Raw genomic sequence first — 107006 nt, forward strand, 5'->3', positions numbered from 1 at the left:
TTGGCCAATAAAGATGATTCTGATTCTGATTCTCCATGTACAGCACCTTTGTATGCAGCGATGGCTGTTTGAAAGTGCTCTCGAAATACTGTTGACTTGACTTGACTTGACTTATCAGGCGAAGCAAAAAGCGACCGTTTTGGCATGCTCGCCTCACGGAATTTCCCATCTTGCTTCTTTACCAGCACATTAACATAGGGGAAGTACAGTGGTACTTTAATGGCCTAAGAAGTCTTCAATAAAGTATTTAGAAGCCCCCCCCCCCCCTCACCTCAGCGCTAACTGGACAGGTTCACTGAAGCATGAAAGAAGCGCGGCGCAAGGCGGGGGCAGCGCGCTCTTCAGCCCGTACAGAGCGCCATTATCCACTGTCGTTAATTTAATAGGCATTTCTTAGTCGAGGCCTGACTCTGAAAATGGCAGACTTTCACATTTGTTTGTCCTCTCCCCCGAAAAGCTTTTTAATAAACAGTTAAAATCTTAAATGGCTTCTTGTACTGTTAATGTTCCGCTGCATGTCAGCGGTTGCGCTCGTTTTGCTCTCGCTAACGCTGTAGTACGATTTAATGATTTCTGGAAACCATTTGCTCACCCATCTTTGGACTCTTGTAATAAGGTCTTCCGAACGTGCTTATAATGACGATCATACACAGTCGATTCTTTTCTTGGCCCAGATATGGAGGACGTTTGATTGAACATGCTCTGCAAATGCACACGCTTTTCACATTTTGTGTTGATTGCATAAAATGGGAACAACTTGACCGTAAGGTTACACTTCTCGAAGATGTACTCGAAGTGCTTTCCGTATACAACTTTTGAATTGGCTAAAGATTTACTTTTGGAAGATCATTTCAATAATGTATGAGCAGCTACAAATTACATTCCGAATGATCCTGGAGATTAAAGTACGTTATTTTAAACTAAAAAGGAAAACCTCCCCGTGGGTTGATACGCTGCATCTGTGCACTGAATGAAGGCCACCCTCCCATACTTTAAAGTGAGAAAAGTAAATATGACTCTGTAAACATATGATGAGGACATTAGCACTGATGTAGTGCTTCATAAGCATACTCCATTTAACATTTTGATAACATTGGATTTTTCATTTGTTGGATTTAGTGTGTTTTTTTCTTGTGTGTGTGTATATAATATATATATATATATATATATATATGTATGTATGGGTTTATTACACGTTTATAAAGTAGTAATTTCAGAGACATTCATGAGGTTAATGTAAGGTCAAATTTCACATGTGCTTACAGCCTGGATAAGCGGACTTGTGTGGCCCAGAATCTGGGCGGACTGGCCGACATGCAGACCAAACTGCAGCACAGTCTTGTCAATCAACAGGTGAGTGTGCACCCACACCCACACCCACACCCACACCCACACCCACACCCACAAATAATGCAGCAAAACATTGCAGCCCTCATGCTGGCGAGCTCGCAAAGAGAAGAAAGACTTCCGAGGTCCAACTTTAAAAGAAAGACAGCCGTTTCCTTTTCCAATGATAAAAGCTGATGTTCAGGGGTATGGAGTTAGCTGTTGGAGGAGGTGGAGGAAAATAACGTGGGGGCGGGGGTGGGGGGGCGTCTCTTTCTACCGGTAAATGATTTCCCTCTGATGAAAGTGAGATAGGGCTGTATATCAATACTGCTGTGCTGATCTCCCCATGACAGCGCAGGGAGATGGCCCGCTGTGATAAAACAACGTAGAAGGGTGGGGGTGGAGACACATAGGAAAATTCTGAGGAAAGAGAAAGAGATTTTTTTTTGTGCCACTGTGTTGAACTTGACAAGAATCAACAAATCACCAAAGGAGGACAAATCAAAAAGTACTCGTCAGCCCACTCGGTTCCCTGAAAAGAAACTTTGGGGCTTTGGAGGGAAGCGCTCCTCTGACTTTGGTGTAGTTTTGTGGGCCGGCCCGCTGACTGACGGCAAGAGCTGTTGAAGCACTTGATGAAGTTTTGATGTGCGTTTTCACTTTCTGCCAGCCAAACCATCAGATCTTCAAGGATTCACCCCCACGACACCTCACGTGACGCAGAGGGATCTGCCAAAATGGCGAATGGCCGTGGCGATCCTTGCACACTCACAAAAATCAAGCTATACCAGCTTTCCCGCATGCGCAGTCTACTGAAATACAATCCATACATTTAAAATGGGTGTTTGACATAGGCATCTAAAAAAAAAAGGGGGGGGGGGGTTTGTGTCATTTCACGCCTGACGAGAATGCACGACAGACACCCAACACTTTGTATCCATGCAATTTCAAAGTCACTTTTACATCATGTGCCCCATTGAACTCGTTCACTCCCAAAGACGTTTATAGACGTCTTTTCAAACTCGGTCTAGAATCGGCTGGAACTGAATGATTTAATCATCTGCCAAAGAAAAGTAGATATTTGTATTTTTTTGAGTTTCATACGAGGATGGAAAAGGCACGGATGTTCCAATGCACACGCGACAAATGAGTGCCGTGCAAAACCATTTCACAGCCAGCCACTTCGTTTCCATGTTTTGTCAATGTTTTCTAATCTGCGTTTAAATATTTGAATGAAATTGCAAACACTCCTTTCACACGTACGCGCGCACACATGCAGAACCCCTTTCATCCCGACACGAGCATGCCAGTTCACACACACTTTTGTGAGGGAGTAGACAAGATGTGATTTGTTTTTTTTTTTTTTCTTCACCATCTCAGCAACCCTTGTAATTAGGAATATTCAAAGATGAAGAAAATTAAAATACACAGTGGCACCCTCCTTTTTTTTTTCCATCCCCAAATTTGATTGGATGTTTTCCTGTCAGGGTGACTAAATACTCCTTAAGCGCCTTTGGCTGCTTTTGACAAGGTGTCACTGGCTCCTCAAGGGTTAAGCCTAAAACCCGAGTTATTTGGAGTCATCAGATTAGCGTGTGTGTGTGTGTGTGTGCGCACTAAGGGTAATATTAGTGGAACCTCACAGAAATGTCTTTCCCGTCTCTTTACACACACGCGCTCATGCACACTCACGCCCAATGATGTATGCAGCTGTCATTATCAGTCACGTCTCATTGTCTCTCCTCTCCTTGGATTTCTTCTTTTACTTTCCCTCGCTGCTAAAAATACTTGCTTTTCCAATTGCTTGCTCCCTTTCATCCGCCGTATTATAACTTTGGCAATGTAATTACCCTGTCCTTACAACAAATGCAAATGTTTGCACTTTTTAAACTCACACTCATCCTGCTAAATGGTCAAACGTGTCCCAAAGCCTCAATTTAGCTGTTCTCGTCTTCTTTTCTTTTCTTTTTTTTTACCAGGGCTGATAATCTATTGTGACGCAGACGCATTTCTTACTGTTCCGGGTGTTTTGTGTTCGATTGTTTCAGTTTCTCTTCTCTCCCCGTCTTCAGATAAACGCTCTGCGCGAGGAGAACACGCACTTGCGTAGGCAGCTGGAGGAAGAGAGGGCCACGTGCACACAAGTCCCGCCTCCATCCCCCTCCTTGCCAGTGCCCACCCAAACCTGCATCTCCAGTCCTTCATTCCTTCCACCTTGCTCTTTCTCCTCCCCCTCCCAACCTGAAACAAGCGACAAGGGGCATCAAGGGGATCGAAAACCCCAAGGTGAGCCCTGTGGAGCAAAGCTAGCTAGACCAGGTGAATCCCAAGCTTTGAATGAAGCCCCCCCCCCACCCAGCCCCTACCCCAATTCCCTCTGCTCCCCCAGGAGAACTCAGTCCTGTGAGGGAGCCAACCAAATAAAGCCTGCAGACCACTTTGACCTGCCACAACTTTTCGACCTCCAGCTCCTCACCGGGGAGCATGCTCAGTACGGGGTTAATGTCCTGCAGGTCAAAGTCAAGTCCCGGGGTGCTTATTGCCTGAAGGGAGGGAAGCAGGCAGGCTTCTCCAGAACCAGAGAATAATTTCCTTGAATTGTTTATCTTCATCTCCGATATATATACCTGTATATATTTAAAAAAAATATAGAAACAATAATAATAATAATGCAAAATTGTTGCCCAAAGAAAACGTTTAAAAATCTCCCATTGGTGTGAATAAAATCTAATGGTGTCGTTCAAATGGTCCACTTTTAAGGGTTCCATGATTAAAAACAGGACCTCTTGGAGATTTTTGTTTTGTTGTGATCCAATTACAATAAAATCAAATATTTTGTTAAAAGTAACGCACTAAGCGGGCGGCCCGGTAGTCCAGTGGTTAGCATGTCGGCTTCACAGTGCAGAGGTACCGGGTTCGATTCCAGCTCCGGCCTCCCTGTGTGGAGTTTGCATGTTCTCCCCGAGTCTGCGTGGGTTTTCTCCGGGTGCTCCGGTTTCCTCCCACATTCCAAAAATATGCATGGCAGGCTGATTGAACACTCTAAATTGTCCCTAGGTACCCCCCGCGACCCTAGTGAGGATCAAGCGGCACGGAAGATGAATGAATGAATGAATAACGCACTAAGCGAGTTACCTAATTACTTTCTGCAGTTCTCTGGTCCACATGGCAAGAAAAAAAACAATAGTTCACCGATGAGAATCAAAGCCTCATGCGGCGAAAACGGATTGCATTCTTGTTATTGTCAGAATAAAATTCTATTTTTCTCAAAGAGACGTAATTCGCACTCCGGAGGTCAGATGATATTAAATATTTGGTTTGAGATCATTCTGGCCAGTGACGGGACACACCCAATGAAGGAGGTCATTTTGTGGCGAGTTCATTCTCTGGAGCAGCTGCAAATCACGGCTGACCCCTCAAACTGAGGTCAAATTGCGCAAGCCCAATCTGAAAATGACCGTTCGCGTCATCGGACTTTCCTTGCGCCGGTAGTTAGTTTGTCTTGTGTCGATTGGGTGGCTTTAATGAGCCCAATGGTCCAAGGGAAGAGTTCACTCACGTACCGACGAAATGTCTACCGCGCTTGAAATGAGTCTGGAGCCCATTTGGAGTAGCGGCAACACTCTCGCCGACGGTTCTGCAGCCGAGCGCCATGTGTCCCGCATCGACTGCGGTCTCACTGCGGCTGTGTGCCCTGTCATCACGACATGGTTTGAGCGCCTTCCACCGCCTCCGGGGAAGCGCTTTGTGGCCCGTGCTGGTGCGATTGAGTGCTTGTTTTTAGATTCACTTTCAGACTGTGAATAGAAATGTCTTGTTTGCTTTTTCCATGCCTGGACGTGGGTTGCAATAGATGGAAAAAAACGAACACAAAAAAATATATATATATTCAAGCAGATGTAATTGAAAGTCATCCTGCACTTAAACGGCAACTGACATTGAAAGTGTTTCGAACGGCTTTTTGAAATACAAAGTCGGATTAATGGCGCATTTGGCTCAACTTCTCCATTTTGTCCATCTATTCCTGCGCAATGTGTGTACGCTGTCCGCCATTCTAGGCAAGGAAACATGCACAAACCAGAATTTTTGCTTGGGGAAAAAAAAAACACCATTATACTGTGATAATGAGATGGTGTAGGAGAAAACGAGCCCCGGACCACAAACGGCGTCCTCATCTCACTAGCCCCCCCCCCCCCTCCCCCCCCCCACACACACCTGTCTTCCAAATGCTTTTTTTTTCACTTTGGTTCTCTACAAATTGTATAGCCAGTCATCATTTCCAGCATTTTAATGATTGCAAGCAGAACTTTGTCCTTGTTAGCTTGGTTTTTCCTCATTTGCCATGTCATACTTAAAAAAAAAAAAAAAAACAACATAGTCTTCTTTCAAGTGCAAAGCACAATACGCTTTTGCGTGCACGCGCACACACACACTACCAAACAAGCAGAGAAATGGCAATGTCATTAAAAATAAAACCACTCGCTTGAAAAAAAAACTGCCAGGACCAAGGGGCGTGTCAACGGCGCGGCGGTGAAAAGAGTCCCCCTGGAAACAATGAGGGAATGATCATTTGTTGTTCTTGAAAACCCCGTGAGGTTTCACAGAGGTTAAGCTTCCCTTTGATGTGTTTTTAACTCGTTTCAGCTCTGCAGAGGGATTAGTCAGCCTCTCTCTCTCTCTCTCTCTTTCTCTCACTACACACATGCAATGTACGCTTTTTGCACACAGACTCTTAATTTCCACACCGTGTGCTCTTATCGCACAAAGAAGCAAGCAAAGAACAGGATCCTTCTTAACCTAATTTCATCAAATGAGCGTGTGTGTGCGCTCCTCGTAGCGCTGTATGTGTGGTCCTCAGTCGTTAAATAGGCAAAACACTACAGTCGGTATTTTTTTTTTTCTACACCGAGTGAGAGTCGGGCTGAATTATCACAGCACATCATGCACGTTTGTGTTTTTAGGATTCAGAATCCATATGATTAGGGGCTTTTTAGTAAGCAAAGTCTCTCTGGGGCAGGCGTGCTAACATTTCAGTAATTTCCTCACAATCTTTAACTCAAAAAAAAAAAAGATCTCCATCCTTAAATTGTCTCCATGTTTGTCCTCATTAGAATTGCGGGTGAGTTGTAGCCTATCCCAAGTGACTTAAAGGTCGGATACAACCTGGGCTGATCGCCAGACAAACACAAAGCACCTACAGTGTGTCGAGCAAACGTTAGAATTTTCCTAAATCTTTTTTGAAATGTGGGTCAATGTGCCATCTAAAAGCATCCCAGTGAGTCTATAGGGCATACCCGGACCTTCGCTCACCTCTAAGCCGACGAGTTTTCAGGTAAAATATGTTTCACTAATACTGCTTGGTAGGAGGCTGTGGCCAGGCTTATACAGGGTCAATTGGGCAAACATGCACTCTATCTCTCAATAGTGAAGCACCAGTGTTGGCTGCCTTAATTGTTTACTTTCTCGAGCCAGAAAATTAGGAGTCATGCACATAAAAAGGACATTGCAATGACTGTCGTCGGATTTGTCATTGTTATAATGGATTTCCGTTGTCCCCAGAGAATGAGTGTTTGCAGTCCGTGGTGAATGCAGCAAATTGTGAAGAGTGGAGGGACTGATTGCACCCACAGAGGCTCAGTATGTAAAATTAACATCTTGAGAACGTTTCCAGTCAGTTTGAGACAAAAAGACGAGCATACCCATGCAAAGTCAGCCACTGGTAGAACTGAGGAATTGGATTTGGAATGAGAGTAAAACAAGAGTGACAGACGGATGCGGAAGGACGCAAAGCTAAGTGAACAAAGGGAGGGAAGTTGGCTGGAATTTGACTTTAGGAGGAAGATGATGAGAAATAAAAGTGAAAGGTGAGACGAGTGTGGATTCTTAGCGAGGGGAAAGCTGAGGAATGCGCTGAACGAGCAAAGTCAAGGCTCTTGGACGTTTGGGGTGTCAGTGGAAGGGGAGCGTATTGTCCTTATCGGCCAGCTCCAGAAAGCCGGCTCCCTAATGGGGGCCCGTGTGAAGGGGAAATGAGGGCCAGGCCTGATGCTAGGTGATTAGCCATCGACTCCCAACACCCATGAAAGACTGGAAGGGAGGGGGGGGGGACGACGACAGAGCACATTGTGTCATTGTGAAGGTGAGTCACCGTCATATCCTGGATTGACTCTCGCTTTCTGAACACCGGCATTGGCCGTTTACTTTAACCTTGATAGGGTGAAAGGAAGGCCGTCGAGAACCAGGATGCAGATGCAGGAAGAAGAAGAATTGGGGGCAGGGGTGGGGGGGATAATGAGGATTGCATAGACCCCTCCCCTCCAAAAAAAAACCCTCAAAAGGCTGCAGGAGGTGTTGAAAGGAGGAGACATCAAAAAAGGTATTCACGCTCCTTATTAGAGCGATCATGATTTTTGCTTTTTAGCTAATGATATTTTGGGACGGCTCAGTTACTTTGTGCTGAAGACGTGACAATGACGTCTCCCGCCTGCTTCTCACGTTCAAAGTCACACATCGCACGCATGCAGCCACTTGGGCACTTGGACCCAAGGACAACACATCCAACGTGAAAAGAGGCAAGTGTGTCCCCGTTTGAAATTCAACTAGTCTCAATGTCCTCTTTTTTTCCCGCCCTGAATTCATTACTGTCTCTCTCACACACACACGCATACACACACACACATATTCATCATGTTGCAGTTACCTTTCACCCGAACATTCTATTCTCAGGAACCCCAATATGGCAGCAAGTGACCTTCATTAGTCTGCTTCTCAGTTCCATCCTCACTGTGTTTGTTTTTATTCTCTCCACGTGTGACACATTTGACCTCCCAATTTTTTCTTCCCCTTTTTAAGTCCTTCAACAACTCCCATCACACACACAGCATCCATTTATGCTCCTTTTTTCTCAATTTCCCGCCTTCTCCCTTCTTTTGCCCTTATTCCCCCCCCCCACCCCCCGCCCCCATCATTTCTTTTATCTGCCACTCATTTCTCATTACGTTTCTCTTTTTTCATTAGCATACAGAGTAAGAAGATGGCGCCCGGGGTAATCTGCTGGAAACCGTCGCTTGACAAAATGGAGGGCGTCATCGGAGGTCGCGGCGCTGTCACTAGACGTCCAACCTCCGCTGATGACTCGCCTGTCTCGATGCACGCCTGCGCGGCGCAGGTGAGCGAAAGATGCTAACGCGGACCCATAATCAGGTGTGACACATCGCAGCTTAAATGCGCCGATCTCACCTGACAGCTCGTACACGCGAACACGCCCGTTACGCTCATGCTGTGGACTAATGCCAAGAAAACACGCATTGACAAATAGCTATATATATATATATATATATATATATATATATAATTTTTTCCTTATATATATTTCTATATATTATATATATTTTTTTTCCTTATATATATTTATATTATATATATATTTTTTTTCCCTTATATATTTTTATATATATATATAATATATATATTATAAATATTTTATATATATATATATTTATTTTTCCTTATATATATATATATATATATATTATTTTATATAATTATATATATTATATATATATATTTTATATTATATATGTATTATTAGCACAACCCCTTGGCAACAATTCTACTAACCGCCGGTGGTGTTAATGATTCCCCCAAACAGGATGTGCCTGTCCTACAGAAAAGGTTGAGAAAAAAAATGGATGGTGGAAAAAAAAAAGAGGATAAACAGCGTGTGGGACGATTCCCATGCGGCAATGTTCAGTTGGAGTAAGTTGTTGTGTGTGAGCTTGTCACTATTAGCGTCCCCGCTATGCTTACGAGAGCTGCAAATACTTTGGTGCTAATAGACAGATTACGGCAAGAAACCAAGCATGTCCCCAAATCCTCTTAGCATGACTTCACCCTTTTTACTTATTTATTTCCTGCCATACAACCCCCCCACCCCCTTCCGAACTACCTCGGTGGCCTTGGCATGGTCTCGTGTTTCATGTTTTGTCTGACGCTCGGCGGGTACTGTTGTCTCTCTTGCTCCCCCCCTCCTCGCCTTGTCTCACACATTTTCAAAAGGCACTTTATTTATTGTCCCCGGGGAACTCTCCATTATGCATTAACCTGTTCAATTATGCATTCATTTATGCAGCCGTTGCCTTATGTAAATGCACTTTATGATTAAACAAATTGTTTCCCTGTTTGCCGGTGTGTTCACCACATTGAGTTTTTGCCATTGACATCATGCTGTAGAGACTCCATGCCTCTAGAGTCGATGTATCATGTACCCCCCCCCCCCGCCACCGCCCCCCACCGCTCACAGAACAGGCTGTAAGGCATAGATGGAACATTACCACGTGGGATTTACTAAACAGGGGAAAGCATCACTTACCAAGTGATTAATTTGTGGGTTGAAGTCAAGAGACAAAACAACGGACCACCTCTGTCCGCTGCTGGTCAATTTACTTGGTTTGGCTCTGTCGTTGAGGCGAAGCGGTTCAGATAATGGATGGATGGATGTTTAAAAAAAATGTTCAATATAAATATACGTAATATATTCATTCATTCATCTTCCGTACCGCTTGATCCTCACTAGAGGAGTGGGGGGTGCTGGAGCCCATCCCAGCCGTCTCCGGGCAGTAGGCGGGGGACACCCTGAATCGGTTGCCAGCCAATCGCAGGGCACACAAAGACGAACAACCATCCACGCTCACACTCACACCTAGGGACAATTTAGAGTGTTCAATCAGCCTGCCACACATGTTTTTGGAATGTGGGAGGAAACCGGAGCACCCGGAGAAAACCCACGCAGGCCCGGGGAGAACATGCAAACTCCACACAGGGAGGCCGGAGCTGGAATCGAACCCGGTACCTCTGCACTGTGAAGCCCACGTGCTAACCACTGGACTACCGGGCCGCCCCTCAATATAAATATACTTAATATATTTCGTTCATAAACATATTTAAGTCCTAAACGCTTTTCTTGCATTTCCAAGTTCTAATTAAAGACAGATGAGGATCATGCTAGAACATGTTGAGCATGAGCATAAATATTAATGTATCACTAACGACATCATTTTGGCATTCCTTAGGATGGCAGATATCCCCCTCCAGTGTAAAAACTTTGCTGCATCACAGATGTGATGGTTGTTGTTGTTGTTGTTTGGTCCCAAAATATATTTTGGTCCTTAACAACCTTTATCTTAAATGACTTTGCAAGAGGGGCGCTGTCACTAATCACCGTTATACGTACAGTATTATACATGTAGCCTCAGGCTGTGTGTGTGTGTGTGTGTGTGTGTGTGTGTGTGTCCGCATATGTACAGTATATGCATATATCAATGCAAAAACATGCCCAAAGCTAGAATTTTAATTATGCTGCTTTATTAGTAATCACTGAAATGTTACATGGGCACAATGTAGAATGAAGATTTACTATCGCAAATCCTTGCGTCAGTTTGTCCCAGGCGCGGACTCTGTGGCTGGTACTCGAAATTGAATGATGGCTTCTTAGGAAGTAACGTGAAACTTGAAACTTGAAACTTGAAACTCCTCTCTCAGGAAAAAAATACAAGGAGAGGTCAGCCGCAACCAATTTACCAAGTAAGGAGTTAGCTGGGCTACTTCACTTTCTTGTGCTAGCACGCTTTGTTCTTCTTTGTATTTTCGAGCATCCTGGGCGCGCTCTCTGTGGCGCGGCATTTTACAGATCGTCAGTATGCTGGCGAAAGCTCAGTCTCGGCGCGCCTTGGTTATCTATCTTTGATAATGGCGACTATGCTGATGATCTGGAGCTATTTACTCTAAATGGGCCATTATGAATGGAAGACTCTACCTTGGGATGGCGATGAGGGTTCTGATGTCGACAGATATATTGCCCAGCCGGAATAGGTGGCGGTGATGAGCCACAGGAGTGTGCTCCAATTCGCCGCTTTCATTCTCTCCTCGTGTCTCTCCACCTCATTGTCGCGTCACCTCTTTTGTCTCCCGGTTCAATTTTCCAATCACAAGTCAGGAGCAGTCAAGTGCTGCTTTTGCCACACGCGCACGCGCAACACACACACGAGACGCGTGCACACGTGTCTCAGAGAATGAGTTAGCCCCCCCCCCCCCACCAACCCCCTCCCGTTGAGTTATGACGAATATGTGGCAGCGGTTTGATCCAGTGTTAGGTCCCGGTTGTGCATGTTTTAAGATATTGTGCAGCACTTGAGCGCGTTCCTCTTTGGGGAATAGGCGGCGAGCAAAGCACGCTGTGTGATGCGCCACATACTTCATCCCAATCGCGCAGCCTTCAGTCTTCAAAGAAAAAAAAATAAAACATGACTCAATTTCACATTTGACATGCTGATAAAAAAAAAAAAAAAAATCCTTAAAACTATAAAGTCCCAACCAATTTCATCCCGTTTTCATAAGCTCAATTATCATGTCTTCCTATTAATTAGCAAGCCGTTTGAATTCCGCCTTTTGCTTTTTTATCAGCGAACATTTACAAGCTCTGGGATGATCGTGTTAATATTACCGAATTATGGGATACATTCCCGAGGTTAATTAGGTTGTTCTTTTTAATTAGAATTTGATTGGGAGAATACTTGGATTTTTATGCAGGCAGGACGGGCAGTTGAGACCGATTGGGACTAAAGACTGTAGACAACAGGGACATCTAGACGTTGAAAAGAAAACTGCATGGCTTTGTCCTGAAACTGGATTGAAGATGTGGTCCATTTTAAGAACGGATGCGTTTATAAAGGTCCCTGCGTGGAAATAAAAATCAACAAACATGATATTTGCTTTATACACTCCAGGAAAAAAAAAAAGGCTTTCTCAAAACCGTAGGAATCGTAACGTCTCGGTAAAATGAAAAGTCAACAGTTAATCCACGATTAATTGATTACAGATTAATTAATCGCTTTTCCCCGTTTGTTTGTTTCCCGGAAAATATCGGCCTACGGCCTGCCGGCGCCTGGACCGCAAACAGAAGCAGGCCTCGGGTAAACGTCGCTCTCTTTGGGCCTCTCCCTCACAACAGGGCAAAGTGCAATTCCAAACCCTGCGTGTCACCCCAGCTTGCGGCCGGCGCACGTTTGACGAGACACTCGGCGCCATCTCCGACACACGGGAACGCGCGGCCGCCTTTCTCATCTCGCTCTCCCTCTCGTGCATGTCGTTCTCCGTCAATCGCCCGGTGCAAAATTGCATTGAGGCGAGCTGCCACAGTATTGAGGAATAGTGTCATATACAGGCAATTTCCTCCCGGGGTGTCAGGCATACTTTACCTTAATATGTCTGCAGCAGCTCGTAATAAAACAGCCTTGTCTATATACATATCTCCACCGCGGGCTGGCTGGCCGCTGCCGTACTGCACACGGCACTCAACAGCCAACTGCTAAATATTTACCTCTGCTGAATGTCAATAAAGGCGGAGTTGCTGGCGGTATCTGAGAGAACGTTTTCCCCGCCCGGGTTCGGCTGTCTGCATCTGTTGCAAGGCGGTCTGGGAGCCGTTCCCTATCAGCCGCCTGAATGTTTTCAGATATCGCCATACTGGTGTTGGAGTTTAAAAAAAAAAACTGTGGCTGGAATTGGAAAGTAGTTGTGAGTCAGTCCATACAGAGGAAGGATTTAGATTTGCTGGAATTCCCTCAGCCAGTCTGTCATGTATGTCCTGATCTCTAAACCTTGAGTATCATGTCGGGCTTCTGTCTGTTGACACAAGAATGAACAGAACCGATTTAGCCATTGGACAAACAAAAACATTTGTGGATTCATTTCAAGCCATGTGACACAAGCTGCAACGGCCAATTCTGCCACCTATTGGCCTGGCATGCGCATGACAGCATCATCCTGAAACACAACAAATGCTTGTTTGCTTGTCCGGAAACATCAGTTGGAGGGCTTTTGCCCGTATCCTGCGTGAAGAATACATTCATTCATTCATCTTCCGAACCGCTTGATCCTCACTAGGGTCGCGGGGGGTGCTGGAGCCGATCCCAGCTGTCTCCGGGCAGTAGGCGGGGGACACCCTGAATCGGTTGGCAGCCAATCGCAGGGCACACAGAGACGAACAACCATTCGCACTCACACTCACACCTAGGGACAATTTAGAGTGTTCAATCAGCCTGCCATGCATATTTTTGGAATGTGGGAGGAAACCGGAGCACCCGGAGAAAACCCACGCAGGCCCGGGGAGAATATGCAAACTCCACACAGGGAGGCCGGAGCTGGAATCGAACCCGGTACCTCTGCACTGTGAAGCCAACGTGCTAACCAGTGGACTACCGGGCCTCCTGAAGAATACAAAGTCTTGATTTTCCATCCCCCTCATTTCATTCGATTGTATGAATGTGAATCGGCGCAGAAGCTTTGATGGTTTTCATTTGAGTACAAGTCAGGTAACGAGCATCTGCATTTAACTCGGGCACGTCAAGTTGTCCTGATCATGAGCTTGAAATGGGATGCCGACGTTTCCTTGAAGTTCAGATCCAGCTATATCCCGCACTCTGGAGGCAGAAATACTCAGCGAGGGAAATGAAGAGAGGAAAAAAGGGGAAGAAAAACGGCTGCTGGCTTTTTAATGACTTTCTGCACATTAGAATAATCTGTCATTTCAATTAGCCGGATTGTCATCTGTGAGATGTCTCCCGCCGCAGCCGGCGACGCGCACATTCCCATCGCTATACCTCCAGGTTGTCATCTGCGCACCCCTCATGGGAGAGAAGTTGGGGTGTCAAAGCAACATATCACCGCGCACAGGCGCACACACACACCAACATACCAGCACCCCCCCCACACATGCGCACAATCCCTAAAAAACAAAGCCAAGGTTTCAAGGGAAATTGCTTGACAGCAACTTAAAAGTCAGTCAGGAATAACTTATCAGGCGAGGGCTGCCATCATGCCTCGCGGGGTCATTTCATTACGATTACCTTCCCCTCCTTAACTCAAAGAGAGTGACGAGAGAGAATGAGTAAGAGTAAAGGGGGCGAGGGGGTGGGGGGGTGTCGCCGGTGCTGATGACGATGGGAGTCTGAGGAGGGGGGTAAACTCTTCAAGATAGATAGAAAAGAAGCCAAAGTTTCAGGAAGTGCTTAACTTTTACTTTTCTTCTCTCTCATGCTCCGCTTTTTCAACTTGTCTCAGTAATGAGCTTACATCTTTTCTCTCGCTCTCTTCTCCCCCCCCCCTCCTCCTCCCTCCCGCTTGCCACCATATACATGTGTGTCATCTGCTCTTTCCTCTCTCTCCCCGTGGCTATTATGAGATGTTTCAGAAGCGGTGTGGAGAACGCAAAGCGAAATTAATAAATAAACGGTCACGCCGAGAGACGCTCTTCCACGAGTTGTCACGTTCGCAGGACATTTGTGCACTTTGACCCATGACCTTTTTGTACTTCCTTGGCGAGGAAACAACAAAGCCATCTCACCTGGATAGCAACATCATAACGTTTTTGTTGTTGCTTGACCGACTTATGTTGGTCAGAGGATATGTATATGATATACTGTATTTTTTTTTTCTATATGTTTTTGATTGTACCTCAAGGCACTTAAAGAGTCTTGAGGTAGAAAAAGAGGCCATGTGGCATGTCGAGGATGATGTTATGATTGCCAATTACGCTTGGATGCGGCCCTGAAAAGTGCTCTGGCTTTTGTCCGGGCTTCTCTGCCCAGGCCCAGATAATATTTATGAAATGTAGACATTCTTGGGACTACGGAAGAGTCCTTCTAATGGGAGACAGATGGGAGTCTGCTTTGGATTACCATCATCTATTCAGCTATCTGTGGGAACACCTTCCTTCCCAACGTGTGTGGATCTGGAATTTAGTTCCAGTAACTTTCGCGATTACCTGTTCGGATTCGGTGGAGCGACCGCGCAAGTAAAAAAGATTTCAATATGAGAGAGAGGACTCGAAACAAATTTGCGAAATGGGAATGCTGGCAATGGTGGTTTGCTTTTGCCCGCTGCTTTCTCAAAAGAAAGGCGCATTGAACAGGATAAGCCCTTGTGAAAAATGGATGAACGATCCACAATACTTCACTTGCAGACTTGCGCAGGTTCGATCTCTCGTTGCCCCCCCTTCCACACCCACACCTCCCCACCCCTCAGGTGAAGATGACAATGACACCTCTTCATTTTTGTGCACCACTCGCCGCACCCTCCCTTCCCCGCAGAGCGATGGCTGACGGGATAAGAACCAGCCTTCAATAAGATGGAGCAGAAAAGGAAGAATGGGGGGGGGGGGAGTGTCAAAGTACAGTGTGCGCATGCAACTAAATGCACGTGTGAGAGCCGACTTGCATCTCACACACGGCCTTGTGTGTGTGTGAGATGTAAACGCGGCTCTTTCGGCCAGAAGAGACACAAAATGGAGTTAAACTTGGCTGATTGCATTACTATTGAACAAGGCTCAGATTGGACCACTAAAACACTGCCTACGGTAAATTCATAAAGACACTAACACCCCAGACTGGAGCAAAGGAGATCAATATTTGGGGGAAAATGGAGTGATGGAGACCCCACCCCCGGAAATGCCTCGGAAAATTGCAACAAAACACGCCGGAGTCTTGAAAGCGGGACGCGAGGCTTAGAAGCGATGCCGGCCAAAGAAAAAGCAAAGCCGGCGTGGAATGACTCTTAGCTCCTCCCACTTTGGGGAAGCCGGACTGTCGGGGTTCCCCGCACTCCTGCACTCCTGCACTCTGACATTCCACTGCTTCAAGAAGGCCCTACTCTGCTCTTTTGTAGTGTGCGCTCGCTCCCGGGCTCTTTGAGTCAAACGGCACATCTCATCATCGTCGTCCAGATTAAACTGGAAAATGATCCCATTTTGGTTGACGAAGTCGAGCGACACTTTCGGCTCAATGAATCCGACACAGTTTGAGGATTAGTAGTCAATGGAGGTCAATTGAATAACGGCGTTAAATGTTGACGTTGAAAAGAAAAGAGAAGGGCGGTCACCGCTGACATTCATTCATTCATCTTCCGTACCGCTTGATCCTCACTAGGGTCGCGGGGGGTGCTGGAGCCCATCCCAGCCGTCTCCGGGCAGTAGGCGGGGGACACCCTGAATCGGTTGCCAGCCAATCGCAGGGCACACATAGACGAACAACCATCCGCGCTCACACTCACACCTAGGGACAATTTAGAGCGTTCAATCAGCCTGTCATGCATGTTTTTGGAATGTGGGAGGAAACCGGAGCACCCGGAGAAAACCCACGCAGGCCCGGGGAGAACATGCAAACTCCACACAGGGAGGCCGGAGCTGGAATCGAACCCGGTACCTCTGCACTGTGAAGCCGACGTGCTAACCACTGGACTACCGGGCCGCCCGTACCGCTGACATCATCATTATAATTTTTTTTTTAGTCATTTATTTATTGATTGCCTTCAAAGGGTGACGTTTGAGTCATCTCATTTTGTCAACTGTTTTCCTTCCGAGAATATCAAAGGCGCGGCTCGTCCCATGTTTCCCCCCCCGATCCCTCTCCCCTTTTCCCACCGCCTTTATTCTCCCCCCCCCACCCCCCACCCTATTCTCCCCCGTCATATCCCATCTTTTGTCATCTCCCCTCCCAACAACAGGGGTGAAAATTACATTTTAGCGGGAACATTTCATGTCGTGAAGCAGCAGCCGGCAGAACGCTTTCGTGCAGAGGTGCAAACATCACAATGCCACCCTGTGTATGTAAATCAGACCTGTGAGGCTCACCCACGAAAGCGGGCTCGGCGATGTGTTTCGACTGCTTCAAGAGAATGGGACAATGTCGCCGTGTGGGTGCGCGCCTGTGCCTGTGCCTGTTGGTGAATGCGCGCGCGCGCCTTGAGTGACAGCCTCAACATAATCTGTGCTCACACCGCAGACGTGGTGCGATGATGCTTACCCGCTAACAGACATTAGTCCATGTAAACGGGGCATCGCCCACCTGAGATGCCCGCGCTTTTGCACGTTTGTTTCCGCGCAACGGCGAGGAAAACGGCGTAAAATGATGTCATCCAGCAGCCGAGCATTCGGAATTATGTTGGCACTGCACGAATGGTGTGTTTGCATGCCAGGTATACTTGGACTGTGGCAGGTTGTAATGAGGCTGTATCCCCCCCCCCCGATGGATTAAAAATGACGATGGAAAAAGATATAGCGAGTGTGAACGTGTGCACTTTCCGCTGGGGGAATACTGAGCTTGTTTGAGCCGCGTGATGATTTGTAGCGCTTTATGGCCAAGGACAAGCATGTGATTAAAAAAAAAAAAAAAATGGGAAAAAAAAGAGATGCGTTTTTACATCTTTTCAGGGATTCATTTTACGGGCATGAAACAGCCTGACGTGGAGTGCATGAGGCAAAACACACCATAAAGCAACAACTAATGCCAGATATGCTATAAAAAGAGCAAATAATTCAGTGTGGTCTACAAAGCCCAGAAGCTCCTATAGCCCTGCTCGTCTACTATAAAGCTTTTACATGAGGAAATGCGCGGGCCTTTCTCATCTTCTCTTCACGTCAGTCTTGCGGATATCATGCAGGGAAAACAAATCATACCGGACGGCAGGTGCTGTATATTGATTGTAAACATATTGTGTTTCATGATGAAAAGTGATAGAAATATTTTCTTACGATGGCGTTTGCAGATGGATTGTCCCTAATAACTGTATTCAAGTCGGGAAAAAAAAATTAAATCGAAACAAGACAATCATTTACAATCGGAAATTTACAAACTGTGTGTGTGTGTGTGTGTGTGTGTGTATACAGTGTGTGTATATGTATGTGTGTATATATATATATATATGGGCGGCCCGGTAGTCCAGTGGTTAGCACGTCTGCTTCACAGTGCAGGGGTACCGGGTTTGATTCCAGCTCCGGCCTCCCTGTGTGGAGTTTGCATGTTCTCCCCGGGCCTGCGTGGGTTTTCTCCGGGTGCTCCGGTTTCCTCCCACATTCCAAAAACATGCATGGCAGGCTGATTGGACGCTCTAAATTGTCCCTAGGTGTGATTGTGAGCGTGGATGGTTGTTCGTCTCGGTGTGCCCTGCGATTGGCTGGCAACTGATCCAGGGTGTCCCCCGCCTACTGCCCGAAGACGGCTGGGACGGGCTCCAGCACCCCCCGCGACCCTAGTGAGGATTACGCAGTTCAGAAAATGGATGGATGGATATATATATATATATATATATATATATATATATATATATATATATATATATATATATATATATACACACACCGGTATATATATATACACACGCCCAAACCAGCCCTTTCCTCCCTCATAGCAACACCCCAGATGATTGAAATGAAACAGATTGGAAGATGTCGAACCCCCCCCCCCAAAAACCTGCAGCTTCTTATTCCCACCCCCCTGCAGTTTCTTATTCCCACCCTCAGACCTTTTTAATGACCTTTGTTTGTGTGACTTCTATTCCGTGCACTTTTCCCACTTCCATCGTTTTTTTTTCTTCTCCTTTTTGTGTCCCTCTTTGCTCCCCGTGTCTTATCAGCGCATGTTCAACACAGTCTGAGGGACTCTCGTCTCTTTCTGTGTCCTTCCCCCCCCCCCCGCACCCCCTCACCCTCTCTCTCTCTGGTTTCCCCACCAAGACAATAGGCAGACACGGATAACCCTTTCCTCGAAAATTAATTATCTGGCTCTTTAATTCTGGGCCACGCTGATTAGCTCCATGTAAAAACGGGAGTCTCTATTAACATAATATTTGGCCGTCCGCACTAAGTTGAGGTCCCTTGACCTTTTGCAGCCTCCTCTGGCTCCCCCCCCCGCCCCCTCTCGGTCACTGTCCCTTTCAGTCTCTCGCTCGGGCTCCCTCTCTCCGCCATCCTTGACTCTCAGGAGGTACATGACAGTCCCAGCCTATGAATGTGATTTGAAGGGCTAAATTAGATTTGGCTTCTCTCGTTCTTTCTCTCACGTTTTTTTTTTCCAACCCCCGAGTCCCCTCCACCGCGACCCCCCCCACCCCCTTTCTTATGAATGTGTATGAAACGAACGCCGGTTCATTTGGAGGCCTGGATATAATTATGTGTGCTTTGACTGCTCTGACGGCGCGGCTGATATCCTGTGTTAATATAAACGTTTAGCCTGGTTATTATGAGCCATGAGAGTCGTAAAAGGACAGCCAACCTGCGCGCTAATTGTCTCCCATGCAGAGAGTCCACTTTCATTGTCTGGGGCCGTTCTTCCTTTTATCGCGTCCTCCCATCTCGCTCCCCCTGCTGCACTATTTGTCATGACTCGAGCCTTTTGTCTGGCTTTGTCTCTCTAATTTGTCCCTGGCACAACAGAGAGTCAAGCGCGAACTTCAGACGGCCAAAAGTAGCTGGAGTGCATCCTCGTGAGAATTTTTTGGGGGGGATTCCTTTCAAAGATTTAGGAGCCGCGTCAGCACAAAACGGAGATTTTATCCAAGTTACTCGAAAAATAATAAACAATGGATAAAAAAAAAAACATCCTGATTATATTTGCCAGCCAATTGATTCACACATTGGAATAATTCTAAGCGAAAGTCAATTTATGTCAGGCAAATCTGTTCATTTTTTTTCTCCAAAAAGAGCGTCTCAAATAACATATCCCTCACAGGTCCTAAAATGTAACCTTTCGACAGCGATAATAAGCATCTATAGTTCCCCCAGTCGAACCTCGTTACGATGCACCTCCAGGGACATCCGTCCGTTATAACGGTAGTTTGTCGTTTTCCAATAAAAATGGCCGCCGACTACGATGTGGGATACAGTATCAACATTTATAGATGCAAAAACATCAATTTAATTTAATCAGGTCCTTAACGAATGTGTGCATGTGAAGAAAAAAAATATTTCATAAGACATGAAACAAACAACCGCGGTGTTCCTACTTCATCTCTGCAACCATTCCCAGTGTGGGACAAATAAAGGATATCTTATCTTATCTTATCTTATTTTATCTTATTCAGTCAGCAAATGAAAAGTGCCTTCTCCGGTTCAAGATGCCAGTTTTGCTTGCGTTTACCAGACAATGTCAAACGTTCAATGCGTATTTTAACTAACCGAAGCGAAATACGAATCTGTTTCGAGATACTTTATTTTTGAATCAAATCTTCCAGCTTTTCCGCAGTCCAGGGCCCCCGTGCTTCAGAGCGAGGAAGCGTTCGACTACGGAATGGCCGTTGGCCCAAATAGTATTAAGGATGGGGTTCCCGCATCCGAGCCAAGCGCTTGCTCACACAAACACCCGCAATCTTGTTCTTCACTCAAACGGAATTAACAAGCTGTTTCATCAGCCGCGATATCAGCATAAGAAATTGAACTTTAATTTGCCCAATGTGTGTCAGAGATTGCCGGCGTGCGCGGCGTTGGCACCACCTCGGCTTGGAGGGGGGTAAACAGAAGAGGGACATTAGCTGGCAAATCAGCCTCCGCCGTCTGCCGCGGAGGTTTTAATTCCTATCGATCCTCGCGGCATGCTGAGCACGGAGAGTCGGCATTTATATGCAAGCGCGCGTGTTTACGTGCGTCGCTTCCCATTTGCGCTGCCTTATAAAACCCCATCACCGTCGGGGTGTCTAAAACCGCTGCAAAGGTCAGCTCATAATCACTCTCTTTAGCCCGTCTCACATTTTAATTGTTGGGCGGGTGGGCGCACACGCATGAACACGAACAGCAGCCCCCCCCCCGCCCCCCTGTTATTATGGTGGGCACGGATCCCACGGTGAATTGATGATGTCCCGTCTAACACCCCCTCACTCCGCAGGACCTCGGGCCGTCTGAACGATCCATTTCCCAGTAGCACTCAACGGGAAAGGCGCACGCTGTGAGCTGCTTGATGAGCGGAAAATGAGCGTTCCTACCTGCGCTCATACTCCTAAAAAATCATGGGAAATATGGAAAGAGGGGCACGGGATGGCGGCGGGAGACGGGCGTCGAGATTGGAACGACGGATGCAAAGTGAAGCATCCATTGTGGCACTCGGTGGCAAGTTTCTATCCAAAAGGGATTGGGGCTTTGCTACGTGTTGGCAAGTAACGATATCAGAGATGTGCGAGATAATGTGACGGGAGAGAAAAAGTGAATTGTTTTCGATCACCGTTAGAGGGATTACGTCCACGCAGAGAGGGGAGATGCATACGTCCTGATAAACACGATTCAAAGAGCTTGGCGCTGTGCTTCGTGCTTTATCCAGGCGATGAAAGCTTACAGGCGACGGCGGTTTCTGGCCGTCTTTTGAGGGTTGATCGCAGTAACGACGGGTGTGCGTCTCGAAGGCGGCGTCATCGTGCAGGCTTCAGTTTTGGGGCCTAAAAACGGTGAGCAATTATGAGCGTTTTTTTTTTTTTGTGAGATGCGACTATTAAAGCAACAAATAAAACAAATATAGCAGTTTGGTGGGTTGGAACAAAAAAACTGGAATAAATAACACATCATTGTGATTGGGCAGTTCTCAAGACCCGGATAAACCATCTCCAAGCATATACGTTCATTCATTCATTCATTCATTCATTCATTCATCTTCCAAGCCGCTTGATCCTCACTAGGGTCGCGGGGGGTGCTGGAGCCCATCCCAGCCGTCTCCGGGCAGTAGGCGGGGGACACCCTGGATCAGTTGCCAGCCAATCGCAGGGTACACAGAGACGAACAACCAACCACGCTCACACTCACACCTAAGGACAATTTAGAGTGTTCAATCAGCCTGCCACGCATGTTTTTGAAATGTGGGAGGAAACTGGAGCACCCGGAATAAAACCCACGCAGGCCCGGGGAGAACATGCAAACTCCACACAGGGAGGCCGGAGCTGGAATCGAACCCGGTACCTCTGCACTGTGAAGCCGACATGCTAACCACTGGACTACTGGGCCGCCCAGGTATATACGTAAATGTCGTATTTTTTTTGTCGTCAAAAAAGAAAACAACAGGTGTGAAAATGCGTGAGCAGTAGAAAAGAAGCTCAGTGTGTTATTCAGCCTCGCCACAGGGAGGCTCGGACAACTGGGAGACCGGGAGTCTACCCATTGTCCACACATGCCACACACACACACGCACACACACACATTCATGCATGATTGAGAACTAGCAGGCCCGAGTTGTAGCAAGGTTCAATCTGTTACAGCATTCACCCAAGGAAAGTGAAAATGAGTGCAAATTTAGGTTATTTTCCGTCGCTCCCGCTCGCCGCCTCGCACGTATCCAGTCACCTTCGGCCGTGATGGGTATTCATTCCACACCTCGCGCTATATATGCCAGACCGTAGAAAATACTCATTTGGAATTCCTTTTTTTTTTTTTTTGCACAACTTGTTTAAATTTCTCATTCAAAGTTTGGGGGTCATTCTTCAACTATGCGCCGTGATGGTCCTGGAAACTTTTGGACAATGCGGTACATATTATTCGGATCTCTTTCTTCATCGTGTGAAGGAACAATTTGGCTCTCTCGCCGAGAGGAAATGAGCATTTCTTAATGCTCCGGTGAGGTTTACACAGTGCGGAGTTCATTCATTCATTCATTCATTCATCTTCCGTACCGCTTGATCCTCACTAGGGTCGCGGGGGGTGCTGGAGCCCATCCCAGCCGTCTCCGGGCAGTAGGCGGGGGACACCCTGAATCGGTTGCCAGCCAATCGCAGGGCACACATAGACGAACAACCATCCACGCTCACACTCACACCTAGGGACAATTTAGAGTGTTCAATCAGCCTGCCACGCATGTTTTTGGAATGTGGGAGGAAACCGGAGCACCCGGAGAAAACCCACGCAGGCCCGGGGAGAACATGCAAACTCCACACAGGGAGGCCGGAGCTGGAATCGAACCCGGTACCTCTGCACTGTGAAGCCCACGTGCTAACCACTGGGCTACCGGGCCGCCACACAGTGCGGAGTTGCGGGGTTCAATTCCCTCCTGTGTGGCGTTTGCATGTACGTACTCTTGTTAGAAGTCAGCTATTACCCTTGTAATGACAAGCAGTGAGGAACTTTTGTTTGTTTTTCCGACGATATGTCGTGTAGACTCGGCGACGCTCTGTGCTGGAAGAGGCTAATTCTTACTGTTGTCAAAAGAGTTTTAACACTCAATGAGCAAGGGATTCCTCATGAAACTTTAAAACCAATATGGATTTGCGCATTTCTCCACGAGCTAAAATCGACATGAGGGAAAAAGCGCATTGGTTTAAATAATAAATTGCAAATGGCCACGTGGATTGCGTTAACGCGGAATGGAAATCATTATTAAAGTGCCACGTGTAATATTTTGCACGCAGGCTGCGTTTATTAGTGAAGCGGGGGCCCCCTCATTTTAGCAGTCTGCACTCATGCATCATATCCATATCTCCTGTCGCCGCTATGTACCGAGTACAAAGTTGGGGGACATGTAACGCGTCTGTTTGCTTTGAAAGGGAAAAGTTGATAAAGGTTTGATAACGATACAAAGAGGGACTGTAGAAAGTGCCGTCATTTGTTCTTCATGTAGCACCTTCCAGTGTCACAAATCAAAACTCCAAAACCAGAGGCGCTCACCGTTTGTCTCCAGGCATTTTGATCATTTTGCTTCATGTTTCAAAGGCGATACAGTATTGTTAAAATGTGTCACCGGCGCTTGGCAAATGTGACACTTGGGGGGGGGGAGAAAAAAAGTGTCGCGCGCTGATGAAGGCGTTCATTGTTGTTGGAGTAAACCAGATCTGTTTGTTCTCATTGCAGGCTTTGCTTTCACTCCCTGCCAGGTGGTCGGACGCTTTACGGAGGCAAATACAATTTGGAAATGTTAACTTTTATCAGCTCCCGAATAGTTTTTTTGTTTGTGAACTCCAAAGGAAACATGATGAAGCCAATGCAAATAGGAGCCAACGGGTACAGGAGCCGTCCACCATGCTTTCAAATTCATTCATTCATTCATCTTCCGTACCGCTTGATCCTCACTAGGGTCGCGGGGGTTCTGGAGCCTATCCCAGTTGTCTTCGGGCAGTAGGCGGGGGACACCCTGAATCGGTTGCCAGCCAATCGCAGGGCACACATAGACGAACAACCATCCACGCTCACACTCACACCTAAGGACAATTTAGAGTGTTCAATCAGCCTGCCGTGCATATTTTTGGAATATGGGAGGAAACCGGAGCACCCGGAGAAAACCCACGCAGGCCCGGGGAGAACATGCAAACTCCACACAGGGAGGCCGGAGCTGGAATCGAACCCGGTACCTCTGCACTGTGAAGCCGACGTGCTAACCACTGGACTACCGGGCCGCCCGCTTTCAAATTGCTTGAAATAATTTTGCCATGTTCAAAATAATATTCTGCCATTTGATAACGGTAACGTGTTCGCAGGAAGGATGGAAATCCATTCGGAACAATATAGATCGGTCCATCAAATGATTGGAAAAAGAAAATGTCAGTCCAACAAGCCGACTTCTTCGTATTTCCCATCACAAGAAGGCACTAAAAATGGTGCGCCAACGCCTCCCGTCAGACCCAGCCGTATCTGACCTTTAACCTTGAAATCTCCAGTCGGGTTTAATGATCCACTCCTTTCACACCCCAGAATATGTTAGCGTGGAAGCGTAGCCTTCCCCCACCTTAGCCGCAACAACTCTCGCGGCGCAGGAGAGTTGTCCGCCCGTATCGAATACGGTCTCGAAGTAAGCCGGTGACCTCCAAGGAGATGTTTGCAATCTATCGCTTTGCTTGCGCGCGTGCACCGTTTTTCTCCTTGGAGCTCATTTGGGGACTTTGGGTTAAACCGATGCAAAACACCGCATGAGCCAAAACACGCTTCTTATTTTTATTTTTTTAATGGAAATGCAGTCGCTTGGCCCATTCTTCACAATCTTTTAAATTAAAAGGAAGGCTTACTAATGTGATCGATTCATTGTGCTAAAATGCCGCCCGTCGTTACGAATCGCATTTAAGAACACGTCGCTGATCATAATCGTAATGCCAATTTCCACCGCTGCGCAACTTTTTATTAGCATATCGCAGCGATTCATATTACAGCTCACATTAAGATGGAGGCCATTAAAGTCACGGCAAACAAAATGTTAGCGAAACAGAGTGAACGGTGTATGGATTGTCTGTCCGTGGCCCAGCTATCGGAGGGGAGGAAGCCATCGTCTCTTTTAATCAATGTGAGTAATATTTGTGTCCGTGAGCCGGGGACCCGCCGCATTATCATGTCAAGTTACAAATTAAAATGCCTGGCCGCTAACAGGCTGGGGATTTAAATGGGCCATCGCGGCCATCTAAGTGTTCTAATGACATTTTTTTTTTCTCCCCCACCCTGCCCGGCAATTAATTCTATCCATCTGCATAACCTTTCCCAAAGCTCACAAACCAATGGCATTTTGACGGTCGCAAACAAATGCAGTCCGGCGACAAACTATGCACGGGCAATCGTGACGTTATTTAACAAATGCATAATTGGATTTTGATGCCCGGGCGTCTGCCTCTAGAGCACCGGCCCCGGCTAATTCAATAGGCTAAATGTAATCACTAGAAACACTCTGCAATCACGGCGGCATTAGAACGCCGGCGGCCGCCAAGTCGACACGACTTTGCCGCTCCGTTGCCGTTTATCCGCGGGCCTCTCGGTGTCCATCTCGCCTTTTATTTCCATTGCCGCTCGAGATATTATTCTTTCATGCGTCGTTGAATGAATGTTGGGGTTGAGTTCCGGGTTTTGGCCCTCGAGTGAATTCGCCAAAAGCAATTTGGCAGAAAGCGAGCACTTCGAGACACATGAACTGCTCGCCTCCTCGCTTTTCATAAATTAGGGGTGGAAGGCTTCCATCGGACGGATTCTCCGAGGGATTGGGAAGGTGCTAAGCGCGTCTGCCTTTAAGGGAGGTGCATGGGAAACAAAACAAACAACAAAACCCCCCCCCCAAAAAACTAGCAGACTAATTCATTAAGCATTGATCACCCCAAACGACAGCAAAGTGCTTCAACGTTTAGCGGGGCAAATAACGGACAAATTGGCACGCGCATCTCGTACATTTCCAACTCTTTAATGGCTAAAGTACGGCACAAAAAGGCAATAAAACTCTTTGCAGACAAGCAGATGAACCCGCAGCCGGCCCATTACGCTGACCACTCCTTGCGGCTAAATACCCCTTAATGTCTTCAACTGCGGGCGAGGGCTGCTCTCACGCCGCATTTTGGTGAGTGTTTCGTACTTTTTTCAGAGAAATTACATGTCTTATTTGATTCCCTTCGATGCAGTTTGTAATAGGAGCCCCATTATGCAGCGCGCCAATGAAGCCATTACGAAGGGTCACGCTTAAAGTACCTGAGTATGTGTTTGAGTAAATGTGCTTCATCTTGGAAGGCCCTAATATCATTTCGATCAACACCGCACCCTCTTTCCGCCTGCCAGATGAATACTGATATGACCTCATTATTGTGTTATCGTGGACTGCGGGGCTGAGCGTGTATCAAATGTTCGACTTACGGAGACACGTAAGCATTGCGGACGTCGGACTGCCGCCGGTTTATTTTGAACAGGTTGAATGCGTTCTGCGCTGTCAGTCATATGTGTATGTTGATAAACTGACGGTGAAATCATCTGGTTGTGTGAAACGTAATATTCAAGGCCCGTGAAAATGAGAAAAGATTGTCTACGATCGACAAAGGACAAAAGGGTGCGACTCGTGTTGGTGAGCGAAAAGTCATTGTACGTTGCTGACAGTTTTCGTTTTTTTCTTGAATACAACAGGCACCGTTGGAGCTCAAAACTGCAATCGAATCCACCGCCTTTCCCGATCCAAATCCAAAAGGCAGTCGAGTACTTGACTTTTTGAAGTTTTGAATCCAGAAGGAAGAGTCCATGTTGCTGTCAAGGTAAGGAAAGCTGTCTCTGATTTTGACGCGTGTACAATACCGGCCGAGTGGATGCCTGGATTTTGGTCCAGAAGTGTCCTTGACACTCTCAAAAGTCAAGACTGGTTCTCCAGTGCAACAACGAGGACACAGATGACAAATATCACGATATCATCGCGAGAGAAAAAAACTTCCTGCGCCGTCATCGCACTCTATTAATAATCGAGGGATCAAAACATACTAGCGAATGATCGCAATTTTTTTCTTGTGCCACTTTGGGTCTCTGCGTCTTGTCCGTCATTCCTCTGCGATTTTGGCGACAGCCGTCTCCCCGTTTCTCAAAGTCAAGCCCAGCTGATTGATTTTGTCTGCGAGGAAAGGGATTCGAAAACAATCGCTCGTCAAGCATCAGCTCAGTAAAGGTGGGTTGTGATTTACAACCTGCGGGGACTCGACGACTCATGCGTCGGCCTCCTGTTTCATCTTCTCATGTCAGAGCCACAGATGGCCCCGATGCCCTTGGCCTCTTTGTGCGAGTCCAAAGTCATTTTTAACTCATTATACGGCAACTTGGAGTTGTTTTCATTTGTCGCAGAAAGGCGAGTCTCAATCAGTCAAGTCACATTTGAATCCGGGCTCCTTTCAGATCCGCACTTAGTTGGTCCTGTGGCCCCTAAATGAGCTTCCTTATGCATCCATCGCATGTGCAAAATATTAGTTCTTGCATTTCATCCTTCATGTCGGCACCTGAGGACCCCGTAGCGCCGTTCCTCACTCTTTGTAATTGATATGGTTCTAATTTATTCATTCATTCATTCATCTTCCGAGCCGCTTGATCCTCACTAGGGTCGCGGGGGGTGCTGGAGCCTATCCCAGCTGTCTTCGGGCAGTAGGCGGGGGACACCCTGAATCGGTTGCCAGCCAATCGCAAGGCACACAGAAACGAACAACCATTCGCACTCGCACTGACACCTAGGGACAATTTAGAGTGTTCAATCAGCCTGCCACGCATGTTTTTGGAATGTGGGAGGAAACCGGAGCACCCGGAGAAAACCCACGCAGGCCCGGGGAGAACATGCAAACTCCACACAGGGAGGCCGGAGCTGGAATCGAACCCGGTACCTCTGCACTGTGAAGCCCACGTGCTAACCACTGGACTACCGGGCCGCCCGGTTCTAATTTAGTAAGACTGAAATATCAGACCTCCAAAAAAAAAAAAACAGTTCAACACTCCCTCCCACTTTGACTTGCTTTCATTTGAAAGCAGAAGCCCGCTGTTATCTTGGGTGCAGTAGAGGGGGGGGGGGGGGGGGGAAACAGCTTTGAAAAGTGACTTTGAGAAATCTAATGGCACCGAGAGGGTGCTCTTACAGCACATTGTTGACACCACGTGAAAAGGGAGGCTGTGGAAAAACCCCAAATCCACCCGCGTTCTTGCTCTAAATGACGCAAATGAGACAGAGAGCAACGATTAATATGATTGCATGAGAAATGATTGCAGGATTGATTGATTGATGTGCAGCCTCTTTTTTGGGGCCGCGGAGGGAAAAAAAAGTTTTTTGACACATATATGTATTTTGCGTCATAAGCAAAGGAGCAAAAAAGTTCAAGTTTCACACAAAAGTACCTCAAGAAGTTGGTGCAATATTGACTGCGCCATGTGTGATGTGTGTGACTTCAAGGCTACAATTACTCGCAGCCTTTTTTTTTTTTTTTTTTAAAGACTGATACCGGCTCATGTTAAGAGTCGCGTCTCACCTCCGGAGAGGCAGGATTCATATTTTGTGAAACTAAAGAATTGGCAAACAGCGCACACCTTCAAAGACTTTCCTCTATGAAACAATGGAATATTTGCCTTCCTATTCATGTCAGGGGGATTTAAGTCCTCTATTGTTCGTGACGGGCCCTACCGGGAAGGTCTAAGAGGCTTTTTGGACCCCACTGGACCTTCTTAAACAGGGACCAATCAGAATGCATAATAACACGCTGAGCGCTCATTCCAGAACAGCAGGGATTTTGCTATCGGGATGATCTCCATCTTCAGAGAGTCCTGGAGACATCCTGGATTATTTTTTATTTTATTTCGGGCTTCTTTTTTTTTTTTTTTTTTTCGCCATGAGAGGCCATTTTGTTCACTGCAGCCGTTTCCTTGCATCTCCTAAATGACAGCTTTGCCATCACCATTAACATGCATGCCACTGAAGCGAGCATTATAGTTTAATTCCGACCATGAAAAGCTTCCAGAAGGCATAAAAACGGCGGCACGCTTCACACGACTGGGCGCAAAGACAAGACCGGCTCTGGAGGCCTCATTGACGGTGCGTTGCGTCGACTTAATGGCAAATGGATGTAATTCGAATTTCAGGCGAGGCAGCAAGATCTTATCTCGCAGATAAATGAATTAATATTTTACACTTCAGCTGGATTTTTTCCACCCCCCGGCCCCCGGCCCCTCCCTCGTCTACAAGAAGGCTAAAGTTGAGGGGAGAGTCAAGTAAATTAAGCAAAAGAGAAGAAGAGAGAAATAAGAACTCCCCTCATGTTATTCAGAGAGGCAGCCGGTCATGTAAGAGAAAAGGATCTTTTCTTGTACCAGTCAAGGACATTAGGTGCTCCTGCTAGCAGTTATTAGCATTAGCATTTATATATTCAGTGCAATTTTGAGGTCTGGTGAGATTCGGGAGGGTCAGGAGCGCAGCGCGAAATGAGGATATTAAAAAAAAAAAAAGGCCCTTTGTCTGTTCTGCGCAATTGGCACGAAGCAGGACAGAATAAGCAATGAGGCAGAACACAAGGACATTTCATAAACTCCGATTCTTGCCATCAAGAGGCCAAAACCTTAAAACAAAGACAAAATTGATCCGGTGTGATCAAGAATTGAAAATGACACGCTGGATTCTGAGACGCCTCCGTGAGTACGGTAATGCACCTCACATTACGGTGTCGGCCACCGTAAAATGTCGTATACGTGCCTATGTGGATTCACGGGGTTGAATAATTGAAGAGCGGTTGTTAAATTGTGTTGTCCCTGAAAGAAAATGATTGCGCGCTTGTGTGTGTGTGTGTGTGCGCGTTAATGGGTTACCCCTCGGCATCAGCGGATCAAAAGGTCATCCGCTGATGCCGTGCATTTGAAGCCATCTAATCGAAAAGGGAATATAAAAGACAATGGCAATGATTGCTTCCTTACTCGCAACCTGCATCTTTCGGTCTACATTATTCACACATATTGCGACTGCCAAAGCAGCACCGAGTCCGAAAACAACAGCCGGTCTTTGCCGAGATCTCGTTGCGGGCAGTAGGGTAAGGAACACACCAAGGGGGAGAGACAAAAGGGCAAGAAGGAGGGGACGGGGGGGGGGGGGGGGGGGCAAGTTCTCTCTTTCTCTCGCTCTACCAAAGGCTGACTTTGAGATTGTTATGATCATTTTCAAAGCATCAAAAGCTTTCTCCGGCGCTTTCTCTCACTCTCTCTCCATCCAAGCTTAAAGAGATGAAAGTTTGCCTTTGTTCCATCCCCTGCTACATTACCTCTATGCATTAGGCCTCCTCTTTATCCGTGAAATTACCTTTTAGCTTTCTCATTGAGCGCAGGCAAGCCTGCATGCGACGAGATGGCTCGCACTTTTTCCACCGCATCACATCATCACCCCGCCTCCTCCGTCGCCCATCCTTGCACAGCTCTCTCCCCCCGACAAAGATTGTTGCATTTGCAGTTTGATTTTGTCTGACGCCGCCCCGCCCCCCCCCCCCCCCCCTCCTCCCCTCACTGTAATACTGTATTTATCTCCTTGGATGTAAGGTCCATCTGTGGCTTCATTATATGTGGTTAGTGCCGTTCTTTTCTTCGCCGCTTCGATCCGTCGCCAAAGCAAACACGAGATTCTCTGTTTTTGGCACAATCATGCAGATGACTATGATGGCTGCCGGGCTGCTTCGTCGGCGCCTGCTGCCGCTCAAAGAGCCATTTGCCCCCTCTTAAGGTTTCTTTGAAGCTGACAGGAAGCACTCAAATTGAGAGCTGCGCTGCTGTCGTAATCCCGAGATACCTGGCCGTCCGTCTGTCAGACCATCTTGCCGTACCACCGTAATAACCGCAGTAGGTCTACCCTGTACATTCGTCCAAATGCTCATCGAATGTACAGTATAGATTGTATATTTTCCCACGTTGTTCTTACTATGTGCAACGTGTGTCCAATGGCGCTGAAAGGTTGGACCTCACTCCATGAAATATTCCAAACGCTCCGGAACGATATCATGCCATCACACGAAACTCGTACCTCTTCAAGGCCCCCGAACGAACTGGTCTCGTCATACCTCAGCTCTTGTATTGTATTGCTCCCATAGACAATATTGTGATATTAACCGGCATCAAAGCCTTCATTTTGTTTCTTGACCATTTCTTGGTTTCTTGACCAGCATTTGCTTGCAATTTTTAAAGGGTTTGCTATTTTTACTTCATTCAGAATGTATCTCTGTGCATACATTTTTCTTCTGTGTGTGTGTGTGTGTGTGTGGGTGGGTGGGTGGGTGTGTGTGCGTGCGTGTAGAGGGTGCTTTTCCAAAGCCATACACATGAATAAAGTTTCTTTCCACGTTCATAAACTCAGCTCCAGAGGAAGCACTTACCGCGGCCATTGTTTGGCCCCGGGACAGAATTAATATATAAACGAGAAAGAGTGTATATTTGTAAGGACATTGGAGATCCACGCAGACAGAGAGACACGCACATATTCTACACAGCCGGAATGACTCTTGCAGACTAATGTAATTAATAGCTTTTTATCCATGTAGAATTTGAAATGAAGATGTAAATTGTTCGTTTAACATAGCCATAGGACATGGAGGCTTCTGCTGTCAAAGTCAATTACAGACTCAGCATAGTTCCAGACTTTATGAAAACCTAATCAAGATGTGCTGCGTGTGTGTCTGAACACTGGCCTGCCAGCTTTTCCACATGCGCGTGTGTGTGTGCGTGTGTGTGTGTGTGCGTGTGTGTGTGCGTGTGCGTGTCATACATTGTTTCTGAGCTGTTTTTGCAGACGTAAAAATATCTACTCGGCACATCTCATCAGAGATAAGAGTTGGTTCCGATTCAACTTCTTGCGTTGGAGGAGGGTGATAATCTTTAAAATAAAAAAAAATAATAAAAAAGCTTAATTCCACTGGGGCTGTTCCAGTGAAGTCAGTATTTGTGTTGCAAGTTGAACTTTTTCTCCTCTGTGTTCACCGTTGACACCTGTTATCTTCAGAATTTGTGCGTCTGGAGGATAAAAGGACGCCTAATTTTACAGACGTCAATATGATGATGATGAAAGCGTTAAGGCAAAAGAAAAAAAATGGACACGGACAAGTCAAAATGACATTTTTAGACGCCCTCAACCTCAAGTAGGTCATATTGGGAAATTGTGAAGAATGTATGAATTTTATATTTATATTTATTTTTAAACATTTTCCTGATACGGAAAACTACAATGTGGCACTTTAGGCAAAGAGGGAGATATGCTCAGTGGACTTAATTGTTGATTATGGACTGTACATGATCAATGCTCAATGCTCCTTCTAATTTAGTGATGACAAGAAAGAGGTGAAATTGTTATAAGCAGACACCGAGAATGCAGTGTACAATGACACCTTGTACCATGTGGACACTTGAACTGCATTAGTTATAATCGTGTAACGGATAGTTATAATCTATCCATGTTACTAATAAATAGTGAGATTAAGACAAAGTATATTCTTGAGAAGGCATAATAACGATTTTTCCCAATGCATTGCATGCTGAATTAAAAAAAGATATATATCTGACACTTTTTTAAAACTCCTGTCTAAAAACTTGGTCCTCTCTCTCGACTATTTAGTAATACAGATAGCGAAATATCAAACGTTCTAACACAACATGTCACGTTAGCGGACAAGTGAGAAAAAATTCTGTAGACAGAACTCAGACGAGCTCGTCCCAGTAACGCATGCAGGCCGAGGTTCGCTTGTGCGGAAAGTCATTTATAAACGCCCAGAGTAGCCATTCGTGCTCAATGATTTAGGACTTTCAAAACACATTTCGAGCTCATTTGAATAATAATGGTCATAAAAAGCATTGCCCGAGGCGCAGCAAGCATACATCAAGCGGCAACCAAATGCCTTCTGAAGTTGTCGAAAGGCCTGCAAACACGGAAACAATTAGGACGCCCAACTTAATTTGCAAAGGGGTGGGGGGTATGGGGGGGGGGGTATGTTTATGTGCTCCTGCATGCTCATTTGAATGAGTTTGAAGGAAGCTGTTGTTCGCGCTGCTACGATTGATTGATTGGTTGATTGACGAAAGCCAGACACACCGTTCAAGGTTAGACAGTTTTGTTTGTTTTGTTTTTTTTTCTCTTCAAGAAACATTCAAAGCACACCTTGCTTTTCCCCCCCGCTTCTTCAAGCCCGCCTTAATCACACCAGGTAGCTGATGATAAGCCTCCGCGCAGGGACGGATCAAACGACGCCACCCACTGAAAAAAGATGACCTCATAGATTGCCTTACATCAAAACGAGCATGCAATTAGAGATGAGTCGCGTTCATCGGGCTGGCTTCGCTTTTCATTGTCCGCGCACTTGGCGGCAAACATCTTTGAAAGGAATCGTAAGAGACGTGCGCAATTTCATTGCTTTAATTTCAGGGATTGGCGGTGGGGGGCATCTACCTTGAATTTGTCGCATGTGCAAGATGCTCTAAAAAAAAATCCAACTTGACAATTATTAATGCATTCACATAACCAAAATGATGCCTTTTGTGAGTCATTCGACCGCCATTCAAATGCACTTTGTATGGTCATGTGAGTCAAAGCGATGTTTTCGCTGCTCCGCGACCTGTCGTGCGCAGTGGCCGCCATGTGGCCGCCGTGATTGACTTTCATTTTAGCGCGTGGAAAATTGACAGTATTTGGCGACCAGAATTTGCTGTACGGTGACGTCAGAAGCCATGCTGGGAGGGGGGGGGGGGGGGGACAAAATACCCAGCGCCGCTTAGGCAGAGCTGACACAAACAAACACGTTAGCTCACCGACGGACGGAAAAGCGCTCGCAGCAAAACAATGCAAAATGAAACGGGATTAATATTTAAATAGATCATTTGCAAGATTGGTATAATTAGCGGCTCATATTCATGTATTCACTTCAGGGGGATATCACGTCGAAACATGTCTACTTATTCAAATAGGATGCAACATGTCACCGGGTGCACATATGCAAATGCACATATGCCACTAATTACGCGGCGCCTGTCACGGAGCGACAGAGGCTCTCTGCAAAAAAAAATCTTCAAAGTTGCCTATGAACTGTTCAACCGGGCTGCGCAGGTCTAATTAAAACACGCGTGTCCCCGAGGCCTTATCAAAGCGCGCAAGAAATATGTACATCTCAAATGGAGGAGAATTGGTTCAATCAAGGACCTCCGACGCGCTCGGGTCCCGCTTCCTGCTCACAAACTTGATTTCTGACGGGCTCTCGTCGCCAGAATTGGAGAGACTACTCTGACCCTAGTCGAGGGACTATTATTTTGACATCTCCTCCCCCGGCACGGCTGCTAAACGTGACACCGTCGGAAAATGGAAATCTGTTTTGATGGTGACTTTATTTATTTCATTTTTATTTTTAATGAGAGGTAAAGCTTTGATTCGGATTCGCCCAGCGGGTTTGTCTCTCGGCATACTCTGATCTATACGTGATGTCGTCGTTTTAATGAGAAATGATTGGATTCTTCACCCGGGTAGCTCAAGTTTGATTCTCACTGAGAAGACCGTTTTATTCATCCTTGATGTGGTGGAAAAAAAGAAAGACCCAATCAACTTGACATGATCAGAAATGTTTCCGTCGGGATTGTTGTGCTCCAAATATAAATATATCCCAACTGTGCCTGAAAGTTTCACATATTTATAGTATACAGTTCAACCTCTAAAGTCTTGCCAATGTTCTTTATGGTTTGTTTCGAATTCAAAACTTTTTTTTCTCGCATACATTGAAAAATCCGCAGAAATCTACTCCGGCGGCACCAGACGGCAAGTAGCGTGAGAGTAACGGCTCGGATAGGCTCCGGCTCAAGACGAAATTTTCTGCACCAGAAATGCAATAGAACCTCTTGACCGGTAGTTTTTTTTTTTTTTTTTTACAAACAGGATCCACTGGCCTCCAATCCATTGCGCCATTTGGTTGACTTTTCGTCCTTTCCATTCATCAGTACGGATTACATTCGAAGTCATATTTTACATGTTCCGCAAATGCTGTGAACGTTTTTCAATTGAGACTCTCAGCCCAAAACGTAAATAGGGGAAAAAAAAAAATCAAAATCAATCCAACACAATATCAGCCATTTCTCAAAAAGCCGACAGGAGTAATACAACAATAAAAGTTGCAGTCAAAAAGAATTGCCGCAAAGGACATTTTGTGTCTCAGTCGCTTGCATTCAAAAACGTATCAATTTGTGTTAACATAAATTTGCATTTGCTCCGGCAAACACAAAGGGGGCAGCAAGCATCGAGAGGCGCTTCGTGTGCCGAGCTGTCCGCGACGTCTGCGCCGGCAAAATAAATGCATGCAGCTCAAATCAAAGTCATGTTGCAACCCTGTAATCCTTCTCCATTAAGGATGTCACTTTTTGCAATCGTTTTGCAATTGGCGCCTAATATCTTTTTACCACTCCACTGCAGGGCTTGCTGAGCTTTTGTGAGCCCGTGCACACTCATGCGCACACTGTTTCATCAAACAGTGTGAAGGTATCCCTGCTGAAAGAATTGCTCATGTGTGTCGTTCAAATAGGAGATGAGAACGCTCCTGATTAGGACGGGAAGTCATGTGTGGTCATTTCACCATTTTTTTTCCTTCAAATCACTTTCTGTCTATATACTGTACATACATATTTATTGTATGTTTGTGTGTATTATATAGCAACCATTCACGCTCACAATCACAACCGTGGTAACACTCGGTTGAGGGTGTACCATGCCCACTGCCCAAAGACAGCTGGGATAAGCTCCAGCACGCCCATGACCCTCGTGAGGAAAGGCGATTTGGAAAATGGATGGATATTATTGTTTTCATCTTCTTTTTTTATCACGCAAAGATGACACGCCAAAATGCTTCCACGCAAGGAGGATTTTTCGGGCCTGTTTGATGAGAAGTTGCCGCATTATTGGGATTGCCTTGCCAAATTACGACCGATGGCTCCATCTTCCCCCAAATGCTCTTGGTTGAACCCGTTGAACAACAAAACCAGTTACTTTATGCAATTTTGACTTGTGCGTGTTGCAGATTGTTTTTTTTTTTTGCAGTTTGCAGATTCAGACTTGGCGGAAAGGGGGTGGGGGGGCATCCCGCCCAAGTAAACCTAATGAAGAATCCAATGAAAAACTACCTGACCCTGACCTCATTGCATAATATATCATTTGGTTTGTAACAACCTCCATGAAGGTAAATAGGGAAATAAGAAGACGGTCTATCACTTTTTTGGGTGATTTTTGTTCTTGCCGTTTGTCGCATCCAAATTGTCATATTCAAGCTCCGTTATTACTGGTATGGGTTCTTATTTGCGCAAAACAAAGCCCACCCGCAGGAACCCATTCGACATACATTTGGTGTTATTGACCGAGGTTCATAAGCTGTAATTTGAAGTTGTAGCGACACTGCAGGGGTGCCTAATATCCTTTGGATTGAAAACGCTTTCGATAACGCGCCGTGAAAACATCGGACGAGTCAAAAGAGGTAAACGCTTCCTCGATGCAGATGGAGCGATCCGAAATCAAGCCTCCCCTATTCTGCCCTCCTTCCTGTTTGGCGCGCTCCCGCTTCCTCTCACCACCTCAACCCCTCCCCATCTCAATTGTGTCCCTCGCCTCTGGCAAATGGGAATCATTTGTTTGTGTGAACTTCCCATAACCTGCAGTGCGTGCGACACTTATCATTCGGAGTGCCGGGGCTCCTTCGTCCTCCTTCGTTATAATACCTCATCTATTCTCGCCCCCTTTTCTTTACCGCATTTCAATATCTATTGTTTTCTTCTTTTTCTTTTTTAAATTTGACTCATCTCTTCTTTCAACCCATAAAACGCTTAAATTAAATTAATTAGAATGTCTCTGATCTTGCCAATGAGGAGAATGTTGACAAACAGGTTTTGAACTCAAAATGTGCTTTTGTGTGTTTGCTCCGTTTTAGGCGCCACGTTGGCCGAGCGGTAAGTAGTCCGAGTTCTCACCTTGACGTTCCTTGATTATTATTTTTTTTTCTTTTGTGCCGAAAAGGTTTGAGAAGCACTGCTGTATGCTACACTTTGATATAGTGTAGTGTATTTCTTTGTAGTTCAGCGCTCCTTTATTTATTATTCATTCAGCAGGAGTACCGGGAAGAACTAGCCAAAGGTTTGGGTTGCGGTTGACCTTGGGGTAAGAAAAAAAATATTCATACAGTATATATATAGTATAGGGCGGCCCGGTAGTCCAGTGGTTAGCACGTCGGCTTCACAGTGCAGAGGTACCGGGTTCGATTCCAGCTCCGGCCTCCCTGTGTGGAGTTTGCATGTTCTCCCCGGGCCTGCGTGGGTTTTCTCCGGGTGCTCCGGTTTCCTCCCACATTCCAAAAACATGCGTGGCAGGCTGATTGGACGCTCTAAATTGTCCCTAGGTGTGAGTGTGAGTGCGAATGGTTGTTCGTTTCTGTGTGCCCTGCGATTGGCTGGCAACCGATTCACGGTGTCCCCCGCCTACTGCCCGAAGACAGCTGGGATAGGCTCCAGCACCCCCCGCGACCCTAATGAGGATCAAGCGGCTCGGAAGATGAATGAATGAATGAATATATAGTATACTGTGTATTAAGAAATATTTTAGCACCGATCAGGAACCTTGATTGGTATTAAACGTGAGTTTGCAACCTTTTTGACATTTTTTAGGATCTTCAATGCCAACATACAAGGCTGTGTATGTGGCTTTCTATGACCATGTCCAATTTGCTTATCCAAATGTTTCTTGACCGATGCCATTGTAGTTTTTAATACATAAGTAATGGGAATATTTATTCAGTTGTCCTTTTCTTTATCACTTTCTGATCATCCAAAACAGCCAATGAAACTGCTTGCTAATGGTCAAAGGCCATCCGCGCTTCTTCAACCTAAATGAAGTCCTATCGAGATGATTCTTATTCTGGTTTCTTATAAATAAATGAGTGCCCTTCTTTCTCAATGTGCTCACTTCCTCCCTTAATCCCACTATTTTCCCCATATACTGCACCTCCCATTTCGAGCCCCACCATCGTCCCCTCTCCAATCTCCCTCCCCATGTAATCTCAAGGTGCACAGGACTGTTTTCATTATGGCACCACTCATCTTATCGTCCACCCTGTCATCTCCTCTGTCTCCTGTCTTTTTTTTTTATGCCTTTATTCAAACAAGTCTGCATCTCGGAAGCCGGCAGCGGTCCACCCCTTTTTCATTTCCCTAATGTTCCCCCACCAGACGCACCCTTGCCTCCCCCTAACCCCTAATTTCATTCCCCTAACCTGGTCGCCATCATCATCGTGATGTACAGCACACACCCCAGAAACCCCCTCCCTCCCCTCCCCTCGCTCAGTGTGTGTGTGTGTGTGTGCATGTACGTGGTGTCTTATGTGTTTCAGTGGCCTTTTTGGTCTGCTCTGTATCGGCAGGAAAAACTGAAATAAAAGAGAGGGAAGTAAAGACGGACAGAATGAGAGGAAGCAGACGTTGGGGCCGAGGTGAGTCCCGAATCTTCTTTTTTGCTTTAATCCCTCATTTATGTGAACTCGGCTTTGGAAATGAAGCTGTCACTGTATTTTACTTCCTTTCGGCCCACCGCTGGTATAATCACAAACCACACGCACACACACACACACACATACATGAAGCACGCAAAATCACTCAGGAAAGGTGGAAATTCATTCCAAAGGTAGAGGCAGGAGGCTCACCTTGTCTCCTGCACAGGGAATCTTCGGATATGTTGGAGACAGATAGGAATTATGGGGAAATGCACGGGTGAGGAATGATAGGCTACAATCTATGACTTTAATCTGAATTCGATGACACACGTCATTCATTTTTGGCCAATTTTCTGCAGTGCACAAAGCCCGTGTAGTCTTTTTATTCATTTTTTTAATTGAAAAACTGCATACTGTACTATGGATGTACGTCAAACTAGCTTCCTATGTGTTATGAGAATGAGAGCAATGGTGCATACATTACACATGGATCGACATATATTATTCAGTAAAATAATAATAATTGTTCATTTTAATTCATCATTTGTCGAAGGCATCATGCTAATTGATGAACCAAGTGCACCATAACAAGCAGTCATGAAAAGCGTCAGCTTGTATTTTATGGCGCAAAGACTTACACTGCCATCTAGTGGTACTTCCGAACTATTCCAATGGCTGCTGACAAAAGACATTTTAATCTGGTTTTCAAAAAGGATCTATTCATTTAAGTGTATTAATTGTATTTACGTAATTTATTAATTGAAGGACAACATTCATAATCATTGAACTGCAGAATTCATCTTTTTTTAAAGTAAATACTGTATTCAAGAAAATATTTTCGCTTTTTAAAAAAAAAATTAAAAAGCATACAACCACAATAATCTACACATCGATAAATTTGTACCACAGACAAGCCAGCATTGTTATCTTTTTCAAGGCAAACGTTGTAGAAAATATTTTCATATTCAAATACAGGTTTAATGAATGAAGAGAATATTTCCCAGAGAAAAAGTACAGCATGCTAATACTGTCTTTTAATATCTTTTACATCAGACAACACTTAACCGTTCATTTGAATGGAGATGTAGATATTCCTCCATGCGAGTTTAAAGCTAAAAAAAAATCTTTCCAACAGCCTGTACAAAGTCACAGCTTCATTAAGATAATCATGAGGAAACAAACGCGGCGCAATCAAGATTTTAAGATTCTGTCCATCATGCTTTCCGCCATTCCTATCTTGACATTCCCCCTTCGTCATCCTCTTCAGGTGGAGCCGCCATCACGGTGATGTGTGATGTGGCGTGCCGTCGGAGCGGTGAGAAAGGGGGGCTCTCAGATGAGATATGTGACTGGCATGCTAACACACACTTTTATCTGAGGAGGAAGAGAGCGACGAGGCCCCCGCGTCTCCACACTGTGCCTTTGATTAAAGTTCCCTGGGTATACACTCTTGCAAAAACACACAGTGTTCGCTCATGCACCAGCACACGTAAATAAATTGCAGGCAGGAGCATACACACATAGTGTGTGTGTGTGTGTGCACGTGCGCGCACTGTGTCCCCATTGTGGTTTGCTGTTATTTTGACCTGAGCTAGGCAGCGTGTCCATTATGGAGCTGATATGGAGGATTTGGCCGATGTTGATTTTAGATGGCCGTAAATAAGCGGAGTGTATTTTCAGAGTCACAATGCAATTCAGTGAAGAAGAGCTCTCGGGTTTTATCCCCTGGACTCATCCACAGTGCGTGAAAGCGCACACACACACACACAAGGCATACTCCTCCAATCGGATTTGTGTGTGTCTGGACAAAGATATATTTAAAAGTACATCTTGCCCAGCCCGACTCAGTTTCAGCTTGGAATGAATGTTTTACATTGCAGCTTGGCTTTAGGCCTTGCTTCAGTGTGTGTCTTCTCAAAGAAATGATGGAGGGAAAGTAGTTAGAATTTTGATGAACAGCATCATCCGGCAGTGAGGTTTCAATAGCCTGGGAACAAACTGTATATCCTTGACCGATGGAAGCGTGCACGGGGGAATGATGACTTTCTTGGAGAAGAAATGGGCAAACATGCCTTGTCGTGTTATTGCAAATAATATACCCTAAATTTATTTGTATCCATAGGTCAGTATATTTGTGCAAATATTCTTCCTGGGAGAATAATTATACAGACACAAATAACGTAAAAGTAATTTTGGAAAAGTTCATATTTCTTGTGATGGCAATTGATGGTATACTGTACGTTCTATGGAAATCATTTTTTTTCTGTCAAATCCATTGTTAATTTTATATAAAAAAATATTGATGATAATCATACTGGGTACATATGACGCGTTAATTAATATATTCAACCACAGAGATGAAGCAGACACTTCATTTGGTACCTAATCCGATAGCGGAATTGACTCAAAAATTCTGCCTATATAAAAAAAAAATGCATTTAATTTTGAGTTTTGATTGACACTGGGACACTGAGGCATTCATTGAGGTTTATTGGCATTGCAGTGTGCAATATCATATTAAGTAAACAAAATATTCCAAAGGCATACCTCTCATTATGATCGTATATTGTAGTCGAAAGAGTATGAACATTTTCTAATTTAACAACACTCAAAACAATTTTTGCTTGGTTCTGTTTCTTGTGGAAGGGGTGATATCTACATGGCATAAATTATGATGGACATTGGTTCCAAGGGAAAATAAGCTAGCAATGTAATAAACAGTTGATTTGAGTGATTTCAGTCAATATTTTTTAGTACACTGTATTTACATCACCCGAAAAATCTCTTTGTTGCTATGTACAATAAACGTAAAAAATATGAAAATATTCCAATACATATTGCGAACATGCATTATTTCACTCTGACTTCTCTCCACCCTTTTACCGCATTAGTGTTTTGATAGCAGAGGAGTTTGTCAGTGTAGCTTTCATGATGTCAGTAGCCAATGTGAGCGCTGATATTTTTAGCGACTCGTGTATTCAAATGCTACATTGATGGTGCATTCACCAGTAAAGTTAACGATGCAGCACATTGAATCTTGGACAGTGTACTTACTCTTTGAACCTCAGATACTGGGCGAGGTTCCATTTTCTTTTTTTTTTGTCCGCTATGATTGAGAGCAAAGGCATGATGTAATAGAAGACAGTGATCCCATGTCAGGGGTCTGTCTGTATGGAAGGTGAAGGACTGCTTGGAGGACAAACGGGCTGGGGAAAGTGTTTGTACATCTCGGGGGCTTGACCTTGAGGAGGTGATGGGATGGGGGTGTCTGGAGAGGCTGCAGGGAGAGAGAAAAGGTTGGATTACAAATGACTTTTTAAAAAAATATGATAAGATAAGAAAACCTTTATTAGTCTCACAATGGAGAAATTCCCAATTCACAGCAGCAAAGTTATGAAAGTAAGAAGTAGAACAACAAAATATAGGAGCTGCTGGAAAGGCAGCCACTCTCGCGGCGCCATTTTGAAGTCAAAATAACAAAAATAACACAAGACAACACATAGGACACAGACAGTCGTTCAATCTTCACCAATTTTCTGCATACACTTTGTTGTCTGAAGCAGTTCTAGATGAAAGAGGAGAGGATCAAAGTGTCCTTTCTCCAGTGGATCAGAGACGTCATGCTGAAAATGTGCACACGTCTGCTACAAGCTAAGTTTTGAAAGCAAACACAAAGCTGTAGCATCCATTGACGAAAAGAGATTAGTTCACTTCTCCTGTCCCACGTAATCCGCTTCAAACTCCAAGCCGCGACTCCCAGCTCCAAATCCGCATCGGCACTCCGCGCCTATATTCGTTCTATTTTACTTATATGACTTGTGTGTGCATTTTCTCTACCTATCTGTTGGGTGTGTGCAACAGGCATGGTACTGATGAGCAAAGCGTGTCCTGTTACAGGGTCCTGGGTTAACTGGGCGTGTGCCGGATGGTGAAAGTGGGTGTTGTCCGACGTCAGGCCTGGGCAGATAACAGAGACCCCCCCATTGGTCCAACATCAGCATGAAAATACTTTTACTTTTTTTTTGTGGAGAAAGTTTTGGTTGAACCTTAGCTTCACAACCGTTGCTGCATATACAGTTTCATTTTCACTTTTGTGTTTACGTCGTGACCAATTCTCACCTCCCAGCAACATCTCTTGCAGCAGGTTGTCAATCTTGGCAAGACCGCAGAGCTTAATGAACTGCAGTTGTTCGATCATTTGCCAGGTGATGCTCTGCAGAGTGGGCAGAAGGAGTAGCAGCTCCCCAAAACGACCCCGCGAGTCATACTGCCGGTCATTAATGTAGTCTTCCAGACTCATCTGAACCTGCAAGCCACAATGCCAACACTTTTACCATTAAATCTCTATCGTGACTCTACAATACTAGTTAGATTTGTGTTTTTAAGGAAAATCACCCATGGGATGTTTGTCCCTGATTTTAATCTGAAACAGAATCAAATCAATTACCTGCAAACGTGTGGCTTTGATTTTGGAAGGGTCCCGCAAAGACTTTGCATCTGCATATTGGGCGACAAGACAGGATGAATACCATGAATAAGAGTACAGGTGGAAATGTGACCCCTAAAAAAAAAAAGTACAGTTTAAGTTTATTGGTAATATGTGTTGTACATTTTGGAATGCCTTGAGTTGAGTTTTTAGTGAAATGGGTTTTGTTTTGAGGTGAATGTTGTGGCTTTAAAGTAGCCACGAGATGCTACTTTTCTGTCTTTGTTATGTAACAAATTTGCCGATATGAGCGTTGCATGCTGGGGATGTTAGTCAACAGAAAGAACCGATGCCATAACGTTAGGTACACCCAGCAAATTGACGATAGTCATAGTTAAGATAAGGTAAGGTAAGTTACCTGGGTCAAAAAAGACAATGGCCTTGAGTGCAGCGTATTCATTGTCATCGATTTGAATATCCTGGAAAGGTTGGACCAGCTCATCCAGAACTCTGTTTGCCACCCGGCAGAGCTCAGGTTCCGGACTGTTCCTGTGTATCACACAGCCATTACCTGCACACACACACAATAGTGGCTTTCAGACTGCCGCAACCAATTCCAGACGTTCACCATATACCATGGTACTTTGTGTAATCACACACAAATAAGGTTCCTGGTCTTGAAGGTTTCACCAAGGTCAATCTAGGTACCTCCTGGCACTAAGGTCTTCCCGTACTTACCTGGAACGCTTTGAGGGAGTGGGATTGTACCGAAGTACGGTGATTGATTGGTTGAACTTGGGGATGTGCTGACATCAGATACCAATATATTCTGTTAGTGAACCCTGACCTATTTTTGATATGCACGTTTTTCCGGATGCACGCTTTTGAGACGGTTACAAAGACGTGTGAGCCCGTCATCATCTTCTATGCCCTCTTCCCCAGACCTGCTAAGTTTCATTTCACTTAACTTTGTAGGACACCTCAATAATTTTCTGTTAATTATTGCTCTTACTCATTCAGTGTTTCTCTCTCAATAGGTAAGTGGAACAGGGACGGAAAACAACTCTGCCTGGATCATGGACGTGCCAGACCGCTATTTCTGAGGAACAAAGGTGCCGCGTATTCAAACAGTGAGTATACCTACTAAACTTTCAGCAATTTTTGGTTTGTTGGTGTTGCTACTATATTTAGTCAGTGTTTGTGTTGAGTTCCTCACCTGCTGTAATAATTTTCAGCAGCGCAGTTAAGTTACCTACAGTGTGTGAAGGAGTATACGGGGTCAGATCTGGGTACGGTGACCCAGAGGCCCTTGTTGAGCCGCTTTCAAAATTCTAGGTAAGGGCATGGTAAAGTTGACAAGGAGAAGGTGCGAGAACTCTTTTGTGCGTGTCAAAGTAGGTTGGTGACGCTGCCACACACCCCAGCAATGAATTCTCCCACTTATACTTTTGAAGTCACAAAGAGAGAAAGAGAGACTTTCTAGTCAATCATTCCTCAGCTCAACAAAACATCGAATCAGTCATCACATTTCAGTGCCGAATTATATGAATGCCCATCATCTCCAGCGAGATGACATTCTTGCCGCCACTTACCTAAAAGCAGGAAGTCCTTGAATGGTATCGACCTTTTGGCCACTCCCAGCAAGAGGTGCTCGCCTGCATGTGCCCTGAGCAAGCTCACCTGGAGGCAAACACAGCACACTTGAAACACAAACAATGAAAGAATGCTGCATGCCTCTGGTTCTTACATTAATAACACTTAGAAAATATCCAGGAAGTAGAGTATATAGTCTCTGTATGCTGATAACTCTCTGGCCAATCATTACTTTTCAATATTGTTTCGTTCAAGTACTTGGCTGGTGAGCTTCGTACAAGCATGATGTTTGGTTGTGGTCTCGCAGCCTGTTCTGTCAAGACTTTGAGTGGAAATTTGTAGGGGAAAAAAAACAATCCATATTTGTTATAAGAATATTCAGTCCGCCTATATCAGGCATGTCCAAAGTCCGGCCCGTGGGCCAAATCCGGCCCGCGGTCGAATTTCATCCGGCCCTCGGCCCCCGTCATAAAATCAGTGCCGTCTGGCCCGCAGGTTGGGCGCCATGGAACACGTGTTGCATTGACTGAGGTCTCGTAGACTTGTGAGTGATGTTTCATAGAGCACTGCTTCCCTCTAGTGGCTAAATGAGTAATAGCATTCACTAAATGAGTAATAGCATTTAGACACTAGAGGGCATCACTCACGAGTTAACAAGACATCACTCCGTGTTTATATTGACTGATATGTCATATTTCAAATTCCTGTTTCAAATGAACCAAAAGAAATTCTTAAGATTGTTGAAATTAAAATAAAAATGGAAATGTGAAACAGACTGGCTTACTAAAATTTGTTGAACAATATTGTTGTTCAATGTAAAGAATGTCAGCCAAGGTCGGCCCCCTGACATTTTACCACATAAAATCTGGACCCCTTGGCAAAAAGTTTGGACACCCCTGGCCTATAGGCTTTACTCAACATGTTTTGAAATGAGTTGTTTGGTTTTTCCGCACAACTTGTATTTACTACATCTCAGTTTGCCATATCACTGACATCTATTTAAAATACTGTTCCTAAATTTCTCACATTTTAACAGAGCTATCTTCCGGGCATATGTTTTGATGTGTGAAAAGTGTGTGGGGAAAATAGTAGATGGCAATTAGTTTTGGACCATGTATGCTTGAATGAAGCATCATGATTGCCATCTAAATTGTGTTGGAAGCTCAACTAAACAACTGAAAAAGGGCCTCCCATTAACATGGACGTGTCAACGCTTTTATACAAAGGTGATGGACAACCGGACTGTCTTCCTACCTGGTCATCCAGCGGTAGTTCTCCAAAGGATGGAATGTATTTGGCCCATTCCACCAAAACCAGTAGTTGCTGTCTCATAGAATCACACACGTCGGCGACAGTGGCGGATTTCTGCTCTCTTTGAGCTGCTATTCCAACTGGAGCGCTTATCTGAATAGAATCAAGGAGTGATGACAGTTTGAGTCGTCACTGTGGTCCATGTACACAACATTATTATTGCTGATCTTCAGGTTGATCTGGAGTTTGAAGTTGGATGACCACCTGTTGAGATATTGATTCAGCTTGGGCCAAAACTGTGATGGGCGGGAGGTCTTGATTGTCGGGAATGCTTCTTCTTGAGCTGATCCGATCTCTCTCATTTTGCACGGCTAAAACAGAATGCACAGTTTAAGAAACAAAACTGGCTGTTGAGTGAACCCCTTTCTCCATATCGACGAGACGTAAGAGGAGAGCAGACAGCTGGTTGGGCTAATACAGGTTAGCGTTTGTGCTTGAAGTGTGCCGGAGTGTTGACTCTTTTTCATTTTAGCTTGTAGCGTACCGAGACTTTTTATCGGGACATCACATGAGCCCACAGTACTCTGTCATTCTATTTCTCTCTTGCACTTTGTGACTCCTTCAAGTAATTTGTGTACCTCCAAAAATGATAGGCCTACCTTCAAAATAAAAGCTCACCAAATGAGACATTGACGGTGATGCAGTAGCCTTATGAGGCTTTTATTTTGAAGTTGGCCCGCGTGGTGGCTTGACGACATAGCCCCGAAACCATATTCAGTTGCTGATTTAGGACGATATGAAAACACAAATTAATTGTTCTGTCATTGTATGTTATGGCGCAAGCCTCTGCCATGATTTATTAATTATGGATTCATTATCCATTGTCTATTATACACTGATTTGTGCGGTGATTACCTTAATGATCTACTGGTGGCCATCTCCTAATTTACCTGGCACTAGACGAATAAGTGGACTATCGGCACTCCCCCCCTGCCCCCCCCCACTGCCCCCCCCCCCACTGCCCCCCCCCCCCCCCCCCCCCCCACTTGAAGCGCTGGGTTGAAGTTAATATTTAGGAGAATCGTCATAGAGGCTGGCGTCAGCAAGAGGAGTCAAACGTTAACCAGTTGCAATCCTGAACAACAGCTTTGAATAACGCATGATTAGGGGCTCATAAAAAAACGTGCCAAGGTTATTCTCCTCATAAAACACATATACTCAGAGGCGCGCACGCACACCCCCACGCGTTTGTAATCAGCTATTTTACAGCTGCCACGATTTCCAACCATTTTGAAGCAGCTCTTTGGAAGTAAGCCATTTTAGATGATTGCCTTGATGAAATATTTCCACAAAATCGTGAGAGCATAATCTACGCCTCTATATGTGAAGTAGTTTTATGATGGTTGTCATGTCATGTAAATATCTTGCCAATTACACGTCGGTTACCTTCTTTTTTCATGCCAGCTCGGAAGCATTTGTTGAGTCTGCAGAAACGACACTGGTTCCTCTTATCTTTGTCGACGACGCACTGCCTGCTGAACCTACGCATATGACGGAACAACAGTTCAAGTAACGGCATTCCCCTGCACAAGATGAGCCACGTAGTTTATCAAGTCAACAATGTACGCCACCTTAACGTGAGAACTGGCTTGTTAAGATTTGGGTCCAGTGTGCAGGCAGGCGTACACGGGTGCAAAAGGAAAATATGCCCGCACGTGCACAACGCAATGAAATTCATTAAAAAACCTGCACTTGCAAAAATAATTCTGCTCGCTTTTGAGGTGTCCTTTCCAGACTATATATACATATATATATATATATTCATTCATTCATATTCCGTACCGCTTGATCCTCACTAGGGTCGCGGGGGATGCTGGAGCCCATCCCAGCCGTCTCCGGGCAGTAGGCGGGGGACACCCTGAATCGGTTGCCAGCCAATCGCAGGGCACACAGAAACGAACAACCATCCACGCTCACACTCACACCTCGGGACAATTTAGAGTGTTCAATCAGCCTGCCACTGATGTTTTTGGAATGTGGGAAGAAACCGGAGCACCCGGAGAAAACCCACGCAGGCCCAGGGAGAACATGCAAACTCCACACAGGGAGGCCGGAGCTGGAATCGAACCCGGTACCTCTGCACTGTGAAGCCCACGTGCTAACCACTGGACTACCGGGCCGCCCCATATATATATATATATATATATATATATATATATATATATATATATATATATATATATATATATATATATATATATATATATATATATATATATATATATATATGTCTATCTATATTTCTAGAGATATGCAGATATGAGTTTGATGTCAAATAGCACGGCTCTTAATTTAGCTCCTGTCTTGGATATTAATATTGGCTTAGCGCAATATTGAAGTAGATGCAAGTATTATTTTCAGATTCCTCCTCAGTTCTGCATGAAGAGGCTTGTAGATGTTTAATTTGTGCACAACGCCGGTCATAATCGGTGTACCTGCAAGTGTAGATGTGGCTCTTGCGTATGGAGCGGCGAAAGAAACCCTTGCAGCCGTCACAGCTGGCGGCGCCGTAGTGTTTCCCTGTGGCTTTGTCTCCGCAGATGGCACAGTTACTGTTGGCCCCATCTGGACATGGCAGGCTTGATTCAGTTGGCATGCTCTCTGAGACAGACAAATGCACAAAAATGTAGTCCAGATTGGTTGACATTATTGGTACTCTAGCTCCCCGGGTGAACATCGTTTTTTCCAAACTTGCATTTCTGTTTTTCTTAACTGAACGTTAATCATTAAGTTGATGGCTCATATGAATTGCCTCGTTCATATCGTTGAAAAGTTGAGTTTGGGCCGCAGTACGTTTGCCAGCGAGAATTTTTTTGTGTTTTGCCGACACCGAATATCGCTCAGATAAACTCAACCGGGAAATGGCAAACGTCTGATTCACTCAGTGGCTCCCCAATAAACATTCTTGTTGCTATCCTTATTTCCACAGTCACCTCCACATCGTTATTCCCCTTTGTCACGTTGATTATTATGATAAGCACTGCCGCTTTTGTCACCATAAACAAAACCATCATCATGCTCATCGTTTGCCACCTTGAAAAAGTTTGCCAGATCGAAATGAACATCATGTGAGAATGGAAAGAGGTCATTTTTGCTTCTATGTTATGCGTGCCGGGATGACATCAGGAAAATAGTCGCTCGTCAATAAAGCATTTTTATGACTCATACCTTCAATGCCTAGCCAAGCGTTCTCAGCTTTATTAAAATTCTGATTGCAAGCTTTTATTAGTCTTGCCTCTGCTCTGATTTTCTCATCTTGCTTGCAATCAAAGAAATGAACATCATTCACGACAACAATCAATGGAAAACAGGGTAAACATGCACAACATAAAATGTAATCACTTTTCCAATCATCAACATTTTAAAAGCTATTCATTGGCCTTCTGTACACTTTTACCGACAGTTTCCACACAAAAGGCAAAAAAAAACAAACCCTGATATCATCGTGGTCAATCTGTGTGGTCTATTTATATTTTGAAGGCACTTGTGATATTGTCAGAGTATCCAATGCATTTTTTTACAATTGTGGTTTTTACTAGTAATGCTCCATGAAACTTATTTTGGGTCGTTTTAATGACCAGTTTTACTTGTACATTATGTATTTATTCATTTGGGGTTTTTTCACATTTGCTGCTTTTTTTCATGTCCAGCATTTGTATCATGTATATTCATTTTGGATTTATGAATGAATGATTTGTAGACCATGTGCTTTTATAGCCGTAAGATATTAAGGAATGTGCTTCCTGTCCATTTGTACTCAGATGTACCCCAAATGAGCGTTATGAGGTGTGTCTGAACGTTTCCAGGAAGTGTCGCAAAAGCTACTTTATATTTCACGCCCTAAACAATAACTCGTCAATATGGGCCAGACTTTAATTAAACAAACACGTTTACTGAAACAAAAGATAAAACCTGAGGTGTTTGCATTGCAAAAAGAGGCGAGAGTTCTGACACAATGACAAGGCACCACGCACACAAAATACCCGGAGCATCTGACAGTTCCTGCCTGAGGAGACCATTGCTGTGTTTTGACCCCCCAACCCCCTCCCCGCACACACACACACTTTCTCTAGCTAAGGACAACTATTTAAGGCACCTACCTCCTCCTCCATAAAATACATCGTCATTGTCAAAGCCCAGTGTGCTGTATGAAGGATCCAGACAGTCACCGTAGTTGGCAACTTCCATATCTAATAGAGATTTACTCGGAGCAACAGTTGGGTACTTCATTCCTGTGATCCTCGCACTTCTTTTCTTCTGTCAGTCCTTCCCTTTGTTCCTTGTGCTCACTCGTTATCGTTTCAGAGATGTGGCATTAATAAAACATCTATCATCTGAGGTGACTGGTCCGCAAACAAGGTGAGGAGGAGGAGCTGTTGTGAAGACTTCTCACCTCGTTGTACAATACTTATCTCTCCTCTCCCCTGCACTGATCACGGGGATGGCTCGATGACAGTGGAAGATATCAGACCCTTTTTGTCAATGTTTTTAAGAGTGTGAAAAGTGTTTTGTTTGATTAAGGTGGATATACGGCAACCTTTTTCCTTGTACAGGAATATGTGTGCAAATGCATGAGCATGTGCACAGACTTATGAACGTGGGATGTTGGGTGTACGTGTCCTCCCCAGGCTTAATCTAATCTAATCAATAGTGGAGTAATAGCAACACCGCCTCAGCAGATACTATCTATAAATGCGCTCTTTGAAAGAGCCAACCACTGATAAGTCCATTAAAGGCCTCCGCAAACAATCTGGCTTTGTAAAACTCACCTCGCTGAGCAGACCCCATTTAAAACTTGACGCAGTTTCAACTTTTTCGTTCAGTCATGCCATGGAAGATTATGAATTACACACTGAGCATGCAGCAGACCAAAGGCAACAGACCTCAATGGAAGTCACCCAAAATTCAAAGTTATCCCTTAATTTTTTTCACGTTTGCACGTCGCCGGGCTCTGAGCCTTGTGGGGCTTCATCTGTTGAGCCGGAAGCACTTCAAGTTGTCACCATAAAGCAGTTTAAATGTGCAGCCAATTGACATCGGGCTTTGTGCTAAACCTCATTGTGTTTCACAAAGTCAGCAGTTTTGGGGTATTATCTTGAAGACAAGTCGTAAAAGTTAAGAGGGCCAATCTGAAAGGAAGTGAGAGCCGAGATACACCTACTGTCAATACTGAGGAGATCCCGAGCTGCGCCACAATGGTTGCCTTTACGAAAATATATGCATGGCAATGAGTTCCATTGACGTTGTGAGCATGTTACTACTGTTATGTTTGTTATTCAGATTTAAAATAAGATTGAGCATTACCTACAAAGGTCAATTTTTGAACATATACCTAATATTTCATACAAAGTACCGTATATGATATGTTGAGCATGGTTGCTTTGTCAGAATGAGAGGGAAAGCGAAAGGGGTGATTACATTTTAACCAGGCGGTGGGCTCAGTCCTCCTGACTCATCACATTTGTGGAGTGAAAATGTGCTCTTAACCAGAATGTTCGCACCTAATAACACTGACAAAAAGCATTTCTAGGAGTGAGTTTGTGGCCATAATAGATACACACCAGCTACTGCAGTAGAAGCAATTTAACAAAACAAAAATTCAAGAAGAACTCTGTCTGTTTTTTAATAACTTATACAGTAGCACTCTCGATGAATGCTTGCCCTCGGCAACAATCCCCGAGTAATAAGATTAATAAGTGCATAGTCATTGGTTTTACGGTCAACGTGACATAATTTGTGTGTGTGTGTGTGTGGGTGGGGGGTGGAAAGAGTGAAACTACAATAGCACGTTTCAGTTGTAAACCATTCGATTTTATTCTATTTTGAGTGACCGTCACTGTGTTACAGTACCCGTAATAGAAAATTGGTAAGATTCATCTCGGAAAAGACAAAATACCTTCTGTTGACGTTTTTCATTTCAGTGACATACATACAGCCGATGCGCCTTACCTGTGGTTCTGCTCCTGTCTGGGATATGCATCTATCCAGGTGTCGAAGCTGTCACTGAGCAAGTGCAACTAGGAGAAGCTGATCGTGTTTGAAGGTAAACGCATTCAACTTGAAAAAGTGAAGTTTGGAGAGGCCAGCAGCCTATAATTCATGGAGCGACACATTGAATGGCGCCGCCATAGCCCTGCCATTCGATCGATTTACTAAACAAACTGAAAGATGGGTGGGGATGTTAAACAGTAACCCAAGCGCCATAAAATCCAAAAGGAGAGGGCTCACAAGGTGTGAGTGTTGCTGTGAATGCCTGGAAGTCAAAGTGAGGCCTTCAAGGTAAGAGCCAAAATGAATTGGGGTAATGTTTCACAAACTAACTGCAATAACGGATGTTTCTCCAATGGCTCCTCTCTGTGCATTACTAGTTCGCCCAGCCTGTACTGAGGTTGAGACTTACAAATGGAATGGATCCCGAAGTAATACAGTTCATGGTGGTGTTAAGATTTTTCACAGTCATCGGGCAAGATGATTAAATAGCCTTTCCACGGAAGCACAGTGAGCATGTCCGCGCAGTTAAAGGTGGTCAAGCTCAGAAACCTCATTGACATACTGCAGTTCAAGGTGTTCCAAGTGATATGATCGGAATAGGTGGTATGGGATGAAGCACACCGCCATGATGACGATGAAAGATAGACTCTTCAGCTGAGCCCCAAAGTCTTGCTGTAATGTGCATCCTGTATCAAAGCCACAGGACATTGGCTTGGAGGCCGGTCAGCACAATGGCGACCATGACGAATAACGTACTGATAATGTAGTTGATCACCTTGGAAGAAGATCCAATGTTGTTGCCAAATCTGAAACATAATAATTAAATCTTTAAAAAAATTCAAATCTTCAGCGATGCGCTGTGCAGAGTTCTCACGCAATACTTGTGTCCTGTGACTGCTAATGTGCATGTGTACCATTGAAAATGATTTTCAGTTTTTTTTCTTTTTTTTTTGTCAATGTTCAAGTCCATGGTTACTAGTTGTTGTAGTTTTATTTCAAATGACTACGTGACTATTTTTGAGAACTTATTTCACAATAATTAACAAAAAATCAAAATGTTTTGCCTATTTGCGGAATCACTTCGATAAATGTTATTATTTGTGTGTGTGTGTATATATATACATGTACTGTATATGTACAGTATACCTGTTTATATATAAAATTGGGTACATTTCAATGAGTGCCTTCTGAGTGGGGTTTGTTTGCAAGGCACAGTGCTCACCATAGCAGCAAGGGGGCGATGTTGTGTTGAAGAGGAGCTGACAAGCGCCTCCTTGAAAGAAGAGGACTGCACGACCCGTCGCTAGGCAACAATGCTGCAAATGAAGACTTGTTTGGCCCAGACGAAACTAGTTCAACGATTGAAAGATTTACAAAGGTTTTATTATTTTCTTGTCGAGGTTTCTTGCTCACTTATAGCCCAGGTAAAAGATCTTCTCTCTGTAGCACATTGAAACGATTAGTTAAAATGTAAGTCGTTGTGTGCGTTAGTTCACAGTACAGCTTGAGTATTAGTAGCTACCACTGAACTTTCAAGTGCGTTGTCTTTTTTTTTCGTTCAGAGTTAAACTCGTGGCCTTTAAAATGCAAATAGTAGGCACGATACCTTAGCCAACGCATTCCTTTTAAAATTCGTTGAAGGCTCAAGTGTGTTATGCCGCCTGCTTCTTACCAATCATCAGGATTAATCAAGATGATCAGACGTGTACATGACATCACCGACGAAGCGTTGCTTATCAAGGTGCTCGTAATATCGATCAAAAGTATTTCGTTACGTAACGAGACGGCCACCCGGATGCCCGCTTGTGTACTTCCGTTTCCATTGTACCCCAAGTAACAGCGCGACGCTTGAAGTAAGTTTTGCCTGAATTGTCTCGCTTACGGTGGTCCTCGCTCATTGGAATGCGTTTGTGTTTGCAGCCATGCCTCCTCCGGAGACCATGTTCTGCTCCCAGCAAATCAACATCCCGACGGGACTGCCGGAAGTCCTCAAGAACTTCACGAAAGCAGCCATTCGAACTCAGCCCAAAGACCTGCTGGTGTGGTCTGCAGCGTGAGTTCATCTGCGATGCTCCGTCAGGTTTATGCTTGATAAGAGTCACGCCATGCGTCCAACATCACTGCGCAAAAAAAAACAACCTTTGACCTCTGCATCTCACATTTGCCTTGATTTGGCCGTCATTGTTAAACAGTCCACTATTTACGCTTTACCCGAGCTTGTGATATTTTCAAATGGAATTCTTGTACTCATCACACGGCCATTTTTGACAGCTACTTCGATGCCTTGGCGAAAGGAGAGATTCTTCCAGTCAAGGAGAGGCTGGAGATTAATTTTGGCAGCCAGACAAAAGATGCCATGCTGACTCCAGGTCTGCTAAAGACTCTGCATAAACAGGTAGTGTAGTTTCATATTACTGTATATCTTTTTCTGTTGTATTTGCTCATTAGTTCCTGTCTTAAAAATAAAATGTCCCCCCTCGCCCCCCTAAAGCTTAATAAAATGAACCTCTAATTGACGCCAGACACTTGCCCGTTTAGGTCCGACACAGAAAGTCAAGACGTTTGAAAATATGATGGAATAATAGCCATAAAACTTCAATGGTATAACACAATATGGTTTTTTGTTTGTTGTGAATGAGAACATCATGCTTGTTGTCTCTCAACATAAACCAAAACCACATCAGCTCATCCTCAACACGCAATTTCCATCGCCCCAAGTTGTATTTCTGTTGCTTATTATAAATCAGCATCTTTTTTTTTAAAGCAGTTATCATATGTTTCTGTTCCATAGCTGTCCACTGCGGAAACATGCGGCAGGGAAATGTTGCAGGACAAATGGAAGGCTTTGTGTCTGCCCATGGAGCAGCTGGAGAACATGCTGATCCTGGGCAACTTCAGCATGGACGTCAACTGGATGGAGTTTTTTGCGCTGGGATGCAGTGCTCTGGGAGATGTGAGATTTTTACACTTTACTTTTAGTTTGAGATGATTTATCCTTTTATCGGGGTCTCTAGACGTTTAAAATGATGACCCCGTGCATACTGCTTCCTTAAGTCTGTATTTCCTCTGTAACAAGTGGCTGGGCATTTAATCCCATTTAAATAAATACACACACACACACACACACACACAAAAACGATTTATAAAGTTCAGCAGAAAAAGGCGACACTACAGGGGAGCCCAACGGCGGGGGCACTGTAGCTCATTTGGAGTCATGGAAGGCATTCACGTGCAACGGCCCTCCATGACAGCGACGCTGAGTGACAGTAAAATTTCAAGCATGGCGAACATTTGAGAATGATATGCTCAATGCTCGTTGAGCTGGAAAAAAAAAAGATGATGAAGTAAATGCTGTTTACGAGTTTGACCGCACGAGGGCAGTAAAGCTCCATATTCCCGATGCTTTGTTTCGCGTGTTCCACCTAACCGTCTATTCTCTTTTCTAAAGTCTCTCAAGACCTCGCTCAAGGTGGCCTGTGAGATCCTGACCGAGGATGAGGAGGGGGGTGCCGCGAGGATCCCTTTTGAGATATTTTCATTGCTGTGCACCTACCTGGCAAACCTGGACCCAGAAATGCCGCAGGGCCACATCGTCGGCTTCCTCGCGAGCTTGGAGCCACAAGTGTAAGTTCTTTTTTTATTTATCTATTCGTTCTTTTAATGGAGCGTATAACTTCCCGTTGGACTTATCTTGGAGTCCGCAGGGTAACGCGACGACAGTGATAACTCGAAAGTCAAACGTCCCACACGTCGAATAAATGTTCTGGTTATTGATGTATGAAAAGTTAACCAAGAAAAAGAAAAATCATGACATCAGCAAATTCATGAGAGTTAAGTGTTTTGTAACGTTACCGCTGAAGGACACCCGTGATGGCAAAGAGGAAATGTGACAACCATAGAACAGCTAATAGAACTTCATATTGGAAAGGGACTCCTCAAATCGAAAATGAACCCTATGAAACTAATTTACTATCAATTATCAACGCAAATTATTTTTACCAATCAAAAGTTGGTGGTAAATTCATCGACAGTCCTTGGCCACAATATTCCCTTTGTACGGTCGATAGACTTGCACAAATAAATAGGATTCAATCAAAGAGGCGTCTTACAAGCTCCCCGTGTGCAAAGAAATGGCAGCGTTGCAGAAGTGAGGCGTTGGAATCCAGGCTCCGGCATTTCTGTGTGCCGTTTGTACGGTCTTCCAGTGCTTGCGAGGCTTCCAGGGCCTACTAACATTCCAAAAACATGTTCCATGGCTTGCGATTGGTTAGCGCTCGGCTCCAGCTCACCCGGAAACCCTCATGAATGAGAAAGGTTGTTGGCCCGACTACACTGATCCACCCAAGTATGCAAAGCTGTTTTACAACATGACAACTGAGAACATTCGGACCTCTGTTTGGCCTCAGCTTGAGGGTGGACCTCGTTGCGCAACCGCCATTTTTTTTTTTAACTATATCTCCAGAGACATGACAAATGTGGCAATGTTGTGTAAAATAGAAGACGAGCAAGTGGACACAAAAGGCCTCCTTCTGTAGCCCTGGATGTTGTGTAACACGTTACCAAACCGCCTAATTGAAGCTGGATGTACTGCAGAGAAGTTTGAGCCGTCACGTTATTGGCCGCGACAGCATTCAAAGACGTTTGCACGAACCATTTGTCCACTGGTTCATGGGTTCCAGGCTCAAAGAGTCGCCGTCATAAACTGTCGTGCAAGCGTAAAAAGAAATTAACCACTGCATAATAATGAAATACAACCTACTACTGGGGCGGCCCGGTAGTCCAGTGGTTAGCACGTCGGCTTCACAGTGCAGAGGTACCGGGTTCGATTCCAGCTCCGGCCTCTCTGTGTGGAGTTTGCATGTTCTCCCCGGGCCTGCGTGGGTTTTCTCCGGGTGCTCCGGTTTCCTCCCACATTCCAAAAACATGCGTGGCAGGCTGATTGATCACTCTAAATCGTCCCTAGGTGTGAGTGTGAGTGCGAATGGTCGTTCGTTTCTGTGTGCCCTGCGATTGGCTGGCAACCGATTCAGGGTGTCCCCCGCCTACTGCCCGGAGACGGCTGGGTTCGGATGGGCTCCAACACCCCCCACGTCCCTAGTGAGGATCAAGCGGTACGGAAGATGAATGAATGAATGAACCTACTACTGTACTTTTTGTATGGCCAACAGACATGTATCTGCAATGAGTTAACGTGTGGGGCTATGCTGATCACATTTCCTCTTTACTTATTTTGGGGCTTCACACACACACACACACAAATAGGAAAAAAGTTGTGTGTTAGGGGTGGCATTTAATATGTCAGATTCTCACTGAGAACTTTATTTTTGATGTATTGTGAATTCTTTGAATGAAGTCAGTCAACCTTTTAATTGTGTTGATTGAGCTCGATTTGCTATTACGTTACCTCGAGTTGCCTGGAATGGGATCGGCTCCAAGTTGTCTTTTAACATGAGTTTGGATGTACATGGGTGTCATATAGGTGTTGGTTTATTGGAAGAAAATCAAAAACCCAAGTCTTATGTTGCAGGAAAATGCAGCACGGCATGATCAAACCTCTTGACTTCATCCACCGGGAGGATATGAAGCCGCCCAATGAGTCATCGGACTAAAGTTGAGCAAAGAGGTCATGACCTCTGAGTGTGTGATATGGGGAGGAAAAAAAAACCAAACCAAAAAATGGACTACATTTGGAATCTGGATGATCTGCAAGGATACAAGAGGGAACCATCGCTGTGATTAGCACTTGTCGGCCTAACTTCTCCCACCCAAACCCGTCATCTTTTACTGATGATGTCATTATCCTGGCATATTGGAAGATGCGTAATTCATCACCGAGGCAATGCTGAACAACACATCCATTCAACAGTTGATTGCTAAATCCCATGAATTCTATAACTATTGAGCTGTTGACCACGGGTGTTATCATTCGCTCACAGAGGTTTGTGTTTGGACATGTGCAATCATGTCTCTATTCACCCCGCTTTAGGAAGATTTGAACAATAAATGAAGCTCTTTCTATTTGGCTGTATTTGGGAATGACCTTTGACACACACGATCACTGAAATTATCATTCAAAATGTTGTTAGGGGTCATTGTGAGCTGATTAAAACCAGTTCATTATTCTCAATGGACTATTCGATTCGTCCTTTTTTTTTTCAGCGACCAGCTAATGTTCCAATTTTAAAAACGCAATATCCCACACAGGGCGGCCCGGTAGACCAGTGGTTAGCACGTCGGCTTCACAGTGCAGAGGTACCGGGTTCGATTCCAGCTCCGGCCTCCCTGTGTGGAGTTTGCATGTTCTCCCCGGGCCTGCGTGGGTTTTCTCCGGGTGCTCCGGTTTCCTCCCACATTCCAAAAATATGCATGACAGGCTGATTGAACGCTCTAAATTGTCCCTAGGTGTGAGTGTGAGCGTGGATGGTTGTTCGTCTCTGTGTGCCCTGCGATTGGCTGGCAACCGATTCAGGGTGTCCCCCGCCTACTGCCCGGAGACAGCTGGGATAGGCTCCAGCACCCCCCGCGACCCTAGTGAGGATCAAGCGGTACGGAAGATGAATGAATGAATGAATATCCCACACAAATTAATGTAAAGGGAATTCAATTGTGTTGGGTCCAAACTGTCACTCATAAAAATTCATAATATATGTGGGTGCTTCTCAAGACATTTTTCCTCTTAGCCGTTTCTTTGGTGCTGTCATAAAGAGACAAATACCGAAAGAGATTACCGACTTCTATATCAGTACTTGTGTTCATATATGACAACACAAATAAAACCGCTTGTGCAATGATGAGGCTTCTTTTTGGCCCCCATAATTAAACGACCAACTTCTTCCCATAAATGGTTTGTTCATAAATGGTCCGGAGCGTACAGTCGTGTTTGTCCACACACAAAAAAGCCACGCGAGACAGCCATCACATTTTATTTACAGTCCTCGGTGGCCCTCTGAATCATCCACCAAACGACTTTGGTTTGCTTTGATTGTCCATGAGAAAAAGATTTGAATGCGAAATTGATGCTGTGGCTCAAGTTGTGCTAATTGCTACTTATGCGAGTCCTACATCACAACGCGTGGGTATAAAAACAGGCACCTTTTTGTGCTTTCAATGAACCAAGCGATGTTCTACGTCACTCTGCAATTAGGGAAATGACACACATTTTTTTTTCGGCCTATTCATCCAAATCATATTTAAGGCACAATCACACAAAATCTCTTCACGATTCTAAACGCTGCTTTTTACGTAGGTTTTTGCTCCTGCTTGTATTATGAATGTGTTGAGCCCCCAAGACACCGGCCCGCCATGTCCAAAGGTGACAGGTCAGTCCGGCCCTAGCTGCACCTGATGAAAAGGTGTTCCAAATAACATTTTTGAGAAGGGGGTAGGGGGGGCGCAATACAGTGCTTTTTCCGTCTACTGATAATGTTCCGTCCCCAATGTAGTAGCGGAATACCATTGCAAACCGAGGATAGCCTGTCCTTTAATCGAGAGAGAGAGAGATGGGGGGGGGGGGGGGGGGGTGTGAAATAGAGGGCTGTCCCGGAGCCATGTAATCGGATTAAGAGACTGCATGTTCGGTTTGTGTCTCTCTCCCCGCCCTACATGTCACGTTTGGGCGCAGCGTTTTCAAACGTGTTCTTCTCCCTCTCACACGCAGACTTGGGACCTCTTTGGACGTGCAACTTTGCGCTCATTCAAAAAATTGCGCGCCCGTGCAGTGACTCCGAATCCCGTCGGGCACGTAACCGGCTGAGAAAAGTTTGCCCGGAATCCAGGCCGGAGGAGACGGCAAGTCCTATGCCCGCGCCCGGCTCGCCAGTCAGCGCTCGCCCCGAGTTAGATGGTGCTGATCACGGACGACAGGGACGGAGGGGTCGCAGCGTCGCTCCGGGTCAAGCAGCTCCAGCAGCTAAAAGACGGCGCTGGCGTCGCTCAAACCCATCCGGCCATAGTCGAGGAGGAAGACTACCGCGGCTCGTGGGAGTTGGGCCAAGAGAACGAGGAGGAGGATTTCGAAGAAGTTGACTTCGAGGACTTGGACGACACCAGGAGCATCGTGTCCGACGACTCCTTCTACCCTCCCGATGATGCGTTCGAGGACTGCCCGTCCCCGCAGAGTCTGGAACCCGTCTCCTTCTTCCGGGCGTGCTGCACCAACAACGTCGCCGTCGTACGGATCATGATACGGCACGGGCTGGCGGAGGAGGAGGTCACGCAGACGGACCGGAACAACAGGGTACGGAGGTCGTTCGTAGAAACACGCGACGTGGGGGCCACCTCCACTATTGACACTTGGACACAGCCACGCTTTACCCAATTTCAAGGGCTTTTAACCTTCACCTTAGAGGGCAATACAGATCCACGTTTCTATTTAAAATGTACGTTACATTAACATTGGAAATTTAAATAGGGCAGCTCGATGGTAAATGAGGTAAAGACAAACACATGAATCAATTCAACGCGCATGTAAAACGTGTACAATGTTAATCATAAAATGGGGATCTTAAATTAGCAAGGATCATATTAATGAGGCTAGAAAAATAATCACAAAAGGTGATTATTATATGGCTGTAAAATTTACATTGTTTATATATATTATATATCTGTATATCTATCTATATATATATATATATATATATATATATATATATATATATATATATATATATATTCCATAAGATTATATATATATATATATATATATAATTTGTATGTGTGTGTGTGTGCGTGCACAGTGTGTATCCATCTGTCCGTCCCTCTATCCATTTTCTAATCGTCTGATCGTCACAAGGGTCGTGGTGGGCCTTGCTGGAGATTATCCCAGCTGTCTTTGGGACAGTCGGCGGGTAACACTCTAAACTGGTTGCTAGCCAGTTGTAGGGTGCACGCAGACGAGCAACCATCCGTGCTCACACTCACACCTCGGGGCAATATTGAGTGTTCCGTTAACCTGCCGTGCATGTTTTTGCAATGTGGGGAGGAAACTGGAGTACCCAGAGAAAACCCACGCAGGCACTCCATGCAGGAGCACACGTTTAAACGCCCTATCTTGCTTACACACTAAGATCAGTTAGGGCGTATCCGATTCTGGAGAGAAATAATTAAGCCTGGGCTTTGTGCAGAGGCTTACAGGACTATTTTAAGGCCTTGTGGGAAGGATACAGTCTGGCCTCTATGTAATACCATTTTACTGGGCCAGTTTTGCCTAATCAAAATACAGAATTGAACACAATCATATTTTTTTTTTCATGTGAAGTGAATAACTTTGTCGCTTCCGTAGACTCTAACCATTCGAAACAACATTTAAAATAAAGAAGTCTTGCTTGACTGAAGATATGTGTAAGATAATATATGAGGGGACCGTCTTATAGCATATGTGTGACGGCATTGCTCATATTGTAGCAAGAAGAAATGTGGCAATAAGTACTATTTCCTGTTCTATGGTTGCTAGTACACTTTTCATTTCCTTGCTGAAACCTCTGTGTAGTCAGATGACAAAAAAAAGACAAAGAAATATAAAACACTGAGAAATTAATACTCCTGTAGTCCGAAGATGTCTCATAAGATTGTTTTTCATAAGATTAATTTACTGGTTTCATCTGGTCTCTAATTGGCTACAGTCTGCAAAGTACAAGCTGTGGAACTTGGTCTATATTTTTATAGTTGTACCCCCTGGCAAAAATATAGTGTCCTTTTAACCCCTTCTGGGAAAGACTATGATCCTGACTCAACATCCTTGCACACGCAAACACCCCTGTGCCCCCCCCCCCCCACACACACACAGAATCCATTAAGTTTAAATGAGGCCACTGTTCTCGTTAGCCCCCCCGCTTAGCGCCTGTCGACCACATTTTCCAAACAGGGTGAGTGCAGGAGAGGAGACAAGGAAGGACCAACACAGAATGTTGTTAGATTGTATGATAAATATGAGCGCAGGACAACAGCGCCATCAGCCCAAGCGATGCTATAGCAGTAGCCCAGATAACGTGAACGATTGAAAAAAATCAAAATCATGCACATGTGATTTGATATCGCTCCAGACAGGAGTGTTCACACGTTCATCATTGAGTGGATTGCATGATTTATTATTATTATTGTTATTTTGCAAAAAAAAAAAAAAAAGACCGGCTATATGAGAGACATGCTTGGATCATTTTAATGAATCAAGAGGTTGATGTCGTGTTATCAAGTCAGGCACACGTGAGTCGTGTTAACGTGGGTAACTTTATTGAGCTTTTCCGAAACGTGTATCCTCTCTCTAATCACTCTCTCGTCTCCCGCTCTCGGCGCACACTCATGACGTAGTCGCCCCGCGACTCTATCGTCATGCTGTACACAATTACACCACAGTTGACTGTCCTAATGAGTGCAGTAGATCATGACATCTCTCTTCCTGTGAGTGATAAAGATAAGATGTTCTATTTCTGGCGTGGATCGTCCCAAGAGGATGCGAATAATAACTTGACCACATTTCTCTTGCGTGATCGAACATGCAACACAACCGGCATTTTTTGTTGCGGTAGTTTGGGTCGGAAATTGGTTTGGGGAACAAGTCCAACACTGAATGTGCATATGTGTCTATGAGACAGGCTGGCATGTGTACAAGCAAACAGATCTGCGTGGACCAAAGTCACATGTGGTTCAAGTGAAGTTTTTTCCATACAATCCACCAAGGATTGCCGACAAACATTCCCCCTTTGTCTCCTCGTGGCTCCGGGGCCTGATGACGTTAATGTGATTACATGCACTCGGCTGACAGCCTGGCTTGTTTTAATAGTTGTGTTTGTTTTGCATCATGTCCATTACGCATGGGCTATAAATTCTGCCGCAAGCAGCCGGCACTCAGGGAAATTCCAAATACTCTGTCGGTGGGGATTTTATGTTGTGTCATTTCAAATGTACAAAGTATAACATTGGATGTTGGTGTTGTTGTTTTTTAATTATCATTCCGGTTGTTTCTCCGGGACTAACCTGAGAGTTGCAGAGCATTCCCTCCTTTATGAGCTGCTGTTCATATAGACCAATTTTAATATTGAAGAATATCATGAAACTAACGACAAGAGCCCAATGCGACTCTTTTTCATCCTTATGTTTCGGTTCTGCGTGGCTTGGGAAGGTACATTGCAAGTGTCCGTCAAAAACTGTTATCACTTCTCTTCTGTTCTCTGACTGTACACTAGGTGTCAGTGTTGCTAGAAACAAGTATTATCTTTCGTCGCTCAAAATATGTCACACTTTTCCTACAGCCTGGTAAAACGCTGTGTACACACACACACACGCATATATGTGTGTGTGTGCATATATATATATATATATATATATATATATGAGAGAGACAGAGAGTGAGTTATGATGTGAATAGCATATACAGTATACAAAACAGAGCTAAAGGCGCGGTTCTATGAAGAGTAAATTTGTACTCGGCCATCATTAACTTTGTTTGTGTTGACTTCTGGCTGCCAAGAAAGTACCCAACTTTTACTTTTACTTTCAGCTGAATTTTCCAGGGTCATCGCTGTGGCAAACATGAGCATCACTCCCACACAGAGCGACATTCACACGTACGCACACAAACAGCAACTCCTTTTCTGGGCACCCAAAAATCTGACGGCGACTCTTGCTTATTTTTCCGCTGAGTTCAACATGTCTCGGTTTGCAGTGAAAACATGTCACATGAATTCACAAACGTCCGTGCCTACCGGCGCTGCTCTGCTCGGATTTTGCATCTCTCGGGGTTCAACGTGACAGCACAAATCTTGCGTGTGTTTCCCTCATTTCATGCTCTGACTTTTTGTCGTCTCAGACAGGGCTGCTGGTTGCTTGTTACCAGGGTTACGTTGACGTTGTCATAGCGCTGTCCCAGTGCCCGTATCTGGACGTTAACTGGCAGGACAGCGAGGGGAACACGGCCCTCATCACTGCGGCGCAGGCAGGTCAGTAGCACTAACGCCCGACTCACACATCACCAATTCACCTTTGCAAACGTTTTTTGCGGGGGCCAATTTATCCTCCATTATTTGCTGAAAAACTTAACCGATTTGCTGTTGATGTCTTATTATACTATGTCGTTTTTTTCGGGCCAAAAACGCCTTACTATACTATGTCGTTTTTTTCGGGCCAAAAACGCCTTACTATACTATGTCGTTTTTTTCGCGCACTGTCGTTTTATTCGGGCCAAAAACACCTTACTATACTATGTCGTTTTTTTCGAGGCAAAAACACCTTACTATACTGTCGTTTTTTTCGCGCACTGTCGTTTTTTTCGGGCCAAAAACGCCTTACTATACTATGTCGTTTTTTTCGCGCAAAAAACGCCTTACTATACTATGTCATTTTTTTCGGGCCAAAAACGCCTTACTATACTATGTCGTTTTTTCGCGCAAAAAACGCCTTATATACTATGTCGTTTTTTTTTACGCAAAAACGCCTTACTATACTATGTCGTTTTTTTCGGGCCAAAAACGCCTTACTATACTATGTCGTTTTTTTCTGGCCAAAAACGCCTTACTATACTATGTCGTTTTTTTCGCGCAAAAAACGCCTTACTATACTATGTCGTTTTTTTTACGCAAAAACGCCTTACTATACTGTCGTTTTTTTCGGGCCAAAAACGCCTTACTATACTATGTCGTTTTTTTCTGGCCAAAAACGCCTTACTATACTATGTCGTTTTTTTCGCGCAAAAAACGCCTTACTATACTATGTCGGGTTTTTTTGGGCCAAAAACGCCTTACTATACTATGTCATTTTTTTTTGCGCGCGAAAAACGCCTTACTATACTATGTCATTTTTTTCAGGCCAAAAATGCCTTACTATACAATGTCGTTTTTTTCGCGCAAAAAACACCTTACTATACTATGTCGTTTTTTTCGGGCCAAAAACGCCTTACTATACTATGTCGTTTTTTGCGCGCGAAAAACGCCTTACTATACTATGTCATTTTTTTCGGGCCAAAAACGCCTTACTATACTATGTCGTTTTTTTCGCGCAAGAAACACCTTACTATACTATGTCGTTTTTTTTGGGGCCAAAAACGCCTTACTATACTATGTCGGTTTTTTTTGCGCACGAAAAATGCCTTACTATACTATGTCGTTTTTTTCGCGCACTGTCGTTTTTTTCGGGCCAAAAACGCCTTACTATACTATGTCGGTTTTTTCGAGGCAAAAACGCCTTACTATACTGTCGTTTTTTTCGCGCACTGTCGTTTTTTTTGGGCCAAAAACGCCTTACTATACTTTGTCGTTTTTTTCGCGCAAAAAACACCTTACTATACTATGTCGTTTTTTTTGCACAAAAAACGCCTTACTATACTATGTCGTTTTTTTCGCGCAAAAAACGCCCGACTCCATTCACAAAATGATGCCAAAAAATGCCTTCGATAACTCGGCAACGAAGGACTCTGATCTGTTCTGTTCGTGTCTGTCTTTTCTTTAGGTCACATTACCATCACCAACTACCTGCTCAACTACTACTCGGGCTTGGACATCGAGAGGAGAAATTGTCACGGCTTCACTGCTCTCATGAAAGCCGCCGTGCAGGGTCGCGTTGAATGTGTGCGCTCGCTCATGATGGCGGGTGAGGAGAATTTCTGTACGTCAAGTCCAAATTGTTCGCAGCACCACTAAATTTGTTACATTTGTACAGTCGTTTGACCGTTTTGTTGAAGTCGTTGGTGTTCCCACCCTGAAGCGTTGGAGTTCTGAGAGTGTAACATCATCGAAGATCTGACTCATTTCCTCTTGTTCCTATCAGGAGCCACCCTAAACGCTCGAGACTGTGGCCGCCAAATGACCGCCAGAGAGTGGGCCTTGTTCACTGGGCGCTATGAAACTGCCTGGGTGATGGCCCGACTGATGGAACGATCCACACCGGATCAAATAAGTGACGCGTACAGGTAAAAAACAAAATTGCTCCTCTTGGTCTTGCGCCTCGCTCCAGTTGAAGGCTCACAGCAACATGACTTTCTCAGTCTAGAATGGCCTCCCTTGGCATCAATGGTGGCCAAAGCCCGGGAGCCCCGAGGCTGTCTGAAGCGCTTGAGCGACACCGTGCGCGACATCTTCAACGTTGCCAACGTCACCAATCCCGAGGACGCCGGAGTCATCGACCACCTGGTGACTGTGACGACTGCCATCAGGAGCCCATTTATCGCCGTGACTTGTCATACGGTGAGTGGCCGGAAAGTCACTCCCTCTTCCGAGTTCGAATGAGGAAATGGTCTAAAATGGACTGAATAGGATTTGTGAACACATTTCCTCTTTGTTTATAATAACCACTTTGACGTTCACCGATTACGAGACGGAAATTGTACTCTTGTGGTGTTGCAGTTGGCCGGCGATTAAACATTTGTAGCAACACGGCACACAACCCTAAACACAGCAGAACCCCATAGCCTCCTAATGTCAATCCCGTCCTAAACCGAGCGCACCGGGTATTGCCTTTTGAGCTTCTGGAAAGTTGTGACAATGCCACTTGTATTTTAGGTGTGTCCCGACAGCCCCCCGAGTGTGGGCAAACGCCGCTACGCAGTTCCCGAGATCCTCCATCATCAGCGGGCCAAAGAGCTCACCGCCATCAATCCGGACAGGGCGGACACCCACCTGAAGCTGTTCCAGAACTCACGGATCACTTTGGTGCCCAAGCCCTCACCCGACCGTCGGGCCAGCCTGCAGACACAAAGCACAACACCTCGAGTCGGGAGCTCCAGCCTGGCAATGTTGGCCTACAACGGAATGGAGCTACGAAGGACCAGCCTGCTGCCTCTGCACATGTTGCTCAGGAGGAGCAGCGTGAGGCCGGGATTCAGCATCCCCAAGGTGCGGGTGTCCAAGGCCCCTCCACCCACTTATGAACCTGAAAAGGTCCGCAGGAAGAGCAGCGCCAAAGATGGAGCCAGACACCTGCTGCAGGTCCCCAAGTGGCGATATAAGGAGCTCAAAGAGGAGAGGAGGAAAGCCGAGGAGGCCGAAAGGAGGAGATTGGAGGCATTAACCAAAGGACGTCTCACTGTTGGGATGAGGAAGTAGTCCTTCTTTTTAACGCGCACTAAACCAAAAACAGGTCATGAGTTGGCTGTTATTTGACTCAGGGTGACTCGACTTACCAGCAGTGTTTCAGAAAATGTTGATTTGTATCATGAAATGAATGGATGCAAAGAGGAAAAAAGATGGCAGTCGGCTTTATTGGTGCTTATGTCATTTGCAATGTCACGTATGGATTACCCAGGGAATATTGTACTTGAAAGTGTTTGAAGCTTTAACTTATTTTTCCTATTTATTGCTCTTAAAAGCAGCCCTAATGGCCAAGCCTTTATTTTTGTAATAAAAAAAAGATATATATATATCACACCAACGTTTTGGTGGGGGGTGAACCCAATCCAAAGTCTCTTGAAGCACAACAACAAAAGCTTCATTACCTTTGTCTAAAATGACACAAAAACAGAATTATATTTGTACTATGCTATTTTCCAGCAATACACATATTCTACAGACAGGCTGTGCTGAAAATACTGTACTGCATTTGGTAATAAATAAATGAATTATGCAATCATGTCAAAGAAGTTGTTCATTATATAACATCACATCACCAATTCACCTTTGCAAACGTTTTTTGCGGGGGCCAATTTATCCTCCATTATTTGCTGAAAAACGTAACCGATTTGCTGTTGATGTCTTATTAATATACTATGTCGTTTTTTTTGGGCCAAAAACGCCTTACTATACTATGTCGTTTTTTTCGCGCAAAAAAACACCTTACTATACTATGTCTTTTTTTTCACGCAAAAAACGCCTTACTATACTATGTCGTTTTTTTCGCGCAAAAAAACACCTTACTATACTATGTCATTTTTTTCACGCAAAAAACGCCTTACTATACTATGTCGTTTTTTTCGCGCAAAAAAACACCTTACTATACTATGTCTTTTTTTTCACGCAAAAAACGCCTTACTATACTATGTCGTTTTTTTCGCGCAAAAAAACACCTTACTATACTATGTCTTTTTTTTCACGCAAAAAACGCCTTACTATACTATGTCGTTTTTTTCGCGCAAAAAAACACCTTACTATACTATGTCATTTTTTTCACGCAAAAAACGCCTTACTATACTATGTCGTTTTTTTCGGGCCAAAAACGCCTTACTATACTGTCGTTTTTTTCACGCAAAAAACGCCTTACTATACTATGCCGTTTTTTTTCGGGCCAAAAACGCCTTACTATACTATGTCTTTTTTTCGCGCGAAAAACAACTTACTATACTGTCGTTTTTTTCACGCAAAAAACGCCTTACTATACTGTCGTTTTTTTCGCGAAAAAAAACACCTTACTATACTGTCTTTTTTTTTCACGCAAAAAACGCCTTACTATACTATGTCGTTTTTTTCGGGCCCAAAACGCCTTACTGTACTATGTCGTTTTTTTTTTGGGCCAAAAACGCCTTACTATACTATGTCGTCTTTTTCGGGCCAAAAACGCCTTACTATATACTATGTCTTTTTTTTCGCGCGAAAAACAACTTACTATACTGTCGTTTTTTTCACGCAAAAAACGCCTTACTGTACTATGTCGTTTTTTCACGCAAAAAACGCCTTACTATACTATGTCGGATTTTTACGCAAAAAACGCCTTACTATACTATGTCGTTTTTTTCGCGAAAAAAAACACCTTACTATACTATGTCTTTTTTTTTCACGCAAAAAGCGCCTTACTATACTATGTCGTTTTTTTCGGGCCAAAAACGCCTTACTATACTATGTCTTTTTTCCGCTCAAAAAACACCTTACTATACTGTCCTTTTTTTCACGCAAAAAACGCCTTACTATACTATGTCGTTTTTTCACGCAAAAAACGCCTTACTGTACTATGTCTTTTTTTCGGGCCAAAAACGCCTTACTATACTATGTCGTTTTTTTCGGTCCCAAAACGCCTTACTATATACTATGTCGTTTTTTTCGGGCCAAAAACGCCTTACTATACTGTGTCGTTTTTTTTCACGCAAAAAAACACCTTACTATACTATGTCGTTTTTTTCGGGCCAAAAACGCCTTACAATACTATGTCGTTTTTTTCACGCAAAAAAACGCCTTACTATACTATGCCGTTTTTTTCGGGCCAAAAAGGCCTTACTATACTCTGTCTTTTTTTTTGCGCAAAAAACACCTTACTATACTGTCGTTTTTTTTCACGCAAAAAACGCCTTACTATACTATGTCGGATTTTTACGCAAAAAACGCCCTACTATACTATGTAGGTTTTTTGGGCCAAAAAAGCCTTACTATACATGGTCGTTTTTTTCGGCTAAAAACGCCTTACTATACATGGTCGCTTTTTTCGGCTAAAAACGCCTTACTATACATGGTCGCTTTTTTCGGCTAAAAACACCTTACTATACATGGTCGTCTTTTTCGGCTAAAAACGCCTTACTATACATGGTCGTTTTTTTCGGCTAAAAACGCCTTACTATACATGGTTGTTTTTTTCGGCTAAAAACACCTTACTATACATGGTCGTTTTTTTCGGCTAAAAACGCCTTACTATACATGGTCGCTTTTTTCGGCTAAAAACGCCTTACTATACATGGTCGCTTTTTTCGGGTAAAAACACCTTACTATACATGGTCGGTTTTTTCGGCTAAAAACGCCTTACTATACATGGTCGTTTTGTAGGGGGCTAAAAACGCCTTACTATACATGGTCGTTTTTTCCGCTAAAAACGCCTTACTATACATGGTTGTTTTTTTCGGCTAAAAACGCCTTACTATACATGGTTGTTTTTTTTCGGCTAAAAACGCCTTACTATACATGGTCGTTTTTTCGGCTAAAAACGCCTTACTATACATGGTCATTTTTTTCGGCTAAAAACGCCTTACTATACATGGTCGTTTTTTCGGCGAAAAACACCTTACTATACATGGTCGGTTTTTTCGGCTAAAAACGCCTTACTATACATGGTCGTTTTTTTCGGCTAAAAACGCCTTACTATACATGGTCGTTTTGTAGGGGGCTAAAAACGCCTTACTATACATGGTCGTTTTTTTCGGCTAAAAACGCCTTACTATACATGGTCGTTTTTTTCGGCTAAAAACGCCTTACTATACATGGTCGTTTTTTCACGCAAAAAACGCCTTACTATACTATGTCATTTTTTTCGGGCCAAAAACGCCTTACTATACATGGTCGTTTTTTTCGGCTAAAAACGCCTTACTATACATGGTCGCTTTTTTCGGCTAAAAACGCCTTACTATACATGGTCGTTTTGTAGGGGGCTAAAAACGCCTTACTATACATGGTCGTTTTGTAGGGGGCTAAAAACGCCTTACTATACATGGTCGTTTTTTTTGGCTAAAAACGCCTTACTATACATGGTCGTTTTTTTCGGCTAAAAACGCCTTACTATACTGTGTCGTTTTTTTTCACGCAAAAAAACGCCTTACTGTACTATGTCTTTTTTTTGGGCCAAAAACGCCTTACTATACTATGTCGTTTTTTTCGGGCCAAAAACGCCTTACTATACTATGTCGTTTTTTTCGGGCCCAAAACGCCTTACTATATACTATGTCGTTTTTTTCGGGCCAAAAACGCCTTACTATACTGTGTCGTTTTTTTTCACGCAAAAAAACACCTTACTATACTATGTCGTTTTTTTCGGGCCAAAAACGCCTTACAATACTATGTCGTTTTTTTCACTCAAAAAAACGCCTTACTATACTATGCCGTTTTTTTCGGGCCAAAAAGGCCTTACTATACTCTGTCTTTTTTTTTGCGCAAAAAACACCTTACTATACTGTCGTTTTTTTTCACGCAAAAAACGCCTTACTATACTATGTCGGATTTTTACGCAAAAAACGCCCTACTATACTATGTAGGTTTTTTGGGCCAAAAAAGCCTTACTATACATGGTCGTTTTTTTCGGCTAAAAACGCCTTACTATACATGGTCGCTTTTTTCGGCTAAAAACGCCTTACTATACATGGTCGCTTTTTTCGGCTAAAAACACCTTACTATACATGGTCGGTTTTTTCGGCTAAAAACGCCTTACTATACATGGTCGTTTTGTGGGGGGCTAAAAACGCCTTACTATACATGGTCGTTTTTTTCGGCTAAAAACGCCTTACTATACATGGTCGGTTTTTTCGGCTAAAAACACCTTACTATACATGGTCGGTTTTTTCGGCTAAAAACGCCTTACTATACATGGTCGTTTTGTGGGGGGCTAAAAACGCCTTACTATACATGTTCGTTTTTTTCGGCTAAAAACGCCTTACTATACATGGTTGTTTTTTTCGGCTAAAAACACCTTACTATACATGGTCGGTTTTTTCGGCTAAAAACGCCTTACTATACATGGTCGTTTTTTTCGGCTAAAAACGCCTTACTATACATGGTCGCTTTTTTCGGCTAAAAACACCTTACTATACATGGTCGATTTTTTCGGCTAAAAACGCCTTACTATACATGGTCGGTTTTTTCGGCTAAAAACGCCTTACTATACATGGTTGTTTTTTTCGGCTAAAAACACCTTACTATACATGGTCGGTTTTTTCGGCTAAAAACGCCTTACTATACATGGTCGTTTTTTTCGGCTAAAAACGCCTTACTATACGTGGTCGTTTTTTTCGGCTAAAAACGCCTTACTATACATGGTCGGTTTTTTCGGCTAAAAACGCCTTACTATACATGGTCGTTTTTTTCGGCTAAAAAACGCCTTACTATACATGGTCGTTTTTTCGGCTAAAAACGCCTTACTATACATGGTCGCTTTTTTCGGCTAAAAACGCCTTACTATACATGGTCGTTTTTTTCGGCTAAAAACGCCTTACTATACATAGTCGTTTTTTCGGCTAAAAACACCTTACTATACATGGTCGTTTTGTGGGGGGCTAAAAACGCCTTACTATACATGGTCGCTTTTTTCGGCTAAAAACGCCTTACTATACATGGTCGTTTTGTAGGGGGCTAAAAACGCCTTACTATACATGGTCGTTTTTTTCGGCTAAAAACGCCTTTCTATACATGGTCGTTTTTTTCGGCTAAAAACGCCTTACTATACATGGTCGCTTTTTTCGGCTAAAAACGCCTTACTATACATGGTCGTTTTGTAGGGGGCTAAAAACGCCTTACTATACATGGTCGCTTTTTTCGGCTAAAAACGCCTTACTATACATGGTCGTTTTTTTCGGCTAAAAACGCCTTACTATACATGGTCGTTTTTTTTCGGCTAAAAAACGCCTTACTATACATGGTCGTTTTTTTCGGCTAAAAACGCCTTACTATACATGGTCGTTTTTTTCGGCTAAAAACACCTTACTATACATGGTCGTTTTTTTTGGCTAAAAACGCCTTACTATACATGGTCGTTTTTTTCACTGTAAAAGCAACTTCCTATACTTTTTTAAAAAGCCTTTTCATGGTAAATTTTTTGGTCAAAAAACGCCTTTCCATGGTCATCTTGGTCAAATGAGAATCAGAAAAAATTGTTACGGGCCAAGGCCAAAAGTTTGAGATCTACTCTGGTTACCGATTAAATTTTTACGTTGAAATTCGCAAATAACATTTCCTGACACTGTTAAGAGTACATGCTAGTTTTAGTTTTATTTTAACTTCCCATAAGAGAGGGTCTGTACCTGGATTTGTTGAACTTCTTTTGTTGCTCCAGACCAAGCACTCCTGAACAAAATCACCCGTCCTGAAATGGCTTTGTGTTCTTCGCGATCTTGTGGGCTATCGCAGAGCTGGTCTTGGTTGCTGCTTCCCGGGCTCGGTGTAGCTTGGTCAAATAGCCTTGTAGCCTTGTTTATCGAGCATCTCTAGCAAATCGTGGAATATCTCCATACTCCCAGACAGCAATTCATTTAATCCGTGTTTTTTGTGTTTGTTTAAAAAATAAATAAAACAACAACGACAATTATTTATTTCACCATTCGCTCCACTTAGGCCGAGAAGCCAAATACAAATACGTGTGAATGACATTTTTCAAAATAAAAACAATGACATCGGTTTTACACTTTTTCTTCAATTATTTGAAGTCAGACTTAATATGTTTCTCTTCCATAATAACCTGTGTTGCACTACCGTAAATTGTTTCCGAGTAGCATAAACAGCAGCAGTTGTACACACACTAAACTTGACTCAACGTTTATTGTACAATTCCTTGCGAATCCGCATCCAGACTTTTTTAACGCATCTTCCATCATACACCCAGGATAAAGAAAATTCAGTTTCGTGTCCAAGCTAAAACACAACATAAAGTTCGAGCGCCATCTCGTGGCAAGTAACAACGTTGTCGTGACAAGCTTCATTTTCCAAAGCCCTAAACCGAATTCAGTTCGAGTAGATTACATTTGTTTTCAATTTTCCTTCACAGGGAAGAACAAAGTGTCGTTGACGCTTTTGTCAACTATTTGTGCATTTCATGAGGTATAGTAAACATGGCGGCAGCAGTTGTGCAAAGGTGTCAGAAATAATAGATTTGCTCAAAGATGCTGTTTGCGCTACTTTTCACAGGACTGAAGTTGTAAATGAGCGCTTGGTTCTCTTCGTCCTCTGTGGCAAATCGGTGGAAGTTCTTCCTGGCTGTGAACAAAACAAAAAGCACCAGACATCAACGACTCAATTGGAGGGAGGCAATAGCGAGGAGCCGCTTCCATACCTTCGCTCACAAAGAACTCCGCCATGAAGAAAGTCACGCGCACCCCCGAGGGAGTGTGCGCCACAAACGGCCGCCTCCACTCAAAGGCGTTTTTCTCCGGGTGCCACTGCGTGCCGTAAATGGGGTAATCGAACGCTGGAGAGGACACAAGGCGTTCCTTCCGTCAATCACAAAGAGAGAAGAAGCACAACATTGAAGTCAATCCTACCTTCCACCGTGGACAGAAACTCAGTTTTTCCGTCTGTGTTGGTGGAGAGAACTTTGTAAAAGGAGGTCAGTGTGTTGCTGCTGTTGAACGCCTGTAAAAGAATAAATAAAAAGGAACAAATCAGGTATTTTTTTAAGAGAAAGAGGCTTGACATACGCTAGATTGCATGCTAACGTACGTTAGCTTAAACAATACGGTATTGTTTAAGCTAACGTACGTTTTTTTTTTTTCATGCCTGCGTCCAATAATCCAGCGCGTGTTCCGTTTGCGTTAAATACAGAAATATCGCTCCGTGACTGGCACGGCGCCTCTTTAATGCGGCGCGACGTACGGTCGTGAAAATACGGTACCTCCATGGCCAAACTCCACTGGTGCGAGTTCTCGGTGAGAGGTTCCAAGGCCAACGCATCCATGAGTTCAGGGGGGAACCCTAGGAACATTCTGCTACCTTTGGCCTCTGTGGGAGGAAAAAAAAAATCATAATAAAGGTCGATGTCAAGGTCAACGACCGATAAACATTGCTTACCTTTGGTAAACTTGAGCGGCAAGGACACGCCGGTGGTGTTTGTGCGCGTGAGGAGTGAGTCGCCGTTGGTCAAGAGGAAGAGCTGCTCCAGGCCAAGGCACGTCCCCCAGATGGGGAAGTAGTCGCCTCTCCGATTGGCCTGCGGCAGGCGACACACGTGCGTTTTTAACATGTTTGGCTCCAAGGCGAGCTCGCTTTGTTGCGCGATCGACCCGACTACCTCCAGGGCCATCTCGTAGAAGATCTTGGAGCTCCTCTGGTAGCCCGATGAGAAGATGCTGGCCCCGCCTCCGGGGAAAAGAACGCTGGTGGTCGGTCACAAAAGTGCAACAATGACAATTTGTAAAGTTTTTTGAAACAATTTCCACGAATTTTGCCAAGTCCCCATTCTCTATGAGAGGAGGCAATTCGGATCTTGTTCTTTGTCTAAAATTTGTGACAAGATTGGGCTTGTTTAAAAAATAAAACACAGAAAACACTGTGTGCCAAAAGCAACGGTGAACGAATATTTTAGTTGCTTTGTTTTAATCTTCTTCTCTGCTTAATCTAAATGTCACTGCGCAGTGGAAATGTCTCCATCTCCCTGTATCTGTCCCAAAATAATAAAATCTGCAATCTGGCATTCCATGCTTACCCGTTAATGGACTTGAAGAGTCTCCTGTACTCTTCATCGGTCTGGTTGATCCTGCAAAGTAAAGAGTTTATCATGAAAATAATGATGTTGGTGGCGGTGGTGGTGATTTGAATGGTCAAAACTGACATGACGGGCACCACTCTGGCTCCTGCCGCCTCCAAGAATTTGACGTAGGAAGCAGCGATGTAAGCATTGTGATTTTCTTTGGGCGTGAACAAATCTTGCGCCAGTATACCTTCACAAGAGCATGGACACAATAATACATACATTAGAAATGAATCCTTTCGGGGAGAAGTGTGGAAACGGAGGAGGTCGTGAAGGAGACTCACCGATGATGGGTTCGTCATTTCTGCTAGCTTGCGGAGTCGAGCGAAGCGACGGCAAGCAAAACAAAACAAGCAAAGAAATGCAACACGTAAATCCAAACATGTTTCGGAAAGAGAACCAAGAGGACAAATACGACTCGACTGCGCGGTAGCTTCTCTTGGCGAAGTCCTCGTCGATAAAAGTCATGAAAAACAAATCGGGCAGAATAGGTGAAAATCGATCAAAAAGGTGTTTGCTCACCTTTGGACTTTAAACCCCAACATTCAAGCATAATCCAGCGTCCAGCGTTAGCCCGAAAGTAAATCGGCGATAACTTCCGCTTGGGGCACTTCAAAATAAAATCATTTACTCAACAAATGCGCATTGGGTTGTCAAAAAACAATTATACTAACAAGACAGGGCATATAATGTGTTCCTTTTTTCATCAGATTAAAATAAACTATTGGAACAACGCAGAATTTGGCTCTACGGTCGCGTTACCGTTAATTATGCATTGCATTTGATGGAGGAAAATTTTGAAATGTTTGTCTTCGATATGATTTATGTTTAATTGTGCATTTATGTTACTGTGCGAAACGTGCTCAACTTTACATGGCTCCAAGGAGCCTATGGTTGACAGATGACGATCAGATAAGAGGAAACCAACCGAGGCGACACTTCTGGATTTCTCAAAAATGCTGAATTGACGTATCAAAAGTGCTTTGACGTATTTAAAAAATATTCTAAGACTTATGCACTTGCTAAGGATGTGATGAAATATTGAAACATGTACTTGGAGTGAAAGTCAGTTGGCTGATACCACAAACTTCCCCTGAGTGGCCTCACCATGTAACCTCTAGAGCGAATAAAAAAAGGTTTAGGGAGGGGCTGAGAGAAATGTGCTCTCCTCGCAAACAAAAACAAAGAGACGTCTCCTCTCTTCCTTTTTGAAAATGCTTATTTGTCAATTTATATTCCAAACTTGACAGATGCTGACAAGTCGTTTTCATGATTGAATGGCGACTTTTGTGCCGTCAATAAAGAACACCCACACACGTAGATGTCATGAAAGGTGAAAACTTTATTCTTTTTAACAAAGCACCAACCGACTCTTGGAATTAGTTTTCCATTTTTTTTTCAGAATGAAAATATATAGCAAGACACATGGAAGGCCGAACCCTCCAAAATAAGCATCCCGACTCACCTCCATTCTACGATAGTAGCAAAACAAATAGAAAAACACACAAACAAACAAACAAATGATAAATTACATTACTTAGATTTTCTCTTCTGATTTCATGTTTATGTGCTCTGACAGTATAAATAATGGATTTAAATTAAATAACCCGGTGCTGAGCCAACACCACAAATGAAAACAAAATGAAGATTTAGCAAAGAAATGAAATACAGTGCATCAAATTTATCGGTCACTGGCTGTCTGATGGAAAGACGCAATGAAAGTAGTGGAAACTGCTTCAAGCATCACCGTGACAACCTGTAAACAAAACAAAACAGCCCTCAAGAGCTGTCTTTTACTTCCCTTGGAGTGGACAATTGGTGACAATTTGGGGATCATAGAAGAAGAAAAAAAAGGTCTATTTGGTTGGAGCAGCAGGAGGTGCAGCAACCTAAAATCTAGCACATTCCCTACCAGAGTCGGCAAAAAAAGTGAAAACTGGCCCCAGCAATGCTTCCTTTTATGTGCCAAAGGGACGACGCGTTGCGGCACGGGCGGCAGGTCTCGGCACTGTGCCCTCAAGGTGGGTTCAGACTCCTCGGGGACCGGTTCTTAGGTGTTCTTGTGGGTCTCCACGCAGAGGACCACATAGTCGTTGGAGCAGCTCCGGGTCTGCTGGCCTAGCAGCAAGCCGGAGGTCAGGGCGGACGACTGGCCCACCACCGACACGTGGTCGGCGCGCCACATCTCGCAGTGCTTGTCCACCAGGCGCAGACCTCGCGGGCTGGAGCCGTGCCAGATGCTCTTCTCGGGCCTGTCGGCACCCAGAGAACGGGAATTGATTTCGTACCAATTGGTTCCAGTTTAAATGTTGACTTTAATTTTGAAACATCCATCCATCCATTTTCCGATCCACTTCTCCTCACAAGGGTCACGGGGGTTACTGGAGCCTATCCCAGCTGTCTTCAGGCAGTAGGTGGGGGACACCCTGAACCGGTTGCCAGCCAATCGCAGGGCATACAAATACGAACAACCAAAAGTTTTTCTTTCTCATAAATATCTCAGAAAAATTTGGGTTCCAAGATGATTTTCTTGAAAAGATTCTTAAAACATAGAATCTGAGTATTTTGAAAGGCGCTTATAAATAAAATGTATTACACACTAAAAGACGCACTGGCTTATGAGGCGCACCTTCAATGAATGGCCTATTTTAATTTTTTTAATATATATTGGATGCACTTGATTATAAAATGCAATCTACAATGAATCCACTAGATGTAGCTATGCTCTTTCAGTTTGACTTGAAAGGCGTTCATGACCGCCTCTGAAAAGGTAAATTAAAAATTCCTTCCATGAAATTATGAAAATTGAAAATAATGCATCAAAACTGAAAATCAAGCGAGTAAATGACAAAATCAATTCTATAGCCCCCCCTACAGAATTTATTTTGCCATTTCCTTGAGCATAGCTCCAACAGAACGAATCAGATGTCAGTAAAATGTTGGAGACTGGACTGTCTCAGAAGTGTTTGCTGTTTGTTTCTTTGTTGTGTATTCACAAACGAGGAAATCACAAAATAAATTCTGTCGGGGGGGGCTATAGAATTTATTTTGTGATTTCCTCGCTTGATTTTTCGTTTTGATGCATTATTTTCAGCCATTATTATTTTCGTAGTTTCATTGAAGGAATCGTTAATTTACGTTTTTCGGAGGGGGTCATGAACGCCTCTCGAGTCGAACGGATGAAGAGAAGGCATTGAATAGTTAATTTTTCAAATAATTATTCTTTCAAGACACGATAGTCATGGTAGCAAGGAAAAGGTTTCCTGACCAGAAAGGATCGGCCATCACGTCGCGTCCGTCAAAGGAATAAATGGGTATCCTGGTGTTGAAGGCACCTCCTTCGCCAGTAAAGACAGACTTCCAGTTCCTGAAGAGCACGTCTCCCTGTGAGGAGGCATCACGCGTCAGACACATTCGTAGCCACCGACAAACCCCAGAGAACTAAATCCACTTTTTTTTTTAAATTTTCAAATGAAGTGCAAAAATGAAGAGCATCTTACAAGATTGACCACTCGTCAAAATGATTGACTCACCCTGAGGTTGGTGATGGGCAGAGTGTCCCTGAAGCCAGGGTAGACCACGTGGACCAGGTCCTGCTTGTTGGAGGAAACGAAGGCGCGGTAGTTGGGGGCGAGGCCCATGGCCTTGGCCTGCTCGTAGCACAGCCGGTCGGCCGTGTCCAGCCCCGTCATGTCTCCCGTGTGCGGCTGATTCAGGGCCACCAGGTTGAGCTGAAGGAAGCGCGGCGGCGGGTTTGCCACGACAATGTGATGAAAGGAATTACAAAATAGAAAATGGCGTGAACATGACTCACCCTGTCGGTGACGGAGCGCACTCGTTCAATGGTGCCGCCTGATATTTGCTGGGCAGCACGAGGCTAAATGGACACCAAAAAAAAAAAAAAACACGTTCATACCTCAAGATCCCAAACTCATCTTATCATCAAATCATATTTCGATATGCACCTCGTCTTGTGGGAGGATGTTACTGGAGAGTTGGAGCAGACTGCCGAGCTAGAGGGAAGGAAGAGCACATGGAGGGGTTTTGGCACTAACACAGCCTTTGAGAGTTTATTTTTAAGAACGGAAATGCTCGCACCTGGATCTCCTTCCAACCCTTGGACACCTTGAGGAAGAGGCTTCCTGTGGACATGACATAGGCCAGCATGCCCTCAGCCTCTCTGGCCGTCTTCTGCATCATGGACTCAACTGTGGAAAACGTAGTCACCTGCCAATACACACCATCACTTTCAGAAATAGGTCTGACTGCATTTTTAAAGCCGTTTTCAAAGAGCCGCGTAAATATGGAAGCTTTTAGATTTGAGGGCGGAGCCGGGAGAATGAAACCCATTTCGCGCAATCCAATCCGAACCACACGTACAGCAGCAGAACCTCCGAACGGTCCGCGTGGGCCAGGGGCTCCGGTTGGGCCAGGAGGTCCAGGGGGTCCAGGTGGTCCAGGGATACGCGCATCTGAGCAACACATAAAAAGTCATTCAAAGTTTGCTGCTTATTGGATACAAAGTAAGATGATGACCATCCACACACCTTTTTTACCAAAGCCCAACCCCCAGCTTCCGGTTTGCCCTGGAGGTCCGGGGGGTCCCGCTGGACCAGGTCTGCCATAGCCCGGCGTGCCCGGGGTGCCCGGTTCTCCGCGGGGGCCTTGTGGTCCGAGTACCGACTCGCCTTTGGGTCCCTGGAGGGTTGGCAAAAAGACATCGAACCCCGAGTTGTCTCATCCGAACATGATGCGGTTGGGTTGCCACGGCAACGGCTCTCACCACTGGCCCTTGTTTCCCCGGAGCACCTGGTTGCCCGGGCAAACCTGGCTCGCCCTTTTCTCCTTTTTCTCCATCGATGCCTGCATCGCCCTTCACTCCCTGACACACACCCACAACCACACCAAGGACTTAGTGTTTTGGCATTGACACAAAACATTTTTTTATGGATTTAGAACTTACCAAGCGTCCTCCAAAAGTGTCTGATGTGGAGAGAACAAAAAACGATATCAATGTAATATTCTTGAGACACTTCTGCGCTGTGAGCACTAAATATGCATTTATAAAAATGGAAAAGCCAGCGGCAACTTTGGACTCACTAGGTGGCGCCGGGATGCCAGGAATGCCTCGTTCTCCCTTTTGTCCTTTCATCCCGTCCTGATAGTCACCTTACGTGACATAAACGAGATTGCATTTAAAAAGCCATCTCATCACAAACAACCATTTTGAAACACGCCACCGTTGTTGAGGAAACAGACGGTTTTTGCTTACCGATCACAGCGCTTCCGTTGGGATTGATCTGGAGGATGAAACAGAAGCTGTCAGTCGTGACTTTATTCGTAAGTCGAGATGTATTCGAGATGAAACATGAGAGAAATAAGACAATCTGGTCTTAAATATTAAAAAAGTGACTGACCGGTGTTTTGCAGAAGGGCCTGGCAGGGACAGGGAACACGGTCTGGAAAGGCAACGGAGTTAGTTTGAAGGTTTAGAATTACAGCAACATTGACGCTAATTTCTGTTAGCCCCTCTATGCTGTTGGCATTAGCATTAAGCTAATCGGGATGCGTTTCGCTAAATGAAATGATATTGTTTGGTTGATATTTAAACATTACATTGAAAATGTATTATATATTATGATTATAATTTTTTTTAATCGCTTCCTTACTCCGTTGGGGCATCGGAACATTCCAGGGCGGCCCGGTCGTCCGGGAAGGCCTGGGAGTCCCTGTAGAAGGAGCCGCATTCAAAAAGAAATGATTGGAACACTTGGTTCACTTGTATATTTTCTCTGAATGATTTTTCACGCCGTGACTCACGGGTCTGCCGACAGATTCTCCTTTCTCTCCTTTGAGTCCCGTCACGCCAGCACGACCCTGCACATGCACACCAATACATGATTGTGAAATATGTTGCGTTATTATCATTGTGCTAATTTAATTGAGTTTGGCATTAAATAGATAAAAAAAAAAAAAAAGATGAGTAAGCGAAATTTCCTGTCGCTAATGAAGTATCCTGAGGGTGTACGGGCTTCGCTAACGCTCTAAAATCAAGCATGTGTATTCGCTTTTGTAAATATTGACTCATGCTTGTAAATGCCAATAAATCCTTCAATTTACTCCAAACAAACTGATGCCTAAAGGGATTTGTTTTTTCACACTCTTATCACCGTGCACAAATGCAATGTTTGTATAAACACGACTGAGTTAATTAGCCCAAAGTGCAGTGCAGACAACAGCTGCGATCCAATTTGAAGCCACCGAATGGCTTCAGGCAGTTTTGTTGTTGTAAGAGAAGTTCACTGTGAGTGAAATAAAAACTTTCGTTGAACTTCAAGTGCTTACGGGTCTTCCGGGGAAGCCAATGTCCCCTTTTGGTCCTGGCATTCCCATCGGTCCCTGTTTGGCAGTAAAAGGCGGTCAATTCCTGCAGCCCTTGAGCGCATTGCCATCAATCATGGTTGCAGTATTCAAAAACTCACGAGTGGTCCGGGAAGTCCAGTTGCACCGATGTTGCCCTACAGACAATTGTAGAAAATAGATGTTTTTCCTCTTCAGAACATGTCTTAAAAAAATGTGTTCTGAATCTCACTTTGTATCCTTTGTCCCCCTTTAGAGCAGACAGGTCATAGGTGGATCCGTTTCCAGAGATGATAATTGCCGGCTCGCCTTTCTCCCCCTGAGCAAAAGTAAACTCAGTGAAAGCCAGACACTAATACATGATTGTTAATGTACTGTGCTCGCCACTGAGGCATTTTTTAAAATTCATTCATTCATTCATTCATCTTCGTCAATTAGATTCTATTCTAGGGCTGCTTTGAGTGATTCAAATCGCTTAGGTCACAAAAGGAAGAGGCAAGTTGTTTTATGCTCTGCTGCCACCGTGTGGACATAAGATGAAGTGTACGAAGGCGTCATAAGGCCGCGCTGACCAGAAAAAGTCTCAAAAGGGGATCAAGTCATGATTTTTTCCATGATTTACTTGCCCCTGAATTAAATACTGCATATTAATTGAAGAAAAAAAAACATTTTTATAAGAATTACGTATTTTGGTTTCCCATATAAAAAGTCATAATAGTTTTAAGGATTCAAGAAAATCTTTTTACAAAAACAATCTTACAAACATCAAGTCATATTTCTTGCAGGGGGGAAAAAAATCAATTTTTACATGGGGAAAATTTAATTATACAAGACTTTTTTTGGGGGAAAATTCCCTTTCAAGAGAGAAAATAATATTTACAAAAGTACTGTACGTACGGTATGTCGAAAGTGATCACTACATATGTAAAATTGGATTTTTTAAAATGCAACGAATAAAAACAACTTTACGTCATTGTATTTGTTTTTGGTCTGCTTTTCTCCAATATTTTGCAAAACCAGCCACCCCATTTTTAGACATGGCTTGATGCCACCTGTGGCCAATGTGGTGCATTCAAGTTGCATTGTGTGCGCACACTTGCCTTGAGTCCTGGAGGTCCTTCAACACCTTGGACTCCTGGATCTCCCTTGGGGCCTTGTTTTCCCTGCGGAGAGTGAGCAGAGTCGATCACTGTATGGTCCTTGAAACTGGAAACCTTTCCTGGACTGCAACCACATTCTAATCCTTTTTCTTGGTGTCTTTGTGACACTCACAGCCGATCCCTGAGCCTCAAAAATCCCTGAGAGGTTGAAGACGCCGTCCGTGTCATTGAGTAGGAGCTGAGAAAGAGGAGAAGAGGAGGCATTGAGAACAAACAAAAGATTTCGGACTTAAGCAGCCTTGATTGGTCGTGTCTGACTTCATTGAGGTTGACAACGGGTCCTGGAGGTCCGGGAGGTCCTGGAGGGCCAGGTCGTGTGAGCCCATCACGTCCTGGCTCGCCCTGAGGAGCAGGTTGGTTGGTGAGTTTGCCAACAAGTCAACCCAAGTCATGTGTGGTTATTACCTTTTGTCCAACAACGCCGGGATCTCCTTTAAGACCCTGAATGCAACACAAACCGAATTAAATCACTGCCTACAAAGTGCCTTTCTGTGAGTCTTTCAGTGTGACACTGTGTTCTTCAGCGGGGTGCAACAGGGACACAGAGAGACTGGAGGAGTCACAGAAAGGCATGGAAGTGGACTTTTGTTTGTTGCGGTGGCGCATTCACCGACCTCAGAACCTTTGGGTCCCTCTGGTCCTGCTAAACCTGGTGGACCTGCAACGCCAGGCTCCCCCTGCACACGGCAAGAACACGCCATGCGTGATCACAAACAACCATTATGTATTATTAAACGATCACACTGAACACTTCCATCATATTTCATATGTACTGTATGTATGTAATGGATTACACAAATTTGTCATCATGCATTTATCACGTACAAAAGATATTTGGCCATGAATGCACCCACATGTCACTCATACAACATGCATGATGTTCAATATTCCTGATATACATATCTGGCCACACACCTTAAGACCTGGCTCTCCAGCAGGACCTTGGGGGCCTTCTTCACCCTATGAGGCAAACAAAATTATGTTGAACACAAGTCATGGACAATCACACTCAGAGTACAGTTCCAATCCAAATGGGAATGATTAATAATCCTGTGTACGAATTAAATATTAAAGTGGCCGTGCGCGTTTGTTACCTTTGGCCCCCGGAGTCCAGGAGCTCCTGGATGACCCTGTTGAAAAGACATTGTATAAATATATTCATCTAATTTTCTCATCCTAGTGACATATCCGAAACAGTTCTGATACAGGACCACTGAGCAATGGCAAACCATCCTGGCCCTAAAAATATCAAAGTGTGTCGTCAGAAAAGCATGTGTATGGCACAAACAGCACACGCGCACACTGGCACAACGCAACACGTCTGCGGTCAATCGAATGACTAAAATGTGACACATTTTAGCCCAAAAAGCTAAGACTAAATTTAAAATGGCTGCAAAACAACACTGAGGCTTATATATGTACCTCAATGTCAAACGGCAAGCCTTTGGCTGGGGCGCCGGGTGGTCCAGGAGGACCTGCTGGACCCTGGGACCCGACCCGGCCCTCTGGACCTTCGGGGCCGGGAAGTCCTGGGAAGCCCTGAGGGCCCTGATCTCCCTGGAATATAACAAAATCAAGCACAACATTTTTCAGTGGAGCAAAACAACACAGGCTCAGGCTCAGTCAACACCCCCCCCTGCCCCGATTATCCATGGCTCAGTTTTCATGAATTTCCAGATTTTTATAATCCATTATTTACTCAGGCCAAAGCCATGTCCAATATAAAAATATTTCCCTGGGACAAAAGACCAATTTGGGAAAAAATGATTTTCCTTTGCCGCCATCTTGTGGCATTAAGGGACAAAGTACCAATTTGGGAAACAAATATTTTCCTTTGCCGCCACCTTGTGGCATCTATAGGCAATTACAAACCTTTTCGGGTGGACTTCAAATTACTCCGATTTTTTTTTCTGCAATTCACAAAATAAATATGTACCTTAGGTCCTGGTTGGCCATCCACTCCAGGTTCTCCCTGTTGAATTCAAATGAGAAAAATTTGAGCGACAAAAAAAAAAAAAAAAAAAAAAAAATTGAAATCTATACAATGACAACTTCACCGTGTCTCCCTTTTCTCCAGCAGGTCCTTGTTCTCCTTTGTGTCCATCCATTCCCTGAAAGTTTCAAATGTAATGTATTTCTTGATTTATTTATAAGCTGTCCATTGTTAGTCTATGTTTTGACTGATTGAAGCTGCAAGCTGTTGTGAATCAGTGACCATGAGGCGCAAGATTTATTGATATCTTTTTTTTAATAGAGCCTTCAGACAATTGCAACCTAGCAGCAAGTAGCCATGTAACAAATGTTCGATGATACTGTCTCGAAAAGCAAATATGTTGATCAGAATTCTTGTGCCTGCTAGTGAGCTACAATTTGGAATGTGTAGAAGATGTACAATATTTATGTAAAACAACAGCATAGTTTTCAAGGTTTTGTGGAATTGTCTATCCCAAACGGGCATTCCTCCAGTTAGTTGAAGCGTTTTATGAAGACACATTTCAACCAACAACTGCTGCCATTGAGTCCATGTTTTCAAACAAGCTTTTGATTCAAACATATTGAATTATTCCTGCAAGCAGTTCAAATGTTGAATCAACACGGACTATTTATAAAAAGTTGGGAGAAATTGTGTCTTTCGGGTCCATTCAATGCGATGGAACCCAGCAGTGATACCTGACCAGAACCAGAAGCACTAAACCACTCGTCAGTACCCTGCAAGAGTTCCATTTGTAATAATATAATTGTTATTTTTAAAAGGTGGTGAGCATTTAAGAGATTGTATGAAAGGCTGATGGGCTTACAGGAAGTCCAGTTTGTCCTCTTTCTCCATCTTTCCCGGGAAGTCCAGGTGGTCCAGGTATGACTTCCTCAGACGGGGTGCCGGGGGGGCCGCGGGGTCCTGGAGCGCCGGGGGGTCCCTGACGGAGGAAATAATTAATAGCTCAGCAACAACGTGGTGACGTTATTTATTTTTTATTTTTTGCGGAGGCTTCGTTCTCACTCGAATGATCTCCATATCGGCGTCCAAGTCGTCAAAGCCCAAAGCTGAGCCTGAGCCCTCCTGACAAGAACACAGCGGAAAAATAATTCAACAACTAAACGTTAAGATTACCAAAATGACAACTTATTACCAATAATTTGGTGGAGAAGCGGCCTGGAGGTCCGGGAGGTCCAGGAAGGCCTGGCTGTCCAACCCCAGTATCGCCCTGAAGGCAAATAGAATATTATATTGAGTGACATTTATGTTCTCTTTGCGCAAAGGGGAATTTCATGTCAACGTACTTTTTCTCCTTTGGGTCCGGGCTGTCCTTCAAGGCCTGGGAATCCTGGAGGGCCAGTGGCTCCCTGAAATACAATCATCTCATGATACCCAAATCATGTTACACCAGCGTTTGATCTGGTGGACCACAGCATTCTGTTGGCTCATTTTTAGCACCAGGTGTGCAAATATGCCAGAAATTAGCCTTTGTCACGCTGAGTCCCGTTCTGCCCCACTGTGATTTGGTGTTCCACAGGGTTCAATTTTGGGTCCCCTTCTGTTTTCCCCCACTAAATGTTGGGTAACCCCCCTGTTTGTCCATTTTTAAAACTTGTGTTACAACAGATTTTTATGTGATGGCTTTTGACTTAGCATGATACTCGGCATTGTTTTTGTGTTTTATGGTGTTTACTGTTTTTATGTTCACTGTTTTTCAATGTCAAATTTTTACTACATGTACAGCAGTGATCGTGGTTTCTAAAAGTGCTCCATAAAAAGTTAATTTACATTGATTAATGTTCAATTTAAGCCTTTTTCTTGACTTTTCAATAAACAAATAAACAGAGAAAAGATTCGTATGCATGACACTAAAGTAATATAAGGCTGAATTTAGCCCTAGTTAACGTATGACATACTGATTTACTTACTGGAGTGCCATTTTCTCCTTTTGCTCCCTAGGAGAGAAAAATAGTGACAGAATGTGTTTTATTCCATCTTTTCTGTACACCATATGTGTTAAAACATAAACAAAACACACATGGTGTCCGTCTTTTCCTGCAGCTCCAGGAGGGCCCTGAGGGCCTTGAGGTCCCGGCGGACCACGTGGTCCAGGTTCCCCTGCCAATTCCGAGCCTTCTCCCGGTGGGCCGGCAGGTCCTGGGGGGCCTTGCACACCTGGCTCACCTCTCTCACCTTTTTGTCCCGTAGACACCTGTGACACACGTGTGCAAAGAACTCAATTATTGTACATTTATAATTTATATTTCTGTGGTAAGCACTGAGCAAAACACCAAGAGTAAAATGGGGCAATGAGCCTTATGCTGCTTCACCGAGTCTGGAAAGGTGATTGTGGACTTACAGTATTGGACTTGGAGGGTGCTGTTGCTGAATGGACTGGTCGCACTGTAACCGAGTTAAAATCAAGTCAAAATGTGAAAATACTATCCACCTAACGTCAAACCGAATAATAGATATATCATGTAGTCTTTCTTTACCCGTGGGTGTGGTCGCCTGCATTTCCCGCCCAGAAGCCTCTTCTATGTCGTCTCCAGTTTCATCATCATCATCATCATCATAACTGGTAGGCATCTCGGTGGGGGGTGCTTGGACTGGGCTACTGAGTGTTGGGGGCAGCAGTTCCTAATAAAATGACATGGAACTTTTTTATGAACAGTGTACAGTAAAAATGGCGGAGTCATAGAGGCCATTCAATGGTCTATTGTGTGTTCAAGAATGGAATATCCTCTGTCGCCATGGAAACAGCGTTCACGTTCAAGAGCCCTTCTGCATGCCGGTAGGTAGTACTCTCATCACAAACAGGCAAAACAATTGGGACTGCACTTTTACAGGACACTTTGAATATTATTAATATCAGACAAATTCAATAGGTTTAAAAAAACTCCAGGACATTCAAGTGTTGCTATATTTCTGATTATCGAAAGCCTGGTGATGAAGTGAAGACGTACAGTATAGTTTGAAAGACAGAAAAAACTGAAAACAGGCTACATTATAAAGCAAATGTGTGTGTTGCATCTACTTTTTTGTACTCCTTCTCTTCCACAACTTTCTTGACTTCCTCTTTTCCCTCCATGTCCTCGTAAGTGTCATCGCCGCTTCCAGACACCTGATGAGGACAAATGAAACGTGAAGAGCTGATTTTTTTTAACTTTCTATTAGTCATTAAAACACTTTCCCAGATCATTATCAAATTTGTCAATCATTATCAAATGAGTTTTTTTAAACACACAATAAAACTAAACAAATAGCAACCACTTTGTGGCATTTATATTCCCCCCCCCCATTTATTTTTAATGCATTTTGTCCTTGACGTGGTGAGCGTATCGCTATGCAGACATGACAGAACTGAGGGGTACACTTTGTGATCAAAAGTCATCAATTGATATTCCTGCAACGCACATTTTGGCCAGCAGACGGAGCCCGCGTGCTCGTCTGTCTATGTGTGTGTGTCAGTGTGCGCTACTTACGTCAGGGTCGTCCTCCTCGCACTGGTCGTCACGGGCCGTGGGATCCGACTTGAGCAGCAGCTGCTGGATGGAGCCCTGGAAGGAAAGAAAGAAAGGTGATTACATGTAGAGGACCCCCAACCCCCCACTCCCCAGTCCCTCATCAGTTGTTGCAAGCAATTAGCAGGGAGCCAAGCGTGGCATTTCCCACGCGGGGCTGCACAATTGACGCACTTGACATCCCTTTCGCTGCTATCATTGCGTCCATGAGCAACGTGGGAATGTTTTGTCCGTTTATTAGGTTGTTCTTTCACACCAAACTCAACCAAGCAAGCCATTATAGAGTCTTGGGAACAGACAAGGAAGTTTCCAAAGTGAAAATTGTCCTCTTCACTATTTGTACATGTTTTGGAAGGGCTTGTTCTTAAACAGTTGTTTTGGTGAAATTCGTCTAACTTTAAGGTACAGCACATTTCAGTTGAAATAAAATTTGTGATGAACAGCCGGGCCGTTTATGCTCGACTAATGTTTGTCAGTGTGGCGGTACTATTTTCCTTCGGTAGAGTTTATTTCATGTTATGAGGCAATATTCTGTGGCTCGTTTGGCAGAATTGTTAGTCATCAGCGCAAACAGCTGGAACCCAACAAAGAGGAGCCGGGGGGCGGTGGTGGGGGTCTACTGGAAGATAAGATGAAGTCGAAATAGTTCACAGTGTTTCTGGGTGATGTCACACAACACCAATTTCTTCTTCTCCTATTTCTTCTTCTTCTCCATGACGAACCTTTCAATCAGGCCCAACGCAAACATGGGTTATTGCATCCCTCGCTATATGTTGTATACGCCATCTAATCTTGTGCCAGATACTTGAAAAAGCATCAAGATGTTTCCCACATCTGGTTACAAAAAAAAAAAAGAAAAAAAAGAAAAAAAGGCCACTGAGATCATAAAAATTCCACATCAGAGTCACTGAAAGAAGCCACGAGGTAGAAAAACCTACTCGGGCATGTTTCTCCATGACTTTAATCGACTTTTTGCACTTCACGCCAGTTGACGCTTTAAAATGTAAAGCGGGCAAGGGCCAGGGAGTCGACGAACTCACCACAAAGTGGGGCAGGCCCGTGGCCCCCGCGCTGCCCACGAAGACACCCGAGCTGGCCTCGAAGGTGAGGGGCTGACTGCTCCTGATGAACGCCACGCGGTGGTACTCCTCGCAGTCCATGTAGAGGCGCACCTGAGGCGACAAAGACGATTGCGTCGTCATCACTGCAAAAAGTGCGACCTCAAGAGGCAGTTAATGGAACTACCACTACGCGGCTCCCAGCAGTCTCGTTGCCAAATGTGATCATATACACTATATGCAGGAGCAAACTGTGACTTTGCAAAGTGACTGTATTATTTCACCGAGAGAATTAACGTGTTACATTTTAAATAACGCGTGACCGGCATCACTGCTTACAACTTTGACTTCAGGGAAGCAGCAAAGCCTCACTGTAACTTTTTTCTCTTCCATTGGGTTTGAGCTGCTTGAAAATAAAAAAAAATGGGAAAATTTGGACTGGTACTGTCGGTGAATTGCCGCATAGCCAACCCCACTACTCAATTAAAATTGCATTGCGGGACTGTGTGGCTTTTAAGTGAACACAGCGGACATTTTGTGTCATGCGAGCACACTTACCTCGGCCGCCTCAACCGTCAAGGTGAACCTGGCCCACCTTCCCGTCAGGTCGCCCATCTTGAAGGAAGCCGCCTCCTGGGTCTTGCCTCCTGTGGTGGGGTCGGTGTAGTAGAAGACCACCCTCTGGGAACCGTCCTCCACCTCAGAGAGCGCCACGCCCAGTTGGACCACCTGTAAGACAAAAAATGGAGGGGGTGTGGGGGGTTTTGGGGGGGATTAGTCAGCCATTGTGGTTGACAGACGCGCTGTTGAGGTGAGGACCGGTTACTTTTTGGGACGCATCAGTGATGGCGAACAGGACGCCGCCCTGTCGCGTGGTGGGCTTGGCCATGACGGTGACGGCAAAGTCGTAGTAGAAAGGGTCGGGCAAGACGGACTTGGTGACGCGGGCCACATTGGCGTGAGGTCCGAAGCTGTAGGCGGGGTACCCCTGGAAGCCCGTCACGAAAGAGACGGACTCCGGGAGGGGGAAGCCAATTAACTCGGTTAGCTCCAGATTGTTCGGAGAATCTTCACCTGGGCACAAAGACAGACGAAGGGTCAGAGTGAAGCTGTGGTTCAGTTTAAATCGACTCTGGCCAACAAATGGGACAGTTCCAACATCCGTGGTTCCGCTAGAGTCCTGTAGATATAGCGGTGGGAACTCTAAGCTAAGCTAACACAGGCGCAACTAAGCTAAGATACGTTTTTCATTACGAAGAGCCTTTGGGCAACAAATGGGACAGATTTACCCAGCAGCTGTCCTACTTAAGTCTTGTAGGTGACAGTTGGGCGTTAATAAAAATCAAGGCGGCGGCATTTACAACCTTTGTGGACCAAGAATGTTCATGCTAACAAGAAAGCAATGGGAGGCTAGCATTAGCTCTGGTGTCTCCTTGCAACATGTTTGTGTTAGCAGAGAAATTCAGGATAAATCTCCTGGATTGAAGCGAGTCAGTGCTCGTGATGAAATGTTGACTAACAGTCGACTTAAACTTCACTGGAGCACTGTTAGATGTCTTTTCCATGTTGCATTGTACTCTCATATGGATTTGTAGCTTACTTTTCCGCAATTTATATCTGCTTTGCTCGCTGGAAAGTCACAGTCTGTCTTTTTTTTTTTTTTACGACTCCCTCGAGTCTGACAACGTGTCAAATACGCCCGATAAATAACACGCATGCATCAACGTGTAAAACCCGCTGCCCGCCGTGAATCTTTTTGCCTTTACTAGTACAATAAACAAAACTAAACAAAAATGGGACAGGCCAGAATAATGTACACACACGTGCAAAACGCCTGGGGGACAATGCCGCTATAATGTAGCGCCCCTTAGTGGCAGCATGTCGGTGAACATCTGGAAGGCATTAAGGGCAATATAGTTGTGCAGCACAAAGGCAGCTCCTGTAAACGGGACTCACAGCGGGCGAGGAGCCCCGCGGGCCAGTAACGCCCCCCGCAGGAAATCAGGCGTACTTCTGCCACATGTCCTAATTGGACCACAAACCCCCACCATCGCCCTCAACTCTACTAGGCGCTATGTTTTTTTTTTCTCTTTTGGCTTTTGAATCAACCATCTGCGGTTTTGAGTTTTTTCCGTGCTAGGTTGTGTGTGTTTATAACAGGGGATGTCGCTAATATTCATCAAGCCCAGTGAGGCTTTTTTTTTTTAAAATAATGACAGGCTATCCAAATAAACAACTTGACTTTTAGACCCTAGAAGCAAAAATGGGGCTCGGCTGACTCAGCTGGCCGTCGGCACTTCCTGTTCCATTTGACTGCTGACTAATTGAGAGAAAGTCTGACTGAGCGGGACTTTGAACAAACTTTAAACTGGGTAATGACGACTGTTGCCGTTATTCACATTTCACGTCTGCATTATTCGCGCTCTTCACCGCCATTCCTATTCCTCTCCACTTAATTGCCGTAACGTTGGAATTTTCCACTGGTGGACTAATTGAGGCTTATTCCATGATTACTGTCCCCCCCCACACACTCCTCCGCAAGCCAGAATGACGCGTGAGAGGATGCAGCCGGTTCCTGGCGCGGTTCTTGGGACAACATTCCCACAGCTTGGTCCATGACATCACTTCATGTTCTGACTAAGCAGCTGGACACACACACACACACACACACACACACACACACACACACACACACACACACAAAGACATTGTGTGTGATCCCCTTCAACTTCTCAAGGAGCTTCACCAGGTCACCGATTGCCAATGTTTTCCGCTCGCATGTCAGCAGTGAGAAACCTAAACTCGGTCCGGGTCTTTTCCTATTTGCACCTGCAACAAAAGCGAAAGTTGACGATGTGTCATCAAGCCATGGGGGAAATCGATGGGGCTCGAGCGAGGTGAAAACGCCTTTTATTTTCCTTGTCAAATGGCATTGTAACAAAGACAACAAGCCATTCTCGTCGGATTACACACCGACGTTCATTCCCAACATGTGGATAGCAACCAGTGTTTACATGCCTGGTTTCGGTCCCGTTGAGAGAGATCCAAACACTCCACAGAGGGAGGAAAAGCTTACTCGGTTCGATAGAATGTGTCCAATTGGGTGAGCGGAAGCTCTCACGGGCAACTAGAAGTGCTGTTTGTAATCATTCGACGACGTACGATCGGGAACCAAGAATCACTGAATAGCGATACATAGCGAGAGTAGAATTGCCCGCAGATGGCACAAAACAGCCATTAGACAAGGCTATGGCTTTCCTTCAACATATTGTAGCACTGAGATGCCACAAAAAAATCTGCATTTAGTCAGTGGAGTGGAAGAGCAACACAACCTCAATAGAAGGACCCACAAAAAAAAAAAAAAAGTCAAAACTCACCTTTGACAGCCACTGAAATCAGCGACGACAGTGATGACAAGCAGGCGCAATTAAGATATGCACACGTGTCACGCGCTCACGCGGATGAAAATGCTCGATGGCGGTTGCATGCGCTGAGATCACTTCAACATTTGGTTGCTGTTAACAATGACAAGCATATTCATGAAAGGAGAGCAGGTCACACACACGCACACACTTACACGCAGTGCTACGATCATCGTACGCGCGCACGCAAAAAGCGCTTGGCCGATGCACAGCAAACGGTCGGTGCCAACTGTGACGTGGCGTTCATGTTTTCAGTAAACGGAGCCGAGTTGAAAGATGACTTCATTCAGTACTGGGAACCAATCATGAGAAAACAACAATTGAGAAAGAGAAAAAAAAAAGTCCGATGACCTTGTTGGCTGGGGAGGAAATTAATCTTCAACGCCAAATGTTTGGAGGGAAATTCCGCTGCCGGCCATCGCCGGATGAGCAAGGCGGCGATTTTAATCAAAAAAGTGGATTAAGTCACAAATGAAGACGCATGAGTTCCGTTTCCTGTCCTACGTCTCCGTCTTGAACCTGTCAACGGACCATCCGGGATCACCATCTGATAACCGAGGCTTATCGCAAAATCCTAAAATGCATTTGCGTCGCCTTCAGTGCTGTGGTGAGTCGGCGGGCGTTCCAAAGGATGACTCAGTGTTGCCGCCGCCGCAAAAACCAACCCCCCCCCCCTTTTTTTTTCTCGCTATCTCGACTTAAGCCGCAAGACGTTCGTTAATCACGCTGTCTTTCCTAATGACTACTTCTGAGCAAGGCACTGAACCCCCAACCGCAACCCCGTTTGTCTCGAGTCTAAATCGCCCTCCCCTCAAGGGATAACAAAGTCAATATTGTGATCATACAAACAGGGGCAAAAAAAAAGGGGGGGGGGCGCGTTCACCGGCGACTCAGCCTGCTTTGTGTCCCGCTCGAGTGCTGTCAAGTTCTCTGCTTGATCCATTGACGTATGAAATCGAAACAGGAGACATGAAGAAATAATTCTGTTTACTAATTTGGGGGTGGAGGCAGGGGGGGACTAAAATGAGGTTCCGGTTGCTATCAGTAAATTATTTTAAGAAGGATTCTGGAGATTAGGTGACATGGGGCCTGTTTTGGGGTCCGGAATAATCCAGACTTGAGACCAGGGCACTTTGGGACACAATGAGGGCTTTCTGTGGGACAGGTAAAGAAGCGAGAGAATGGGGGGGGGGGGGGGGGGGGGGCAAAGAGGCTCTGCGGTGTGAGGAGCGCATTCTTGACTTTCATCCAAATTTCATTTTAAGCGGGTTCGGGGCTTGACTCTTCTTGGCGGCCTGTCCCCAAACGGCAGCGGTTACGACAGTGGACAGCTTATCCACGTTCTCAGGTTACAGGGTGCAACGATAGGCTTACGAAACATACGTTCGATTTAACGCATGGGCGGCTTTACTTTGTGTGAATCCGCGACGGTATGCGGGAGGAGGAAGGCTCGTCGTGTCCACGGATTCGAACATTTGTGTCAAAACATGAGAAGCAGTTCGCAGTTGACCAAAATGTGTAAAACGGGGTCAGCGTTATCCGACTTTTGACTTCCCGGCATGCTCACGCGAGCTGGCAGGTTAAGTGATTCCAGGAGCCGAAGTCCAAATAGTTTAGCCAAGTGGGCCTTTTCCAAGTATCCCCAAAAACAAACCCACTGAGACACGAGTTGGAACGCAAAAAAAATAAAAATAAATAAAATTTTTAAAAAAGGACATTTAAGTCCAGCGAACATGCTGAGGTGTGACTCAAACGTCAACATCTGTAACTTAATGGCGAGCTTTCATCTGAGTCAGCACTGAGCCATAAAACAGCCCCCCCCCCCTCCACGACCGATGCCAAAGCTTTGGAGTCAACTGAAGGTCCCGCCATGTTTGTGTTCATCACATTGGAGATCACTTGTGTAACTTATCCAAACTGTTTCTCTCTGGGAGGGGGGTGGAGGGGTGGAAAAGGAGAAGAAAGAGAGGAGGGGGCGATTCTGAGTGATACCATCTGCTCTGGCTCGACTTCTCAGTCAGCCAAGTGAATGGAGACTCCAACGCGGGACACTTCCAGAGAGTCCCGGTCAGCCTGAAATCCTCGGAAAACATTCTGACACGGGCCGACACTTTGGCGCTTACGGGAAGTGGAATTTTTTTTTTTAAAAGTGACGTCGTAACATGTCCAATTCAAAGTTCCTCGGGTAATTAATTTGGTCCGAATACCAAAACAAACACCCAGCAGCGGGATAGGCCAAGCGGCCATTTAACTCATTCCCTCCCAAAGACGTTTTTAAACGTCTTTTCAGACTTGGTCCAGAATTGGCTGGTACTGAATGAGTTAAAGTCACTTGCGTGACAACCGCCGGAGGAAAATACAAGAGCGTCAAGCAATCGTTAGCGTCGAGCACGACGCTCCCAGACAGTTTTACAGCAGTAGCGAGTCAGCAACCCCGCAAGGTTCCCGCAAACTTTTGAAAACGTCGAAAAAGTTGAAGTTTAAGCAATGTTTCAGGTAAGTGTGTGTATGTTTTCTTCCTAACCGCTTGATCCTCACTCGGGTCGCGGGGGCTGCTGGAGCCTATCCCAGCTGTCTCCGGGCAGTAGGCGGGGGACACCCTGAATCGGTTGCCAGCCAATCGCAGGGCACACAGAGACGAACAACCATCCACGCTCACACTCACACCTAGTGACAATTTAGAGCGTTCAATCAGCCTGCCATGCATATTTTTGAAATGTGGGAGGAAACCGGAGCACCCGGAGAAAACCCACGCAGGCCCGGGGAGAACATGCAAACTCCACACACAGGGAGGCCGGAGCTGGAATCGAACCCGGTACCTCGGAACTGTGAAGCGGACGTGCTAACCGCTGGACTACCGGGCCGCCCGTATGTTTTCTCAGGCCGTAAAAGCTTTCCAGATTTGGAAGCGACGGCATCTCTCATTCCTAAAAAAAAAAAAAAAAAAAAAAAAGAGCAGGTCACGTGCGTTTGCCAGCCACTCAAAAAAAAAAAAAAAAAAGGACCTGCTGGCAGTCTGTCAGCTTCTCCGGCTCCTTTTTGGACTTACTGCTCCAGCGGACCAAATGACAGCCGCTTTGCTGTGTGTTTACGTACTTTCTGCCTCGAAACAAGTTTAGCCGGTGCGAATGATTTGCGAGACGATTGGTTCCAGGTCGTCCCTTGCAAACATATTGGTTAGGGATGCTGGGAAATGAAAGCACCTGGTGTGTGGACGGCAAAGTCTGATTGCAGAAAGTCTCACAGTGAGATGCTGCCATGGAAAACATGTTTTGCTTTTTTTTTTTTTTTCGCTTGGTTTGTCGGAACCTGACCATTTGTCTCTCGGGCCTTGTTGGATTTGACTAGCAATTTCAGCGATATAGATAAAATACCGCCGAGTTGGCTTTTGGGTGAAAATGCTTCTCCTCACTCGATTGATCCAATAACGACAGATAATACACATCGACTTGGCTTTTGCCAGAGACAAAACCTCGTCTACTCCTCCGGTTCGGTCACACTAACCACTGCAATGACGTTCGGTTAAACACTACGGCGTCCAACTCGCTTGCAACTTTCGCTCTCCTTTTACAAGTCGACCGCAAAACCAGAAGGAAGCCGCCGCAGTATTGTTCTGGCTCAAATGTTCCTCTGAGGGTGCAATTTATTTTTTTTTTTTGTAGAAATTGCGATGTGTGATGCTGGAGTGAAATTTTGTGCAATTAATTGAATGTGAGACCGAATCAGTTTGACTTTAAATGTGGAATAATTGAGAAAAAAAGGTAGTATTTTGGTGCAATAATAAATAAATCTCAGTCAGCATTTTTTTTTTCTGTCGGAAAAAAAAAAGACGAGAAGCAAACAGCTCATTCACATATTTTCCCATCCTCACCTCCCGGATAAATATCAACACCGCAATTTTTCTAGTAGAAATATTTAGAAATACAAGAGCAGCGGGCGGCTCTACTTCTCAGCTTTGGCCGGCCGAGTGTAAACGTTGATTCACTTCAATGACCTTGTAAGACAGGAAAACGGAATTGTTTCACGTTTACCAGCCAACAATTGGAGCAAACCTTCACTTCAAATGCTGATGGACTGCCACTTGCTGGGGGAGGAAAGAAAGAAAGAAAAAAAAGGCATCTGCAGTCCAGCTGCGTAAACAAAACAACACAACGTCACACAACATAACGCAAAGCAACGTCACCGAACAAGGGATCAAGTCTTATTCATATTTTAAAATTTAATTTCCATCACATTTACTGGTTACCAGGGGGTTTAAAAAATGCTACGCTATTGGCACAGCATTCGCATGATTAAATAACATTTTAAAACATGGTTTTGAAAATACCAAAGTCATCGCTTTCTCAACACTCTGTGACCTTCTGGTATGACAGCATCACAGTACCTGCTTGTTTTCAGCTCCATCTTTACTTTCCGCTCTGACTAACTCTTTCCATGCAAGCTAGCGCCGGACACCGGGATGCCAGGCACTCCCAGATCAACAACAAACATTTCGGACAAGCTAACAGCTAGCAACATCACAGACGAAAGTCATGACGTTACCCAAACTTTTAACTGTTTGTGCCCTCAAGCCTGACCAGCTAGAGACTTTTAACCAGCTCTACACTAGCATGCTATAAGCTAATAAGATCAAAACGCAAGCCGCGAAGCTTCCATAGCTAGCCACGTAAAAACTAATCCACACTGAACTATGGAATGGACAGGTTACCCGGAAACACACATCATTGTACAAGCCTTTTACCATACTAAAGTGCTAAAACAAAAGTCCAGTCTATTGTCATAAATGATAACTATCACAAAGTAGCCCTGATGGCTCCCTAACTTTGGACTGGTTAGCGTACTAAAACCAGGCTAGGAAGTGCCGATAAGTCTGAGCTAACATGCTAAAAGCTAACAATACAGAGAAGCCATGATGTTGAGATTATAAAGTTCGACTGTTCCTCAAGCTTTATTCCCACAAATCAATAAAGTCTGAGCTAATATGCTAACCACTATTTCCCAAACAGCCACTTCGATGTTAATGTATTCTGTTATTTCAATTATAATTAGACTTCATGACCAAAGTAAGGTGCGACCTGACGCCACCACTTCCTGTGTTTGTCTTCACATTTGAAAGCTTTTTTTTAAAGCATCCGGAACTCAAAGTTGATTCTTGTTTGATCGCGAATAAATGTAGCCATTCCTGTTTCCCCCTTTATGTTTTGATTTGTGGCCTTTCATTTAGATAGCACGCCACTCGACGCGAATGTCACTTCCTGTGTGGGAGGTTTTAAACGTTTCCTTTTCAAAACACAATTTGAAGTTTATTTTGTTGCACGCCCCCCCCCCAAAAAAAGGAGAAAAAAAGGGTAGGAAAACTCATACACAAACTCATAAGGCATATTTGACTGTTTGGTGGCAAGTGGAATGTGACGTTTGTGTAGCGTAACTCTTCCCTTCTTTATTTACCTCAACTCCAGAGGGGGTGAGCTCTTTATTTAGCTTGTGAAGACCACCACCACCCCTGATAAAATACTGCATTATCTTTTTACCAGATGGGTCTGGTTAGGTTTGTCCCGCCTGTTCTTTAATGTGAGTCTCTGAAGATGAGAGTTTTAGTTATTCTATAAATCTATTTGTGAAAATAAACTTTTTATTAAATGTGGTGAATAGTAATTCATAAAGTTACGAATGATACCAACAAAAAAAAGAAAACTCATGATGTAATTTCTGGAATAACTTCTCTTCGCATTGGGACTATCACGAGGGGCTTTTAAGAGGATTGTGATGTGACGGTTGGCTTGTAAAGTCATCTTGGATGCTGCATGACTGCGGACCAGATGATGACCGACCTCAAAGAGCAGCAGAAGCAAAGCCGGTGTTTAGACAAGATCCTGACAGGACGCAGCTTTTGGAAAAAATGACTGAGCTACTACGGATGAGAGGATACCCAGCGGAACGTTCACTGCAAAGTTTACATTTTTTGATTGGGCAAAGAAAAGACATTGGAACAACTTTAGCAGGCACCCGAGTGGCAATTATGTGCACTGATTTGTTTGGAAAGTCTCGAAATCATGTCCGTGCGGCTAATATCTTCCAGAAACACAACAGTCCTTTTAAAATGTACTTTTTTCAAGATTTATTTTCACTTGAGTCAATCAGAAAGCCACTTTGTCAGCCAAAAAAACGCTCAGGAAATATATTAGCTCCAGTATTTGAGCTTCAGCTGACAGGATAGCAGGCTATGTTTTTTTCCGAATTAGCACAAATGTTTTAGCTACAAATGCGACGTGGTTTGAAAACATATGAGAATTAGCAGGCTAATGTTAGCCACACAAGTGCACGGCTGGCCAGTGGCCTTATCCAAATTAGCAAACAAAATGTTGGCGACTTTAGATGTTCAGCTGGCTGAATTTACTGAATTGGCACATTGTTTTTTGGCTACATTGGCTGTGTAGGTAGCATGATAACGTTAGCTACATTAGCTGTATGATAGACTGTGTGGCTCAATGTGACAGGAAATCACAAACTATTAGTTGTGAGAAAACAACAGTTGCTGGTTTACATTGAAACTTGTTTACATTTAGCCAGACCACTTTGCTACAGCAATGGAGCTGGCTTGTAAAAAGACTTGTGAGAAAAAAAACTACTGACAAGAAGTTCAGAAGATGCTAAGCGCTAAGGAAGCTAAGCGCATCGAATATACCATCTTTTGGTGATAGAAACATAAATCAACACTAGTAAGGCGTAGGACGCTGAGCTGAATCATCAATGTCCCAAAGTACAAAAACTACCCCTTCTCCTTTCGACCAACATCAAGTCCAATTTACGTCCTCTTAAAATGAGTTTTATTAGGCGAGGTTCCCTTTCGTTCTATTTTCACGACAAACAATCCTGCTCTGCCCGGATGGGGTCCCACTCTCGTTAAGGAAGGTCCCCAATTACTGCGCAAGAGGTAAATAATGAGCACAATGCCGCATTTGTCACACGCCGATCACAGCTCCAGATCACCGAACGGCTTGCGTGGCCACCAGCACCGTCCCAGAGTCACCGGCCAATTCATTAGGCACACAATCTAACTCCTGCATTCTCACCAGCGGGTCAAAATATTTAGAACATCTCTCAGGGTTATAGAAAAGGCTGTAAAGGGTTTCTGTTAATTGCCTACAGACGCCACAAGATGGCAGCAAAACACTAAAATATGTGAATCGTTCACGATATTAGACCATCCGAGCTGTGATGTAACCATGGGAACAAAAAGCGATGAACGTGTCATTTGCACAAACTCCTGATAAAGTTGGCTGGAATTTACGGGGACTTCCACCTTCCCATCAGCTAATTGCAGTGTGTGGTCGCGTTCCGTCCCCCGGGGCGGTCGTCTAATCAGTGCACATGAAAAGCTGATCTTATCATACGCGGTGCAAACATGCATTCTGGGTTTTTGTCATTAGCGTTGTCAACTGCCGGTTGTCTGAGGTTGACGCGTACATTTAATGAGGTGGACTTTTCGGAGTTCATTATTAGGAAGGCAGGGTCTCGTTTTGTTATAGAACGAGGCGCCAAAAGAGGTTCAGATCTGCTCTGTTGCATTAGATTTTTTTTTTAACTATAAAAAGAATAATGCAAACAAGAGACCGGTTGTAAAATGTGAGACTGAAACTTTGCATGACCAAAAATGCAATAAAAAAAAGAAAGAAAGACCGAAACGACCACCCAAAGTATTGGCTCACACGTAGGAAGAGATTTCTGCTCCATTGCTTTGAATAAGCTTTCAAAAAGGCAATAACCGGGAATCTTGACTGTAAAAAAAAAATAATTTGACTTGAAATATTGTCATGCAGCTTTTTCTATCCAACAGAAGGGCTGACTCGGCAAACTCCAGACTTTAAACAGCCATAAAATAATGATTCCAATAAGCATAGATCAACATTTACTGCGCTTCACACCCAAAATATTCCCCTGCTTTGCTCTGCTTTTAAACGGCCGAATGACAAACTTGAAGTGACTCAAAACGAAGCGACTGAAAATCAGCAGAGGCAAACTCCGCCAAACACAAGAGAAACACTCGCTCGACTTGTCACCTGTCGGAACTTCAACGCGACAGTCCTTTTGCGATCTCCGTTAAAGTCACAATCCATTCAAAACCGAGCAATCCTCGGGCATCCTCTCAACTTGACACACGATGATGCGTCAACGTAACCGGAGCAACGAGACACTCACCGTCGGCTTGGTCACCTGCTGTGAAACTCAGCACGAGAAATAATCCAACACACCAGGGAGGAATCCTGCACAAAAAAAACAAAAACACCCCCACAAAAATATTAGATTAAAAACTCACTTCAAAGTTCAATTCAATTCTATTCCTCTGTTTGTTTACCGTGAGTTCATCTTGACAGCTTTGGATCACAACGAAACTCTGCTCATGTGAGTGAGAGAGAGAGAGATGGAGTCCACTCGGACTCCTGAGGGTTCGCTCCGAGCTTAAAAGCCTGGCTTCGCCTCCTCCTCTTCCTCCTCCTCCTCCTCCTGGTCCAAACAAAGCAGCTTCAGTGCACCGGCTCCCTAAAAAATGGGCGGGAAGGGGAGTTTGAAACCCGATTCCGGACCACCGGCATCTTACCCTATCCCCACCTCCCCCCAGCACACACACACGCGTGCATAGCAGTCAAGTCCTCCTCCTCTTCCTCACCTTCACTTTGATGTAAAGTCCCTTCCCGCGTGGCCTTGACCTCAACACATCCTCATAGACATCGATTTCTCTTTAATTATCTCCAAACTGACTCAAAATATACATTAAAGGCTTCTTCTTCGATGTATCTCAGCCAAGATCTTTTTTTTTTTTTCAAAACCAAAGGATGGGAAATTCCTCCTGCACACGAGCAGACCTCATATTTATTAATACTGAATTTGGTTATGAATGATTGAGCAAGTCATCAGATAAGTGCAATAAAGGGCAATCTGCCTGTTGCCAAATAGTGATCCTCATAGAGTTCTCATGTTTTACCCTGGCTCATTATTTAGCAATGCTTAATGGTACGACTCGCCTTCGACCGTAACAGAGGGAGAATTTTAACACTAAAGTGCGAAAATTGGAAAGTACACATTAGCCAAAAAGTGGAAGAATACCGCATACAGTACGTTTTGTTGATGTCGTTCCTAATTTAAGAATCTAAACAAAAGCACTTTAAAAAATCATTGTTGGCTCACATTTAGGCTTATCCCTAAAGACTTTCTCAACCATGAAGAAGCAGCTTGACTACATTTTCCAATATGAGGCTCACTATTGTGTGCGGATTTTAAAAAAAAGTTGGTTTTTTTTACATTGATCCCTACGAGTCAGTGCATTAAGCTCCCCCTTTCGGATTCCCTGAAACATTCCTGGTGGGATTGGAAATGCTATCCTGGCTTGTTGACTTATGCAGAAGACCTGAGCAGTGAGAACCCCCGCCGACCCCCAAAGAACCACTTTTGACCTCCCGCTCCCCCCCACCTCAGCAAAACAATTGTTCACATGTCCGAGCTCATCTCCCGGTGGGTGCGGCGTACCGCCAGAGTCCGTCTCGTGGCTCTTTCTAATGTCGTGACTTGAGCTTCCTTTTTCCGATTGCAATGCCTGCAACAATCTTGTTGCCAAATCATTAGTAGCTTTTGCAGAGTTGTTAAAAGGGGCTTCTCTAAACTGCGAAGGGGTGGGCGTGAACAATCGAACTCCATCATCCTGCCATTCACATCTGCCTATACTGCATCCAAGTATTCGGTTGCCAGAATGCTAATGCTAATTTGTGGGACTACCAAAGGGTTACAGCATTCGATGGGAAGAAGTTGATCTTGGATGTCATTGTCCTTTCGTCCGCCACCTTGTCTGGCCTCAAGGGTTTTTCGAAAGTGGATTGTGAGGGAGGGCAAGGGGGGGGGGGGGCACTTGGAATGTTCCTTGAACAAACGCGGCGGCGCAATATGGAGATAAAGACGCGCTCAGGTTGCGTTCCTGACAGCGCGGGACTGATAGGCGTCACTCCGGCATGCGAGGGACGACGCTCGAGAGGCCGTCGTGCTGATAAGACGCTCGCACCTCGTTCGGTGGCCTCCACCATGACTGACTGGTTAGCTTGCAACGTTTTTTTTTTTTTACATTTCTTCCATGCCGCTCAACATTGAAGGTCATCCAGATTGGCTTTCTTAAAATCTGCGGATCATAATTTGCAGATGTACAGTAAATCAAAACAATTTTGCAAATTGTTTGTGGAGGAAACCAACTAGCTCGCATGGTTGCCAGATGTATACATGTACATGTTTGATGACAGTGTGGTTGTTAAAGACATTTCATTTGCAGCTGATTGAAAGCAAAAACGAGTCCAATTGCCGCCATTCAACTTTCGCGAATCGCTTTATCTCTTTGGATTCATGTCGTTAAAGTAGCGCCACCTGCAGGTACCGGCCAACCCTTCCCAAGTGCTGTTTTTGCTACGTTCCAGTCCAAAGTTCTGGCTCAAGAAAGAGCTGACACGGGACCGTACTGGTGCCTTAATTCTTTCTTACAGACGCAAGAATCCTCGCCCTGAAATGACATCTGAAATCCTAGAAGGAAAAAAAAAAGTAAAATATTTAACTGCTGCAGTCACATGTTGGCCTGACAAAGTACATCTGTTGTGATTCCCACCAACGGTTGTGTCACATCCAATTTGCTGTTCCAGCAGACAACACCCGCGGTGGTAAACGTCTGGTCTTGTCCTTGGCGGACGTTTTTTTTCTTTGTCGTGATGTCATCACTCAACAAGGTGAGTCTGGTAAGAGAAGGTGACGGGAGCTGTGGGGGGGGAGTGGGGAGGGGGTGGTCCGGACAACATTGTGATCTACATTTGGTTGACCGGCTTCTCCAAAAACAAAATAAAAGACATCTGTAGGCAGCATCTGGACCGGTTTTGGAATGCGCAGCTTACTGACGTGTCGTCTTGGGTTTGAGGCAGGGATTCCCATGGGTGGACGCGTGGCCGTCCTCTAGGGAAGTCTTGGGTTCCAATCTTAAATCTGTGTCCCCTTTTGAGGGGCGCAAGGGAGACGGACGATCCAGTATGAACTGGAGTGATCAAACTGGGCGTGCAAGGAGACCAAATGGAAACGCAGCACAAGCTGACGTGCTATTGATCAAAAATTCGGATGACCCATTGTTGAACTGAAACATGAAAACGCTCCATTAAATTTTTTTTTCTATTCAGGCACATTTTTGGGTCCCCTTAAAGGCACTTGATCAATCCAAGTTACAGTGATGACAGTGAGAAGGAGCAAAGCAGCGTTTCACAACTAAATGACTCCAAAAGCTGCAGTGACAATCTTTTTTGCTGAGGATAAAGAATATACGAATGTGAATATTCTTCTATTATCTGTCTACATGTGCTTCTGTGTATTCAAATACATTGTTTAAATTTAAACTGACATCAATGCTAGTTTCATTAGCCCATCTGTGACTATGTGTTGTGCGTTAGCATTAAGCTAGTTGACTTTCCCAGGTTTTCTGGTCTTTGGGTGGCTTGGTTTTATGTTATTCACCGTCTGCTCGTTTTTGCTCTCAACTCAAGACAGAAAAAAAAATTGGCTGAGTGACGGTTTGTAGATTTAAAAAAAACCTTCTAAATTGGGTCCCTGGTAATTTGAGATCACACTGTATTATGATTACTGTCATTATTTTTAAGCTGCTTCGTACTTCAAATGGACATGGGCCAAGGAATAACCTAGTTAATTTGGTAAATGATGCAAATAAATGGGTGCGTCCCAGATGTTTTTTTTTTAATTCTCAATCATTGCCAAATTGGTTTTTTTGTGGACATTTTCCTTTGTACAATGAGTAATGCACAGGAATATTCATGATAAAATTGATCAACAAGAATGTTGTCAATTAATTTGATCCTCATCAAAATGACGATAGTTGCGCTTGTCCTGCAGGCTTACGTGGTTCTGAATGGATGAAGTGGGTGGTGGCGCTGGGGTTTGTCTTAGTGTGCGCGTCTGTGCTTTGAAGCCGAAATCCAAATGTTTAGTTGACAAAAGAGCAGCTACCGACAGTAGGGAGGGGGTGGGGGGCTTGCCGGAGGAAAAAGAGGCGCCGTGTGTGGGGGGGATTATTTGTCTATCTATGCTGAGAGTGATTGGCAGCGACTTGAGCCAAAAGGTCACGTCTGCTTTTAAGAGTGAAAGTTGATCTTAAAAAAAAAAAAAAAGCCCCCAAGAAAGAGGAAGTCCAGCATTGCGTCTGCCTGCAGCATCACAACTTGAAAAAGGGTCCTCAAAGCAAAATGCAAATAAACAAATTACGTGTACGAAATAAAAAGATGAGCTTGACATTCACATCTGAAACTGACATTTCAAACGTGAATTAAATCAAGTTAAACACTCCCGTGGCGTCGTTTTGTTTGGACTTTAAAAGGCCGAGTGCAAGCAGTCGCCAGGGAAGTGTGTGTGTGTTTGTGTGTGTCAGGCAGCCAGACTTTGTTCATTCATCCTGTGCTTGGCTATGCTGTCGATCCGAGTGGAAAGTAAGATGGAAAAAATGAACTCCTGCTCACCTACGAGGAGTCTCCAGTCAGGGCTGGGGGGCTGATTTGTTTGAATGTCAAAAATTTTGTATGACTACTGGTTCTTTTTCAACATGTATTTAATCACATACACTCTTGATTTATTTATTTTAATCGCCCCCCCCCACCCCAAACAAAATTCCAGTTTCAACCTTGCCTCTGAGTTACATTGGTGCAAGGCTGCATTTGTGCCATTTGTGTCTTTGACTGATGCGAAGAGTCAACATGACTTTCCCGATTAAAAAAAAAAAAACAAGTTGCCCCAAACTACAGAAGACACAAACTGATGAACCGGACAGCTGATTTAATAGGCTGACATTTTTAAAAATCTGCAAATCAGCCAATTTTTAAAATTTATTTTACTTTATTTTTAAATATGTCAACACATTGCAACAGACGACAACGATAATGGCATTGAAACATCCCATCCACTCCCAATCATCTGCATCAGAAATAAAAGGTCTTTCCTCATTGTGTTAAAATTTTCTTGATATGTACTTATACATATACATCCAAAGTACGTGAGATATTGTTACTCGATATCAGTTGAGTACAGACACATAAGGCGTAAACAGCCCGGCCAGAAGACTTAAACAAAGATGGAGGCGGTCCACTCGAGTTCTTAGTGTTTCCATTTTGTGGTATGTTATTAACCACCAGGGAAGAACATTTCGGAACCTGGTCACCGTGGCAACACTGCCATGAAACAACACTTTTTGTTCTCTTTATAAGGTTTTCAAAATAGGCCTTGGATCTCTATTTATCTCCCCCAAGGACATAGGTGACATCCAGGAGGCTTGACGGAATTGTCTGCGTTTTCACTTTTTCAAGAAAATTCACAAACTCACACACAGATTTCCACCAGCATAGCTCATCTGCTCATCTCCATTAGAACCTTTGGTGGCGCACTAACAAGATTTCGGTCTTTTAGATCCAAACAACGCAGTAAGTTATTTTTTGTCCCAAATCTTAATGGGATCTTGGTGCCAAGGAACTATGCTGCAGTGAGTTGAGGGATTTCATTTAGAATATTGGTGTTTCACCACCTTGTTGGCAAGGAACTGTGTTGGAGGTGATGGAGGAGATTCATAGTACTTGGCGACATGTTTACTGAAATCCATATCGCATAGTTTCCAAATTATTGTGGACAGTGTGCTCTAACCAAATGTTACATAAAACCATTTCCACTAAACTACTGAAGTTAAAAAATATATATTTTCTAATGCAGAGCGGACACATACCTCAGTGCTCCTGCTCCTGTAAATCCACCAAACGTTTCCACTTTCCTTTTTCCCCATCGTGTGCTCGTCATTGGTCAGGAAGGAAGGCGCTGGCAAGCATTAAAAAAAAAGACATTTTTCCAGCTTTAATCAACAGAAGGAATAAATGACAAAGTCTGGTGAAAGAAGATCCGAAGGGGGAAAAAAACCATCAGGAAAAGGTCATGCCACATTATGTCATTCAAGATCAATACAAAATCATGACGCGTATAAAATTAAGATTTTGTACTTTTTCAAACGTTATAATAAATTATAACAACTTTTTTTTACTGTACTTTATTTGGCGTTTGTGAAAGGAACAGAGAAAAAGTCACCCAATGTTCCACCGGAGATGTTAACATTACACCCTTACACGCAGCCGCTAACGTTTAGCTAGCATGCTATTTGTTTGGTGAAAGTCAAAAAGGGTTGACCTGTGACAGGCCATAATTTGAATGCTGGCCTGTTGCGTTGCGACGAGAATACGCGTTG

At 44.5% G+C, this 107006-nt stretch overlaps 5 protein-coding genes and 3 long non-coding RNA genes across 15 annotated transcripts; 4 read left to right on the top strand and 4 right to left on the bottom strand.

Annotated features, from left to right (window-relative positions):
• The first annotated feature begins 7613 nt into the window (after positions 1-7613).
• LOC127593332 (uncharacterized) lies at positions 7614-27736 on the top strand. The gene is made up of 3 exons (XR_007960378.1): positions 7614-8532; positions 26319-26426; positions 26981-27736. It is a non-coding gene; the product is annotated as an uncharacterized LOC127593332 (long non-coding RNA).
• A 10293-nt stretch (positions 27737-38029) lies between these two features.
• Positions 38030-42953, top strand: LOC127593328 (uncharacterized). Its single transcript, XR_007960374.1, has 3 exons — positions 38030-38826; positions 40094-40266; positions 42724-42953. It is a non-coding gene; the product is annotated as an uncharacterized LOC127593328 (long non-coding RNA).
• Positions 41306-52315, bottom strand: hnf4g (hepatocyte nuclear factor 4, gamma). 3 transcript variants are annotated; one of them, XM_052054677.1, is made up of 11 exons: positions 50257-50391; positions 48592-48757; positions 47543-47637; positions 46361-46467; positions 46100-46249; positions 44845-44932; positions 43671-43823; positions 43274-43323; positions 42946-43132; positions 42664-42783; positions 41306-42103 (listed from the first exon to the last, which is right to left on the bottom strand). In XM_052054677.1, exons 1-11 carry the CDS (start codon positions 50384-50386, stop codon positions 41982-41984), a joined length of 1368 nt encoding a protein of 455 aa, XP_051910637.1. In that variant the 5' UTR covers positions 50387-50391; the 3' UTR covers positions 41306-41981. The 3 variants fall into 3 exon arrangements, with proteins under 3 accessions (XP_051910637.1, XP_051910640.1, XP_051910639.1); XM_052054679.1 differs by lacking the exon at positions 50257-50391 and adding an exon at positions 52106-52314 and having other exon boundaries at positions 41327-42103; XM_052054680.1 differs by lacking the exons at positions 47543-47637; positions 50257-50391 and adding an exon at positions 52106-52315 and having other exon boundaries at positions 41326-42103.
• ropn1l (rhophilin associated tail protein 1-like) lies at positions 52054-58278 on the top strand. Of its 4 annotated transcripts, none has more exons than XM_052054697.1 (6): positions 52054-52199; positions 54068-54200; positions 54419-54542; positions 54939-55100; positions 55596-55771; positions 57675-58278. In XM_052054697.1, exons 2-6 carry the CDS (start codon positions 54070-54072, stop codon positions 57754-57756), a joined length of 675 nt encoding a protein of 224 aa, XP_051910657.1. In that variant the 5' UTR covers positions 52054-52199; positions 54068-54069; the 3' UTR covers positions 57757-58278. The 4 variants fall into 4 exon arrangements, with proteins under 4 accessions (XP_051910657.1, XP_051910658.1, XP_051910655.1 ...); XM_052054698.1 differs by lacking the exon at positions 52054-52199 and adding an exon at positions 53334-53525; XM_052054695.1 differs by lacking the exon at positions 52054-52199 and adding an exon at positions 53336-53571.
• Positions 58279-59306: 1028 nt separating this feature from the next.
• On the top strand, positions 59307-67622 carry ankrd33ba (ankyrin repeat domain 33ba). The gene is made up of 7 exons (XM_052054672.1): positions 59307-59459; positions 59805-60383; positions 63951-64080; positions 65585-65725; positions 65903-66044; positions 66120-66318; positions 66634-67622. The coding sequence occupies exons 2-7, from the start codon at positions 59988-59990 to the stop codon at positions 67174-67176; spliced, it is 1551 nt and encodes a 516-aa protein (XP_051910632.1). The 5' UTR covers positions 59307-59459; positions 59805-59987; the 3' UTR covers positions 67177-67622.
• A 5643-nt stretch (positions 67623-73265) lies between these two features.
• Positions 73266-75822, bottom strand: ggh (gamma-glutamyl hydrolase (conjugase, folylpolygammaglutamyl hydrolase)). Of its 3 annotated transcripts, XM_052054687.1 has the most exons (10): positions 75731-75822; positions 75493-75519; positions 75290-75398; positions 75164-75214; positions 74750-74834; positions 74530-74668; positions 74354-74460; positions 74004-74094; positions 73796-73930; positions 73266-73719 (listed from the first exon to the last, which is right to left on the bottom strand). In XM_052054687.1, the coding sequence occupies exons 1-10, from the start codon at positions 75759-75761 to the stop codon at positions 73601-73603; spliced, it is 894 nt and encodes a 297-aa protein (XP_051910647.1). In that variant the 5' UTR covers positions 75762-75822; the 3' UTR covers positions 73266-73600. The 3 variants fall into 3 exon arrangements, with proteins under 3 accessions (XP_051910647.1, XP_051910648.1, XP_051910646.1); XM_052054688.1 differs by lacking the exon at positions 75493-75519 and having other exon boundaries at positions 75731-75816; XM_052054686.1 differs by having other exon boundaries at positions 75493-75800.
• A 710-nt stretch (positions 75823-76532) lies between these two features.
• On the bottom strand, positions 76533-101228 carry LOC127593449 (collagen alpha-1(XV) chain-like). The gene is made up of 44 exons (XM_052054906.1): positions 101064-101228; positions 100907-100971; positions 90112-90359; positions 89844-90014; positions 89268-89399; positions 88189-88263; positions 87741-87827; positions 87063-87343; positions 86742-86915; positions 86632-86658; positions 86008-86070; positions 85857-85931; positions 85727-85786; positions 85527-85643; positions 85378-85437; positions 84910-84925; positions 84786-84839; positions 84665-84700; positions 84151-84285; positions 83823-83858; positions 83644-83688; positions 83343-83405; positions 83134-83169; positions 82987-83070; positions 82841-82906; positions 82669-82731; positions 81801-81887; positions 81691-81726; positions 81554-81607; positions 81029-81085; positions 80878-80937; positions 80626-80667; positions 80481-80508; positions 80309-80377; positions 80172-80191; positions 79992-80090; positions 79756-79906; positions 79589-79680; positions 79307-79435; positions 79174-79221; positions 79023-79085; positions 78742-78939; positions 78477-78592; positions 76533-77460 (listed from the first exon to the last, which is right to left on the bottom strand). The coding sequence occupies exons 1-44, from the start codon at positions 101072-101074 to the stop codon at positions 77259-77261; spliced, it is 3831 nt and encodes a 1276-aa protein (XP_051910866.1). The 5' UTR covers positions 101075-101228; the 3' UTR covers positions 76533-77258.
• LOC127593334 (uncharacterized) lies at positions 90919-92547 on the bottom strand. Its single transcript, XR_007960381.1, has 2 exons — positions 91965-92547; positions 90919-91930 (listed from the first exon to the last, which is right to left on the bottom strand). It is a non-coding gene; the product is annotated as an uncharacterized LOC127593334 (long non-coding RNA).
• Positions 101229-107006: the final 5778 nt, after the last annotated feature.

This window comes from Hippocampus zosterae, chromosome 20 (genome assembly GCF_025434085.1).
Source record: "Hippocampus zosterae strain Florida chromosome 20, ASM2543408v3, whole genome shotgun sequence".
In the NCBI taxonomy this organism is placed as follows: Eukaryota; Metazoa; Chordata; class Actinopteri; order Syngnathiformes; family Syngnathidae; genus Hippocampus; species Hippocampus zosterae.

Excerpts from the sequence above, each read along its gene's own strand:
- hnf4g (XM_052054677.1), bottom strand. The coding sequence starts at position 50,386 with ATGAAGTACCCAACTGTTGCTCCGAGTAAATCTCTATTAGATATGGAA. Across the intron at positions 47,638-48,591 it reads AGCCACATCTACACTTGCAG|GTTCAGCAGGCAGTGCGTCG; the intron begins GTACACCGATTA and ends TCATATGCGTAG. Across the intron at positions 43,824-44,844 it reads CAAGGACTTCCTGCTTTTAG|GTAATGGCTGTGTGATACAC; the intron begins GTAAGTGGCGGC and ends GTGTGTGTGCAG.
- ropn1l (XM_052054697.1), top strand. The coding sequence starts at position 54,070 with ATGCCTCCTCCGGAGACCATGTTCTGCTCCCAGCAAATCAACATCCCG. Across the intron at positions 54,201-54,418 it reads CTGCTGGTGTGGTCTGCAGC|CTACTTCGATGCCTTGGCGA; the intron begins GTGAGTTCATCT and ends CATTTTTGACAG. Across the intron at positions 54,543-54,938 it reads TAAAGACTCTGCATAAACAG|CTGTCCACTGCGGAAACATG; the intron begins GTAGTGTAGTTT and ends TCTGTTCCATAG.
- ggh (XM_052054686.1), bottom strand. The coding sequence starts at position 75,676 with ATGACTTTTATCGACGAGGACTTCGCCAAGAGAAGCTACCGCGCAGTC. Across the intron at positions 75,215-75,289 it reads GCCAGAGTGGTGCCCGTCAT|GATCAACCAGACCGATGAAG; the intron begins GTCAGTTTTGAC and ends TTTACTTTGCAG. Across the intron at positions 73,931-74,003 it reads GTTTCTGTCCACGGTGGAAG|CGTTCGATTACCCCATTTAC; the intron begins GTAGGATTGACT and ends TGTCCTCTCCAG.
- ankrd33ba (XM_052054672.1), top strand. The coding sequence starts at position 59,988 with ATGGTGCTGATCACGGACGACAGGGACGGAGGGGTCGCAGCGTCGCTC. Across the intron at positions 64,081-65,584 it reads CATCACTGCGGCGCAGGCAG|GTCACATTACCATCACCAAC; the intron begins GTCAGTAGCACT and ends TCTTTTCTTTAG. Across the intron at positions 65,726-65,902 it reads GCGCTCGCTCATGATGGCGG|GAGCCACCCTAAACGCTCGA; the intron begins GTGAGGAGAATT and ends TGTTCCTATCAG.
- LOC127593449 (XM_052054906.1), bottom strand. Across the intron at positions 90,360-100,906 it reads AGCAGGTGACCAAGCCGACG|GTGAAGATTCTCCGAACAAT; the intron begins GTGAGTGTCTCG and ends CTTTGTGCCCAG. Across the intron at positions 84,286-84,664 it reads ATGGCCAACCAGGACCTAAG|GGAGATCAGGGCCCTCAGGG; the intron begins GTACATATTTAT and ends GTTATATTCCAG.